At 37.8% G+C, this 129,906-nt stretch overlaps 7 protein-coding genes across 13 annotated transcripts in view; 2 read left to right on the plus strand and 5 right to left on the minus strand.

Annotated features, from left to right (window-relative positions):
- Positions 1 to 330: 330 nt before the first annotated feature.
- LOC115418903 (ankyrin repeat and SOCS box protein 5-like) lies at positions 331 to 10,429 on the minus strand. Of its 2 annotated transcripts, none has more exons than XM_030133446.1 (7): positions 10,198 to 10,429; positions 6,251 to 6,330; positions 5,307 to 5,414; positions 4,981 to 5,134; positions 2,984 to 3,118; positions 2,161 to 2,352; positions 331 to 766 (listed from the first exon to the last, which is right to left on the minus strand). In XM_030133446.1, the coding sequence occupies exons 1-7, from the start codon at positions 10,319 to 10,321 to the stop codon at positions 639 to 641; spliced, it is 921 nt and encodes a 306-aa protein (XP_029989306.1). In that variant the 5' UTR covers positions 10,322 to 10,429; the 3' UTR covers positions 331 to 638. The 2 variants fall into 2 exon arrangements, with proteins under 2 accessions (XP_029989306.1, XP_029989316.1); XM_030133456.1 differs by lacking the exon at positions 10,198 to 10,429 and adding an exon at positions 7,758 to 8,377.
- A 4,715-nt stretch (positions 10,430 to 15,144) lies between these two features.
- On the minus strand, positions 15,145 to 20,655 carry spcs3 (signal peptidase complex subunit 3). The gene is made up of 5 exons (XM_030133558.1): positions 20,401 to 20,655; positions 17,309 to 17,382; positions 16,841 to 16,917; positions 16,545 to 16,660; positions 15,145 to 15,432 (listed from the first exon to the last, which is right to left on the minus strand). The coding sequence occupies exons 1-5, from the start codon at positions 20,541 to 20,543 to the stop codon at positions 15,300 to 15,302; spliced, it is 543 nt and encodes a 180-aa protein (XP_029989418.1). The 5' UTR covers positions 20,544 to 20,655; the 3' UTR covers positions 15,145 to 15,299.
- Positions 20,656 to 21,777: 1,122 nt separating this feature from the next.
- Positions 21,778 to 51,451, minus strand: kdm2aa (lysine (K)-specific demethylase 2Aa). 6 transcript variants are annotated; one of them, XM_030133125.1, is made up of 26 exons: positions 50,188 to 50,866; positions 48,428 to 48,566; positions 47,426 to 47,504; positions 46,934 to 46,980; positions 46,486 to 46,664; positions 46,287 to 46,393; positions 46,076 to 46,169; positions 45,401 to 45,554; positions 44,500 to 44,615; positions 40,100 to 40,226; positions 39,779 to 40,011; positions 39,602 to 39,679; positions 39,353 to 39,480; positions 38,464 to 38,587; positions 38,250 to 38,378; positions 37,574 to 37,657; positions 37,077 to 37,319; positions 33,346 to 33,378; positions 33,081 to 33,186; positions 31,516 to 32,133; positions 30,505 to 30,667; positions 29,957 to 30,205; positions 29,652 to 29,815; positions 28,766 to 28,912; positions 27,775 to 27,993; positions 21,778 to 22,268 (listed from the first exon to the last, which is right to left on the minus strand). In XM_030133125.1, the coding sequence occupies exons 1-26, from the start codon at positions 50,218 to 50,220 to the stop codon at positions 22,087 to 22,089; spliced, it is 3,975 nt and encodes a 1,324-aa protein (XP_029988985.1). In that variant the 5' UTR covers positions 50,221 to 50,866; the 3' UTR covers positions 21,778 to 22,086. The 6 variants fall into 6 exon arrangements, with proteins under 6 accessions (XP_029988985.1, XP_029988968.1, XP_029988994.1 ...); XM_030133108.1 differs by lacking the exons at positions 37,077 to 37,319; positions 50,188 to 50,866 and adding an exon at positions 51,228 to 51,451 and having other exon boundaries at positions 33,346 to 33,381; positions 44,455 to 44,615; XM_030133134.1 differs by lacking the exon at positions 37,077 to 37,319.
- A 4,752-nt stretch (positions 51,452 to 56,203) lies between these two features.
- stx3a (syntaxin 3a) lies at positions 56,204 to 63,545 on the minus strand. Its single transcript, XM_030133467.1, has 10 exons — positions 63,185 to 63,545; positions 60,819 to 60,890; positions 60,640 to 60,739; positions 60,486 to 60,560; positions 58,975 to 59,045; positions 57,805 to 57,913; positions 57,616 to 57,689; positions 57,332 to 57,466; positions 56,842 to 56,952; positions 56,204 to 56,528 (listed from the first exon to the last, which is right to left on the minus strand). Exons 1-10 carry the CDS (start codon positions 63,212 to 63,214, stop codon positions 56,451 to 56,453), a joined length of 855 nt encoding a protein of 284 aa, XP_029989327.1. The 5' UTR covers positions 63,215 to 63,545; the 3' UTR covers positions 56,204 to 56,450.
- Positions 63,546 to 67,316: 3,771 nt separating this feature from the next.
- tcirg1a (T cell immune regulator 1, ATPase H+ transporting V0 subunit a3a) lies at positions 67,317 to 80,561 on the plus strand. Its single transcript, XM_030133156.1, has 21 exons — positions 67,317 to 67,383; positions 68,693 to 68,817; positions 68,918 to 68,996; positions 69,805 to 69,953; positions 70,079 to 70,174; positions 70,346 to 70,413; positions 70,539 to 70,665; positions 70,841 to 70,923; positions 71,028 to 71,121; positions 71,224 to 71,295; positions 71,972 to 72,112; positions 72,214 to 72,370; positions 72,912 to 73,051; positions 73,131 to 73,367; positions 74,083 to 74,201; positions 75,831 to 76,044; positions 76,129 to 76,245; positions 77,465 to 77,554; positions 78,667 to 78,787; positions 78,870 to 79,041; positions 79,457 to 80,561. Exons 2-21 carry the CDS (start codon positions 68,701 to 68,703, stop codon positions 79,539 to 79,541), a joined length of 2,478 nt encoding a protein of 825 aa, XP_029989016.1. The 5' UTR covers positions 67,317 to 67,383; positions 68,693 to 68,700; the 3' UTR covers positions 79,542 to 80,561.
- Positions 80,562 to 93,834: 13,273 nt separating this feature from the next.
- Positions 93,835 to 116,707, plus strand: LOC115418832 (uncharacterized). The gene is made up of 14 exons (XM_030133352.1): positions 93,835 to 93,915; positions 100,771 to 100,816; positions 102,135 to 102,279; positions 104,279 to 104,339; positions 105,116 to 105,197; positions 106,469 to 106,584; positions 107,209 to 107,377; positions 109,698 to 109,828; positions 111,748 to 111,831; positions 111,928 to 111,957; positions 113,048 to 113,116; positions 113,228 to 113,341; positions 114,664 to 114,780; positions 115,813 to 116,707. Exons 2-14 carry the CDS (start codon positions 100,771 to 100,773, stop codon positions 115,927 to 115,929), a joined length of 1,281 nt encoding a protein of 426 aa, XP_029989212.1. The 5' UTR covers positions 93,835 to 93,915; the 3' UTR covers positions 115,930 to 116,707.
- A 6,352-nt stretch (positions 116,708 to 123,059) lies between these two features.
- Positions 123,060 to 129,906, minus strand: part of tmem109 (transmembrane protein 109) — a 7,204-nt gene continuing 357 nt past the window's right edge. Inside the window, exons 2-3 of the mRNA XM_030133496.1 lie at positions 127,028 to 127,130; positions 123,060 to 124,438 (exon numbers count right to left, since the gene is read on the minus strand). Of these exons, the coding sequence (XP_029989356.1) occupies positions 124,068 to 124,438; positions 127,028 to 127,130 (474 nt within the window). The 3' untranslated portion in view covers positions 123,060 to 124,067. The remainder of the gene's footprint in view (positions 124,439 to 127,027; positions 127,131 to 129,906) is intronic.

Below are 129,906 nucleotides of genomic sequence, written 5' to 3' on the forward strand. Positions count from 1 at the left end.
ACAAGCCATACATTAGAAAGATTAAAGTAAGACAATGGGCCATTTTTAATTAGATCACCTGAGGGTAGTTTTGCTGTAGTTCAGATTCTTCCAGTGTGAAGTTATCAGTAGCTTTCAATACTTTGAAAGAATTTTCTCCAACACAAATCAGATGTAGGCTTCAACCTCGATGACCAAAAATCTAAACTATGTGCTTAGCGTAAAAATCATTAACAGCAAATGAATATACCACAAACAGACAAAACAAATATAAACCAAATGAAAACTGCATCATTCATCTGTTAAATACTGGTCCTATATAATATTTTTGTAAAATAAGAGGTAACCAAGTTCATATTATATATCATTTATTAATATTTACATAGATATGTCAGTATGGTATGTACATATAAGTATTTCCAAAATGATGAAGGAGAGGAGATTCACTATCAGACAAACAGGTCAATTTGATGTTATGTTGTATTAAATTCTCTGTATGTCATATGAGTCGTATCCTTACTGATATGTGATGTAATGACCTGTGATACGATAACATGTACATAAATAAAGTTAAGATTTAATTTGGCAGGCTGAACATTAAAAAGTTAAGGAAATGGCATCTTAATCTGTTGCTTTTGTCTTCCGTGCTGCCTTCATGCCTACGTGTGCTCCAGGTATTGAGTGAGCAGGGACGGGAGAGGAAGTAGTGGGAGAAACCTCAGCCTTGATCGACCAATCAGATTCCTGATCTGGAAACGACACAACTGGCAGAGACTCCTCGGAGACACTAAGAAGAGACAAAATGATTTTATCATTAGTAGCTTGTATTGAACCTATTCCATGAATAATAACTGGCCAAAACACAGATCACCACCTACATTTAAGTAAAACCTTCCTCTGCATAGTTACCGCAGTGATTAACATGTTTCAGCTGCAACAAGTTGTTTAACCATTTAAGTGATGCAAGAGCTTCTCATTTCTGAAGCATCCATCAGTTTGATAGAAGCATAACGATTGGACTGTGTTGAATGGATGAAGGTCATGTGTCCTGATGAGTCTAGACTGACCTTGTTCCAGAATGATGGGTCGATGCAGGGATTACCCATCATACCTATAGTGCCTACAGTCCAAGCCTCAGGGATCAGTGTTATGATCTGGGGTTGCCTCATGCCATGTATATATGTAGCCACAAATATGGAAAAATGTATATTTTCTCCCGTGTTTTTGCTTTTCATCCACATGACAACTCTGGTTTCACTGGACTCAATTATTTCTGAAACTAATGGCCAAAGTGGAGACTCTGTAAAACTTGCTTGCTTTGTGTTCAGGGGGAGAGAAATGTTTTAAGGGTCCTGAACATCACAGTATGTGACAAAAAGTGCATTAACATCATGTGTGTGACCTTAGATTGTCCTGACCCTAACCCCATGATGGTGCTCTCTGGCATATTCTTATAGATGAAAACTTCTGTTTCTATACATACCTGACTATGTGTATAAATGGCATGTGAGAGAGATAACATGTGTAATTAATGCATGTATGAAGTGAGCACATTCTCTGCTTTACACTCATTACACTGCAATTTTACACTTTCTGAGAAACTGCAAACACATCTCACTGCCTTACACTGATGTGGACAAACCCACAAAGAAAATGAGGTTTTGCCAAACATTAGCATCTGTTCTTCTACTGTAATATTGTTCCTTAAACATGTGAGAACATTTTGATAAGAAACACAATGCTGTCATGTTTTTTGTACTGCTAATGTGTTTTGTCCAGCTGTAAATGTAAATTGTCATGAGAAAACCTTTGTTAATGATGTGATGCTATATAAATAAAATTTGATTTGAATTTGATGTCTAGAATATCCATTCATTCTTTACACATTTGGATACTTGCATATGTGTTTCTTACATACACTGAGGGATGAAACCATTCCATCAGTGTGCAGTTGGGTCTTTGTGTGTTTATGCAAAGTCACAGTCTTTATTGATGCAAATAAAGTTTTGTTTGAGAGTTTTTAATTTTCTACCGTTGCTAGAAATGTGAAATGTTTAGGGATTAGTGTGGCAGGTTTTGTAAACATAGCCTATAGTTTCAAGGCAGAGCCAAATAAACATAAACAAATAAAAACAATCAATAAAAACATAAGAATCCCTGCAGTAAAGCATATTGTAGTACCGTCATATGCCAGCAGCAGTTGATGTGTTTTACCACCAGGTGGCGCCAGCTCCACAGGTCGCTGGTTGTTGCCATCTCTGACATTGACATCTGCTCCATAGTCCAGTAACAGTGAAACCTGTTCAGCACTGTCCTGTCTGGCAGCTGCATGTAGAGGTCTGTCAGCTCCTCTGCCCATGTTAGCATTGGCTCCTGAATATGAAAGAGGACACGAAAACGAAATATTCACACTCTATTCACCCAGCTGCCTCAATGTGATGACCAGCTCTTACATAAATAATAAACACAACTTATTCATATTAAATGAAACCACAAGAAAATCTATAAAGGTGTTGGTGCACTGACAGTGACAGAATTTTAATACATTTACAAGGTCTTTGAAGCGGAGAACAAAACGTAGGGATGGAGTATGTACTACATTTAAATAATGGTGAGGCTCTAATAAAGACTAATAGAAAATGAAGTCAGTCTAATTAGATTAGATTAGATTAGATTAGATTAAATAAAATAGAATATTATTGATCCTTTGGGCAGAACCTCAGGAAATTAAGGTTCCAGTAGCAGCACAACACAGAATGTATACATATAAGAAATATTAGAAGATAATGATAATAAAAATAACTATTAAAAAAAAACTATAAAAACAGTAAAACATGAAAAAACAGGCAATAAGATGAAGAGGAGGAAGAAGAAGAAGAAGAAAAAAGAAGAAGAAGAAATAAGAAAAGTACAAACAAGCATTGCATGCAATAATATAATCACATCACTCAGTACAAATTCAAGGTGTGTATTATTGTTTGAGTGTAGATTCGCGCGAACATACCTGTGTGCAGAAGGATCTTGGAGCAGGCTGTGTGTTTGTGAAGACAGCTCATGTACAGAGGTGAACCCAGATGTGATAACTCATTGTCTGGATCAGCTCCTTGAGACAGAAGTGACTCCACACATTCACTGTTACCTGCCAGAAAAAAAAGTCAACATATAATAACGGCTTACAGTGATGCAGTGAGTGCATTTACCTGCTACAGTGCAAACATCATCTGTTACCTCTACATTTACATCAGTATCATCATGTTAAATTGTGTTTTCTTCTATGATTTACCAGTACAACCTACACATTTCTCTAAACGTCAAGACTTTAACATGTGTCGTATTTTCCTTAAGTCAAGTGTTTAAGTCAAGTGAAAGAGAGATGAGCAAAAATGGGATATCTGTTTATCTATCTGCCTATCTTCATTTAGTTTCCAGAGCATAAATGGAAAAACATTAAATATTTTTCCAACAAACCTTCTATAATTTATCATTATGTGTTGCAGTTCTGCTCTGGTCTGCCATCTATGTTTTTTTTTGTTTGTTTTGTTTTGTTTTTGCCGACCTAGAAATTAATTCAATATTTATTCTGTGTTCTACTTAAGAAAATACTAAACTTCTCTGCTGTCAATGGGCAGACTCAAGTTGAATTTTCAGTTTTTGTGAGTGCGCCATTCTCTGATGACATTTGTTAATGGTTTAAGGTTGACTTCCCCAAACTTAGGGTTGGGCCCCAGAGCTGTTTTTATTGGGTCGTCAACTGTCACAGTCAAGTACATAAAAATAATATGAAATGTGAATTTCTTTTTGGAATTAAACCAGTAGAAGAGTGTTCTCTACAGTCTTCGATACACAGAGGAGACGAGAGAGATGTAACAAGACAAAAATGTTAAATACTCAACAAGATGAAAATGATGTAAATGAGGCAACAAGATAAAACAAGACCATTGTTGTAGTGACCCCTTGTCCACCCCTTTGGACAATGAGAAAGACAACAAAAAAAAAGGACCAATGGCCCTGTATCCCACCAGTATGTTCTATCAAGAATCAATAACAAGTTGAATTTGTGAGGTTGTTGGTTCTGTCGCTATGTTAGAGTCCTGTGGTCTTGATGCAGGAGATCAGTCTCCCAATAGAAGTGGGTGGTACTTTCACTGGAGGAGAACTCAACTACTTAAATGAAAGTCCATATATGACTTCCTATCAGTGCTCAATAGGAACTATATTGATATCTGTAACCATTTCCATGTTAAAAGTCATCAAAATATGGACCATTATAAGTAAAGGCACATTTTTAATGTTTCAAAATTTCTTCCAAAATTCCAAAATCCAAATTTCTGAAAACTGTGAACGAAGTTTGTCGACATTATTCCAAGGAAGGTAAACAAAATATTGAAAGGAATCTGACCAGTAGTTTCACTGAAGAAGATGTTTGAAGAGATTGCTAATAAAGACGATGATGACGACGATGCCGCTGCCGCCACTAGACACAGTGCCTTCACAATAGCTCATGACTTATCAGCCAGTGAGCTAAAACTGTAGGTCAGCATTGGAGCATTAACCCCAATTTGACCTTGAAAAAGAAGGTCAAGGGAAACTCTGTAAGAACTCATCCAAAAACTTCACAAATTACCCCTAAATAAAAAACATGAAGGAGATCAAACGGACGGCGTAGACAGATGACACCACCCCTGCAGCCAATGGCCAGGGGGTAAAAAAGACACTTCCAGACACATTTTGACTGCGGAATAATCAGTAAAAATGTAGACAGTGCAGTAATTCAACATGTATTTTTCTAAATTTGGGTCCCGAGGAGACATTAAATTGATGTTTTGGGATTTATGCTGAAAAACAGCTGCTCTAAAGAGTACTGTGGACTCTTTGTCTGAATTGTTTTCTTCTAAACTCCAAAGTAAATTTACTTTCCTTGGTTTTTACTGATGTAGAAATGCTTGGTACTGGCCTGTTTAGTTAAACACTGCCGTTTTCAGATGCATGCATATACATTACCTCTCTTGCAGGCTTCATGCAGTGCTGAGGGAAAGTGTGTGTGTGTTGTTTGTGTCTGTGCTCCATTCTGCAGCAGCAGCTCCAAACACCCAGCGCTTCCAGAGGCACAACAGTTATACAGAGGAGTGACACCGTCTATAGTAGTGGCATTCACCTACAAACACATAGACTGGTCTGAGTAAGAATCATACAAAACATTTACTACCGTTTACCTACATACAGATCAACAAAAAACTGCAATTGAAAACTTGAGTGAACTGTGTGAATGTTTCTCAGGGTTAACACATGGAAATTTAAATAGAGTAGATAAGACACAGAGTATTTACATTAGCTCCAGCATTTATCAGTGCTCTGACACAGGCGACATGTCCAGACAGACAAGCTTCATGCAGAGGGGTCACATGATCAATGGTGACGATGTTGGCGTGATAGCCCTGAAAAACAAAAGCACACACATAATTCCCTTGGATAACAGTAATTATTTCTGTGTTTTGTTTGACTTGCTGAGTCATTATTTTTTTTGTTTTGTTTTGTTTTTTTAATTTTTTTTTTTTTTTTTTTTAACACATTTTGGAATTTTTGAATTATTTATTTATTTATTTATTTATTGCTGAGTCATTATTACAATGTCCACAAATAATGGAGAATTGACAAATTGAGACTCCTTTATTTAAGGCATAAATCCATTGCTAAGACCATTTATACATTCAACAACACACTCACAATGGTTTGATACTTCATGTATAAGTAAAACACATTCATTTTATTTATTATTCGATGGATGGATGGATAGATGGATGGATGAATAGATGGATGGATGAAAATCTTAACACTGCATACTGTTTTTCACCAGTTGTGCTATTCAGACTTGAGAGGTTTCATTTGCTGAGGTTAAACTGTAAAGACTATTGAACATGAAGTATGTAAAGCATCAGTATCATTAATTGATTTAGATATTAATTGGTAAAAAGTTTAGAGATCTTTTGCACTCCTTATGTTACCTGAGAACTAGTATCTAATATCAAACAGGCACCAGTAACTACCATCAAGTCTGTTATTACTTATGTTAAAAAATAAATAAAACATCACTTTTTGTATGATGACTTTTACATGATTCACACAACTTATGGATCTAACACCCCTTTCTTAACACTAAAAAAATGTTGAAGAATCTGCTTCAACATAACCTTTCTAGATGTGACAGGCAGTTCTTAGCATCTTTAACCCACTGTATGTTGTCTTATATCTGTCATGTGCATGTATTTGGTACCTGTGCTAACAGAGTGCGCAGCGCAAGAAGACGACCCTGAGAAGCTGCTTCATGGAGCGGGGATCGATCTGCCCACGACCCTGGAAAAAAAAAACACAGACAATTAATATGAAGAAACATGCCCCTTCAGGGTCCTTTTCCCAATGAAATGTAAGTGTATATTAGAGCTGGGCGACATGACCAAAAAGTTAAACCTCTATTTTTTTTCAAATACACTCTTTCTTTACCAAATCCAAATTCCATATTCAATTGGAATAAGATGTAAACAGCTGCATTGCGAATTTTTGTTGAGCGAGAAAGGTCCCCTGAGGATTAATATCTTACTGATTTAGGCATTTTTCAACATTTTCAGGAAGCAAAACCTCACTAATTCAAATCAATTCAATTTTTTTTATTTATATATTTTATATTTTACTTATTTCTGTGACACAAGATATAATACAAAATACACTGTCTGTCCCTCTTGAGAGAGATCCAAGTGTCGAAGAACAGAGGGTGTGGTGTGTGATTTGTAATACTGGGCTAATTACCATCAACATCATTGTTGTCATCACCATTGTCGTCGTCGTCACTGTCATTATGATCATCGTCATTGTCATTGCCAACATCACCATCATCGTTGTCATCATCATCATCGTCATCATCATCATCATCGTCATCATCATCATCATCATTATCATCACCTTCATCATCATCGTCATCATCATCAGGGTGATCTGATTTGTAATACCGGGCTAATTTAATAAAATTGATAATATTTTGATGATAATACTTTTGTAAGCTTTGGAATGCAGGAGTTTCACCTCACCTGTAGAATTTGTACAATGTGTTACTGCGACTGTAACTGTGTGTAAAAGATCTATGTACATCTTCCACCACTGATTCACCTTCAACCAGCAAATCCACTGTTTCCACCATAGTCTACTGTCAAAAAACAGGCACAGGGTAGGCAGTGTGTAATAAGTCAAAGTTTTAGTGATAACGACCATAAACAGAGGAGTAACAATTCTAATAGTGTCATCTTTTATTTTGTTTTAAAGAAAATTATTTTCATTGACAGGTGAGAAATCTATGATGTCACAAAACTGCAGATTTTATCTTTACACAGCAGTAAAATCACAAAAATTAGAGAAGTAGACATATGGTCGCTGCAAAGACTGGATACTTAACCAAAATATAATCAAAATCCTATTATTGTTAAACAATAAAGATATATCCAAAAGTGTCACATCATTCTATTATAAAAAGAAGCAGATATGCTTGTTAGGTCATACATTTTTGTCTGTAAAATGCATAAACGACATTCCCATTGCCCCTTTGCACATGTAGCTATGACACTTCCTGTACTTTCTGCATATCGTTGAGCCCTACCCCCATCAAACCCCAGCAGGATAGCATTCCTCTTCATGGTTATATTTAGTGACAACTTTCTCAGCAGCTGTGGCACCAGTAACTACATCTTGATCTGCAGGTACAGTACGAACACAGAGACGTATCTGTAACGTACCCATGTCTCCATCTCCCCACGGAACATCCAGCCACTGGTAGACGTATGACATGTTGAAGAAAAGAATTGAGAGGATTTCCACACCCTCTGCTTTACGTCTTGAAGGAGCTCTGGCTTACACACTACTGTGCTGAACTCTGACAACACAGTGTAACCACTAAAAGTAACAGCTAACTAGCCAAGTGGATAACCAGATAAATGCCACTAAGCAGGTTAAAAGCACCAATGTAACTACAGCAAAATCTTAACTGTGGAACCAAACACAGAACACTACAGAAAAAACACATTCTGAAACATGTTTTCTGCTACAAGCAAACAGTAACAGGCACCAGGCAGCCATATTTAGAGTCTCTGTGACATCATTTCTGCCCTGGTTTTATTAGCACAAGCCAGCAGCCACTTTGGAAAGGTCAAGATCAACGGCAACGCAAACCAACAGGTCAACAAGAAACATGCGTCTGTCATACATTAACTACCTCTCATCACGTCTTGACAACACTTTATTCTCTCATTTCTTCCTTTTATATTCATCCTCTTCCATAATACACTTCCTACTTATCTATAATATCTATAGAATATTTACATGAGGGGGAATGCTTAAAGGGTGACTTCCTCTCCAACTCCACAGCCACATGTTGTTGCATTCCATACACTGTTATTATTATTTCTCTTCTGCTGTACATTGAAATTTTAAACCTGCAGTAGTGATGTTACAGAGACTTGCATGACTTTACTCTTCTATCAAAAGTCAGATATAATTTATGTCACCGTCATTCAAAAGCAAAATTACCTGTTTTTTCTTCAGTCGTACACATTGAGATAGTATGCATGTGAAGTAACTATGTTTCTATGTTAGGAATATTAGTCGTGTCTTATAAAACAAGTTAAGATAACGAGGCCACAGAAGAGATCATAATAAACTATTCTGTGTCTTGATACCTGCAGACACATCAAGATGTCTTAAAGACAAATCTGTGAAAACTGAGATGGGATCATTGTTCTTAACTGTCATTTAGTTATATATGTTGCATTTTCCAATCACATGAATTCAGAAAATAAAAATGAAAGGCCCAAATATAGTGAAATACAGTATAATGACAACATACATCTCGACATACAGGGTGGGGAAGCAAAATTTACAATGAACATTTAGTTATGTTTTCTCAGCAGGCACTACGTCAATTGTTTTGAAACCAAACATATACTGATGTCATAAACATACCTAACACTATTATCCATACCGTTTCAGAAACTTTTGCCCATATGAGTAATCAGGAAAGCAAACGTCAAAGAGTGTGTGATTTGCTGAATGCACTCGTCACACCAAAGGAGATTTCAAAAATAGTTGGAGTGTCCATAAAGACTGTTTATAATGTAAAGAAGAGAATGACTATGAGCAAAACTATTTCGAGAAAGTCTGGAAGATACTATTAAAGAAGAATGGGAGAAGTTGTCACCCGAATATTTGAGGAACACTTGCGCAAGTTTCAGGAAGCGTGTGAAGGCAGTTATTGAGAAAGAAGGAGGACACATAGAATAAAAACATTTTCTATTATGTCAATTTTCTTGTGGCAAATAAATTCTCATGACTTTCAATAAATTAATTGGTCATACACTGTCTTTCAATCCCTGCCTCAAAATATTGTAAATTTTGCTTCACCACCCTGTACAGTTAATAATGGCCATTCATTAAGTCCTCATTGCAATTTTATTCAATTCAGTTTATTTTCACAAGACAGAATCATCTCAAGCCCCCAGACATGAGAGCTTTATACAGATAAAAGTGCAATAAATCCCCTAAGAGCAAGCAACGAGAAAAAAACACCGTAATAGCGGAAAAAGACCTCCAACAAAAGCAGGTTGGAGTACTGACTTAGAATCAACTATAGAACCCAGAGAGAATAAAAATGTATATATTATATTTGACCACTTATATGGTAACATAACTATTTAAGTACTATTGACTTATGTAAGCATGAACATATACTATTTATATACAGAAGTTCTTATCAGCCACATAAATGCATGCATTTGTTTGTTAGACGGAGAGAGTTTTAATTTTGTATTATTTATGAGAAGATATTCTAAATCTGTGAGATTTTAACTGGAAAGAGGACTGACTGAATGCAACATTTTCTCATTGATTGATCCCTAATGCCTCCTTTTCTCTTCTACTGTAAAATTATTTGACTGTTAATAGACACTGACATTCACACACCAAAAACCTATTTTATAAAAGAATTTTATAAGACTCTGCCATGTGCACATATATATAATATTTATTATTATTATTATTATTATTATTATTATTATTATTATTATCTTTTTTTTTTTTTTTTTTTTTTTTTAATACATAGTTGCTTTGCTGTATATTTGGCTGTGATTCCGCCCTATTTCATCACTTGTTTTCACTTTCTGCCCCAGTATAAACAGTACCGACCTTGGCTGGTCAGAATGCCCCAGCAGGCCTTCTTCCTGTCGTGTCCCGGTCCGGGAGGCGGTCCGGGATCCGCTGCTCGTTTCCGGGACATCCCTGCAGCCCCAGCCGGAACCTCTGGCATCATAACCCCGCAGCTGGATCTCACACACTTTCGGTTCCAAAATGACAGACAGACACCGTGGAGCTCAAGAGGAACCGCAAACCGGAGAGAGACCGGAGGAGAACGGAGCGATCTGATTGGCTGAGCCGCTTTGTTGTTGTTCTGCCAGAAGCACGTGATTAACTCACATGCACGCCCACGTGTTGACGCAGGAGTCTATTTTGGATGAGAGGACCAGGACAGAGAAGTCAACACACAGAGGAGAAAAAAGGTCCATTTAAAGCATTTCAGAGAGATGCAAAAAGAATGTTACTTCCCCTCTCAGATATTATATGAATGGTTCAGGCTGTCTGAGCAAAGGATATGTAAATAAATTACATATGGATTATTGACCACAGTTTAACATCTCCACTTATAATACATGCTTCTTATTTTAATCTGGCTTAAAGACTGCGACAATTATGTAACCAAAGAAATTCTCCGTCTATATGAAATAGTATTGTTTGTCATTGCCATGGTTTTTAATACTGTGTTGATATTTGTATATTTATTATCTTGAAATTTCTATATATTTGTATTAAAAAAAAAAAAAAAAAAATGTTGTCTTAATATAAGTATTTATACCGAAGGAAATTTGCACTTAAATCTCAGTGTATTTTAACTACAATGACAGTCATTCTATTCTATTCTATTCTATTCTATTCTATTCTATTCTAGTCTAGTCTAGTCTAGTCTAGTCTATTCTCAGATTCAGCTTTATTGCCATTCAATCAATGGCACATGATACAACGAAATATTGTCATCCAGGTCTTGGTTTTAGCATAGAAGATAAAGCATAAAATCTAAAATAGAAAATATATGGTAAGTAGGGTAGAATAAAACTACCATAATAAAATATGCAAAGAAAAAAAATTGAAAAGATAACAATAATAATAATAATAATAATAATAATAATAATTATAATTATAATTTCTGAAATTTGTACAAAATTCACAGTATGCAGCAACAGTACAGTTAAAGTGGTGGTGCATATAGCAGCAGCATGAGCAGCAGCAACAGTGGAATAAAGTGTCATTTCAAAGTGCATGGTACACAGTCTACGGGGGCAGTGTATGTGGGCATTATATGGGGGGTTGAGCAGTTCCGCAGTCTAACTGCATTCACATAGAAGCTGTTTTTCAGTCTGGATGTTTTTGTCTGGATGCAGCGCAGCCTCCTGCCACAGGGCAGGGGAGTGAGCAGTTCATGTGCAGGATGGGTGGGGTCATGGAGGATGCAGGTGGCTCTCTCCCTGCATCTGGTGGTGTAGATGTCCCCTATGGGTGGTAAGCTGCACCTGGTGATCCTCTGTGCAGACTTAACCACCCTCTGCAGTGCCTCCCTCTTTGTCACAGAGCAGCCACCGTACCACAGTGAGGCAGGAGGTCACCATGCTCTCCACCACACAGCTGTAGAAGGTCCTGAGGAAATCAGCATCCAGTCCTGCCCTTTTCAGCCTCCTCAGGAAATGGAGGCGCTGGTGGGCCTTCTTTATCACAGTTGTGGTGTTGGTGCGTCAGGTGAAGGTGTTGGTCAGGTGTATCCCGAGATACCTGACAGAGGAGACCATATCCACAGCTGCATCGTTGATATGGAGAGGAGATGGGGTGGTACCATCTCCTTGGTCTTCTGGATGTTAAAGATGAAGTTGTTGTCTCTGCATCACCGTGCCAGGTCCTCCACTTCCAGCTTGTGTTCCAACTTGTCTCCGTGGGTGATAAGTCCAACCACTGCTGTATCATCTGCGAACTTCACTACCAGGTTGTTCTTGTGGTGAGCTCTGCAGTCATGAGTCATCAGTGTGTACAGCAGTGGACTGAACACCTAACCCTGGGGGGAGCCAGTGTTCAGGATAATGGTGGAGGATCTCATGTTGTTGATCCTGACACTCTGTGGCCTGCAGGTCAGGAAGTCCAGAACCCAGCTGCACATAGATGAAGAAACTCCCAGTGTTGCTAGCTTGGTCACCAGTTTCTGCAGGATGATGATGGTGTTAAATGCAGAACTGAAGTCCAGGAACAGCAGCCTCACATAGGAGTCCTTATTCTCCAGGTGGCAAAGGGTCTGGTGGGTCACAGCAGAGATGGTGTCAGCTGTGGACCGGTTCTGCCTGTATGCGTACTGGTGAGAGTGCTCAGCCACGTTGATGGTCTGCCTCAGGTGTTTCATCACTCCTTCTCAAAGCACTTCATGGTGACAGGAGTGGGTGCAATGGGGCGGTCGTCATTCCATCTTATCTCCTAATAAATGACACAGAACTAGTCATGTGGTACTGCTACTGCTGCTGCTAATCATCATGGTTAAAGATTAATTCTAACCTCATGAACATGTTGCAGGCATTTTACACTGTGTCGTAAAATACTACCATTTTCAGGAAGACCTTCTTGTCCTTGAGTATTTTTATTTTATACAGCTTTATTCTGTACCTTATCTGTCTGACTGCTTTAGTACATATTAACTCATCTATGACTCATCCTTTCATATCACTTATTCCAACATCTTTGAAGGCATTTTTTGGCTTTGGGCTCTATTGATATCTCTCTTACACACATTTACCTTTTATGTACTGGATAACCTTCATTATGTTGGCAAGCGGTTGCTGCTGAGAGTCTAAGCTCATGTCATAGATAGATAGATAGATAGATAGATAGATAGATAGATAGATAGAATGTACTGTCTTTTAACTCATTTGTAATGTTAAATGAAAATTGATGTGATTTGTTCAACATTTTTCAGCTAGTCTTTAGTTTTTCTCAATAAATATGGTTAAAAAAGATTTATTTTATTCGCTCTCTACAGATTCACAGAGAAACTCACAATATTTGTTCCTGCTGCTTTTGAGGAAATAGAGCTCTTACTGTCATGATTTACAGAGGCATGAAGAAACAGTTTACACAAAATCACACTGTTTTTGTGTAAAAATACTGACAAATTATGTGCAGGTTTGAATGTGAGAGTGACTGATTTTTTTTGTCTGTATATCAGTCCTGTGATCTGGGGACACATCCAGAATGTACCCCACCTATTTAGTGATCAGTGAACTTTAATGCTGACAAACCTGTTTTTACTCTAATTGCATCAACTCTCCTCCAAGCAAAATTTGTGCTAACATCTTATTTTGGAATTATTCCATGTCATCCAGCAGTGTTGACAGAGGCTGATAAAAGAATTCAGATTGATTTTCATTTCACAGAAGTTAAAACATTTTCAGTGTTGCTAGTGGTAAACAGAAGTATGAAAGCTTACAGCACCTGGTATTCCCATGCAGTCTCCTATCCAAGTACTGACCAGACCTGATCCCCTCTTGACTTCTGAGATCAGGCATGTTCAGGGTGGTATGGCCGTAAGCAAATGCAATAACACAAACACACTATTTATACATTTTATTATTTATGAACTTTTACTCTTATTTCCTATTAACAGGAGGGAGAGGCACACATTACTTTAGGTCAGCGGTGTCCAATCCTGGTCCTGGAGGGCTGGTATCCTGCATGTTTTAGATCAGGGGTGTCCAATCCTGGTCCTCGAGGGCCGGTATCCTGCATGTTTTAGATGTATCCTTCTTCCAACACACCTGATTCAAATGATCAGCCTATCATCAAGCTCTGCAGAAGCCTGATAATGACCGTCAGGTGTGCTGGAAGAAGAAAACATCTAAAAAGTGCAGGATACCGGCCCTCCAGGACCAGGATTGGACACCCCTGTTTTAGATGTTTCCCTTTTCCAACACACCTGATGGTCATTACCAGGCTTCTGCAGATCTTGATGATAGGCTTATCATTTGAATCAGGTGTGTTGGAAGAGGGATACATCTACAACATGCAGGATACCGGCCCTCGAAGACCAGGATTGGACAACCCTGCTTTAGGTAGTTCATCTTTCAATATTTAGGAAAATTGTTCCAATATTGCAACAGGATTTTTTCATTTTGTTCTACTTCAAATTTCGATGCAATTAAGATTTAACTTAATAAATCCTTATGCATTGCAATTAATTTGTAATGTATAATGAAGCTGAAAAGTTGTAAATTTGTCCTGTGTGAATACATTACAACTTTTTGTGTGTTTTATTTTTATTGAAGTGTATCAGAGGAGAGACTAAATGAACACTGGAGAAAGTACAAAAAAAAAAAAAGAAAAAACGGTTTTGTGTGCTAGGATACGTTCTGACTGCAGGCAAATGTGGCCCAAATCCGATTTTTTTTTGCCCATATATGACCTGTATCCAATCTGTTAAAAACAGTTTGAACAGCACAAATCAGATTTTTTCATATCCTACCCAGTTTCATATGTAGTCCTAAATCCAGTATGTATCTGATATTTTACAATGCAACTACAGTCTGAACAGCCAGATTGCATTTATCCCACCTTTACGTCATTGAAATGCGACAAACGTGACAATTCTGCATCCCAGGTGTGTTACTTCCATAAACACAATGCTTGTGTGGTCAGGTATTACATCAGGACCTCTTTTGCGCATGTAGGTCACATTCAATTCATACTCAAAACTGATAGAAGTTGCATTAATGTGTAATATGAACGAGCACACACACAAAAACAAATGGATTTCACTAAAAAATCAAAATTGTGCATCAAGACCTGCTGTCTGAACGTAGCCTTAGTGTCTGACCACTTTCTCTAAACTACTTTATTTCCACATAAGCGGTTTTCACTGACTTTTTGTTGCGAGTCGACACAGATGCAACTGAATTTAAATGTACAGGCTTAGATGACCACTTGAAAACCTTAATAACAATCCAGATCTATCACACTCAACCACATTCCCCAACAACAAAAAATGACACATACTCCGAATTTTTTTTTTTTTATAAACCAAAAATTGATGTACATCTATGAAGAAACAATAATATACAGAATGTGTGAGTCATCTGTTGGCGTCTGTGCTTGTTTCTGTTTTTCTGGCGTGTACAGTGTGTAATGAAAGCATGGACATCTGGTTGGGTCTAGTAGCTCTTGGTGCTCTCGTATGTGTCAGGGAAAGGCAGGCTGATTTGTCCACTTCCAGCCACAAGGGGCAGGATTCCAGCGTTAGGGACCACATTCCACGACAGCATCAACGTGATGTTCTTATTGGCCCTAGAGAGACAACAGACATGACTTTTAACCTTGTTATTTATGGATAATTAATGGTGTCTTACATTCCCATGTATCGTTTTCACATAGCGTCACAGTTTATTGAAAATACTAATGTTCAGGTCCTTCACCAAGGCTATTTGGAACATTTCTGGCAACAGTCAGAAATGGATCATGTTCAGTCCATCTTATGCAGAGCTGTTTGGCTTTTGGTTCTTTTCCATGGCAGTGTGAAACAGTGTCATGTCATCTACACTGATTTTTACCTTTGCCAAAGAGGTTATGTTTTCATCGGGTCAAAAAGTTATGGATGGATTTGATGAAATTCTGGTGGTGATGAAATTTTCAGGAAATGTTGATACTGGCACAAGGAACAAATGACTAAATTTGGGGGGTGGACTGATCTGCCTTGGTGGAGGTCTGTGCTCTCTAAGTGCTTTTCTAGATAGTCTTTTGGTTTGTATTGAGAGGAGAGAGCTGCTGCGGCTTTAATGTCAAATCAGTTTAAAGGAATATATAAAATACCATTTTTAAAGAAATATAAGGATGGGGAATACCAATTTCACTCAGGATGGTAATGTCAGTGTTTGAAGAAGGAAACACAGATGTGTTGTTTTCTGCTGTACTGTTCTCTATGGTATATTATAACCTGAGCTCTTTTTCAGCAACTTACTGCTGACCTGTTCTTTTCTATGGACTGTATATGTTAGTTATGTAAAACTGGGGTAGGACAATATAAGCTCGGCTTCTTCCTACTCCATTTTGGACATAAAGCATTGTTGAGGAGCCACAATGAGATAGTTGTACACAGTGTTCTTTTTTTTTGGTTGGCTTGTTGCTTTCAATGTTCTGGAGTATTCTGTTTAAATTTGTGGTTTCTCTTTGCCTATTGTTCACCAACGTATTTTGTTCCTACTTATGTTTGAAATGAAGTTCATCATCATCAGTGTAGTAAGAAAACATATGACTTCTACAAGCAGACATCAAATTCATTGCAGGCAGAGTTATCGATATGACTCTGGTGACTCCTAACCTTATTTAATAGCACTGTCAGATCTTCATTTGTTTGATTTTACACAGTAAAAGCTGCCAAGTGTGAATGTGTGTTTTTCTACCTGAGTCCATTCCCATCATCGAAAAAGAAGTATTTAGATTTCATGTCTCTGAGGTTCAGTTTGGTGTTTTCCCCTCGTAGGACAATCTTATCCCACAGGACCACCTGGTTCAGAGCCTGAAAGGGAAAACACAAATACTTTTATTTTCATTTCAATTTCAGTATTAATATTATTTGCCATTTGTTCAACAGCTTCACCTCTGATCTGTCATACATTACATTTGAGTAATTTATTTAATTTAATCTTTTTTTAAACAAATGAGGGCAGGGTATTCTGAACTGTTTACTGTTACTTACATTGCTCTTTGTGGCATATTCTGCAGACAGATAGAGGAACAGCTGTTTGACATTCCAGTCAAAAATTGGCTGCAAATGTAGCTCACGTTAAGGGGAAAAATAACAGGGACTGTAAAGGTTTACACCTCTTTTAGCTCATTTTTACATAATTTCAGTTTCTGCATAGAAAAAACAAAAACCCTTTCACCTGCATTGTTATATTGGCATAGAAGCAGAAATCTGACATCTAAAATAACACAAATATTACTGGGTTAAAGTTAAAATTTGGTTTTGTTTTTTTTCAATCTTTCTAAAAAAGTTCTGAGTTTAACTGCAATCAAACTCAAATCAAGAACGTAAAGCTAATTCTGCTGCTCACTTCTTGTAAAAACAGCCAAAGGTCTCATGAAAAGTGGTACTGGCTTCTGTCAGGAACGGAAAAATTATAAAGAGTTAAACACCAATGCAGTTTATTATTCAAAAGGATATCAGCTGAGAGGTCAAATGTGATGAAACCCAGATCACTGCGCTCTCTGGGTCCTGTGAAGTCATCCACATTCTTCCTGTTGGTCAGAGAAAAATAAGAGAAGTGCAAGGTTAACGTTCACCTCCAGTGTGTCAGTTATCATACCTGCCTGTAACTGATCATCATTTAACAAATTTACGAATATTTACAGGTGCAATGTTTACTTATAAATGAGGTAGTTGGATTTGTTTTGGTGAAACTTTATGTACATTAGACATTTTAGACTGACAGTTAATGAAAATTAAAATTAGCAGTGAAAATAGTAACAGAAACGAACGTATAATTTTTGATGCAGGAGAATACATAACAGACTTACAGTGATTCTGCACCTGTTAACAAGTTACACTTAAGACTTATAAGACTTTTGAGACCTTTGCAGAGCTGTCATAAATTCAGCTCATGCCCTACTTCACTTCCTGTTGCACTGGATCCAGACTTCAGTGATACTCCCCATGTGAAACAGAGCAATAATGGGTGACAGTGTCTGCTAATAATGTTTTACCTCCACTTCCTCTCTTGTCTCCACAGAACTCGAATGGCTTTACACTAATATCCCCCAAACTGAGAGTGTACTAACACAAAGCACAACATTTTTGAGAGGGTTCAGCCAAGCTCTACATCTAACCTATTTGTACAAGCTGTCAAACATTTACAACACTGCCTAACGCTTGAATTTGATGCCGTTTTAGGATCTGCAGAAACTAAGCTCATACGAACAGGGTCTCTGTAAATCATTAGGGATGTAAAGATATAATAGGTCCAGATCAAGTGGTGACACATTTAATGTTCAATAATCTCTGTGTTGAAAACTAAATAACTTATCTCCATGTTTAATACCTGTATGAATAGGTCTCAGTAAGTACTTTCACATGACACGTTACAGTTTAGAGAAATAACATTTTGGGGTAAAAATACTTAAATTACTGCTGACATGGGGACTCAAAATTAAGTTTTTTGGGGTTTTTTTTCCACAAATGTACAAAACATGCTGTTCTCAAAACAAACTGATACTAAATAAAGCATAGGGCTTTAGCTATGATATTAAACTACAATTGTGACCAACATTGGATAAAAATGTTCAAATGATAAGTTTTTATGAATAGAAATATGTTGTGACACAGGGACAGCAGTTTGTCACTTTGTTCAGTAGTTATAATAAATGAGTTTGCTGGAACTAAAACACTACAAATAAAAACATAAACTTTTATTTAACACATATTTTACAACTGAAGTGATATATACAACTAATAGCAGAGCATATTTTACAAATAATTTGATTGTACATAACCTTTCTATACTTCTACAAATTCACAGACGTAAAATATCACTGACACAAGCAAGAATTTTGTTTTTTTTTTTACTTAAGTTAATTGTGCATGTACATATTTTAGTCCTTTTTAGGTTGCATTTTATATTGATAATATATTTTTTCTACAAGTGATATTGAAATTTTGTAAACAGTTCCATTAAAGAGTTCTTAAGCTAAAAATTAGCCTATTTGAGAAATGATAGGTGAAACTTAAATTTTGGACACTGATGTGCACTTTTGCTTGATCTTGTCCAATAGGCAAATATTGGTATTAACAAATATTGGCCTTGCTGACATAATAATAATAATAATAATAATAATAATAATAATAATAATAATAATAATAATTAGATTAGATTTATATAGCACTTTTCTATGAACGCATACTCAAAGTGCGTACAGTGGATCCATTATTCATTCGCTGTCACATTCTCCCTCTGGTGGTGGTAAACTATGTATGTAGCCACAGCTGCCCTGGTGCAGGCTGACATCAGCCATGGACAAATAAAATAGTGGGTAGTTTATCTGTTGTTTTGTTTGGTTTCACAAAGTAATTTTTTCTGAGATAATCCAATGAAAGCACAAAACCAGTTCAGTCATTATATACATTACTGGCTGCAGACAGGAAACTTTTAAGGCGTGGTGGAAAGGATGACACTGAACAAACTGTTGTGGATCATGGATAGAACACCCTCTCTGCCACAGTCTGGACATTGTGAAGCCTTTTCCAAAAGGCTCAGACAGCTTCATTGCCTGATGAATCACTACAGGGGATCTATCATACCATATAAAATGAAACCGGTCAACTCTTCTGTGGCAGATCACTCCAAGGACACTTCTGGACTCAACAGAACAACCTTGATCTTTACACATTGTCCCAAAATGTACAACTGCACTTTATTAACTTTATTTATTAATTTGGAGTCATTCTCTGTGTGTTATATTACTGTATACATGGCTATTGTTTTGTACTTTGCCTTCTCTTTTTTTGTGCATGTTGCAAGCAATAATTTCTCATCCTGGGATTAATAAAATATTTCTGCTTCTGATTAAATAAGGAAGATTTTTTGGGGGAAGAAATACATACAAACACACAGTTGGAAAAACATTAAATAAAACTGCTATGTGCACATTCTACACATTGAAATTGTCTCCCAATTTTACTATTCATTAGAATCGTATTAAATGTCATGTATTCATTCATCCTGCATTTTTAGCTTCTGTAAATCAAGTCTTAAACAGAAAACAGAAAATAAAAAACATTAAAAAGTAACTCTTAGGAGTCAATTACTCAGAATAGAAATTAAACTCTTGCATTTGCAATCATAAAACTGGCTGAAAATCACAAAACTCAAGCGAGAAAAAAAAAAAACCCTACTGATTATTTCACAGCTATAACTATGATATGGTCTTAATTGGGCCATTTTGACTTAAATACCGCTTTATTTATTCAGAGGTTACACATAGAGTTAAATAACACCATCAGTTCAACAAAATCTACCACCACGACATTTTTTTTAAATCTTAATTTATCAACTAAAACCTCTAAGCTGCTCTCGTCTATGAATGGCTTCTTTTTTGGATGCAAAGAGAAGAAGCCTTTAAAATAATACACGTACAAAAAATCAGTATATGATTATTTAATACATTAATTTAAGTAAACATAAGTTTGTTTTGCAGCTGCATGGATATCTAACTATTAGACTGATTTTAGAGCCAACAGCTGTTTGATGAGGTGGATCTTACAGCATGACTTTAGAGACGTGGATGTCCACAGGAACTCTTCTGTCTTTAAAAGCCGTAGTGATGAAACAGCCGAAAGTTAACGCCGCCATGACACTCAGAGAAAAGGCAAACAAAGAGTTGGCCCTTGATAAAACCGTATTCATCGTGAAAAACTGCCAAAACCGAAAAACAATGAGAACAAATAACCGTTCGACTACAATGCTATGTTGTACTAGCTAGTTTAGCTAATGTTCAAACCGGAAATGTCGACTATACCGGAAGAACTGAACACTTCCTGTCAGGCTTAAAAAAAAAAAAAAAACATAAAAAAAACCCGCTTAATTAACTTGAAGCTAAAATTCAAATCTATCTAAAACTACAATGAGAAATAAAAGTTAAAATATTATATTAGGAAAGACTCAAAGGTTGATAAAGTTATAATTAGTTGGTATTTCCAAGTACTGGCCAGGCCTGACCCTGTTCAGCTTCCGAGATGCGGAGTATTACGGATGATATGGCTGTAAGCAGGTGGTCTAGAGAAACACACACTATTTATACACTCAATAACACACTCACAATGGTTTGTTCTGTTAGTTTTGAAAAGGAACCTGACTGATGAAGACGAATTTGCAGGGAAATTAAGCACAAAGTAATTTACGCTTAAATGCAATTTAGTGAAATAAAACAACAAATGTTGAAAGAGACATAAAAAATGAGCAACTCAAAAACTCACATTTTTCTTCATTTTAAACTTGATACCAATCAGACTAAATGGAGACTCTTTTACCTTGTGTCCAATGCAAAATCTAGACAGAATCTCTAGTTTTGTTTCATTTGATCTCAAGTGTGTTATTCAATTTTTAATTGAATTATTTATTTTAGGTTTTATATTCTCAGTTTAACAGGACAATGAGTTTCTTATTTGGATACTGCATTAGTTACATTTGTGTTTTTTTCCCCTTCATTTCTATCTAAATTCATCTTCACCCAAAGTCAGTGTTTTTACTCATGATAAATTGGAATCGTTGTGTTAATAAGTGTATAAAGAGTATGTTTGAGTATGTTTTGGCTTACGGCCATACCACCCTGAACGCATTTGCTCTTAGAAATAAAGCACGATCAGGCCTGGTCAATTCTTGGATGGAAGACCACCTGGGAATACCAGGTACTATGAACTTTTGCGCTTCTCATTTACATTCATGACATTCAAAAGTTATTGAACATGCGGTTACAATTAATATCTTCCTCTGTTTTGGTTTTCCGGTCAGACTTCTCACAGCTCTAGAAAATAATGAAAGAGACAGAAACAACCTCATAATAACTAGACTAGATGTTCAGATGTGTATATTACTGACCAGTGTACCATTCATGATTTTTCACATCATAAATGACAAATGCTACACAGAACAATTCACAGTTTATTAAGGTTTTATACAATATCTTTCGTAAAAAAAAAACAAAAAAAAAAACCCCTGTACAACGCTAATGTCATGTGTGAATCTGAACCAAGTCAAAATACAACTAAATACATTTTTTATAGAACTGGCTTCAACTTAGCAGACACATCCATGTTCAAGTGAAACCCATTTTCCAGCAAATATGAAGACACTGAACCTGTAAAACTTCACAACATAAAATTTACGACAAGGTTGAAATGTAAATATGAAGTGAAAGATGCGTCGCCATTCTGAAGCACAGCACCATTCATCAGTCCAGTCTCTGAATGAGCTTTTCCTCCATCATACAGTAGAGGGCTACATGAGAGAGGTCGGAGATGAAGGCGTCGCAAGCTCGTCTGCTGATGTTTTTACAACCTCTCAGATCCAGAAGAGCCAGAGATGAGAGACGCTTCAGGTAGGACAGACAGCCATCCGTCAGATCACTACACCCTGAAGAGAAACAGGGACATCAGCGCTTATCAGTAAATGTATTAGGCCGATCAGTTCCAGTTGGTTCTGCTCTTCTATTAAGCATGTTACGCTGAAAGAAACTGATCTCGATGCAGCCAGAACAAACTGGAAGAACCTTACAATGATCGATAACCCTGTAATAACTTAAAAATATACAGTGGACCCTGGCAGTGCGAGTGCACCATAGTACGAGATATTAGCTTAACGAGCCGTGGCTCTTGAGAATGTTTGTGTATAAATACAAGTGTAAATGGTCAGTAGGAGCAGGTGTTCCTCCAACAGGTGCAGCCTCCACAGGTTCACTTCACATGCAGATGGAGGAGAAGATAAGGAAACTCCCCAATGAGGACAGTGTGGTGGAGAAGGCTATTTCTACCAGGAAATTAAAAGAAGTGTGTTCAGGCTGTGCAGCTGCTTTATTTAATGACAATGGTCTGGAGCATTTTCTGAATATTTTAAGAAGCAGATTTCTCTGGATAAGTTTATAATGAAACAACCTGCAAGTGCAGACAGTGATGAAAGTGAATCCAGAAAGAGCTACCGTAATTTCTGGTCTATAAGCCGCTACTTTTTTCCACACGCTGTGAACCTGGGTCTCAAAAATGATGTGGCTAATTTATGTTTTCCGGGCTAACAATCGATCCTGCTATTGAAGAAGGAAATAGAGCTGCTGCATGTAAGCTTGGCATCGATATATCGATGGTGAGACACTGGAGACGGCATGGGTGTGGCTTATAGTCAGGTGCAGCCAATAGTCAGGAAAGTATGGTACTTAAGGGATGAGAGAGAATCCTCCTCCTACACCACAGATCATCTCATCTTAAAAGGTAAATAACTTAATAAAACCCTTGATTTGTTTTTATAATTGTTATTTTCTTTATAACGTCACCTTTTCTTTTCTATTCTGTTTGGTAGGCTGGAATCGATTAACTATATTTCTATTCATTTCAATGAGAAAATTGATTTGTAAAATGAGCAAATTGCAAAAGAAGCTGTCATGGAACAAATTAAATTTATAGTGTGAGGCTCCACTGTAATGCATACTGTACATAGGAATGACACAGACTGTACATAATTAGTGGATGGAGAATCTTATGACCTCATTGACAGCTGATTTAGCTGTTGCCATATTGGCTTTGTGAAGGTGGAAATGACCATATATGGACAAAAGGAGTCGGTGCACCGGGGTCATGAGTGAAGCCAATGCTGAACCCATCTTTGTTTTTTTTTTTTAAAACAGTATCTGGTTTACAGGTTTCTGGATGTTTCAACAAGTTAAATTTTAGACTTTTTAACCCCATCAGAGTTATGTTTTAAGACCCATTTCATGTCTGTTCTGGGAAAACAGTATTAAGGAAATGATAGACGAGAAAACAGGGCAGAATTAAATGATAGCCAAGTAGGCTAAAAAGTAATTGGAGTTGCATGGATGTATAAAAGAAACATATTAGCTGTTCAAAGACACTAAAGTTCCAGTTTGTGTTTTTGGAACAAATTGCAGCAGGTTTCACTCTTTACTTTCAATAGGCTTCAACTTAAGTCAAATATACAATTGATGCAGGTGAATGAGATTAGAATATTTTGTGCTAAGTAAACAGTAATATCTACGGAAGCGTATTGCATTCACAAAAAAAAATAATTTCGGCTCTGTTTTTCTGAATTAATGAGATAATTATCTCATAATTACGAGAAAAAATAAGTTAAAAAAAAAAATCGGTGCTGTTTTTCTGAGTTTATGAGATACTGTTTCCTGAAAAAAAAAAAAAGCTCTGTTTTTCTGAGTTTATGAGATACTGTTTCCTGAAAAAAAAAAAAAAAGCTCTGTTTTTATGAGTTTACAAGATACTGTTTTCCGAAAAAAAAAAAAAAAAAAGCTCTGTTTTTATGAGTTTACGAGATACTGTTTTCCGAAAAAAAAAAAAAAGCTCTGTTTTTATGAGTTTACGAGATACTGTTTTCCGGAAAAAAAAAAGCTCTGTTTTTATGAGTTGACGAGATACTGTTTTCCGGAAAAAAAAAAAAAAAAGCTCTGTTTTTATGAGTTTACGAGATACTGTTTTCCGGAAAAAAAAAAAGCTCTGTTTTTATGAGTTTACGAGATACTGTTTTCTGAAAAAAAATAAAATGTGTCTGTGTTTCTGTGTCAGTGGGACAGTGGTCCCTGGTCCAGGCAGGAGCTCCTTCTATCTGTGCTGCTGAAAGCCTCTCGGGGGAGCGTGAAGTTGTTTCCGTTCTCGTAACCGGTTCCGATTACGGATCATGGAACTAGTTTCGTTCACAGAAATCAGAACCAAGCCCCGCTTTGTGCACGGATCAAGCCCTTCAAGCACACCGGCGCTCGGAGCCTGTAACCCGGCTTCCTGACAGGGCACGACCGCGGTGATGGGAGCTGGCATTAATGAAGTCAAATAAAATGACATTCACCAGCATTAAAGAAAATATACACAGCAGAAGAGTGCAAATGTGGATTCATTTATTTGTCAGACCTGATGGAAAGCATTAGTCAGAACTAGATCCATGGAGGAGCGGCTTGGTGTACCGGTTCGTCCCCCCTCCAATAACTTTCCATCAGGTCCAGGTGGACAGCTATCCGCTCCCCGGTGTGTAAGCCGGACTGGAGCGGGTGGACGGAGCAGCTCAACTGTCAGAACAGCGGCGCTTGGAGCCTGTAGCCGGCTTCCTGACAGGACAGGACGCGGTGATGGGAGTTGGCATTAATGAAGTCAAATAAAATGACATTCACCATGATTAAAGAAAATATGCGTCTTGGTGTCCCGGTTCACCCCCCACCCCCGGACAGCTTTCCATCAGGTCCAGGTGGAAAGCTATGGGGGTGGGGGGTGAACCGGGGCACCAAGAGCTCCTCCACGGATCTAGTTCTGACTAATGCGTTCCATTAGGTCCGACAAATAAATGAATACACATTTGCACTCTTCTGCTGTGTATATTTTCTTTAATGCTGGTGAATGTCATTTTATTTGACTTCATTAATGCCAGGACCTGGAGTACGCTGCTGACACCATCCTGCTCAGCACATCCTACAGTCAGCTGACAGATGCTCTGGGCAGTTACAGTGAAGAGGCACAGAAGCTTGGCCTCCAAGTGAACTGGACAAAAACCAAGCTCATGCATGTCGGTGATGGGCCAGATCCACCTCCCTTGCAGCTTGGTAATGACATTGTAGAACCTGTCAAGAGCTTTGTGTATCTGGGATGGTGACAGACAACGGGGACCTAAAACCAGAGATTACCCGCAGAAGGGCCCTGGCAGCATCAGCTCTGCAGTCTCTCTGGAAACCACTGTTGTGGCACCAGACCATCTCACCAGGACGAAGCTCCGGATCTACAACTCTGCCGTCCTCTCCATCCTGCTCTATGGCTCGGAAACATGGCCCTTAAACCAGACTCTGGCTGCCAGAATAGATGGCTTTGATAGCAGGGCTCTCAGAACCATCGAAAACATCAGGTGGACCCGGCGGGTTTCCAATCAGGTGCTTGGAGCCCGCACACGCCAGCCCAAAGCATCCAGCCTGGCCGCGCAACGTCGCCCCCGCTGGTTCGGTCATGTCCTCCGCCTCCCTCCTGACCATCCAACAAGAGCCATCCTTCAGTTTGACCCAAAGGCCGCAGACTGGAAACGACCACAAGGCAAGTCCCGCACCCGATGGCTCGACGTCATTGCAGGCGACCTCCAACAACATGGAGTTACCATGGAGGACGCAGAGCAGCTGGCACAGGACCACCAGCCATGGAAAACACTGCTTCACCTGGTCGGCCCAATGCACCGGGACAGGACACCCGCCCCATGGCAGGAGTCCTAGTAGTAGTGGTAGTCATTAATGCCAACTCCCATCACCGCGTCCTGTCAGGAAGCCGGCTACAGGCTCCGAGCGCCGCTGTTCTGACAGTTGAGCTGCTCCATCCACCCGCTCCAGTCCGGCTTACACACCGGGGAGCGGATAGCTGTCCACCTGGACCTGATGGAAAGTTATTGGAGGGGGGACGAACCGGTACACCAAGCCGCTCCTCCATGGATCTAGTTCTGACTAATGCTTTCCATCAGGTCCGACAAATAAATGAATCCACATTTGCACTCTTCTGCTGTGTATATTTTCTTTAATGCTGGTGAATGTCATTTTATTTGACTTCATTAATGCCAACTCCCATCACCGCGGTCGTGCCCTGTCAGGAAGCCGGGCTACAGGCTCCGAGCGCCGGTGTGCTTGAAGGGCTTGATCCGTGCACGAAGCGGGGCTTGGTTCTGATTTCTGTGAACGAAACTAGTTCCATGATCCGTAATCGGAACCGGTTACGAGAACGGAAACAACTTCACGCTCCCCCGAGAGGCTTTCAGCAGCACAGATAGAAGGAGCTCCTGCCTGGACCAGGGACCACTGTCCCACTGACAGAGAAACACAGCCACATTTTTTTTTTTCAGAAAACAGTATCTCATGAACTCATAAAAACAGAGCTTTTTTTTTTTCCGGAAAACAGTATCTCGTAAACTCATAAAAACAGAGCTTTTTTTTTTTTCTTCCGGAAAACAGTATCTCGTAAACTCATGAAAACAGAGCTTTTTTTTTTCCGGAAAACAGTATCTCGTAAACTCATAAAAACAGAGCTTTTTTTTTTTCCGGAAAACAGTATCTCGTAAACTCATAAAAACAGAGCTTTTTTTTTTTTCTTCCGGAAAACAGTATCTCGTAAACTCATAAAAACAGAGCTTTTTTTTTTTTCTTCCGGAAAACAGTATCTCGTAAACTCATAAAAACAGAGCTTTTTTTTTCCGGAAAACAGTATCTCGTAAACTCATAAAAACAGAGCTTTTTTTTTTTTTTCCAGAAAACAGTATCTCGTAAACTCATAAAAACAGAGCTTTTTTTTTTTTTTCCGGAAAACAGTATCTCGTAAACTCATAAAAACAGAGCTTTTTTTTTTTTTTTGGAAAACAGTATCTCGTAAATTCATAAAAACAGAGCTTTTTTTTTTTTTTTCGGAAAACAGTATCTCGTAAACTCATAAAAACAGAGCTTTTTTTTTTTTTTTTTTCAGGAAACAGTATCTCATAAACTCATAAAAACAGAGCTTTTTTTTTTTTTTTCAGGAAACAGTATCTCATAAACTCAGAAAAACAGCGCCGATTTTTTTTTTTAACTTATTTTTTCTCGTAATTATGAGAATTATCTCATTAATTCAGAAAAACAGAGCCGAATTTTTTTTTTTTTTGTGAATGCAATACGCTTCCGTAAATATCTGTTAACAATAAAAAATAAGCTACATTTTGATGACTGGAGATGAGATTTTTTTAATGCTACGCTTTGTAGTTTTAAGTCACTATTAACTAATTTTCTGTCCAATACATGAACTCAGCATTTATAATTTAACTTTATTTGACTAAGTGATGAAAATAATTACAATTTTAAACCTCCATCATGTTTGCTAGTGTCTCACAGATGGTTCAACAGCATAATTTAGATAACACCAACCTGCAAGTGTGAGCTCTGTGAGGTTATTGCGAGTGTGAGTGCCGGCTGCTGCCAACAAGGCGATGGATGAGTCTGTTACGTCTTTGCAGTGAGCGAGGTCCAGTCTTTCCAGTTGGGGCATGTGACGCTGCAGCAGCCTCAGCGTGGAGTCGCTGATGTCCAAACCAGACAGTCGCAACTCAATCATGTTCCTCAGCCTGCTGCGCGATGACTCTGAGCCTACAGCCAGAACAAACATACACTCATCTGAACTCAAACAGTCTATAACAGGGGTGTCAAACATGTGACCTGCAGGCCAAAACCATCCCGCCAAAGGGTCCAATCTGGCTCGCAGGATGAATTTGTGAAATACAAAAATTACACAGAAAATATTAATAGTCAAGGATGTCAAAATTATTTTAGTTCAGAGGCCACATAGAGTTCAATACAATCTCAAGTGGGTTGGACCAATAAAATACTATTGTAATAACCTATAAATGATGGGAACTCCGTTTTTTTTTTCTCTTTGTTTTGGTGTTGGAAAAAAAGGGAAAATTACACAAAAATGTAAACTGTCCCTCCACAAAAAATATGAACAACCTGAAATGTCTTCAGAGAAATAAGTGCAATTTTAACAATATTCAGCCTGTTACTAAATGTTTTGTGCCTTTGTGATCCCTGTGATCACTAAGTTGTGTTATAATAAGATGAGACATAATATTGTTAAAATTGCATTTAGTTTTCTTAAGGATTTTGAGGTTGTTCATGTCATTCAATTTTTTTTAAAAGAATAGTTTGTAGATATAAACAATTTCATCATTTAGTTTTACTTTTTTCACTCTAAAACATAGAAAAAGCTTAGAGTTGTCTTTATTTATACATTATGTTGATTATTTTACTGGTCCAGCCCATGTGATATTTTATTGGGCTCTATGTGGCCCTTCAGCTAAAATGAGTTTGACACCCCTGGTTTATAGAGACATTACTTGTAGTTTTAAGAGTTGCTCCTGACCTGGTGGGGTGATGATTTCTTTAATCTGTGAATCTTTAACGCCCTCACACCAGCGGAGATCCAACAGCCGCAGGTAAGGCAGAGTGGGAGAAACTAGTGCCGACAGGCAGGCCCAGGACATACCAGCTATGCTCAGCTCCCTCAGGCCTGCAGAGCAAGAGGGTGGACAGATAAAGACAAAGGGTTAGCATACCAAAAAGGTGTTTCTAGACATTTTAACGAGTCAAATCTAAGATGTTTTCAGACCTTTATGAATACAATTTAACATCCATCTCACATTCATACTGGGTCGACCCTCTTGATGTAAATACAGAACACTAATGAGTGATAACAGATGTTTGTTGGTGGATTTTTTTATGATTTACTGACTGCCCATTTGACACAAGTACATATAAATAATAGAAGTTCAGATTTTGAGCATTGCAAAATGCAGGAGATTCATTATTTTTGGGGCAGCTCTGATGTGATAAGCGAGTCCCCAGTGTGGATGCCGGTTAGCGCCATCTGATCTCTTCACGACCTCTATCAAATGAAAGCAAAAATATCAAACAATAATCTCAAAGAAGCAGGCAGCAACAGGTGGTAAGTCAGAATTCACCAAGGTAAACATACATAACAGTAACATTGTAAGAAAATATTTTAATCATTATTTCTACTATTGTTGGGTGAGAGTTCGCATCAGCTCATATACAATACACATATAATACACAAGCTGTGCAGCCCAGTCAAAATCTATCAGAGCAGTCAGTTAATATTAGGGGCCATTTGTTTCACACTAGTTTTTGAAATGATTTTGAAGGCTGTAAGGACTAGAAATCCAGCATAAGCATCAGTGACAAGTAGTCAGTGGTGCGTCTACACTAGTGGCTGCAGTGTGTGTTGGTACCTGGTAACCTGGTGAGTAGACAGTTAAGCTGCCTCTTGGCCAAAGGCGTCCAGGACAGGTCTAGGGATGTGGGCTGCCGTTTGACGATGCCTGCCAGGGCCTGGTTGCTCAGCGGGCTGCAGCGGCTCACATCCATGTGGCTCCACAGACGTTTGTCACAGCTCCTACAGAACACAGGGTTTACTGGTGAACTCACAGACTCTGTTCAACCCTTGTCAAACGTTCAGCCCGATGACCCAGACACTCTAGGTCAGATCATGTTCCTGTGCCCCGTCTGTAAAACACACCGACAGTATGGAACGTACCACTTGTACCAGGCCTTGCAAACGGTCATACACGCCAGTAGCTCCGGTCTGTTCAGGTATTTGAACACTGACACCCACACCTCCTTCTCTCCTCCCTTCTCATTTCCAACGTCCTTAAAGGACGGCAGCAAAAGGAGTGATGGAGGAGAGAGGGTTGACAACGCAGCGGTGGCTGCTTCGTCTTCCTCTGACGAAGAGCCAGAGCGATCCCTTGCATCTCGCTCGCCTTGGTTACCTCGCAGACGTGGCCTACAAGATAAAAACAAATTTCACATGTAGAAAACATACCACAACAGACAAATATATATATAAATGCATGCAACAGGTAATCACAGCCAATTTCAGTTTTTCTTAGAATTTAAGTTGTTTTTTTTTGTTTTTGTTTAGGGAAAACATTTTTTTTTTTTTTTTAAAAAAAGGTCAAAAAAGACTGTAATACTCAAAACATCAAACCACTAAAAAAACATTCATTAAGGACAGAAAAACAATCATTCACAAAAGACAGCTAAAAAAAAGAGAAAAATGTGAAGTAATAAAATGTGCTGTACCTGCCAGGCCCTCTTGGACTTACGCCGTCAGTCGTGTCACTGTTCTTGAGCCTTACAGGTTTGGAAAGCGCAGTCTTTCTCTGGATGAAGCTTTGCTGACCACCAGCACCCACTGAGCCTGACCTTGGACCCATGGCTGCTTCAAGCTTTGGAACGATGGAGCCTAAAAAACAATAACATGCCAGGATTTCTACTGGGAATAATGTACTTTAACACATTTTAAACATACTGGTCTGGAGCAAAGTGAACAGTAACTGACAATAATTATTTTGCTCATAGCCACATACAATTGCTCTCAATGTCAATATAAACAAGTGGAAAAAGTAAGCAGAGCTTATTAATACCCCCACTAGGTTGCACAACACTTTGCCCCTTCTGCTCACTGATCCTCTGCCTACTCAGGGATTAATTTTGAGTATTAACTTTCAATCTTTTCAAACATTTGTAAAAAAAAAATAAGAAAATAAAAAAATAAAAAAAAGGGAGAGAAAAGCATACAGAAAAACACATGCTTGAAATTTGAAAAGAACTGGGTGAGTATTGTCTGAGAAGTGGGTTGGACAAATTGTCTAAGTTGAAATTTATAAAAAAATACTCAAATTTAAATTCAGTTATCAAACTGTGCACTGCACTTCTCCTAATGGCAAAGAACATGCAATCCAATTTGAAAAGAATCAGGTGAATAGTGTCTGAAAAGTGGATGGACAAAAATCTCGGACGGATGGACAGAATTCCTGGTATATCTACATACCCCCCGCCCTCTGGGGTGGACAGGTGGGGGTATAAAAACCCTGTTCCTAGTCCCTTGTATTGATCACTGTTCAGAGCTCTGATTGAAGCTTTGGCCCAGGTAGGTTTATACACTTCAGTTTGGGTTGTAATGCTCTTAAGTTTGGTAACTGTGGTATTAATATGAGCAGGTTTCACATTCATCAGTTTTAACTTATCCACACACGTTATTCAGCCCTCTCTGATAACACAGCTTGAACATCTGTAAATGATCCCTCTTACCAGATTGTCTCTTTGCCTTGTGGGGGCGCTGTAGAGTGACAGTCAGGTAAGATCCACTCAGCAGTTCGTCGTTCAGATCTGACACCAGGAGGACAGGAGGCTCTGGGTCTGAATCCCACCGTCCTTCCTCCTCCATCTCCTCCTCTTCTTCTTCTTCATCCTCCAGTGTGTCCATCTCCTCCTCCTCTGGGTCGAAGTCCTGCTCCTCGCTGTCCTCGTCCTCATCATCGTCATCGTCATCATCAGTCCTGCGTCTCCTCCTACGCTGACGGTGGCGTCGTTCTTTGTCCCCCTCTTCGCTGTCCTCCTCATCCTCCTCCTCTTCGTCATCATCATCGTCATCATCTTCATCCGACTCCTCAGAATCATCTCCTCGTCGCTGCACCCTGGAGCCTCCTCGCAACCTCACGCCCCTTCCCCTCTTTCCTCCCTCCCTCATGCCCGCCCCTCGCTTTAGTTTGAGCATGGATGAAGAACCAGCAGTCATCATCCCTCCTCTGCTTCCTCTGTGAGAAGACCCTCCTCTCACCAGATTCCCTCTCCTGTTGGCACCAAATCCTCTCCTGGTTTGGTTGTTTCCAGCTCGTGCTTGTAGCGTCATCTTTCTTCTCTGAGAAGCTACAAAAATCAAGAGACAGGAACAAGGATGAGATGATCAGTGTAAGAAGTCAACAGGAAAACTACAAACAACGTCAAGGGGCCTGTTTAAATGATCATAAAAATCCAGTGTGGGAGTAATCTGATAATTATAATAATCAGATCTAACGCATTTACACGCACTTCAGAAATGAGATCCCTGGTTGAGACGCTCCAGTCCATTATCGGATTTCTTTCAGAGTATGTATGTAGTGGTGGTAGAACTAAACTTCCTGTTGTTTTTGGTTAATGTTTGACTAAATAACGTCCGTTTTCTATGATTTTAATTGTGTTTACAAATGCGCAGATATAAAAGAATGAAATAAATCAGATTAACCTGTATACATGCAGGAAGACATCGGAGTATTGGGGACTAATCCAGGTGTGTTAATCCAATTTCTCATAATCAGATTACCGCTGTTGTCTGATAAAATTTATGAGATTATCCTTTTTATATGATAACTTGAGTAATCTGATAACTCCAGAAATCAGGTAATGATCAGAGTATTGGTATGGATGTAAACAGGCTCAGTGTAGTAGGCTAGCAAGGTTCGCCATCCAAACAATTCATTTCTGATATTATGCAGCAGTGCCAGAATTGTCTGCTTTACTGGAAATGTACTGAACCAAACTCTAAAATTAATGTTTGTGGTGAACTTTAATTGTTTTGTACTGTTAGACCCTTTTGATCACTTGAATAATGTGATAAGCTTTTTAGCGTGCATGTAAATGGGCTCAATGCTATGAATCATCTTCTTTATAGGGAAACACTTCAACTTAGTTTTGTGTATTGAGCTAAATAACTTTTAAAGGTATGGGTTTCCAGCCATATCACTCTTAGCTACTGATTCAACTAAATGAGCCATTCCAAAACCCAACTGTCAGTACCCACTAATGTGCATCTGGATCATTTTTAAAGCCAGACAAACCATCATCATCATCATCACTGGCAGATTCATCTCCATCGCGGCTGTGTCTCTGCCGACGGTAAATCTTAGCCATACGCGCATCAAGCAGCGAAGCTGCTTTGCGTTTCTGAAGACAGAAAGGAAAAACAAACAGAGATAGAAGAAGAAAGGTAAACAAGACAAACATGGAATGGGCAGAAGAAGTTTAAAGTAAGATTATAAAAACACCAAAAAAATATAGAGAAACATAAAGAAAAAAAGCTTCAATTAAATCTTAACCACTTACCCCAGGAAGGCTGTCTCCTCTCTCTCCTTTAGACTGTTAAAGACAAAACACAAAGGAACTTAAATTCATATCTCTAGGATTTCACAAACTGACAGCCAAATTTCATAAACTCTGGCAATACATGGCGTCTCAATGAAAATGCTTGTTTTTGGCAGCTGAAATGGTGTTCAGTGACTACCATTCTGTACACTACATTTATTCCTATCAACATTTTTACAGTATTTTCTCAAAAAATGTTTACAGAAGAAATTAAGAGTCAGTTAACTGTTTAAGAACATGCACCACTCATCCTCTTCATCATCAATTGTTAAGCCTAAAAAATATGAGATGAAAAGCATTTTGTGGATTTTTATACAAATGTTTTACGTTTAACTATTACCACTTCCAGTACATAAATATATTAATTACACAAATGTTATGACAAACACACAATAACTGATGAGAAGACCTACTAGAACTGCACAATTTTGGCCAAAAATAAAATCCAGATTTTTTCCTCTAAAAACTTTTCGATTTTTGGGTAAAACTACAAAAGACAACAGAAGTCAGCATGTCGTTTTCATGAGCAGCCAGCAATGCAAGGCACTACTCCCTACCTCAAATCTGTGATGGTATCACGTGATGGGTTCACAGAAGTGACACCAATGTAAGTCAGTGACAGGCATCAGTCATGCATGCGTACGAGCGTGGACCACGTAATACGAGTAATCCCCATGCTGTTATATTTAAATTGGGGGATTCGTGTGTGGGAGAGACTGATCCAGGACATGCTGGAGGGATTATATCTCTGGGCTGGCCTGGGAACACCGCTGGATTCCCCTGGAGCTGGTGGATGTGGCTGGGGAGAGGGCTGTCTGGGCTACTCTGCTGAGGCTGCTGCCTCCACAACCCGGACCCAGATCGGAAGAAGATGGTACGGTAAGGATCCATGCAGGACAATGTAAGATGAGTGAACCCCATGTAGTAATATTTGAACTGGGGGATCTGTGTGTGAAACCATGGCTTACATTGGTATCACTACTGTGGGCTCATCACAGTTTAAGGTCTGTGGTCATTATACAGATTTCTGTGAAAGACCGCTTTCACAGATAGGAGGAGGAGCCTACGGTAGCCCACAGGCACGCAGCTTGTAGGTGTGAGAGATGAAATCAATTTGCCTTTTTGAAAAATCATCCTGATTAAAAAAATCCGATTTAAAATCGATTAATCGCGCAGCCCTAAGACCTACCCACACGTCCACCATTCACTTGACAACTCTTTAAATTACTTTCTGATAGTCATTATTACAGCTTTCTAGTTAGAATATGGACCATGAAGTAAAATGTTTGACCACCTTTTAAAAGAGGTTGTAACCCCTGACAAAACAAAGCAGAAAAATGAAGGATATTCCTACAGGTTTGAGGTTTAGCTACTGTTAAAACCTCTGATATGAGCAGATATCACTGTACTTTTTTATCTCACAGCAAAAAAAAAAAAAAAAAAGGACTTGCAGTGGCACACAAGCAAAACCCTTTACTTTCTTAAAACTGCCAAAATCAGTCTGCACCACAGTGATGGAGGAATCAGTGAACACAAGTGACAGAGAGACAGTGTAAAGTGTCACAGCAACATTTCATTGTCCAGAGCGACAGTAGACTATTGTCAGTGTCAGCTTCTCTAACCGCCTTCTAATGGACAAAACAGTATCACTGGACTATTCATATACTTTACTGGGATGATGCACTGATTATTATGCTACTACTTTTTCATTAATATTTTACATGCAGTAACAGAAGTGGCATTTTTTTTTTTTACTACATATGTAAATGTTCTTTTTCTTCAGACTGAATAAAATGCGCCACTATTATCTAAGATCTTAGAGCAACTGTAAAAAAATAACAATGTAGATATTACTACCATTACTGAGTAAAGTTATTTTTTTTCCCTCAGATTTCATGCATATGGTGGTATTATAAACTACTGACACAGGTTACCGGTCCAGACTGAGACATTACAACCCCTGTAACACGGGGGTGTCAAACATAAGAAGAGTGGCCCGCCAAATGGTCTGCGGGAAGGATTTTTGCCAAGTGTAAAAATTACACTAACAATATTAATAGTTAAGGGTGTTCAGGGGCCACATACAACTCAAGTGTGATATCAAGTAAAATAATAGCATAATACCTTATAAATAATACCACCAAATGTTCTCTATGCTTTTAAAGTGGAAAAAGTAAATTTATATTATGGAAATATTTACATTTACAAATTATACTGTTACAATAAAATGTGAATAACCTGAGCAAACATGAACATGAAATGTCTCTGAAGTGCAATTTTAATTGTAGATCCACTGTGTTAATAATAAGCTGAGACATAATATTATTGAAATTGTGCGTGTTTTTTCCAAAAGATATTTCAGGTTGTACATGGTTGTTCAGGTTATTCACATTTTTATAATGTAATTTAACTTTCACACTATAACAATGAGAAATTTTTGGATTAGGCTATTACTTCACTGGTCCGGCCCACTTGAGATCACACTGGGCAGTATGTGGCCCCTGGACTAAAATGACTTTGAAACCCCTGCTGTAACATGACATGTAATGATTCTTACCATTACACAGCCCTACTGACCTAATCCATAGAGCTGCACACACTGACAGAAAACAGCTGTAAAGTGCATGTAAAATTCTCTACAAGCTCATAAGTGATTGACTGATCAGACAGATTCCATTTGAACTGCTAAACACAAGGTGCACACACTGACAATTGTACTGAGTCTAAAACTGGTAAAATAAAGTCAATAATAAAGTATGGGTAAGAGAAAGCTGCACAGTTGATAACAGCCTGAAAAATAAAACAGCAAACAGTGAAGAGGAACGACTCCTGTATAAAGTATGACAAAATCATTTAACCAGGGAAGTCAAACATACGTCCCATGGGCCAAAACTGGCCAAAGGGTCCAATCCGGCCCGCTGGATAAATCTGTGAAATGCAAAGATTACGCTGAGATACTGACAATCTGTCACAATCTTTTTAGTTTAGAGGCCACATACAGACCAATATGATCTCAAGTGGGTTAGTCCAATAACATAATACCATAACAACAAACAAACAATGACAACTCCAATTTTTTCTCTTGATTTTGGTGGAAAATTACATGAAAAGGTTAACATTTACAAACTTTCACAAAAATGTGAAAAACCTGAACAAATATGAACAACCTGAAATGTCTGAAAAGAAGTAAGTGTGATGCTAATAATATTCTGCCTGTTACTAAATGTTTTGTGTATTTGTAGATCCACTGTGATCTCTAAGTTGTAATGCACATGTGTAAATGATAAACTGACACGTAATATTATTAAAATAGCAATAATTTTTCTAATGACATTTCAGCTTGTTCATGGTTGCTGAGGTTATTCAGATTTTTTAAAGGCTGGTTTGTATATGTAAACGTTTTCGTCACGTAATTTAAGAAGAGAAATCTATGGATGTGTCATTATTTGTATGTTACTATGATTGTATCGTACTGGTCTGACCCACTGGAGGTCAAACTGTGCCGAATGATGAACCTGAACTAAAATGAGCTCGACACCCCTGATTTAAATGAAGATTTTAATTTGTTTTTTTAAGAGTAAATTCAGAGCAGAAGTTGTGTCTCTTCACTTAAAGAAGATGGAAAGGAAAATAAGGGAGGGGGAGCACGCGACAGACGGATGGATGTTGGCAGAGTAGGCGGCACCTCTCACCAGTCTCAAGCTGATTGGCTGAGAGGGCAGAGGGGCCGCCACCAAGAGAAGTGACGCTGAGGAAGAAGAGCAGGAAGGAAGAGGAGGAGGAGGGAAGAAACCACAACGGACCACCTCCCCATCATGCTGGGAACCCACAGGACCCCCTATGGTAGCAGAGGGCCCGGGGCCTAGCCTGAGGACCAGGGGGCCGCGGGAACGGATGTGCTGCTGGGGGCCGGCAGATTCATCGCTGCCTGATGACTGACGGATTCAAATTAAATAAAACAGAAAATAATAAAGCAACGGAAATCAAAAGTTTAAATGACAAACAGACAGGAGACATATAATACCCATTAGCTTTGACACACTACAACAAGTGTGTGTGCATACGGCACGTTATTACAGAGCGCCAGTGTTTGAGCTGTTAAGACTGTGTAGCTGGATTTAACATACATTCATACAAGAGAAGGTGTAGGACACTCTGAGACTTGGAGTGTTTACAGGACATTACGTACCTCTTGGTCAGTGATTCCTTGGACACACTTTGGACACTCCCAGCAGCTAGGCAGATCTTTATTTACTACACCTTCTCCTTGGACCTACAGAGACAGATTGAGATGTTTTACAGTCCGAAACAAAAATGTGAAAGATTGATAAAGGAACTATGAGCATATTTGGTGTAAAAGCAGAGAGGTACAAACACAATTTGAGTTTTGTTTTACCCATTTAGTAATGACAAAAAATATATTCGGCTTACAGAATCCTAATGTAATACTGGCCTCCTATTAAAACATATAAAATGCTCATAAATAAAACCAGCATTTGAATTAATTCTAATGTATGGGATGAGATGGAAGCACAAGAACCAGGTCAGATTTGCTGAGGGCTTGTGCAGCAGGAACCGTCTTTTGGTTTTAAAAAAAAATTCCTGCCTAGATCAGAATCTAAAACCGGAGGTAAACGACATGAAACAACAGAAAACCTTGGACACAGTTGTTCCGTGGCAGGCCTTTCTACATATGTTTCAGGGAATTCTACTTTCAGTTCTCAAAATTTGTCAAGTACAGGATTTTAATGAATTAGGAGACCTATTTTTCTTTTTTTGACTTGTACACTTCCTGTTATGCAGCTTCAATGTCAGTAAATAAACCCTAGTAAAGACATTGAATGTGCATGCATAATGTTTCATACCGTAAGACAGGCAGGATGAACAATCTGAGCGCAATTGGAACATTCCATCAGAGTGAGGGAGGGGTCACCGCTGTCCTCCTGATTAGGATCTTTGCAGATTTCACAGACAGCAGACAGAGGAAGACCAGGCTGCAAAGACAGGGGACAGAGTTAGAAGCTAGACCCAGACAGATATGTTATCTGTTACACTGACAGATCAAAAATAGTGACTCACAGAAAGACACTGTCGGAGCACACAGGTCTGCTTAAGCTTTCCAGGTCCTCCAAACTTCTTCATGTCTCTGCAGAAATTACAGTCTCCACACTCTGGTCTCATACAGGCCTCGCAGCGCTTGCATCTGAGAAGAAGAGAATCACAACTCTCATCTCATCTTTCCTTAAATGTATTTTATGTGCATTCAGGAGTACAGCATGAAAAAAGATGAAAAAGTAAACAAAAGGTTTTACACCAACTTGAGTTGATTTTGTCTTTTTCGAAGAGTTAATGAGCTAAACAGAAAATGGAAGGACCTTTGTTGAATAAAGTCTGATGTTGCAAACATGTAACTCAAATGAATAATCAGCTGTCTCCACCTCTAGTGGAGAACATTTTTCCAGTATTGTCCTGTACAATATATTCCAAAAAACGTGTGTAAATATAGCTGGTATGTTGCTGCTAGTGTGTGTACTGACAGGAAAACCAAAGGATTACGGTGTCTTTGCCATTAAAAATAGAGCTGGTTCACAAGCTCTGCTTATTCTGCTCCATTTATTATAGTCATGTGAAATGTTTCCTATGCAGTGTAGTTTATTTGAAAAGAAGCTGATGGAAAAACACATCACATTTTCTTTTGTGTGAAGGGGTTAACAATTCTTTTAAATTGCTTAAAACTGCTCTAACTAAAAAACAAAACAAAACAAAACTGTATGCATATCCACTCAATGAAAATGCAAAAATCTAATATAAGACATTTCCTCAAATAAAAACCTAGAATCAATTACAATAGCCGGGTCTCTATTAAAAGCTGTGATTGTGATACTATGAATAAGTAAAACTGACTCTTCAAATACTGGCTGGGTAAACAAAATATGCTACAATGTTTATAGTACATATGCCTCATTACCTAACTCTGCGACGCCTCAACACAGACATAGAAGAGGCCGGTTTCTGAGGTCGTGGGATAATAGGTGTAGTGGCCAGTTTTGGACGAGGAGGAGGCGGTGGTGGAGGAGGCGGCTGATACCAGGATGGCTGATGGGGGAAAAAAAAGGGAAATAATTGCAAAAAACAGACCAATATCATAGATCACACTTGTAAAATCAGTAAGTCACCGTACGACATCAGTGCTGTTGTTTCCCATGTGGCTGCTTACCCTTTTTGGCCACTTGACGATGGGTTTTCCTGTGTAGGACAGTTTGGGATTGTCATTAGCATGCTCCTTCAGTAGTGCCTGTAGTTTCAGAGAACAACAAATGTATTAAGTCAACACAGAAAAATAATCATACGGTCAGGATTATGTCTGAGGAAATAAAACTCATTGTGCACCCACCCTGATGTGTGTAGTGAGTGCCGGGGCATTGTGTATCCCTGCTGGGACACACTTCTTGTTAGAGGGCAGGGTCTCCAATTTGCCCAGCAAGTTCCACAGACCCTCCAGCTCAAAGGGAGTCAGATGAACTTTAGCCCCTGGTTTGTCTGACTGCTGCTCTGTATCTTCATCACTGGAACTGCCCTCCTTCACCTGCTCACTGGATGGGTCCACATTGGGTGGTTTTTTCAGACCTGAGTAAAGACATGCAATTTTTCTATAACTGAACACACAAACAAGCCAATCATTCATTTGTTCTAGCTTGTATCTATGTGTTCCTACCAATGCCCAAGGAGTATTTCTGAAACTCTGGTGTAAGGTAGGAGGTCTTTGTGAGGCTGAAGATGTAGCGCTCCAAAACGTACCAACACATTTCATAATAGAAAGGGTAACGAAACTTCACTGGTACCTGCAGCAGTGGAGAAAAGACATACATTACTCATTAAGTAAGTAAGTAAGTAAGTAAGTAAGTAAGTAAGTAAGTAAGTAAGTAAGTAAATTTTATTTATAGAGCACTTTTCACAGACAGAGTCACAAAGTGCTTTATCAATTCAAATCAGAATCAAATTAAGTTTACAGAGACCCAACAGAATCCTTCAGGAGCAAACACTTGTGATTGGTGACAGTGGCGAGGAAAAACTTCCCTTTAACGGGCAGAAACCTCGAGCAGACCCAGACTCCTGAAGGATGGCTGTCTGCCTTGACCAGTTGGGGTTAAAGAGAGAGAGAGAGAGTAAAGGAGGAGAAAAGAGAGAGCGATAGAGATATAGAGAGACTGGGGGGGGGATGACACATGGAGTACGTTATGATGAATACATAGAGTGTAATCAGTCTGTGGTGGTCCCTGGGTCAGGTGGGAGACTAAAAAGCCTTTTTGAACAGGAGGGTTTTGAGGTGTTTCTTAAAGCTCTCTACAGAGTCCATGGACCGTAGGTGTAGAGGCAGGTCACTCCATAGACGTGGTGCCACAGCTTTAAAAGACCCGTCACCGCGTGTGCTAAAACAGGTCCGTGGAACCATCAGCAGGTGCTGTCCTGAAGACCTCAAGCTACGAGTCGAGCTGTAGGGCTGGATCAGGGAAGCAATGTATGCAGGGGCCTGGCCATGTAGGGCCCGGAAAGTTAGCACAAGAATTTTGAAATGAAGACGATATAGAACAGGGAGCCAGTGGAGAGATTTAAGGATGGGAGTGATGTGGGTTCTCCTGTTTGTGCGGGTCAGGAGCCTGGCAGCAGAGTTCTGGACAAACTGTAGACGGGCCAGCTCCTTCTTGTTTAAGCATGTGAACAGACTGTTGCAGTAGTCTAAGCGAGAAGATACGAAAGCGTGAACGGTCATCTCGAGCTCATTTGTGGACACCATAGATCTGAGTTTGGAGATGTTGCGTAGATGGAAGAAACAGTTTTTGACTAGGTGTTTGGAGTAGAATTCTAAAGACATGTCCTGGTCAAAGATGACACCCAGATTCCTCAGTTTTGTCTTTACCGAGGAACTCAGGTCTCCAAGGTGATGTTTGATCCCTGGGATTGCACTATCCGGGGCAATGATGAGGGTCTCAGTTTTGCTGGAGTTCAGCTGGAGGCTGTTATCATTTAGCCACTGCTTCAGCTCTGACAAGCAGTTGATTAAGGAACTCAGTTTGTGGGGCTCAGAGGAGTTAAAGGAGCAGTATATCTGGATGTCATCCGCGAATAGATGATAGGAGACATCACTGTACTGTCGGATAATGTGGCCAAGTGGGAGGACATAGAGTAAGAATAGGACTGGTCCCAGGACAGAGCCTTGGGGCACACCACACAGTAGATCCGCTGAGTCAGATTGGAAGTTGTTTATTGACACAGTGAAGCTTCTGCCGGTCAGGTAAGAGGAGAACCAGTCTAGCACATGACCTGACATCCCTACCAGGTCCCTCAGTCTCTCAATCATTATGGTATGGTCCACTGTGTCAAAGGCCGAGGAGAGATCTAGCAGGACCAAGACCGTGGATTTCCCGGAGTCAGCCGCCATCAGGATGTCACTAGACACTTTTAATAGTGCGGTTTCTGTTGAGTGGCATTGTCTAAACCCAGACTGAAAAGTGTCATAGATCTGGTGTGTCTCTAGAAAAGCTGTAAGTTGTTTAGACACTGCTTTCTCAAGGATTTTGGCCAATAGGGGGAGCTTTGAAATGGGCCTGTAGCTTTTGAAGTCTGTGGGGTCCAGTGTGGTTTTCTTTAGTTTAGGTTCTATGATGGCCTGTTTGAAGGAGCTGGGAAACAAACTAGTTGTGAGCGACAGGTTAAAAAACTTTGTGACCCATGGTCCAATAGTGTCAAAGACACCGACAAGGAGCTTATGGGGGAGGATGTCTGCAGAGCTGGAGGAGGGTTTCGTTTTGGATAAAAGTGCTGAGATGTCCTCCAGTGTCACAGGGTCGAAAGAGGACCAGGTTTGCAGAGGGGGATCAAATAGGGTCAGACGGCCAGAGGGTGGTGGGATATTGTGTTTAATATCCCTGATCTTGTCTGTGAAGAAGTTTAGGAAGTCATTGCTGTCAGCTTTACAGAGCACAGGGGCAGCAGGGACAGCAGGGGACACAATGGACTGGATTGTGTCAAAGATTACTTTGGGGTTTTTCTTGTGGCTATAAGTTTGTGGAAGTAGCTGGATCTTGCCTCCTTAATCATTTTATTTAATGAGGTTATGAGATCTTTAAGATGTAACCTGTGTACTTCCAACTGGGTTGATTTCCAAAGACGCTCAGTTTTGCGACAAGTTCTCCTTAGGTTTAAGATGTTTTCATTTATCCAGGGACAAGACCACTTACGAGTGACATTAGTTTTCACGGGAGCCACCTGGTCAAGAATAGAGCTGCAGTGTGTGGCAAAGCACTGGATAAACTCATCAACATCGGGACACTCATTAAGAAGACTACGGTTAAACAGGGCACGGAAATCCTGGGCTGTGGACTCTGTAATGATCCTCCTCTTGGCCTTTCTAGGTGCAGGCTTGGGCTCAAGAGGCACACATAAGTCAAAAAACACACCACAATGATCACTCAAGTGGACATCCTCAACACACACATTTGTGACGTGTAAGCCCAATGAGAAAACCAGGTCCAGGGTATGTCCTTTCTTGTGGGTGGGGCCAGATACATGTTGTTTGAGGTTAAAAGTGTCAGTCATGGCTAAAAGTTCCATTGCTGGGCTGGATGAATTGTTATCGATGTGCAGATTGAAATCCCCAAGAATTAAAACCTTCTCCAGTTTTATTATTGATGTAAGGAAATCACTGAAATCGCTTAAGAAGGCACCAGCAGGGCCAGGGGGACGGTAGATTAAGAAACAGTAAAACACACTGGACGAGCCAATCTTGATCATTTGTGACTCAAATGAGGGAAAGTCATCGGTGCTCATCCCTCTGCATATGTATTTGTCTTGGTGCACTACAGCAAGGCCACCGCCCCGGCGACAGGGCCGGGGCTGACCAACAGCAGAGCAGCCAGGAGGGCACAGTTCATTTAAATGAATGAACTCCCCATCCCTTTGCCACGTCTCCATCAGGAATAATGCATCCAAGTTCCTGTTGGTAAAAAGCTCATTAGAGCTGTAACGACTAGTCAACAACTAATTAAGTAGTCGACGGGTTGTTAGTGACATCACTGTGTGTTTCCCACAACCTGCATCCCATGTTAAACAATGTTTCAACATAGCCAACTGAAGTAGCCCAGAGTGAGACATCTTACTTCTCCCAAAACTTGGATGCGCGCTAATGACCGGCAGGGGTAAAAGACTGCTGAAGTGAGGCAATGAGAAACACCGTCCAAAGTTTGGGAACATTTTGTATGTGACACAACCAAGAAAACGGTCACATATCAAATTTGTAAACTGAGCCTGGTGTACCATGGGGCCACTTCAACTAGGCATGAGCATTTACAGAGGAAACATGCTTTGGAAGATTTAGATAAACATCGTGAAAAAATTAGCTCCTGTGCTAATAGCGAGTCTATTACTTTGTGTGTGTAAAGAATCATGACAGTTTAAAGAATGATGTTGTCATTTTGTCTAATAATTTCATCATTACATTTATGCAGCGTTAAGAAGAACACAAGAGCCATGGATGGCTTTTTGCAGAAAAAGTAGACGTGTACTCTGCAACACAATATTGCTCTGACTCAGTCTAAACATGAAATGTATTGTATCGACCCTGCAGTGATTGTTCCGTTATTGATACTGTTTAGAAGTTCGGCAGTTACTGTCTAATGCATTGAGTGCGTATGGGGTTATGCTGGATATGTGAGTGGATGAGAAAGGTATGGGGGTGGAGCCAGTGAGCTGGTGTATGTGAGGGATGTGCGTGATGGAAGAAAGAGAGTAGATAGAGAGAGAGAAAGGGAGGCAGCAGCTAAGTTTCCCAATTATTTTTCTTTGTTATTTCGGTGTGGTTACAGCAGACACAAACCAATACTGTTCTTCCAATAAATTGACCAGTGTGAAATAAACCCACATCTATCCTTCTCATGTCCAGTCTGATGCTACAGTATTATATTGCTGCACTGAATATAATAAGAGCCATTGTTTGTTGTTATTTTTTGCAGTTCGTAATCTGACTAGAGAGTCGTTAGTTGCAGCCCTACTACTCATTTAAAAATCAATGACCTTTTGGGATTTCCAGCTTGTGTCAGATTGTTTGTTTTCACCAACCCGTGTTCGATCCTCTATATTACAGATGTTAAGCTGAGTTGAGATGTTGAAGCTATGTAGGAAGTTTCCTCCGAACACCATGGAGTCCACAGGGGTGTAGACTGCATGAATCCACCCTGAAACAACAAACACAGACACATTAATATACCATTATGACGGAAAACGGTTTAACTGGATTCATCCAATAATTCTACATATTTATAACATTACATCACTGATGGACATCCCTCATCATACACGATTCAATGTCATTTCACTATTTACACAGAACATATTTTTAAAAAACATACAGGATATAATTTTCTAAAGGAATGTGAACAAGAATTTCCTTTAAAGGGGAAAAAAAAAAAAAAAAAAACACCTCACGGGTCTTAAAAATTCACTTCAAGCAGCATATTACAGAATATGCAACCAGCAATTTAGTGTGCATAATTTTTAATCTATGTATCATGTTACGGATAAAACAGAATTTGTTATAAATAAGGCATTTGACAAATTTGTATCCAATAAACATGCATTTGTTAATAGTGAAACATTTAATAAATCAGTTATGATTCACATACCCATTACAAGTACACATAAACACTACTGTTGAACCAAAAATCATACATTCCCGGGATGTGTGTTAGTTTTCATCAAGCAACAAAAATAGAGGAGTAAGTAATGACAAAAAAGAAAACGTAATATTCCTCAATAGACTTTGTATGATAATAGAAAATACTGGTTGTTAAACATTTTCCATATAGATATTGTTGAAATGGAAAATACTGGTTGGATGCAGCATATATGAGCAGTAGAAAAGGAAGAGAAATGGCTGGGAAGGAGAGGAGATCCATTTTCAACTGACAGAAATGAGTGGGTGAGCTCAGCTTTCATCCCAACATGAGTGTATAATGCAAACCTGAGGGTATAATGAAGGTGAAGCCTTGTTTCAGTTCAATCCTCTGGCAGTCAGATGCTCTGTCTCCTAAGAAAACATCCCCCTGTTTTCCTGACAGCACCCAGTTCTCATACAGCTCAAGGTTCTGCGGGGTGGGAGGGATCAGCCAGAACACCTGAAGACAAAGACAGCTTTAGTGAAAACAATCTCTGCACCTTTCATCACCGGTTAAACCTTCCGACCAGCGCAAAATTTGGTAGAATTTTAATCAGATTAAAGATACTACCAACATCCCTGTACTACCAATGTCCCAGTATTTCACCGGCATGTTTTATCAAGAATCAATAACAAGTTGAATTTGTGAGGTTGACAGCTTGTGCCACAATGTTAGAAAAAATTCACAACTCAAAATGTCTCAGAACTGTGAACAAACTTTGTGAACATTTTCCAAAGGAAGATGTATAAAAAAAATTGAAATGAATCCAAATAGTAGTTTTGTTGGAGAAAACGTTTGAAGAAATTACTAACAAAGACAATGATGACAAAGACGCTGGACACAGCGTCGTCACAATAGCTCATGGCCGGTGAGATAAAAACAGACAGCCTGTACAACAGTTTTAGTGTCCTTTAAAAAAGCAATGCACCAGAAACACAAGGCTATGATGCAATGAAATACAGAGTTGTCAAACTTGGCACCTTGCTTCCTCTCAGTATGTGGTACCAGACAGAGGTCCCTCCGAAGTCAATGTGGAAGTCTGTGTAGCAGCCCTCGACACTCATCAGACAGTATCTACACACAGAGAGGACGATTAATGATTGTTTCCAGAAGAAAAGAATTTAAAGGAATGCCTTTTTATATTTGTCTCTAGAGGAGAGTAACCCAGGCTGGAGATGGATGGAGACTTACTTCTGCACTTTGGGATACTGCATGTCATTGATCGAGTTGGTCGAGTCTCTCTGTCTCTCTTTCAAGTGACGAGGCCACATGTTGTCCACCCAGTCAATCTGATCCACCTACACATGCAAATATAAGACTGAGAAGTAGGAAGAAGGTACGTATTCTGCATTTCGCTCATATCTTGTTCTAGTGAAGCATGTCCACATACTGTGGTAGGTCTTTTAACCAGATTCTCCAGCTTGGTGTGGCTGAACTCCAGGCTGATGACGTTATAGAGCTTCTCTCTCTGAGATGGTGGAGTGTCATAGTAACGTGTCCACTGAGCCATGGACATTTCGGTTCCTTTTTGAGTACTCACATCCATTACATCAATCATACGTCTGCTACCTGAGAGTGGAGAGAAATGGAAGAGGATTTAGATGTGCATATCATATCAGTGTCTTACAAAAAAAATGTATTCCTCTCTAACAGACTAAGCCAAAGCTGATTAAAAAGACAATGTACAGCAACAATTATTTTGTTCTTGGCATCATTTACCAAACGACAATTGTAAAACACACTCATTGCTTTAGTTTTGCTCCCGTTTACTACTGTTTGATTAACAGGATAACAATTTATGAAAGAAGTGAAGTGTATACTTAATGTTCGAGTCTTACCAACAAACAACTTGACATCATTGACGCTGAAGTCAGAGTCAGGCATCCTGTGAAAACAAAAATGTTTCACTCAGATTATATTTTACAGACATCTGTTAAAAAGGCTGTTATAAAGGAGAGGAGAAACAGCAAAGCACAATTCTGCAAATATTAATCAGAACCACAGCATTCACTGTGTAAACAACAGGACCCAGCTTGCACCTGCTGGTGCCATTTGCTCCTCCATTTAATCAGTTTTCAAGTATTAAACGAAAACAAACAAACAAAAAAAATCTCAAAAAGGCTGTACTTATATCTTGTAAGCACACTTTTTAAAATGTTGCACACACTGTTCACTTGTAATGATGTTCTCCTTGTGACTGTGACGACTTGTGTCTCAGTGCAGTTCGGTGAAATTACCTCACACTCTACTCAAAGTCATTGCTATGCATTTCTCACAGCCAGAGGAAAAGCACTAAGGTGAAAGCAGAGGAAGATGATGAGGATACTTACTTAATTCCTAATCCAGCAGGCTTGTCAAAGATGATTGGATCTCTCAGCCCCCCTCGTTGGACAAACTCGTATGTGAAATCTAAGAAAGAAAAACAGACAAATGACACCAACAAATCCTCCCACATCCTTGTGTCATAGTTAGCGCTGGGTGATATGGAAAAAAATCATATCATGATATTTTATTTTCATATTATACGGTATTGATATGTATCACGATATAAATCAAATCACTGTTTCTGTCAAGCTTAATTTTTCCGTTACTCATAAGTCAGATGTGAAGACATCAGAAGGTTATTTTTGATTTAAATATGACTTATTTTCTGTCAGGGGTTGAACATGACAGATGTGCTGAAGAACATTATACAACTGTTTCATATCAATAAAACAGGTACATATATTTAAAACTAAAATAAAAGTCTGACCAGCAGGCAAAAACTTTCAAGTTTTAAAAGAGAAAAACAGACCAAAACAGACCATTACATTTGTTGGTCAACTCCAAATAAATAAAATCTTCATTCCAAAAAGGTTCCTGTGGAAAGGCGAGTGTTTGTGTTCTTCACATAGGCTACATGTATTTGTTGGGTACACCTCCATATTGTATTGAAGGCCCCGAACTGAAATGGTTCAGTACAAATGACTGCACCGTTACACCCCTACTTTTCAATAACCCGATTGCCCGAGTTCTTGGTCAAATTTTCTCCCGAGGGAACACTCATTACCTCCCGCTGCAGCCCAAACATTAGTATGTGTGCTGGTGCTGCTCTTACACCTGTGCTGTGCGCGTCAACCTAACTTGACGTGGCTCTAGCGTGATTGGTTTGGTGCGGTGCTACTTAATTATGACTGGCTGGTCTTATGTCTGTCAAAACATGGACAAATTAATTCTATCAAAATTGTATTGAGCGTGTCTCATTTTCTATTGAGAAAAATTGATTTAACGATATATATCATTATGTCGCCCAGCCCTAGTCATAGTCCTGACAGAATTCACTGAGTACTTACCTTTTCCTTCCATGCGGATGACACGGTCAGAGTTAAACCTCTGACTGTGGACTTTCTCCTCCAGATCAAACATCCTTCGTCCATCAATTTCCTCATCTGAGATACCATCGTCATGATAACGTCGCCGGGTACCAGCCCGCTGTGAAGAAAAAGAGAACTGAGAACTAAACAATAAATGACAAAAGACTGCATAAGGATCTTCTCATGTAGATTTTGATAAACAGAGACCACATCAACTTGTCTGAAACCAGAAAAGGATTTTCACATTTCTCTTTCTGATTAATGTGTTTTTCCCCACCACACCTATGACCTAATTTTTACTTCAATTGACCGGTTAAAGCAAACACTGAGTTCAAAAGGCACAATGTCCCCCTAGCATTATAACAAAGTATATAAGACAATTTACTGTGAATTTTTCTAATGTTAAACACTGACGTAACAGTACGTGATGGAGTGATAAGGCTGCTTTGGGAGGTGTCTCAGGTCAAAAGGTGACACGGGGATAATCCAGGGCTGAGTCGCCAGCGCTATGGTGGTCCATAATCTCTCATCTCCATCTGTCATATGAACCCGCACTGGTTCAGTATCTGGGTACCTCATCTCCCAATCAAATGTTTTAGTGTCACCACTGAGAGAATTCAACTACAATTCCAACATAAAATTCAAATAAACAAAATGGGTGTAATCTGTACACTAATGGGGCTAGCCTAGCAGAATCGGATGGATAGCCTTACTACATTTTTGTTTGCCCTTTCACCACTATTTATAGTAGAAAGATGAAACACCCGGTGTTTACTGTGGAACTGATCTGTTGGTGTGATGGTGTGTCATCTGTATGTATGGTATGGCAGCAAGGATTTTGCTGTAGTGGTGCACCACGGCAAATCCTTACCAGCGGAAACACTGATACCTCAATTTGCAGGGAATAATGAGCACTTTTAGATGTGTGATTGAAAAAATGTTTTAACTAGAGATGCAAATTATCAATTAATCCATTAATCATTAGTTGGTTTACCTTATCGATCGATTAACAATTAATTGATAAGCGGCGATTTTCCTGAGAACCTGAATTTTTCTTTCAATAGGGTCTATTAGAATAAAAGCTAAATATTGTTAATATACTTCATGAAAAAAGCATGTCATATTCTTTAATGACTGATTTATTGTACTATTGGGGATATAGTACAGGCAGTGACATTTATGGAGTAGAACTAAATAAATTCTGCAGAGAAATTTAATAAAATAAATGGATCTGAAGAGGGGCAGTTTAGAAGAAATGGGCATTTCTGACTTTGAATCACTACCTGACCAGATGCAGCGAGATTTCAGCGAAGCCTAAACACATAAAAAGCCACTATATAAAATTACATTATCAGAAACATACCAAATTACAACATACCAGTAATTACATTATTGAGGCTAAATTGACTGATCGGAAAACACATATATGAGCCCAGCATTTCACACTGTTTAAATTTTCTCCGAATAAAATATATAATGTGTACTGCAATATGATATAAAATTACATTACAATAATTAAAAAGCTCATTTTATTGCTCAGGCCAACTTTTAAACACAATTTGTCCTACCTTTGGTTCCAATAATTACCATCTACTTTTGGCCCTGAAAAGAAAAACCTCTAATGTTGCAAATAATACCAGCTATTTCCTTCCAACATTACCTGCAGTTTCATCAGATCACAGTTCATCCACTCAAAGAAACAAACAATGCACAAAACATCACATTCAGTTGTATCTTACCAGTCTCTTGCTGTATCGTGGCTTGTCATCCATTATTGGTGAAAACCAAGATTTGTCCAAATAGCTGCACGTAGTTTAAGACACTTAGTGATGGCAAGGACTTCACCAAGTTGCACCCATTGAAGAGTAGTAAACAAACACTGAAGGGGTAGGCTTTAGCCACTTAGCTTGTGTTACTGGTTTCCCACAAACAGCAACGTACACGTCCCTTTGATTCCTTGTGGATAATTTCAACCGAGTTACGGATTTAAAGTTACAAACTCATCTACATTTACTAAAACTCACCGACCTCTTCCAGTTATCGTCTCCCACTTTTATGTGGAATGAGTCTAAATACTTAAAAATTAGTAATAACACTATTACAGTAAACAGACGTTAATGCTTAAAATAGATTCTCAGTAACATTAAAACAGGACTGAGTGTTGATACTCGAGCTTTGTTTCTAGCCTTTATCATCTCAACATCTGCTCAGCTAATGTTAGCTTTCAAGACGGTGTCCTGTTTATACAAAGCGGCAGCTTAGAATCAATTAATACCGTACTACAGACGCTACGTTTAAATCTATTACGCACTGAGAAAAGTAAAAGAACGCCCAATTTTTGTTAATACTTGCATGGTTCAAACTTGATGCGGCGCTGTCTTAGAACAGCCGCCATTTTCCATCCCATCACAAAACACTACAAAGTCCCGCCCACAACCACTCATGGACCAATCGCGGACAAAGTTGCGATGCATTCATTGGCCCTTGTCTGTGTCATTCATAGGATATACTTGTAGACGTTGATTGGACAGGTCCAGCGAATAGAGATATAGACGAGCTAGCAAACTACCAATGAGAGTACAATTCCAACGCGACCTTAAATCCTATTGGTTTATATACTCTAGTAATGTTAATTACTGGCCAGAGAGGCCATCAATCAAAAGGCATAGCCAATCACGATGATATTACGCACAGACTTCCGCCCCTCTGCCCAATATGCTAGTCATCACTCTTTAATAAAATGAATTGAATCAAAAATAATACATTTTAGGATTCTTACCCCCATTTCGCAGGAGATCCGTCAACTCACAAACGGCTTATGTCCTCCGAGATATGTGACGCCGTCTGAGTCCGGTGTGAGCTATCCTAGAGCCTCGCATCGCAGAGACACGTTTTGTAGCCGTCACCTCAACGAGGAAGTGGTTGGAGTTCCATAAATGGAAAAGCACTTTGAACACGCGGTTGTGGATTGGATAAAACATGTTGCAAAACTGTTGTGATTGGTGGCAGCGGATTGTCTCTCAAACATGTACACCCAGAATACGGCGAGCGAGAAGAACCTGCCAAACTGTAACGAATGAAAATAATGGAAATAATAATAGATTGGCCAAGAAATAAGTTATTTCTTGTACTTTGCGAGTGAAAGGCAAAGCTACAAAGACTCTTGTTTTTTTTTTTTTAAACGATAGTATTAAATTTCCTCTAAACTCACAGTCATTAAGCATAATTGAATCTATGTAAAAGTAGGAGACACACACAAAGTACCAGCCAGCCTACTATAAAAGTACCCCACAACATTTTATTACTATAGACATTGTTGATTGAGCTACAAATCTCATCTGTGTCCATCCTGCATCCTTGAATTCACACCATGACCCCAAGCACATGGCCATGAATGACAGATTGGTTAATAACCTAATTATTACATTTAGTCTCTCGTGCAGCTCAGACAAAACCTCAGGAGTCTCCATGCTATCATATTGTCCAAAAACTGCTACAGGTGAACCCAGTTCTTCATCAGTCACTTAAAGTCTTTAGCCTACCTGCAAAACTGGACACTGCTCATTGAAATGCTATGTCATTATTAAACATTGAGGTGCTATGTATCTTGTTTTAAGGCCTGTTGCTTGTTGTGACAGACCAGATCAAATTTGCAGGACAGAACAAACTACATGTATCTGCCAACAATAGCTAGGACATCTGTACACGTATTTGTACCTGTACACATGTGCTTTTCAAAAACTGAAGTGTCTGTTGTGCACGGATACCAGATATCGGAGCGGGAAAGTGCAGAAAATGTTAATGATATGTCAACTTTAATACAGGAGACGTGGAAATGACTGTAATGTCAATCACAAGTTGTTTACACTGCAATACTTATAATATACAGTAACGCATATGCCTTTGCTTGGATATTCCAACAAATTCACAAGCTTTCACTTTATTATCTAAACATATAATTGAATTTATTCACTTCTTTCCCCACACTGGTTGCCATAACTGGTTAATTGTATAAATCATTCTGTAAATTTTGTTCTACTGCTGTTTGGAAGACATCTTGAGGGCTCTACCCTACAAGGAGGATGTGTTGGGTGAGGGGAGGGATTTGGGTTGGACACTTGTTTTCAAACTATAAAACATCTTGAAACTTTCAAGTACAATGTCATACTAAACTGCTTCGATATTACAGTTTGTGACATTTATATTCACATTGTAGTTACAAACCCAGATGCATGAATCTGTGCTTAAGGTGGTAGTTGTGCAGACAAAGCTCATAAAGAGGCAGACGAGACCAGTAGATGTGCCAGTAATCAATTTTAATTTCAACCCAAGAAAACAGCAAAAGGTAAAACAAAAAATAGTTCAGTGTATTGTAAATCCAAATGCTGACTGCATTTGTGAATGTGGGGAAAAGGTGTAGCTATCTACAAACAATGACAGTCAAACCATGGCAGAAAACAAAATCTATCTTTTTGGAAACACAGTTTTGCCATAAAAAAACAAAAAAATAAACAAAAAACACACACACTCACACATTTTAAAAAGGAAGCAATCTTTGTAATAAACAACAAAGACCTGAAGCCGTAAAAGACCTTCAAGGCAGTGTCAGTGTAATCAAATAAAGCAGGGCTAGGCTTAGTTCCATGTCTAATACATTTATCATCTAATCATTTATCATTTATCAAATCATTTATATCTATGTTTAGTTGATATCACATCTATTTTCAATAATATTTTCATAAAAACAGTTTTAAATCAATATCCTGCAGTATGTGAATTTTTAGTGTAGCAACTTGGTCTTGATTACATTGAAATATGGTTTGATTATACACCCCAAGGAGTCAATACAGTTCTATTTCATAGAAGCATCACTCTCTAAGAGGTGTTACTGTTAGGTTTATCCACTCCTGTACCCGTTCTCTATATGTATGGGCTCCACATACACTATATGGACAAATGTATTGGATGTTTTGAATTCAGGTGTTTCTTTTCTAACAGGGGTCTGGGATACAAAACAATAATGACAAATGTCATAATATAGTTTTAAATGGTGATAAATATCATTGCATTGGATAGTTTTGCTTAAATTGTTATCTTTGCTTCCAAAATGCCTCAGAGATGGTTTTTACTAAATTTCTCTCAACACTGATTTTGTTTTGTTTTTTCATCTCGCTTAGGAAGAAAAATCTCCCATTAAACCTTAAGGAAATATTGATGTTTATATTTCAAGTCAGCATGAACAGGACATTTTACGAGTTGAAGCCATGTTGTGTCCCAATATTTTTGTCCATATAGTTTATAAACATCAACATTTCCTTAAAGTGTAATGAGAGATTTTTCTTCTTAAGTAAGATGTGAGGAAAGTAGATGGTTAACCTATGCAATGCAATGATATTTATCTCATTATAAAACTACATTGTGACATTTGTTATAAGTGTTCTGTAGCCCAGACCCCTGTTAGAAAAGAAACACCTGAATTCAATGTGTCCGCATACTTTTGTCTGTATAGTGTATTTTTCACAGGTGAATTTTGCCATAAATTAGAAAAAGAGCTCTTCCCTTCCAGTTGCTCATCTAGATGAAAGAGCAAAGGGATAAACTCAGTATCAAAGCTCTCAGAGGGAAACACTTATACTCATAGAATCTGGGGTTATGGTAAACAACCAGCTTCAGTTATCCACAACATAATGGGAAATTCAGCATCAGATGCAGTCGATAGCATAAGTATTGGCACAGTAACAGGGTTTTGACATTAAAACACAAATAATAGACAAATGTAAAAAGAAAAAAAGGTATCAAGAGCCGTTTCAATACTTACGATACTGACACAAAACATACGCATCATGATGTGGTGAGAATAATGCTACATGCTGCAGGGAGGTTTGTTCAACACTTAATATGTTCTCAGTCATTTTAGAACTCTGACTGTATACAACCTGTGTCATTTATGCTCATGTTAGATGTATGGATAATGAATACATAGGATTCGAGTTTTCTCAAGTAGTAAACAGTTTGTGAAACCAGCATTATTAAACATAGTAATGAACATGTTGCATATATGTCCATTCTGAGCTGTGAACCAATGTTTCTATTGGTCAACTATGCTCATAGTCATGATCACAGATGAATAAAACAACACTTGAACTGTGAGTAAGAAAGTGAATTAATACTGAATTCAAAATGTAATGAATCCTCAGATGTACAAGAGTTATTTAAGTTGTCAAAACCTGTTAAAGGGCTTGTATTAGTGGTGCCATTTAGTGGCATTTGGGAGTGGGGTGGCAGATTACAACCAACCAAATACCGCTTTATTTGCTTTGTCCGTTTTGGTCTGATGCCGAAACCTGACAAAATTATATAATGGGGTCAGTGGCAGAAGCCCCCTCCCTCTGTAGATTTACAGGGCTCATTCTAAGACCTGGAAAACACCATTCTTTCTGCTAATATGACCCCCAGTATCTTAAACATTAGTTCTTTTAAAGAAAACTGAAAATGAAAGGTATACTGCAGCCTATATTACAGCATAACTTTGTTTTTAACATGCTATATTTCCCAAAAAATTGCTTTTCTGTTTTTCTTTTCTTGCTATTCAGGAAGCAACTTTGCTATCACTACCTCCATTGTAGAGATTCAGAAAAACATAAGCATGCATTAAACATTGTATATCGACAGAGATCTAACATTGTCTTGTGGTTCCCCTGAAATAAAAAATCAAAAATACAGTGCAAGTGTGAAGGAGCCAACTGGAGGAGACAATCCAAGTATGAAGCCTTGATGGCTGACTGCAGATTGCAAAGCTAACAAAGATGGCTGCTCCCATTAAACGTGGGATGTTGAGACTTTCTTGCCCAGTCTACATGGTGAATGCAAAGTGTTCTTTGGTCAAGCAACAAGCAAGAGCATTACAGAGGATCTTTGTGGTCTAAGATCAAGCATACGACTGGATATGGAAAGTGTGGAAAGAGTATGGTAGCTGATGTTGGTAATGTAGTATCTTAAACATCAGTTATAGCATATCAGTGCAATAAACATTAGCGTTCTAAAGTTATCAAAACATGCATGATATGACTTCTTTTCCGAGTCACAGTTAACAACCGTCTAAAGTAGCCATTATTGTGCATGAAGATACCAGGGAGAGTCAAAAAGTTTCAAAATGTGCAGTATTTTACAAACTAGAACATGTTTAAACTTGTCTTTGATGTCTTGTTATGATTTTGACAACTGTCATCATTCTATCTTTTGGGAACGTTAATCTAAATTATGCTTTATTACCTCCACCAGGAGGTATTGTGATCACTTTGCTTTGTGGGCTTGCATGCGTGCATGCATGTTTGTTTGTTTGTTAGCAAGATAACTCAAAAAGTTATGGACGGATTTTCATGAAATTGTCAGGAAATGTTGATACTGGCACAAGGAAGAAATGATTAAATTCTGGTGGTCATTGGAAGGGGGGGGAGAGATCTGTCTTGGCGGAGGTCTGCGTTCTCCGAGTGCTTTTCTTGTTAAAGTTGTCTTTTCAAGCTTTCTTAGAATGATGAATGTTGAGATTAGAGCCAACGTTAAGTTTTTAACCAAACTTGATTGGAAGCCTGTTAGGAGACCCTCTACACTGGTGTCAAAGACCGTCCCAGCAATTCTACAAAGAAGGAATCTACCGATGAAAACATAGATTGCAAAAACTTTTAGACACTAATGGAGCTCATGTAGAAAAATAATTTTCTTATTTTGATAAATAAACTTTTTATTACATTAATCTGAGAACTTTTTGACTCTCTCTCGTATGATGATGATCATGTTAGCAAGCTCATTGCACCAGATAATTCTTTTGCATTTAGTGATAATCAATCACCACATAAGAGGTACTGATGTTAGCACAACCTATGGAGCATCAACAGACAGTTTTATGGGAAATAAAGCTGGTTCAAAAATCCAAGTTAATCTAAAAGCAAGTCTTTTCTGCCTCACCCTATACAGTTCTGGTAGGTGGTCTTAACCACGCTGTCTATTTAATGAAACTGTAGAGAAATGAACCGAGAATGAGGGCCAGAATCACACAGCAGCAGAAGATCATCATTTGTTTCTAGAGAACAGAAGGAGAAAAGAATGGAGAGAAATATAATGATGTTCAAAGAGGAGAGACCATTTCCCAACTGAACAGAAATCCAAAAGTAGGTTTTTCTAGTAGTATTTGCTTATTTATTTTTTTTTAACATGTCTTGTCTTTTCCATATTTACTATTGTTCTTGATAAAGCAAAAGCATTTATTATCAAATTACTTGAATAGTCAACAGAATAATCAATGTAATACTTGATTAATAAAAGTCAAACTCAGAGCCTCAAACTCAACTGCAACTGCATGTTCAACATGCTCCATCATTTTCTTTGACACTTACCCTGCGCGCTTCCTGCTGAAATTTTGCTGCCTTCTTGGTGTCAGCTACAGCCCTTTCCACAAAACCCACAGACTGGTCCATGTTGCTTTCAATTCTGTCAATCATTCCGCCCTTAATGAGGGGAAAAAATGAGAAGGAAACTGGAATTAAAACATTTTTTTTTTTCTTGTGTGGAGCAGTTATATATTTGTAACCACTCAGGTCATAAAATCAGACTGATTTACACCTAAACATTACTGATAAAGTAAGTACATAGAAGATATTTTCTGGCAACTTGAATGTTTTCTTGGCTATTTCTGTAAACAAAATGGGTGTCCCAACTGTTTTTCTTTTTTTATGTAAAAAAGAAGTTAAAGTATGATAATTACCAGATTTATAAAAAAAACAAAAAAAACAAAACAGATACTTAGTTGTTTTACAGCTAAATTTATGTTAACCTTCCAGACATGATTAGAATAAGTCACCCTATTTGTCACTTGTGCATGTCTACCTGATTCTCAACCAGCATGGCGATATCAACAAACATGTCGTGAAGCTCTTTGATGCTGCTCTCCAGCCTCATGATGTCTTTATGGCGAGCTTCAATCTCATTCAACGCCTGCTGGTTGATCTTTGAATCCATGATCTGAGGGGTCAGTAACAAAGGAAGTTTCAGAGTAAATAATGACAAAACAATGAAAAGAAACGGAGAAAACAAAGACAGAAGTGGAAAAGTTAAATACTGACAATTAGAACAGTTTTGTTTGCAACTGTTAGAAAAATGCATAATTTTACCCCAGCAGTAAAAACTGCTGCGTTGCCTCCCTCCAACATCTCCTCTAGTTCCTCATCAGTTGTTGCTTTCCCCGCTGAAAAGAAATAAAAATAATTCTTTCTACTTTACTGTCCTCATTATATCTATGTGATGGTACATCATTAGTGGTTAACGTTCACTATGAGATGTTAAAAGTATCTGTAACTCACTGATCTCCAGCTGTCGGGCAATACGACCTTTACTTTTGTCTCTGAAGTCAACTTGAGCCTCGTTGTATTTTGTCATCACCTCTACAAACTTCTTGGCTAAAATTGCATGCTGGGGAAGGTAAAATGAAACAAGTATTTAATGCTGGTAGAGAACATAATGACCATTCTTTCAATATTTTATTAATCATTTATGTTATCAAATGTGAATTAATAATTAATTACAGCTGATCAATATGGGAGACTGATAAATGACAACATTTCAATCAAAAAACCTTAAGACAAACCACCATTATGGCTTATAGTGGTCCATACTTGTATATAATAATGAAATAATATTAAAAATCTCGTAAAGGTCTTCAGTACATAAGGTGCCCCACGCTGCTGAAATGTTCCCATGTATGACTGGGGTGTCAAAACATACGGTCCGCGGGCCAAAACCAACCCTCCAAAGGGTTCAATCAGGCCCACAGGATGAATCTGCAAAATGTAATACTTACACATAACACAATAACAGTCAAGGGTGCCACTGAGTCTTTTGCAAGTTATATTCATCATAAAGTTAAATGCTATACTTTTCAGTTCCACATGCTTATTACTAAATGTTTGTGCCTTTGTAGATTCACTGTGATATGTAAGTTGTGATGCACATGTGTAAATGATAATCTGATAAATTGTGCTTTGTTTCTTAAGAAATTTCATGTTCATGTTTCTTCAGGTTATTCACATTTTTTTGTTTAAGTATAGTTTGTAAATGTACATTTTTGTAATGTAATTTCCCTTTTTTGTAGTAAAACACAGAGAGAGATTTGGAGTTGCCATTATTTATATATTATCTCAAGTGGTCTTGAGCTCAAATCAGGCTGATTGTGGCCCCTGAACTAAAATGAGTTTGACACCTCTGTTGTATGACAACAACTGTATTATATTACTAATAAAGCCTGAATTTCACTTCACTTTACCAGAAAAGAACCATGGGAAATGAAGTAAAAATAGTACACACAGTACTCAACACACAATGTTTGGCCAGTTTCATCAGTATTCATTACTTTTTTCCTGCTGTGAGTTCCTCCTTTTCATCTTGGTCTCTCACACTAAACACAATTGCAATGAAACCCAAAGACAAAAGTCAGTATCAATCCTTGCTTTTAGTACTTTTTGGTTTTTTCAGACCTGTGACTTGCGTATCCTGAGGTCAGCTGAAGCCCTCTCATCTGTATTTGACTCAAGCTGGCGCTCAATACCTGAGGAGGAAAAACAAAAAATTATTCTGTGTAATTCTGTGGTTACTTACGGTAACTATGGTCAGTGCCAGCTGAAGCCAATAGCAGACGCTTTATTCATGTAAAACCAAGTTCTGATCAGAAAACATTAAAGGTTGGACAACAGTCATCATCATGTCTTCATTATGTAACCTTTATTTTTGGTCTTCTTTGTCTCGCTTGGTGAGTTTTATCAGTAGAGAAATAACCTTGTACTGCTGGATCTGCCTAGTGTTCGCTTAGTGCTGCAAAGTTTGTCTTATTGCTCTGTTGTTTGATTAAATTATACCTGACATACGCTGCTCTCAGACCGTTAGACTGCTTTACACATTTGAACATTGAAGTGCTTGTTGTTGGAGTTATGTTCTGTTGGCTGACAATTGGTTCTATCTAATGTTTAGCCAACGTTCTTCTGCTTATGAATAGAATGTATAGATTGTGTAGAATGTGATGTACAGCGTCACCATGGCCACACAGAAAGAACTGTGGCTGCTCCTGATACCGGTGATAACTGGACTTGAGAGGCTGTTGATCTGTCTGTCTTCATGAAATTATAAATGAATAATACTAAGCAAGACAAGCACTTCCATCATTGAGCTCCTCACAATTCCTTCCTTGTTTTGTTCTTTTTGTTTTCTTGGTCCTCTCAGGCACAAGAAGGAAAACGAAGAAAACAGGAGGAAAAGAAAGTCAAATATAGAGATATATCGTTCTATGTTCATGTTTACTTCAAAATGTCATTTTGTGAATAGACATCATCTGTAACCATAACTGTTTAACCTGCACTTTGAGCTCTCTCATGGAAAAATATCCTGTTTGAGAAATAATTAAAAATGTTCTTACTATGCTTACTAAGTTATATCATTTATGTATCATAATGTGGCTACACACTGATGTTGACTATGTTTAAGAAACTGTCCATAGGAAAACTTAATATTAGTCTCTCCAGAATTAAATATGATAGGTTAATTCATGTTTTTGTTTCTGTGTTCTGTGACAACTACGGATGATGCAATGGGAGAATTATTCTGATGCAAGGGTTTCTAAATTTTGTAATTGTCATGTTAATATGGATATTGTGGCTGCTAACTGGATATTACTTGCCCATTGTTTTGACCTTATTAGCGATTAAAATGTCTTGAAGAAACTGGTAAATAATGTAAATGTAAATATGTTAATAATGAATAATTCAAAATTTCTAAAAATATTTATACAAATGCCATATTTCTTATTTTTATCTCTTTATATTTCATTTTTCACTGGTTTGTTGTTTTTCTACCTGTCTTCTCTGCACTTGTTTGTTATAATTTTGCTGCTGTTAACAGAAATTTCACCATAGTGGGATAAATAAAGTCATATGTTATGTTATGTTATGTTATGTTATGTTATGTTATGTTATAAACTAAGACACAAAGTACTGACTCTTGAGTTTGTTTCTTGCATTGTTGGCTGACTTCTTGATCTCATTGGTGAGAGCTTCAACATCATCTTGTGTTTCTGAAAGAGATCAAAGTAGAGAGAGACGTTAAATATTAGAACACTGACTCTTTACCCTTTTGTTTCTATGCAGCCTTACTCTGGTCAGATGTGGGGGCAGACAGGATAGTGGAGTAGAGTTTTTTAATTTCTGTCACACTCTCATCAATCTTGTCAATGCTGGTGCGAATATCCTCTGCCTGAAGAACACAACCATATATTAATGAGCCTCGAAGGACACATTTTGGGAACGGGGCTAGAGCGATAATAACAGAATACCTGAGCAAAGAAGTCATCCATAAATGCTTCACTCTCCACAGGGATTTCAATGTCATCTCCTCCATCACTTTTCTGTATGAGAAACAAAAAATGGAGTCAAGAGAGATCAAACAAATCAGATGAACAGGGTTTCACATCCAGAACACACAAGAGAGGTTACGCAATGCTGAGAAAACCCTCTCTCCTTTACTGGAGGAGTGTCAAACATGCGGCCTGTGGGCAAAAATAAAATATTATCAAATAAAATAATAGCGTAATAACCTATAAATAATAACTCCAAATTTTCCTCTTGATTTAATGTGAAAACGTAATTGTACATTATCCTCCTGAGACCCATTCTGTCCACGTTTGTGGACAACAGTTTCACAGCTTCATACAAAAAACCCCCAAAACAAACAAACAAAACTGTCCAGCACAAAGGACATTCTGTAAAAATGAAAAAAAAAAAAAAAAAAAAAGCATCTGAAAAAACTGTTGCATTATGATGTTTCCAATATAGGCAATTATTTAAATTAAAAAAAAAAAAAAAAGCCAAAACTCAAAAACCTGTGGCTTTCCTAGGTCTCAGGAGTTTAAGGACTCAATATTTGTTTTTCTTTGTTTTACTGCAAAAAAAAAAAAAATTTAATTCTGAAAATATTTTCATTAAAGTACAATCCATTTTGTGGCCCTTACTCTACTGCTATGACTGCTGTAATGAGTTCAGCTGTCTTTATCGTTAGCACAGTTCTGAAAAGAACTAAGAAACCAATCCACATTTTCACACCCAAAAACCTCTGGAATGATCATAAATATCAAACAAAGCAAAGCTGCTTGTATTTTTTTTGGTTGCATCAGTACAACACAACCATTAGTAATGAGAAAGACTGGAGGCTCTGACTAAAAATCAGATTTATTCAAACAAATATTGGTTTGAAGTATAGTGTGGTTTACAAGGATTCAGCACATTCTACATTTATTCAGCACCGTCATGAATGCAGTTTAAGACCTATTTTGTGCCAGTAGGTTTTGAATTATCAGTGTTTTATCCCTTTCTGAGAAGTTCTGATAAACAATTTTCTTTGTGTTAATCAAGGTAAGAAAATACTGTATTTTTCATTTTTAACTGTGTTAACAAATTTCTGCAAAAATGCTCTAAAGATCAAAATCATTCTTTTGAATTTAGGAGTACTGTTGTCAGTAGTTACTTCACATACAGATGAACAGATCAGTCAGTTTTAAAGATTAAAACGACACAAATAAAATGTAGAACCAGAACTTAACTCTGATAATAATGACAGCCTAATGAAAATTGAAAGACTCAACATAGTTACTGACTTTGAGGGAACTAAAAGTTTTATATCTGGTTCCAGATTTATTGATTATTTCACAAAACTTGATGCTCAGTAAGACATGAAGTTTTTTTTTTTTTTTTTTTTTTGTAAACAATCATTAGTGAGGCACTGTTAACAATGAAATCTCTGTTATTTATATAAAAATTGTTTTAAAAGTCAATATCAATATTGTCTCATATCTGCAAATACTGGCTGATTGCGATGTACAGCAGATGTATCAGTGGATCAATAATTAAAAAAAAAAAAAAAAAAAAAAAAAAAAAAAAAAATATATATATATATATATATATATATATATATATATATATATATATATATATATATATATATACACAAGATAAAAAAGCAACAGTAAAAATATAATTACACATGATGATAAAGTTGTCCTGAAAATGCATGAAGCACTCAGGTATTTATTACTTTAACTTTAGCTCAATTCAAACGGCAGTTAACCAGGTAAAGTTGAAGACAGATTATTTTCAGCATTAAGGAATTTTATTTCCAATTTCTCAAAATTATTTTATATGATTCTATCAACCTTTAGTAAAATAAACAAAAACGTTAAGTTTACTCCACAGCACAGCATACCAACAAATAGTAAAACCAGCAGCCTCAGAGCTTAAAATCTTTAAAAGTAATTACTTTGTTCAATCATTTTTATACTAATGTTTTTGACTGATACACTGAGTTCTCTATTTAGGTTGGATGACATTATAAACCTGTGTATTTATCGGATTTTTCGGTGACAGTGCTCTTGAATGCACCGTGAGGCGTTCACGTGCCTCCTTCTGTCACGTTAGGACAAACGGTTAATGTAATTAACTAAATGCCTGCGTAGTATTCGTCAAGTCTCTCCTGCAACCATTAAAGCAAACTCAATTTGTAAACAACCCTTTAATAAGAATATTAGAAACTGCATGTCATGAACTCTGCACATGTTTGTAAACGTTCCGGTTCCGGTAACAGGTGGGTCGAGCCTCAGCTTCATGTCCCATATTCATATCATAATATTTTTCATGTAATTCCTCCTACCTCTTTCAGCTGCGCCAGTCGATCCTTCATCTTGACAGGTTTGTGATTCCAATAAAAGTTCTAATTAATCAGAATTTTTCTCAGTCTAATTAAAAATACGTCTGGTCTGGAACTACGGCCCACAACAGCTAATAAAATGGCCACTAAATTAGATCAGAGGAAATGATCAGTCATCCAATTAATCCACAGTGTCTGACCCGAAAACAGTGAACAGAGACTGGAGAAGAAGACATGAAAGTTATGACAACGGAGACAGACAGAAAAAAAAGAGGAAAAAAATGTCGGAAGTTTAAATGTTTGTCCCTGATGTAACGTATGCGTTCACCGAGGTCCCATTAAGCCTCTATCCTCTAAGAACGGATTAGGACAACAGTGGTTCAAGGCGATAAACCCCCCTTCCTCCACCCCCATCCGCCTGGACGTCCAACCTGAGACACCGCACGGAGAACAGGTCCCTTCATAAATGTAGGTCATATTAGACAAAAAACAAAACAAAACAAAACAAAAAAACCCCCCACCAAATATAAAGCATATCTCAGTTAAAATGCTCAAACACACCCAATGAATGATTTTATTAAAAGCTTAATTTAATAAGACAGTTAATGCTCATGGGGGTTATGACATGGGTCCAGTTATTTATCACTGATGTCTTGGACAGAACAAGTGTTAAATGAATAAAAACTGACCAAGAAATTATCTCAAACATAAGTAGGAACAAAAGGTGAAGGTGAGCAAAAGGCAAAACAACAACAACAACAACAACAACAACAATTTAACCCATAAAGACCCAGTGCTACTTTTGTGGCAGTTCTCATTTGATTTTTTCCTACAAATTTAACCTTTCTGAGGTGATTTATTACCATTTATGAAAATATTATCCTCTAGGTTTTGCATTGTTTCACTAAAAATCATGTATTTTCCTATATTTAAGTTACTGATCATGTAGATGTTTATAAAAGTGCAGATTAAAATTGAAGATTATTATATCAGAAACAGAGGAAACTGAAGAAAAGAGTGACTTTTACACTAAAATATATCATTGACTGAACACAAACCAAGTGTCTCCATCCACTGTCATTGATCCAACTCTATGGGTTTTACTGGTGAATCAATGTTGTAGAAGATGACGATGCTTCCATGGTAACTACAGAGCCTCTGAACATCCAAATGGGTCATATCTGATAACCGTGAAAAGATGAATAACTGTATTTTACACCAATTATGTACATGTATTAATAGGATTAGTGGATCAACAGGTATTAAACAGTTTAGATCAGTAGATGCTAATGGCTATTTGGTTCTTTGTGGGTTAAACAGGACATTCCAATATAATGGAAGAAATCAGTCAACCAAAAAAGAAAGACAAAGGTCACACAGTGTACAGTTAAGTTGAGCTTATATTGTCCCATCCCAATTTTACATGACTTGGTTAATCAGCTAATGTACACAAACCATAACAAAGAACGGCTCAGTCATTAAAATTACCAAAAAAGATATAACATACCCTCAGTAACTATTACTGTTGTACTCCAGTTCATTACTATATCTGAGGAAAATAAGGTTTTTGCACATCAGCTTAAAATGTGTGATGTTTTAACACTGTTGGATATTTAGTTCCATTCTGTTTTGGAAAACCACTCCACAACATGAAATACACATCTTTTTAGGATTTCTTCCAGCAAAATGTTGTTTCGTATTTAATTTTGTCGGTGCTCATAACCAGCCTCTCTATCTGTGAATGATTTCTGTATGTTACTTGAAAGCAATTTATTTCTTGCTTTGTATAATATTTGTGCTGTTTTAATTTCCACTGAATCCTTTAAGTGTATGTGAGAGTAAGAATCCTGTACTGTTTTTTATCTGTATCACTCTCTTTTGAAGTGTGCATAATGGTTGTGGGTTGGTTTTGTTGGTACTTCCTCATACTTCTGCACAATAATTCAAATAAGGGAACACAAGTGACTAACTAGAAGCACTCGGAGAGCGCAGACCTCCGCCAAGGCTGATCAGTGGGCCCCCCCATGGGCCCCCCCACCCCCGATCACCACCAAAATTTAATCATTTGTTCCTTGTGCCAGTATCAACATTTCCTGAAATTTTTCTCCAAATTAAAGGCACAGTAGGCCAAAAAGTAAGGGCACCCCCATTTTTTATATAAATTGAGATAAAATCCGCCTTCTGGATCAGATCCGGATCAGCCTTTGAAATGTGATAGAGGACCCCATTGTCAATTCCTGAGTTAAATTTCATGAGTTTTGGTCAATAATTAAACGAGATATTGAGAAACGAAAATTTTGGCCCCATTTACCACAATGTTAACGAAAATTTCAAAGTGATCCAGAATCCAGGATTTCTTCCGGATCACCCCCAAAAGTTAATCATTTCTTCCTTATCCCATTTCCAACAAACCCTGAAAATTTCATCAAAATCTGTCCATAACTTTTTGAGTTATGTTGCACACTAACGGACAGACAAACAAACAGACAGACAAACAAACCCTGGCAAAAACATAACCTCCTTGGCGGAGGTAATAAAGGGTCTACAAAGCTTTTTGTTACCCAGTAAGTACCTGACCCTCCCTATGAGAACTCATTGTCTAATATCATGCCAAGGAATTAATTTTCATACATTCTCTCTATGTTTACTGTGTTTATCACTAAATTCACCTGTGCATTTATTTTTTGACATCCAAACAGCATACATTTTGTTTTAGGCAAACTGAATGATAATATATTTAAATCAAACCATATTTTTTTTTATTATTTAGTCATCTCTGTTGAGACAACCTTGATAAGTTTTGGCAAATTTCCCCCAGAAACAAAAAAATGTTCATATCAACGGCAAACAAAATTAATTTTAGTATTTTTGACACTTGACATATGGTGTTTATATTTAAATTGAACTGTTCGAGACCCAACACTGACCCCTGTGGGACTCCACAGGTAAATGCAGATGCAGACTCACTTTCTTATTATTGACGTCATGGAGGAGTGTGGCCTCAAGAGGACGCTATAACCTAAACAGACCACAGTAATAGCACTAATCCTGACTGTATGAGGACATAGAAACACACTGATCTCTTATATTTTGATATTTTAAAGCACACCAGCCACAGTAATTATACATTCAATTTTTCAGTCATTTATTCAAGGACCTGAGGAGATTATTGCTCCTGTGTCTTGTAATATGGTTTTTAATGTATTATTTTTAGTGACAACAATTGATAGTTATTCTTTCACTATTAAAGTGTAAAAAGAGTTGCATGAAAGTATTTTCAGCCCCTTCTAATCCTTCACATTAGGCCAGTGTTTTTCAACCTTGGGCTCGGGAACCCTCGTGGGGTCGCCTAGAATTCACATGGGGTCACCTGAAAATTCTAGTAATTGATAAAAATGAAAATAAAAACTTATTGATAAAAAAAAATATGGTGAGTTGACAGAGACAATCCCAATCCATAAAAGACACGACAAACTCTGAAGCTGAAACTGAAGCACTGTGGCACTGTTTATTTTAAATGTTCATTGTGGTCGATTTAAGATGCTGCAGCTCTTTCATAATTCATAGTTTGAGTTATTGTTTGTTCAGTATTAATTTACAGCCTTGTAAATACAAGCTGGACTGACTGTACATATCTTGACCAAGGAAAAGAAAATTCTCACTTTGTGCAGTAATCTACACCTGGCTTTTCTGCCTCCGTCCATAGTAATATACATTATATAGACTAAATATGGTCTAAAATTAACGTTTATTTGCAACATAGTATATAGCAAACCATTACATGATCAAAAACAAATTAATTTTAGCACAAAAAGAAGAAGTCTCTGTTTTGAATGTCTGGGGTTGCCAGAAATTTGTGATGTTAAAATGGGGTCATGAGTCAAAAAAGGTTGAGAACCACTGCATTAGGCCTAATCATTTTTATTTATTTATTTATTTATTTTTTTAGAAATGAAAGGAATTAGGACTGACAGCTACTCTTCTCATCGCATCGTTTTTCGTCCTCAATGCCTACTTTCCTCTCTAAATTACATTACTGTTGTTCCTGCCTTTGGTCACATGAAGGAAGTTAGGTTTCATGGGTTTGTGATTAACTTCCCTCCAAAATGCTCCCTGTTTATTCATTAGAGCATGGTCTGCACTGGAGCAGCCTCTGCTACTGAACCTCTGATAAAAACACTGGATAAATACTGGATAAACAGGTAAGTCACATATTTTAATTTGTTCTAGGGTTGCAAGACTGCAGAACATCTGAGTGTATGGAAATTAAATTAAATTAAATTGTTGCTGGACAAATAAACAGTGGAAAGTTCATCTAATGCAGGGGTGTCAAACAGCGGGGTGAATTTACAAAAAATTACACTGAAAATACTAACAGTCAAGGGTTTCAAACTGGTTTTAGTTCAGGGGCCGCATGCAGACCAAAATGATGTCAAATAAACTAATAGCATAATAACCTATAAATAATGACTGCAATCTTTCTTCTTGGTTTAAGCCATAAAGACTCAAACATGCACTGGTGTCCAAAGTCAACTACTGATATAAACTGTTAAATACCTGTTGATCCACTAATCCTAACAATCCATTGGTGTAAAATACAGTTTGTCATCTTTTCATGGTCATTAGATATGACATTCAGAGGCTTTGTAGTGAACATGGAAACACTGTCATCTTCTACAACATTGATTCACCAGTAAAACCCATAGAGTTGGATCAATGACAGTGAGGAATACATTTGTTTTCTGTACAGCTAATGATATATTTTGTTGAAAAAGTCACCTTTTTCTTCAGTTTCTTCTGTTTCTGGTATAACAACCCTCAACTTTAATCTTTAATCTTTTAATAGCAGCCACATGATCAGTAAATTAAATATAACAAAATACATGATTTTCACTGGAACAATGCAAAACACAGAGGATAATATTACAATAAATGGTGATAAATCACATCAGAAAGGGTACATTTAGAGGAAAAAGCCATTTGGGAACTGCCACAAAAGTATCACTGGGTCTTTATGGGTCAATGTGAAAACATAATATGACATTATGCCTATAAACAATGACAACTCCAATTTGTGTCATCATTTTAGTGCAAAAATTAACATTAAATTACAAACTATAACAATAAAATGCAAGTAACCTGAACAAGTATGAACAACCTGAAATGTCTCTAGAAAACTGAGTGCAATTTTAACAATATAATACCTGTTACTAAAGGTTTTGTGCCTTTGCAGATCTGATCCATAATACACATAATATAGTGTAGTATAAATGATAGGTTGAGCCATAATTATTCTTATTTTTCTTTAAAAATTTCATTTTTTCCCCCAGTTTATTCACATCTTTTTTGTTTGGATAGTTTGTAAATGTAAATATTTTCAGAATTTAATGTCATTTTTTTTTTTTGCACTTAAAGAGTTTAAGTTTGAGTTAAGTCGGGCTGAATATGGCCCCTGAAAGATCATTTGTTTGACATCCCTGATCTAATGCACCAACTTCTTCTGCTTTCTAGGGGTTCTCATGGGAGCACTGTTTCGAAGTGAGGAACTATGTCTGGTCCAGATCTTCCTCCAGTCTGGATCAGCTTACAATTGTGTCAGCGAGTTGGGAGAACTGGGAGTGGTGGAGTTCAGAGATGTGAGTAGTTCAACTTTATCAAACAAACAGAATGAATGAACAGTGAATGGAGACCATTTCCATCCCAGTGTTCATGTTCTCCTTCTTGTCTTTGCACCAGTTGAACCCACATGTAAATTCGTTCCAGAGGAAATTTGTAAACGAGGTCAGAAGATGTGAGGAGATGGAGAAGACGTTCAGTGAGTGATTAGACACAAATATGAGACAGGCCAGAAGTATTTGAAGTACCACACTTTAAAAAATACTCTGTACTTAAAAAGGATGAAAGTATTTACAGCAAAATATACATGAAGTATGGAAAGTAAAAGTACACCTTACTGTATTCATATTATTGTTGCATTAAGGCGAATGGTGCACAGTTTGGTCATTTAATGATTAATTATACATCAACTGAGCAAAAACTAAGTGGTAAAAATTATTTAGCAATGAAAATACAATTGATTACTGTATTGCATCTATCCTTTACCTGAGTATTTCTTTTTCAGACAACTTTTTACTTTTACATCAAACATTTTAACACAAGTAACTGTAAAATCCTTACAATTTCAAAACAAATATTTCTTACTTTTAATGCTAATGTTAATTTCAATACAATACACAATACAATATAGGGGATCTATTTAGCATCTTACGTGTTCTTATCAACATGAACCATTCATAAGAGTAGATAACATGGGGAAATTAGACCAGAGAAGAGTTATCATATTTCAATTTCTGTTGCTGACACTGAAAATTGATTTTTTTTTTTTTTTTTTTTATAGTGACTGCATTTTACCACTTTAACTTTTATAGGAAGGTTGAATAAGTACTTTTATATTTTTGATACACATATTTGTACTTCTACTTGAGTTACATTTTGATGATCCTCTCATTATTTCTGATTTTGTTGTCCTGTCTCATTCTCTCTGTTCTCCATAGATCTCCTTTGTTCATTTGTTTTTTTAGACCATTCACGGTGCTTGTTTTCTGTCCACCCTTATTGTCCAGCCTTCCTGGAGCAGCAGATCAGCAGCTCCCTGTGTTGTCCTGTTTCTGAGACGCTATCTATTCCAAGTCCTGTTCCTTCAGCTCCACAGCCCAGAGACCTGCTGGCAATAGAGGAAGAAAGTGAACGCCTCGCCACAGAGTTAAAACAGGTGTGTGTTCACAGTGAGCTTGCACTGGTTAACACTATTTGTGGCAATTGTAGAAGAAAAGCACAACAAGTTATTTTTGTCTATTCTTGGATCTTCTGTGGTCCATCTTTGTCTCACCATCCCAGGTGTCTGAGAACAGAGACAGTCTGAGGAGTCAGCTGACCCAGCTCCAACAGTACCGTGGGGTATTGATCCAGACACACTCCCTTATTGATTCACAGGTACAAAGAAGTGAAAACCATAGATAGATAGATAGATGGATGGATGGATGGATGGATGGATGGATGGATGGATGGATGGATGGACAGACGGATGGACAGACGGACGGACGGACAGATGGGTTTATTTGTCCCAGAATGGGCAATTCAGTTAACAGTCCCCCTGTGTTCCAGGCTCAGCCTCCACCTCCTGCATCTCTGGACACTTCACTGTTGGACAACGGTCCTGAAGCACACCTCAGGTTAGAGCTCACTCTTACACAGGACAGACACACTTCACTTTCAGAGAAAAATAGTGAATCTGAAACCACAACAACTGCAACAAAGTGAGATGACATTGAGATAATAAGGACTGAACATTGAACAGTTTTGTAGCAGGTGTGGTCCATCCATGGAAGGTTCCGGCCTTTGAGCGACTGCTGTGGAGAGCGTGTCGAGGTTACTTCATCATTGAGTTCCAAGAGATGGAGAAGAACCCAAATGTACTTGAAACAGTAGGACAGACTTTTCTAAAAAAAAAAAAAAAAAAAAAAAAAAAAAAATCACACAATTGAATGTGTAAATTGAGTATTAAGGGAATCATCTTGGTGTATGGGGGCAATTAAAGTAAAACGTTTTATCTAAAACACTTGTATTTATTGCACTTTATTGCTCTTCATTTGAACCTAGAGCGATATGACTCAGTGGACAGTCTTTCTAATTTCTTTCTGGGGCAAAACAATTGGACAAAAAGTGAAGAAAATCTGTGATTGGTTTGTATTAACACATTTGTTGCATTCCAGCATATTTCAAAATAGAGATGCTCATAAAATCCAACTTTTTTTTTTTTATCTTGTTTTCCTTGTTGGTTTTGTAGCTTCCATGCCAATACTTTCTTCTACCCAGAGAACACAGAGGAGAGGCAGGAGCTCCAGAAAGGCCTGCAGAGCAGAATAGAGGATATCACACAGGTAAGACCACACTGGCAGAGGATGTACCTGAATGACAGTGACACTGGACATCACATTACAGGGATTTTGTGAACATACAAAACCTCCACACATCTCATGTAGGTGCTGTTTCAGACTGAGAGTTACCTCCAGCAGCTGCTGTGTCGCTGTGTCTCCATACTGCCACAGTGGAAGGTACTTTAAACATACACTACGACGTCACAATCAGAACTGGTGTATCTAGAATGTTCTGCTGTGAAATGTGGCTCTACACATGTGTTGCATGTCCAGTAGAAGTTAAATAGGAGGATAAGCTAACCTCAAACCTGTTAGAACATCATCACAAACCTTTGAAATTGAAACCAGGTCAGTACATAAATAAAACTGTGCTAAAAATTAATGCCAGGTTTAAGTGTGCTGTTCATGTAAGGAGAAAACATCACAAGGTGTGGACAAAGACTATAGTCAAGGTCAATTTGGTAATGAAAATATTAAAAAACAAAAAATAATGATGGCATAAAGCCTGTTGAAACAGTTGAAAGAAATGCACATGAATACAAGTTGTAGTTTTGCAAATCTATCCAGTAAAAGAACCACGTAAACTAATGTCAGCTGGCAGCAGACAACAGTAATATTATACAAGTAGCATTCATGAAATATGATTGAAACCCAGAAATAAGCAGGTTGCAACATATGGACATGAATTTATTCATTTATACGAATTGTTGTCATTGTTAAGTGTTGGCTTCATTTGAATGAGATTTAAGAGAATGGACTGCAGTGAATACAGTGACTATATATTCCTATATTTTCCTGGTAGGACAACAAATGTGAACTTTACTTTTACTTCAGATATGTCTGACTCCTGCAGGTGTGTGTGATGAAGTGTAAAGCTGTACATTCCATCCTGAACATGTGCAGTGCATCAGTTACAGACAAATGTCTGATAGCAGAGGCCTGGTGTCCTGTCAGGAAACTGCTGCTGCTGCAGAGTGCACTCACTGAGGGAACGGTATTCATCACTTTATCATTAATCATCAAAACCTTGTTCAATAGACACTGAAGCGCCTTAGAGTCATTTGGTCTTTATTCTCATCTGTGTTTCTGTTCCAGAGGAGGAGCGGCAGCATCGTTGACTCGTTTTATAATCGCCTCCCATTGTCATCCTCGTCTTCTCCTCCTACTCTGTTCACCACCAACTCTTTCACAGCTGTTTTTCAGAGTTTAGTGGATGCATATGGGGTGGCCAAATATGGAGAGGTCAATCCAGGTAACAGTAACTCACACATAATTTAGTATCTTTCAGTTGTACTATGTTTGCAGAGTTTCTAAAATATAAAGTGTTGCCATAAATGAAGTTTATAGATTAGTTGTTTGACAGAAAATGTATTTATAATTTTGTTTGATAATCATTTCAATCATTTTTTATGTGGCTTTTCTTGTTAATTATTTTTACATTGGGATTTTTGGTTGGCTGAGGGTCTCACTTGAGTCATTTGGTTTTTTATAGAGTGTCTACAAACCAAACAATCAATTAACAAAGAGAATAATTAGATGATTATGACCAGAGCTCCTCCTTTACATATATGATGTTTTGAAACTCAAAATTTCACTTGGAGAGTTGATGTTTATATTTCTACTCTTTCAAGAATCTGAATACTTCCTCCATTATTGCAATTTGACAGAAAATAAACACAGAAAAGTATTGATCCTTATTGTTTAATCTATTCATATTAATGTGGAAACCAATAAATTACATTTTTTTGTCTGGTTTTTTTATTTTCTGTGGTCGTCTATTTGTGTTTTTACAGCGGCCTACACCATAGTGACGTTCCCCTTCTTGTTTGCTGTGATGTTTGGAGATGTGGGTCATGGTTTGCTGATGGTCATAGCTGCATTATGGATGATTCTTCAGAACAAAGACAACAAGAACACGCACTTCAAAAATGAGGTAGTGCTCCACAAGCACACGCAAGTTGTTGTTGTGCTGGTTTCTCATTTGTCATACTTTTTTGTCTGTGTTTATAAAGATGTGGAGGACGGTGTTGGCCGGTCGTTACCTTATCTTGTCGATGGGGCTCTTCTCAGTCTACACCGGAGCCATTTACAACCATTGCTTCAGCAGAACTCTCAGCATCTTCCCGTCATCGTGGCATCTCAGACCCATGAACTGGAGCGATGACACCCTCAGAGGGAGCCGCTTTCTCTGTTTGGACCCCAACACTACAGGAGTCTTCCGGGGACCGTATCCTTTGGGGATAGACCCGGTATTCTTTCAGATTTCTGCCGTTTTAAGCTTATTTCAAACTTAAAAATTCAAGTAAACTCCATGTCGCTCTCCCTATTCACTATTAAAATGATACTATTCTAACAACACAGTCAAAACCAAATGAACAAACTCATTTAACAGGAAGTGCCCCTACCCAAGTATGAGTATTTTCACATACTACTTATAATATATTCATTTTAACTTTAACTTAACGTTTGATGGTGATCATATTTAAGAAAAACAGTAAAAAAACAAACAAACAAACAAACAAACAAACAAATTCTTCCCTCTCATTTGTCTTATTCATCCTCATTTCCCATCTCTACTGTATTTTCCCTCTTATTTTTTTTATCCTTTGTAATATTTTTCTCACTTTTTTTATATCCTTTCTTTGTCTCTTTTTTTCATTCAAGTCATTATTTTCATCCCTGCTCCAGTATATTGTGATGTTTCATTGCTTTTCATGCTGGTTTACACAAATGCAATCCACACAAACTCTTTTCAGTGAATGCATTTTCTAACTTGCTAATAGCTTTACTTCTGTGACATTTTCTGCAACCTTCACAGTCATTTCCTTGTGACATTTTATCTTATCCTGAACTTTTCCTTCCGTTTTCATTTGAAGTCTCCTTCCTGTGTTTCTACGTCTTTCTCCCTTTGAACTATTATTATCTTCTCATCATTTTGATGCAGTCCTTTTCATTTTCTTCTAGATCTGGCATCTGGCAAGTAACCACTTGACATTTCTTAACTCCTATAAAATGAAGATGTCTATCATAATCGGAGTTCTGCACATGACCTTTGGAATTTGCATCTCCTACTTCAACTATAGGTAATGAAAACTATAGTTGGTTTTGGGTAGTTTCTTTCTCCTGACACTTAATCATTGCATCATCTGACTTCATGCAGCGGGAAGAGGTTGAACTATACAAGCATTCCATTTTTTTTTTTAACCCTTTTACTTTATTCTACATTCATTGTAGCTTACAGTTCTCACCTCTTTGAATTTTTATTAGCTCAGCAAGCAATAGTCCATGAGCTATTGTGAAGGTGATGTGTCTGTTGTCGTTGTCGTCGTCATCGTCTTCAAACATTTTTTCCTATGAAACTACTGGTTGGATTAATTTCAAATGTTATATGTAGCTTCCTTCAGAAAATGTCAACAAAGTTTGTTCACAATTTTGAGAAATTTTGATTTTTGAAGATTTAAAAAAAAAAAAAAAAATTAAAATGTGCCTTTACTAATAATGGGCCATATTTTTTGATGGTTTACAACATGTGTAACCTGAGTGTTTGTTGGTGGTTAATGGTTCATTCTCTATAAAATGAGACAGCAGGACAGAGACAGATTTCTTCTTGAACAGTGCTTTATTTTTCACAAACAACTACCGCCACAACACTTCTTGACACATACACTACCGGTCAAAAGTTTGGACTCATCTTCTCATTTAAATGGTATGTGATGGACCACAGATGACCAACAAGTGCTCAACATCACTGGGAAATCCTTCAAGACTTTTGGAAAACATTTCAGGTGACTACCTCATGAAGCTCATCGAGAGAATGCCAAGAATGTGCAAAGCAGTAATAAAAGCAAAATGTGGCTATTGTGAAGAATCTAAACTATAAAACATGCTTTGAGTTATATCACACTTTTTTTAACTACATAATTCCATATGTGTTCATTCATAGTTTTGATGCCTTCAGTGAGAATCTACAATGTAAATAGTCATGAAAATAAAGAACAATCAGGTGAGTCCAAACTTTTGACTGGCAGTGTATCTTCGCCTGACTGAACTAACCAATCAGGAGCTAGCAGTACTTAGATCAGTAAGTGATTCAGAAAGGCAGATTCAACAGATTATTTTAGCTGCTTGTACACTACAAATGAGAATATTTAAATGTGTAAATGTGTCACTAGTAATTCTGCAAACATAAATGTAAAGAGTTAATTGGGTAAACACTGTCAAAATATTTTTTAACAAATACATGACTTAACTTATTCTCTGTAATAATAATTTACTTCACTGTCAAACCATACATTTCTTCAACATAAATTACCTCAATTTCTGAGCCTTACACATGTAAATGGTTAGAGATATCAATATACTTACTATTGCGCACTGATCAGAAGTCATATATGGATGTTCATTTAATCTGTTTAGTTATCCTCTAGTGAAAGTACCACCCACTTCTATTGGGAGACTGATTCTTGATAGAACATGCCAGTGAGATACAAGGCCTTTGGTCCTATTTTTTAATTCCTTTTTTTTTTTTTTTTTTTTTTTTTTTTTACTGTTTTACTTTATTATACATTTATTGTAGCCTTAGTTCTCACCTCTTTGCGTTTTTGCATTTATTATCATGTATATTTTTTAAAATCCACCAATAACTTCTGCAGGAGGTCAGTTAAATTGTAAATAATCTGGTCTGTGTTTTCTTTGACTTTGTGTTGCTTTAGCCACAGTCAACAGTGGTTCCATGTGCTGCTGGTTCTGATCCCAGAGCTGCTCTTCATGCTTGGCCTGTTTGGCTACCTGGTGTTTCTTATTATCTACAAATGGCTGGCCTTTGGACCGGGTCAGTCAGACCGAGCACCCAGTATCCTCCTGCACTTCATCAACATGGTGCTCTTCACTGACAACAAGGAAACCCCACCACTGTATCCAGGACAGGTGACCCATCGTCTCCTCAGATCAGACGTCTTTGATGGAACTCTGCCTTTTTTCACCTTTGTTTATCTTCTTCTCTCCCTGCAGCGGCAAGTCCAGAGTGTGTTGATGGTAGTAGTGCTGACATCCGTCCCTGTGTTGCTTCTTGGGAGGCCGATCTACCTGTATTACCATCACACAAGACGCCATGGTCAATGTGCAACAGTGAGTGTGTGCACATGTGTTAGCTCCATGTACTGAGTGTGAGGTACTAAAAAAGCAATTTCACCAAACTTCGAGGATCTACAAGATGTTGGGTTGAACAGTTTTAATGTAGGAATTGTATTAGACCAGAATATGTACTTACTTAATTCACTTGAACACCATAGTATTCGTAAACAGTTGGCACTTCAAAAAACATGCATAAAATATGGAAAAATTATAAACAAGACAACAATAAATAAAACATTAAAGTAAAGTACACTTATGCTTATCTGGTCACACAGTTAATTACCTTTTTGATTTAATATCTAAAAACTTACTAACATGTTAGATCAGCTATAGTACAGTAGGTAAATACTTACACTAAGCAACAAAATAAATATTTTTTGGAAAAAATTCATTCAGCAGCCAAGCTTTATAAATAAAAAGCACAAATTACACAAAAAGCTATAACTGAAGATATTGTAGCAGTTCATAATAACTCAACTTATTGAATATTCAGGGAAGGCATTTCTGTTTATTTGTTTATTTCCAACAAATCTGGATCTAATAGACAAATCAAAGTTTATTCAGACTGTGCACAGACAACACCCATTGAATCTTCACCTACTGAGAATATGATGACATTAAAGTACTGGTATAAAACATCATCAGTGCATATTATCTGCTGTAGATTTAATCAGTGATGTAAAGGTAATGACACTGTTGTTACAATAGTGTGCACAACCAAAATGTTTAGTAGGAGGTAAAAATGTAGACTTGGTCATCACTCATAAAAGAGGATCCAACTTGAAAGCCAAAAAAACCTTAAAGTCAGTATTTTTAATGAACATAAACATAAGTGTTGCATTATTAATATATCATTTCATGCTGAATTCCTGTTTGTTTTTGTAGTAGACATTGGTCGCAGCTGCAGCCATGCTATCATTTCTTTCATGGTTTTTTTCTAAACTGTCTGTGTTTACACGACCACAGCTATGGTCGAACCTCTCATACAGTATGATGGAGGACTGTTTCTCATGCACGACCAAAGCTTTTGCCATGCTTTGTCATTTTTTTGTCCTGGGCAGCACAAAATCTTACAGGTTAAAACCTAGTTTTAGAGTTTACCTCTTACTCACAGTGAAGTATTAGATACACTCGCATCATGTAAAATGAATGCTTGACAGTGTATTTAAATGTGCTTCATGATGATGCTTAAATGCATGTGGTGTTTGTTTAGACAGAACATCCAACCATAACTGACACCAGCTCCATCAACACCCTGTTGGGAGACCTGGAAGGAGGCAGGAGAGAGCAAGAGGAGCAAGAGGTGAGGGGGTATATTTAGGAATGTCCAATGTTCAGTTTGAGGATTTAAGGACAGCTGGAAGTAAGTCAGGTCTTTTTTAATAGCTCGAAATATTGTCTGTCTTCACACTTCTACCTCATGAACTTTTTTTGATGAAACACAAACAAGAAATGGTTTAAAGAAATCATTAATTAGTAATTAGTAAAGTAACCATTAATTTCTTGGACACACATTCTCTGAAAAATCAGCCAAAAGCTAAGTCCATATTTACCTTTCAGGATACTATAATCCCAGAGTTGTGAGAAGAAACTTCCGTCCTTTCTATACACTGTAGAGCTCCTACCACAGGGTAGATTTTCAGCATAGATGGATCATCAGGGTTTTTAGAGGTGGGGTGGCAGCTTTAATTTCCAACTGGTGTTAAGAATCTGGTTCAATTCTGAAGTGACATCTATTCTATTTTTCCACAGGGTCATAAAACAACATCATATTGCCATTAGGTTTCATCTTTAGATTTGAACTGAGAGGCGAGAGCTAGAGAATGAAATTATGTGCAGTTCCATATTTTGGCATTTTTCTGCCTCCTGCATCTTGGTCCAATGGCCTGAAGGGTCCAATGGACTATTGGTATCAGTTGTCGTCCATCCGTGAACAATTTGTTATGAAACTTCCCCTCCAAAACCGTCAGCCAAAATCAATTGAAATTCGTAGTAGAGGTTCCTTGGGGCAAGGTCTACCAAGTTTATTCAAAGAGTTGAGAAATGTTGATTTTTTTTTTTTTTTTTTCAGGATTTTTTTTTGGGGATTTTAAGAATTCCCTTTGGTTTATAATGGGACAAATTTCAAAGGGCTGTAACTTGAAAACAGTTGAAGATGTTGATATAATTATTATTGGTAATAGATAGGAAGTCACATATGGGCTTTCATTTGGTGCCATGACCTTTGACCTTGACTGACTTTGAAAGGTCAAACGAATGTCAATTAATGTCTATAAATATGCCATTGGACTATAGGACCCTTGGTCTTTTTTATTGTTAGTTATTGCTGAGTTTTTGAGGATGCCTTGTAAAATTAAACAGAAATGAAAGATTGTGCACATACCGGACACAGATTTTTGTTTGTGTTGACTGCAGGAGTTTGATGCTGTGGAAGTGTTTATGCACCAGGCCATCCATACCATGGAGTACTGCCTTGGGTGCATCTCCAACACTGCCTCCTACCTGAGACTGTGGGCACTCAGCCTTGCACACGCACGTGAGCACAAACACACATACATGCGACTGGTGTATTTTTCTGTATGAAAAGTACAATATATAAGCTCCTACTCTTCTCTTAGAGCTCTCAGATGTGCTGTGGATGATGGTGATGCGCACCTCTCTTTCTTCAAGAGGCATGCTGGGATCTGTAGTCCTTGCAGGTTTTTTCTCTTTTTTTGCTTTGCTCACTGTCTCCATCCTGTTGGTGATGGAGGGGCTGTCGGCGTCTCTGCACACCCTCCGCCTGCACTGGTGAGATGCACACATGAATGAACAAAAGCCCAAACAGTTACAGCTATAATACTAATCCATTTATAAACGCCTAAATGCTCAAACGCAGAGTAATCCAATGTTTCAATGTTGCGACAGAGAAAGTAAGAGAACCGCTTCTTTAGTGTAATATAGTGTTACTTGTTGCTAAATTATCTGAACAAAATCACATAACACATGCATATGTAAATGTTTTTTTTTAAATGTTGTGTTTATATCCCATGATGCCATTGTACATGGTTTAGATTAAGATGCACACCAAAATAAGTCACAGTACTATAGGAACATGCAATAGTACTTTGTTTAGTGAGTGTGTGAATGTGTTAAATATACATATCTCTGCTGTAAAATCCCATCGTTTCTCAGTTGTATTTTTCCTCCTCTGTGTGTTTAACAGGGTGGAGTTTCAGAGTAAGTTCTATAGTGGGACCGGGTACAAGTTCAGCCCGTTCTCCTTCACCTCCATCACCAACCCATTGTAAGTTTTCATCAGGTGAATCTTCTACAACAGACTTGTGACTACACTCGAGGATGGACATTGATGAAAAAAATGTATGTTTCACACATGACCAACAATTCACTACCAACCAGAACCAGAATACTTTATTAAAGACAACGTGACTTTGCAAATACAAAACATGCTTAACAAATAATACAAAACAAATTCATAGTACAAACACCACACATGTTTTACACTGTTTTTTTTTTTGGTTTTTACATCCATTTGCCTTCCAGTTACAAAACATAGATTACTCACTTTACTGTTATCATCACTTTTAGATTTCGCAGAATATCTACCATAATTCTAAGCATAAACAATGATCCTGATGATAAACTGGGACTTTGTGCTTAAACACGCTGTTCAATAATGATAAAATGTGATTTAGAATGTTTTAGAAATCATTATTATATTGTTACATAGAGAACAGATGATACATACAAATTACAGATTGTAGTTTTTTGTGATCTATGCTTTTTTTCTCCCTTTGTACTCAGACTTTATATTTACTTTAGTTGGAAACATAACTTTTTTAACAAAACTTTTTGTTCTTGAGTTTTTGTTTGTTTTCTCAGATCCGAAGTTGTCTCACCACACAACTGCAATAAACTCCTCTGTTTGTGTATGGCATTATGGGACAATCGTAACCATTGACAACACTCTCACTGAATTCATTAAGCATTGTTTCTGCATGAACACACACTGCATAGTTTGTTGCCTACAGTTGATAGGTTACAATGAAACAGGAGAACATTGGGCATCATGAACACATATGCCATGTGTTGGTTTGTACTTTGGCCTTAAACTATGTGTACACTACATTTCTGTGATTATTTTCTGTAGTATGCTGTTTTCTTCTTTATATGTGTAAATACATAAAGCAAGCAAAACAAAAACAGAAAATCCTTAATTACTTTCAGCTTTTGTTATTGAAATGATCCCTTTATCTCTACTCCAGGGGTGTCAAATTCATTTTAGTTCAGGGGCCACATACAACCTAACATGATCGTAAGTGGATCCAACCAGTAAAATAATAACATAATAACCTATAAATGATAATTTTAGGCATATTTTTCACTTGGTTTTAGTGTGAAAAATTAAAATTACATTATGAAAATGTGAATAACCTGAACAAACATGTATAACCTGAAATGTGTTAAGAAAAATAAGTGCTATTTAAAACACATTTTGTCTCAGTTTATCATTTATATGTGTGCAATACAACTTACAGATCACAGTATGGGGTGCTGTCCCATATTACAGTGGATCTACAAATGCACAAAACATATAGTAACAGGCAGAAAATTGATAAAATTGTATTTATTAAGAACTTGTAAGTATTGCATTCTTTAGACATTTCAGGTTGTTTGTACTTGTTCAGGTTATTCACATTTTCTTTCTTTCTACTTTTTTCACATTAAACCAAGAAAGATATTTGAAGTTGTCATTATTCATAGGTCATGGTTATTATTTCACTAAAGATCACACTGGTCTGTATGTGGCCCCTGAACTAAAGTGAGTTTAACACCTTTGACATTTAATATGTTCTGTGTTATTTTTGCACTTTGCAAATTCATCCCATGGGCCAGACTGGACCCTTTGGCAGGCTGCTATTGGCTCACGGGCCGTATGTTTGACCCCCCCATCTTTACCCTGACACAAGGTAAACTGCTGTTCACACATTTATCACTCAGTAAAGAAGATAAGAGATAACCTGTGTGAACTCCTATGTAAACAAACCTTCAGTTCTATCACCTCATTTATTCCTGTCTGCTCTGGTCTGTATAATTTAAGTGTGTTATTTAATCATCATACCTCTACTGACCCTGTTGACTCCTGGTTTGTAGACATACATCAAAGTGACTCTTCTTCTCTGCATTTTAACAGGAGAATATACCTGAAATACACTCTGTAGTCTGTCTCTTATTTGATGTATTGTGAAGCTGTGGCTCTGAGTCTAAGGGTGGTAAAGACAACCAATTTAGCAGCAATTACATGAAGCTCAGAAGTTGAAACTGTCAATTTATACAATAATCTTGGATTTTTTTTTTTTTTTTTTTACAACAACGCTGCTTTTTTATTTTACTAATGCCAATATAATTTGCTTTTGTAGTTGCTGAAGTAACAGAAAATAGAAATAAGAAAACCTTGCCTGGAGGGCCTACTTTTCCTAGTTAGTAGTGTCATCATGACTGGTTAACGTAGGTCTCTAAAAATGCCATCCATCCATCCATTTTCTGAACCCACTTTATCCTTACAAGGGTCACGGAGGTCACTTGGAGCCTATCCCAGCTACTTATGGGGTACATCCTGGACATGTTGCCAGTTCATCACAGGGCTGACATACAGAGACAAACAATCACTCTCTCACATTCAAACCATGTGAATTTTGATTAACCAATTAACCTATCAGTGCATGTCTTTGGATAGTGGGAGGAAGCCAGAGTACCCTGAGAGAACCCACACAGACACAGGCTGAACATGAAAACTCCACACAGAAAGGTCCCACACCCATCAACTTGTGTTGGAATCGAACTCAGGACTTTCTTGCTGTGAGGCATGTGTGTTATCCACTGCACCACCATGTCGCCAGCTCTAAAAATGTTCATATAAAATGTACTTTTGGTTCAGAAATGTTGAGTGTGGTTTGCAGAAATGTACAAAGGCCACATTGTGTTATGGAGTTTGGGTTGAAATGCTTCAGAGTAAGGGCTCTAAAAATGACAAGAAAGTGTCTCTATCACAGTTTTTTTAAATTTCTGAAACTTAGGACTTTTAACTTATTTAACTCATAAGGACCCAGTGTTACATCTCTGGCAGTTCTCAAATGAATTTTTCTCTCTATTTAACCTTTCCTATGTGATTCATCACCATTTATTATAATATTATCCTCTGAATGTTGCATTTTTTCCAGTGAAAATCATCTATTTTTTTATGTTTAATTGACTGATCATATAGATGTTCACAAAAGCTCAGAGTAAAGTCAAAGGGTATTGTATCTGTCGTGGAAATTTACCGTTCAACTGTTAACTCACACAAAGAAAAAGGGAGAAAGTTAGAGTTAAAATAATAAATGCATTTATTGAGAAATCAATCACAGACAAAGCTCTGTAAATGAAGTCTGCCTAAACAAGAGAAAACTAAAGATTATATAGAACCAAATCCAACCCCCTCAAACTATGCTGTCATTCCTTACGTACATCGTACCACCCCATACTACTCCTTCTCTGCTCCGTGAAGAGGTCATGAGGACCTCTTCACTCTAACCTTGCTTGAATACAGGCGCCATCCTCTATCTACACATTCAGACATTTAGGTGTTTGGGTTTCAACTCAAGGTAAGAACTTCGTCCCCAAGTCGGGGTTGCTACAGAGTGGTAAACATCACACATAACAATGACTCAGCATGTACTTAACAGTATAACATATTAAAAGAGTATAAAATATAAAAAGTAAATTTTTCCACCACATTTCCTCCCTTTTGATTATTTATCCAAATCAATCATGTAAAAACATAAAATTTACGAACGAGTATCAATAATAGATTATAAATGATCATCAAACCATAAGGATTACAGGATTACACATTGCTTTCTTCGTCATCCTCAAAATCATCTAAGTCATCAAAATCACAATCGTTATTATCATCATCAATCACTTCATGCAGTACCATACTAAAAGTACCAATCACATTGCTGATCATTGACCGTATTATTGGAATGATGCAACAGGATAATACAAGGAGTAATACAAACACACCAAAAATCATAGCAACAATTTTCATCAACATTGTCTTCCATCCCCCAGACATCAGCCAGCCCCAAAAATCCCAACCTGTTGTAGTGTATGCAGTGTTTTCCTCATGTAGGACCCGTCTAAGGTGATCAAGCTGATTGTGGACATCTGACATGTTAGCAGTAACATCAGGTACATAGGTACAGCACTGATCGCCAATAAGATGACAGACACCTCCCTTTTCGGCCAATAGGAGATCCAAAGCTGCCCTATTCTGTAATGTGACAGTGCGGAGAGCCTTCATCTCACTGGTAAGAGCATCAAATCCTCTTTCAACTGACGCCGTGAGATTTTCTAGCTCCACTGAAAGCTCCTCTATGTACCAAGATAAACGAGCAGGGCCGTACATGGGAATAATACTGATTGCAAACTTATGGCCACCTGAAATCCGGTCCCGTTTTACACGGGTGTGAGGCGGTGACATAACTGGACTGATGGTCAATTTGGAGATAGCTGGAACCAAATAAGAGAGGTGACATGTGCCTGCCCATTTTGCTGGGAGATACAGATAAGAGTGTTGACCACACGTCCACACCATATCTGTAGGACAGACATACCCATAATCAGAAGGAGTTAAAGCTAGTACGTCATTATATGTAGTCGTAACATTAGTCTTAGAATCATAACGTATCAGTGGGGACTTACCTAATAATGCAGTGAGATTATAAACGACGATAAATGGAGAAGGAGAGAGTGTCCCTGTTGTTGGAAAAGTGTATTTATCAGTCCTGTTTTCACAATTTGCTAACCCACATGCTACCTTGAGAGTAATGTTACACCCAGATGTGTGCCCCAAATTATAACGTGTGTGTTCTGTGACTGGGGAATGGAAACACAACTGTGGAATGAAAAAAGGATTAGACATGTCTCTCAGCCGAAAAACAACATTTTTCTGTACCATAGTAGTATTAGTATCTCTAGAGAAATTTCTGGGATTTCTGAAGGTCATGTTGGGTTTCCACCTCAGCCAGGGATACTCTTCGACAGACGGCCAATCACCCACTGTCCACTTTATCATTGTCAACAGTGTGTGATTGATCGAGAGAGGATAAGGAGCGAACAGAGTATCTTCATGTGAGCTGTGTGGCATCAAACTGCACACATAGCAAGACTGATCAGTGACACGTCGTGTCAGATCACGTGTCACTCGCCACCATGTGTTATCGCTATAGTCGTGGTGATCAATGAGGTGGAGGTCACGGCCGTGACGTCTCCGAAGCTCTTCTGACCCTGGCTGTCCTCCGACAGACCAGGGCGCAACAGGAATGTGATGTGTTGGTGAAGGATCAGATACCTGATAGAATGTGTCCATGTACCACATGTACAGGCACAGGAGGGTGATGCAGGTGACAGCTTTGATCACCTCCATCGTCATCGAATCAGTGTATGTGTGGGGCAGGGGGTCTTCAGTCACTCGCCAGCGACCAGGCAAAGGATAAGTGTATATGAGACGTCACTGGGGTCGTTACCACCGCTAGGTTTCAACCAGTGGGTCTTGTGTGTGTGGGTGCGTGATACAGCTGTGTCCAGCTCCGGTGTCCAGTCGTCCAGTCTACGCTGTCGATCGATGCTCCGGCCCGTCCTCGGCTGCAGCAGTTGGCGGTTCTCCCAGAAACCGCTTACAGTGGGTTGCGTGGATCCACGTGGCACGTTCAGCAACCTTGACCGCTGTGTGCGTCGTCAGGAGCACCTGGAAAGGTCCTCGCCACCTGCGCTGCTTCCAGTGCTTTCGCCTGAAGTCCCGGACCAGGATCCAATCCCCTGGCTGCAGCGGATGGAGCGGCCCCTCTGCAGGAACCGGTAATGCTGATTTCACCAATACCTGTACTTGAGATAGTTCAGAGGAGAGTTTCCTACAATAAGACAACATGTCATGCTCCAACAATGATGTCATCCCGGTGCTTAATTGGGGGGCCTGGAGACCTGTATATGGGGGTCTCCCAAACATAATCTCAAACGGACTCAGCCCACTTCGAGTCCTACGTCTCATTCTCATTTGCATGAGAACCAGAGGTAGGGCCTTGACCCAGTTAAGGCCTGTTTCCTCACAGCATTTAGCTAGTTTTGATTTTAGGGTGCTATTTTCCCTTTCAACAGCCCCCCCTGATTGTGGATGGTATGCACAGTGTGTTTTGAGATCAAAACCTAGCATTTTCCCTAACTCAGTTAGTGCTGTGTTCACAAAGTGAGTACCGTTGTCTGATGAGATCCTTTTTGGGATCCCCCAACGAGGCAAAATTTCAGTTAACAAAGCCTTAGCCACTGTGGAGCTGTCTGCATGTTTTGCAGGAAAACATTCAACCCATTTGGACCACATGTCTACCATCACCAGACAATACTTTTACCCTCAGCTGGAGACAGCTCCACAAAATCCATCATAAGGTGGTCAAAGGGGAGGTGTGGTTGCTCGTGACCTGCTGAGCGACATGGGAAAGACTTTGTAGTGTTATGAGCAGCACAGATAAGACATTTCTTGCAAAATTTCTCTGCAACTACTGTAAACCCCTTCGTGAACCAATACTGTGCTATAGCATCTAACATTCCTCCCTTAGACACATGATCTACGCCATGTGTCAACTTAGCAAACCAGGGGAAGAAATGTTTGGGTAGACAAGGTCGCCCATCAGCAGCACGCCACACAGAAGAAGAATCCAGTGCACAACCACACGAGGCCCAAACACGCCTTTCATCAGGAGTGGCAAAGGACTGTGTGTCAGACACTGACGCGGGAGGGGCCCCCTCTGACTGCTGAGACAAGAAGGAGGAGGCGGCCTCCAAGGACGCAGCAGCCCTGGCAGCTGCATCTGCTCGGGAGTTCCCCTGCGTGACGTCAGTGTCTTCCTTCTGATGCGCCTGACATTTCACAACTGCAATAGCAGAAGGGAGAAGAACAGCATCCAACAGATGTGCCACAAGAGATGCATTCAGAATCGGCTTACCATCGGACTTCAAAAATCTACGGTGCTTCCACAGGGCCCCAAAGTCATGCACCACACCAAAGGCATACCTGGAATCAGTAAAGATAGTGACAGAATGGCCCTCAGCCAACTTACAGGCCTCCGTCAAAGCGACGAGCTCAGCCGCCTGTGCTGAATAGTGTGAGGGCAAGGGGCCTGAGGAGACCGTGTCGACGGACGTGCACACCGCAAAACCAACCCTGTTTGTGCCAGACGCGTCCCTAAAAGAAGAACCATCTGTGAAGAAAACAAAGTCAGGGTTTGACAAGGGCACATCAGAGATGTCCGGGCGAGGGGAACATGTCTGCTCCAACGCGGCCTCACAACAATGAGGTTCTCCATCCTCAGCAGTCGGAAGTAGTGTGGCGGGGTTAAGCGTCGTACAGCGCTTCACAGTGACATTTGGCATGTCCAGCAGAACGGTGGTATATCTGCGCCACCGGGCTGCGGACAGATGTGAGGTCTTCTGCTCTAAAAGAATGACAGAGACAGAATGTGGAACCAACACAGTCAAAGGGTTATACCCAACAATGTCACGTGATGCAGCCACAGCCTTTTCACATGCAGCGACGGCACGGAGGCAAGAAGGAAGACCCGCAGCCACAGAGTCAAGTTTAGTGGAGAAATACGCCACCGGGCGTAATCTGTCACCGTGAGCCTGCAACAAAACAGAAGACATAAACCCACGTTTCTCATCCACAGTCTGTGTGAATGGTTTGGCCGGGTCAGGGAGGGCCAAAGCAGGGGCAGAACCCAAGGCCATTTTGAGAGACGTGAACGCCTGTTCAGCCTCAGATGTCCACACAACTCTATCATGTGCATTCAGGCCCTTACCATGAATACATGATGTCAGAGGGTGCTCGAGCTCAGAATAATCAGGAATGAACGCCCTGCAATAACCAGTCATACCTAAAAATGACATCATCTGCTTTTTCGTGACCGGCCTAGCAATGTTCTGAATGGCTCGAATCCGTTTAGGATTGATGAGCCTTTGGTTCTGAGAGATCAGGTGCCCCAGAAACACAACCTGCTGTTTACAAAACTGGAGCTTTTTGGCGCTGACCTTATGACCCTCCTCCCCCAGGTGAAGCAGCAACGACCTTGTGGCCTCGACACAAGCCTGTGAAGAAGGACAACAAAGGAGAAGGTCATCAACATACTGCAAAAGAGCAACACCTGGTGGGAGGTCAAGGTGGGACAGCGACTCAGCCAAAATGGAATTGTAAATGGTTGGGGCCTCACAATACCCCTGAGGCATGCGTGTCCATGTGTACATTTTGTTTTTGAACTGAAACGCAAACCAATATTGGCTATCTGCATGCACAGGCACAGATGTGAACGCGTTCGACAGGTCAATAACAGAAAAGTGAGACGCAGATGGCGGAATTTGTGACAAAATTGTGTGTGGATTTGGAACCGTGGGCACGCGTGGAACCACGGCTTTGTTTACTGCCTGCAGGTCTTGAATAAACCGCCATGTGTCTGGGTCAGGGGGGGTCCGTGCCTTTTTCAAAGGAAAAATCGGGGTCCTGACCGGTGAATCAGGACATGGGACTATAATTCCCGCATTCAAATAAGCTTCGAACACGGGAGTTATGCCATCGATTGCTTCCTGCTTCAGAGGATACTGTTTCTGACATGGCCTGTAGTCAGATCGCGGGGTGACGATGACCGGTGGGCAATTTCGGACGAGACCCACATCATGAGGACCCGCAGCCCAGACACCAGACGGGATATCAGCCAGTTCGGGTGGCACAGAGGCGGGAGGGGGATCTGTGGGAGATGTAGACACACATATGAGCGTTTCATCATCTACTAACTGTACAGTTTTCTGACAGTGAAACACTGATGTCATGCTCTGCCTGAATCCCCCCAGCCGGGGGGAGAACATGACGGTGGGGTCAGCAGTGGCACGCCAATCAGACACCCACAAGGCCTTTTTCATCCATGAGCCCACGTGTTTCCAATCCATACCACGTGGCTTGGAAAGTGCAATGTGCGGTGTGTCATCAAGCCTGTAGAAAAGACGTTGGTTATCAGTCAGAGACACAGACAAAGCACAACACTCTGAATCCCAAAACATATACCCAGCTGTGAGCTTATCAGAAGTTGTGTGGAAAAATTTTTCCTCGTATGTGGAATCAGGGCCACCAGGACTAAAATGAGAGGCGCAATATAAGTCGTCAGGGGGTGAAACATGGGCGCCAGGCTGAATTCTGTTGGCGCACAGTTCGACCCATTTTTGCGTAATTTGGGGAGAACAGACCCTCCACTGGTATGCATAGTCTGGAGCCCCAGCCGCATACCTAAGCATTGTGTGTGCATACACAGAATGCGAGTGGAGGCCTGTGCCCGCGACAGTGTTTCCCTGAGTTATCATTAACCCCTCTGGACCCGATTCAAGTTTTACCCCCAATTTACACATCAAATCCCGGCCGCACAAATTAATGGGACAGATGGGTGAGAGTAAAAACGAATGTTGGAATGAACATTCCTGTGAAACACATGTCAACGGAACAGTAAAGCACTCTCTGTCCTGTTTACCCCCAGCCGACACAGAAACAATAGTTTTTCCACTCAACTGTGGTGTAGGTGTTAAATCTGCATGCCTGATAACAGAATATGTAGCCCCACTATCTACTAAAAATGACAAATTGACACCATTAACAGTAAACTCAATCACTGGGAGTTTCTTAAAGGAGTCAGTAGTTAGCTGAGCGTATGTGTGTGTGTGTGTGTCTGCTATCATTGCATGTGTGTGTGTGTCACCTCCTCCTCCCTGAGGCAGAGCTGCAGACCCAGCAGTGGGCGTGGAATCCGAGTCAAAACTGAAAAAACTGAAGAAAAGGTGAGTTTTTTCACTCCAATCTCTCATTAACTGAACATAAACTCAGTGTCTCCATTCACTGTCATTGATCCAACTCCATGGGTTTTACTGGTGAATCAATGTTGCAGAAGATGATGGTGTTTCCACATTCACTATGGAGCCTCTGAACATCCAAATGAGTCATATCTGATGACCATGAAAAGATGACAAACTGCATTTTGCACCAATTATTTACATGTATTGACAGAATTAGTGGATCAACAGTTTAGATCAGTAGATACTTTTGGTCAACGGTAGATGTTTGGATCTTTATGGGTTAACCAAAAACATGAAAATGTAATAATAGCCTATTAGCTGACACTGTTAAGTGATTCAAAATGATATATTGAACCTGCCTTTCTCAAATTTAGGGTTGAAATCCAAAATATGTTGCAGAGCTATTTTTATCGGGAGTAAAATACATAAGAATATATATAAGTGATTCATGTTTGTAGTAGCTTGTAAATGTTGTCCCTTCCAAAAGTATATGAAAATCAATGGAGACCTACATCATAAAAGACATAATGAGGTGAAAATTATGTAATGGATCTAAGACCATAAAACCAACATGACAAATACAAAATAGAAATGATGTAAAAGACACAAAACAGGTGAAAATTACATAAAAGATGTAACAGAGCAAATGACAAATGAGGCCACAAACTGGAATGATGTAAAAGAAAGAGTAAGAAAACAGAGACTTTCAGAGGTAGTGTTAAAACAGTACAACCCTCAGTCATGCATTTATTCAGTATTTAACTAATTTATTTCATGTTTCTAACTTTTCTAGTCAGTGGTAGAGGTGACTGTTTCCAACATTCTACTTAAGTGTATTTTCATTTTTGTCTTGACAGTAGAAGAGTCAGTAAATATGGAGATTTATGACAATTTATGGTGCTGTTTTGTACATTTAGGGTCTGGAACTACTGTATTAGAAGATAGAAGTGTCTAATATGTAGGCTATGACTTGTTCAGACTAGTCCTGATTTCATAGGATTTCACTTTTCAGATGAACAGTGTCATCTCTGAGTTAATCCTGTTAGTTTTGAGACAAGATAAGGCACAATGTTTTTAATGTGTATTCCAAAGCCAGGTTTATACATGTCAGGATTAGGCCAAAGTTCCTTGTTGTACACAGCCTTTGTCTGCTGTAGTCATGGACTCAGTAGAAAACTGAAGTGCATGTTTGTACCTGTCCAGCCACAGTAATATCTGCTCAGATTCTGGACATGTTTTATTTTGCCATTAGATGTGAATCAAATCACATGTTTTAGTTTTAACCAAATTATAGTGATTTAATATCGCAAAGCAAACCATACTGAGTCTATTCTTAGCCCATTATTTATTCACAGTTTAGCTTCTTCCCAGAGGCTGTAAGGTTCATGGATTCCTGAATTACAGTCCTGTGTAAAAGTTCCAGTCCAACATTCTGTTTATTGGTTTAGTGAAGTTCTAATGTCCACACATATGCATTTGTCTCTATATTTAGATCCAATCTGGATATATGTAAAATATGAACAGCAGGAAAAACTAGTTTCAGGTTCAATAACAGCTTCTATCAACAACAGTGGTCATATTTAGTGTAACCTCCCTTTGATCTTAACATGTCTTTAACTTTTTTGTTGAGATAATATGAGATTTACGCTATTAATTTACTTATGTTTTATACCAATAACAAAAATGAAAGCAAAATGAAGCAAAAATTAACACATGGGGCATTAAGTGGGTCAGACCAGTAAAATAATAACAGTGAAAAAAACTAAAATTACATTCTGAAAATGTTTACATCTACAAAGCATCCTTTAAAAAAATGTGAATAAAATGAACATGAAACATGAAAAATAAGTACAATTTTAATAGGTTATTATGATAGTAATTTACTGGTCTGACCCACTCAAGATCAAATTGTGTGGCTTCTAAACTAAAATGATTTTAACATCCTTGAATGTTAATATCTTCAGTGTAATTTTTTCATGTCACAAATTCAACATAGGAGCCCAGTTGGACCCTTTTGTTGGGGTGGTTTTGGGCCATATATTTGACACCCGTGATTAATACAATATATTTCTAATATAGTTCCAGGATAAAGAACCTGTACAGTGAAAATATTAGAGCATTGTTTTGTCAGAACCAGACATGGAGAAGCTGCGTTCAGCTTCTATGCTCCACATGTCTGGAACAAACTCCCAGAAAACCTCAGATCAGCTGAAACACTCAGTTTATTCAAATCCAGGTTAAAGACCCACCTGTTCTCAGCTGCATTTGAATAGAGTTTTTATTCAGAAGTTCAGATCTGCACTGTTTATTTAAAGCTTAAAGTTTTTATCTGTTTATCTGTTTTATCTATTTATTTGGTTTTTTTTCTTCTTTTCTTTTTTCTCTCATGCCTCTAATTTTTATTGCTTCCCTGCTGTAATGCCTTTAATGTTTTATGCAAAGCACTTTGAATTGTCTTGTACATGAAATGTGCTATAGAGCTAAACCTGCCGTGCCTTGCCCTGCCTAATGTACAGACAGTGTTTTGTTCTGACACAAACACTCCTTTAGACTAAAACCCCTTCTATGGTTAATTCACACTATTTAGACCACAGACTGTCTGTGAAACTACAGTCAACCAGCATTTGGACTGAATTGACATTTATTAGCGACTCAGACCTGCAAAAGTTTCAGTACTGTTACACGGAGGCGTTTTACTTATAGATCAGTGTAATTTTTGGCTTAATAAGCTGCCTTTACATTTTGGGTACTTCCCTAATTTAAAAATGTGACATTAATTGTAGTGGCTATTTGTCATCAAAATTAAATCAACTCAAAAGTGACTGAACTTAAGACTTTAACATACTGTAACTCAAACAACCACTAGATGCACCATGGGTTTGTGGTTTACAGTCAAAAATACAATGTCCATACCATAGATGTATTTCAAGTGGTTTATTTTTAGAATTTTGCGGGTAAACAACAACCAAGGCCTTTTGTGCTGTCTCTCCTGCTCATCCTGTCTGTCTGTCTGTGACTGACTGGTTATCTGGTAAAAAACCATAGGCCCACCCAGGTGCATGCTGGTCTAACTTGGTGCTCCCTATTTATACCCAGTTGCCCATGGTCTAAACCAATAAGAAAACACAAAACAAAAAGGGGCTAAATACTAAAGGATGAAAGCAATAACCGTGAAAATCAAAAAATGTATTCTAAATATTAACCCTTTCATGCACACTGGTCACTACAGTGGACAGGTATTCTCCAGCTGTTCTCTTGTAGATTCATGGGTTTTGTTGTTTTAGTTCCATATCAGCCAACACAGTAGATGCTTATGCATCATCCCATAAACTGCAATTCATACCATTACTGTAATTTTGCTGTTCTTGATAAACCTGATCGTTAGTAACATGTTTCAGTGTAAATCAATTGTTAACTGTTATTAGACTGTAATTAACAGTTTTCTTATTCAAAAGGTTTTTTTTTGTTGTATATTATCTCCATTAAGTGAGTAATAACTAGTATTAGAGTATGTTAAAATGTGAGAAAACATCAGATTAGCTGAATGAAATATGTTTTTGTTTCATAGTTTACACACAGTATATCACTTTTGTTAAAGAATTAAAAACATGCACATCACTCACCACAATTAAAAGGATATTTAAAGCTAAAGCATTCAATAAATATAAAATATTAGGATAAAGTAAGCCAATTATCAATATGAATCTAAGATTTTGCTGTGATTATATTATTTGTTTTATTATACAGGGTGTCCCATTAGTCTCCATACATAGGAAAAATAAACGTTTCTTGACATAAACCATTTTTATTTATATAATATGCTCTATATGACTGCCATTTTGTCGGGAACACATTTCAATGCATGTCCTCCACTGCTGAAGAACTATAAAGAAGAAACATAAAGAAATACATGTTACAACCATACATGTATGGAATGTATTATGTCTCCTATGTATGGAGACTTATGGGACACCCTGTATTATTGTTTAAAGCTGTGCCATTTTGTTACCTTGTTTTGTTTCTGCAACTTTCTTTCTTGTAAATAGGGTAGGCATAAATAAGCTGTTGCTTCAGCCTGTGCTTTTTCGCCCATGTTTAAAATAAAAATCCAAACTTTATGTACAGTATGTATATATCATGTTTTGTTAAATGGACAAATAAATTACTACTACTACTACTACTACTACTACTACCACTACTACTACTACTACTACTATGTTCTGATGATGGCTTCTTTGCTTCAAAAATGTAATGCTTAGTGTCCAGATGAGTGGACATTTTTGTAACTCCATGAAAAATAGGGTCATAAAAATTTTCAATCACATTGTTTTTTTCAGGTTCTGATAATTCATGCTTGAAAAGGTTAAACAAACAAAAAACAAACATCAAAATAAACAATTAGCAAAAAATACTCAATTAGTAAACAAAAAAAAGATAAATTAACTTTGAACAAAAAACTAAACAGACAAATAGCTCCTACATTAATAATCGCTAAGATGATCTTATGGTGGTTGATGCTGTCGCTGCATCACATAAATTAATCAATGACTGTGAGGTGAGATTGAAGTCTTAAAGGCGTCGGAGTCTCGGAGTCCATGGAGATTCCGACAGTGTCCTGAAAGCAACATTCTGTGGTGGCTCCTCCACCCGTCCTCCACCCAGTTCCAGTCTGCTGCAGCGGTGTGGAGCTGACACACTAACCCACATTCGTGTTTGGAACTGACAGATTACCATCACCTGAAGGTAGGAGTCGAAGTCCTGGTGGTTAGTGTGGGGTGGGGGCTGTCTGCGCACAGGATCCTCCAAAAGCAAAACAAACTCAAAAAAAAAGAAAAAAGAAAAAAAGGAGGAAAAACAAAAAAGAAACATTGTGTTCCTAATGGACGTATAGCCTTATACGTCCATTTTGACAAGGACTGGGTCAGTTATCCACATCTACACTGAAATCACAGTCAGTGCATGTGTTACCATTATTAGCCTATTTTTTTTTTTTAACACGAACGCACGGAATAGCACAAGTTGGACTAGTTGCGTGGTGGGACATGTGGTGTAATTAGACATTTTCCACTCGTGCACGGTTTGTGTTTTTTTTTTTTCGCAGCTGCTGCCTGTCTGTTTCTGTCTTTGCATTTGTTGTGTCTGGTTTTTTCACGGTTCACTCGCCGGAAATGCCTTATATGTCTGCTGCGTCCACACTTAATAGGTGTTGGTGTCTTTCTCGCGTGGGCATTTACGGCGCAAATCTGAATGGAATCATATTTTCGCAATGAAAGCACCGAACCTGCATGTTAGCCTATTTTCCACGGCGGCCACACCTCTTTCTCCATGTGCGTGATTTAGTCGCTACATGTGTCACATTTCCACGGGAGGGGACATTTATTTAGTTACACATTATCCACTCGCAGTTATACAGCTCCAAATAATTCCCCCAAATGTCCACGCGCCGTGTTAGATCAGTTTGTCCACACACCCGAAGGACCCGCGAGGAGGGGGCACGCGCGAAGCTCGGGCCTGTGCTGCTTTCAGGAGCTGTCGAAAATGTTCAGAGCGACATTAATTTACACAAATGATTGGAGGAAGTGCTGGAAGTACAAAATATTTAAATGCAAAATGGAAAGAAAAAGTAGATGTACCTGTCAATGGTTAGTTCGTGATTCGTTGTTACCTCTGTATTATGTAATATATATATATATATATATATATATATATATATATATATATATATATATTGTAACAAATGCAAGTAGGCTATAGGCTCTAGTTTTTGCATTTTACAGCATAATGTAATATATTTAAAGTTGGTCTGTTGTGATATGAATTAATTGAAATTATTCCGTTTAACCCATAAAGACCCAAACAGCCGCCGACGACCAAAACTGATCAAAACTGTTTAATACCTGTTGATCCACTAATTCTTTCAATACATGTAAGTAATTGGTGTAAAATGCAGTTCGTCATGGTCATCAGATATGACCCATTTGGACGTTCAGTTACCATGGTAACACTGTCATCTTCTACAACATTGATTCACGAGTAAAACCCATGGAGTTTGAAAAATGACAGTGAATGGAAACACTTGGTTTATGTTCAGTTAGTGATATGTCTTTGCTGAAAAATACAGTTTGTATTCAGTTCTCTGTGTCTGATATAATAACACTCAACATTAATCTGAGCTTTAATGAACATCTACATGATCAGTGAATTAATCTGAGGAAAATACCTGATTTTTACTGTAAAACACAAAATACAGAGGATAGTATTGTAATAAATGGTGAAATATCACTTAAGAAAAGTTAAATATAGAGGAAAAAACTATTTTGGAACTGTCACATAAGTGGCACTGGGTCTTTATGGTTTATCAATATTGTTGGCTATTCTGCAAAAAAATATGTAATTATTACCATTGCACTAATCTATTCATGTAATAACAATGTTAATGATCTGCCCCAGACTGGAGACACTTGGTTTATGTTAAGTTAGTTATATATTTTTTTGAGAAAAGTATCTATTTTCTAAGTTTTCTCTGTTTTTGATATAGTAATCCTCAACTTAATTTGCGCTTTTATGAACATCTACATGATCAGTAAATTACATTTCAGAAAATACCTGATTTTCACAGAAAAAAACACAAAATACAGATGATAATATTATAATAAATTGTCATAAATAATTGAAGAAAGGTTAAATATAGAGAAAAATTAATTTAGGAACTGCCACAGAAGTAGCCCTGGGTCTTTATGGGTTAACTTGAATAAATTAAGCTTTTTATTTAGACACACAGGACTAGTAGAGATGTGATGATTAAATAACCCTCTTGAATTAACAGATGGAGTATGTGAGATATGGATAAATTAGTAGATGGAGCTGAAGTTCTGTTTACACAACAGTTCACATCTTATCTGGAACAGTAGTTTATTGAGTGTCAAAGTTGAAAGAGTGTTTGGAGAACATTTAATGTTGTGTGATAGTAGTGAGAGTATGTCCACTGATAATACTTGTGTTTGTAGTAGTAGTATTAACTGTCATGGACATTTGTTCTGGTTGTTGGTGGTTGTGCCAGCACCAGCTGATCTACTTTTTTATCATTCAGTTCAGCTATGAATATATATCAGCTATGAACTGCATCCATGCGTCTCCCCCTACCTACTCCCCCACTTCTCCCCCTCTTCCCCAGTCTCTCTATTTCTCTCTCTCTCTCTTTCTCTCCTCCTTTACCCTTTCTCTTTTACCCCAACTAGTCAAGGCAGACGACCATCCTCCAGGAGTCAGGGTCTGCTCCAGGTTTCTGCCTGTTAAAAGGAAGTTTTTCCTCACCATTGTCACCAGCCACAAGTGTTTGCTACTGGAGGATTCTGTTGGGTTTCTGAAAACTGGCTTGAGCATCTGGTTCCAACTGGCTCTGTATGTAAAGTGTCATGAGATGACTTTTGTTATGGTTTGGCGCTATATAAATAAAATTTGATTTGATTTGATTTCAAATAAAGAAATTAAGTAAAAACCATCTCTGAGGCATTTTTGAATCAAAAATAATAATTTTTGCAAAACTAACCAATGCAATGATATGCAATATAAAACTAGGCTATATGATGACATTTGTCACTACTGCTTTGACGCCCAGACCCTTGTTAGAAAGGAAGCACCTGAATTCAACGTGTCCCAGTAATTTTGTCCGTGCAGTGTATTTATATTTGTTGAATTTGTAAATTAATGTGAAGGAAAATTGCTTTGGGATTTCTACAGGCAGCATTTAACAGAACATAATCAAAGCAATGTTGTACAACACATATATTCACGATGCTTAAAACTTTGGCCCTTTTTTCCTGCAGTGTATGTTGTAGGAAATCAAATATACTGTGTGTGTGCACGCAGAAAAAAACTAAACGAAGCCAGTCAGAGTGTTGTTAATGGATGTCGTTGTACTTCAGTGCAATGGACAAAGGAAATGGAGGAGTTTATTGCAGTTGTGGGTGCAACAACTTCAGAAAGCTGCGAGAAAACAAACAAGAACTCAATACAACATAAATCTTTGTTGGAGCTGTGTTCATTCTGAACATGCAGGTTGACTGGCAACACTGTGGATTATGCAACTTCCTGAAAGTAGATCTACGAAGGCAGTTCACCATGAACATGCACATAGTTAATATGAAGTATAGAATAGGACACTGCCTATGTGTATTTATTCCATAATACAGACTGATTTTATTCAATGATTAAACCAGTGTTTCCCAACCTTTTGGAACCACGGCACATATTTTACATTAGAAAAATTACAAGGCACACCACCTAACAAAAATGTCACAAAAAGTATATTTATTGAAATATAATGCAAATCTAGTCTCAGTTTACTTATTCTGTGTGAAACCTGAGCCGGTTTAATTGAACACAAAGCTGATGTACTTGCAGGAGTTGAAGAAAGACACACACGAATCTTCCTCAACAGCTCTGAGTCTCTCTTTATGCACCCCTGATGTGCTCTTGACGAGCACATCAGGGGTGCACAGGTGATATTTTTGTGGGGCATTTGGAAAAAGAAAGCTGAGAGGGATGTGTCAGCAACCCCTCGGACGGAACCCCCAGCTTATGGATTGAGGTCCATCATATTATAATATGGGAGGCATATCTCCCCCTCCCCAACCCGATACCTGGGATTTATGGGTAACCCACTAATCCGCACAACCAAACACATTGCACTGGGGCCGATTCACTTTCACTTCCATTTTGCAAAGGGAAGCAGGAGACTGTTGTTGTAGAGTGAATCATTGGTGTGTGCAGTTGTATGTATCTATATCACGCTGCTCATTTAGAGTACCGATAAGGTGAAATTAGATAATCTTCCACTGCACACCTGATAATTCCTCACAGTGCACTTACGTGCCATGGATTAAACTTTGTAACTGTGGTGGAGGTCTAAAATGTAAAGTTGATGCATTTTCATGTCTATATTTGGTTTGCTGTTGGCCAAATGTTTGTAAATGTGGAAACTTTTCCGTGTGGTTAAGTTTATTTTCACACAGAAAAATCTAATTGGATAACAAAAAATAATGTTAATTCATCTCATCATCACATGTCCTGGGATGGGAAGTAAAAACAAATACATAGTGCATAGTTCTGGGAGAGTAACATTCTCTGGCAGTTTGTATACTTTGTCAGATCCCAGAATGCAAAGTGTACATGCTACAGAAGCCATTCAGCTCAAGCTCAAGTCAAACCCAACTTCACCTCAGGTTTGATTGAGATCAGATAATGTTTCCATCCCAAATAAGCTGCAGAATTAGTTTTGGAACTGGATCAAGGCTATCTCCTTGGTCTTGTGCAGTTGTTTTTGTCCTCACCTGAGTACAGTGTTTGCACCTGACCAAACAAAAGCATGAAAATGAAATAGAAGTGGACTGAAAAGCACAATCCGGCACAAAACTAAGGCATCCAATCATCCTTCATGAGTGAGTCAGATAATTTTGGTCAATAAATGATCTGTAACATGGGCTGGTGAGGTGTGACCTTTGCTTATGAAAACACCAGAGTATTTCTAAACACAGGATTATTTTCTGCTTGTAGAAACATGTTAAAATGAATACAAAGGAAAGGGATGGACCAACAGGTTAGTCAGATGTGTTCAGCGTCCATGGGGCCAACCATCATTAAAAGTACTCACATAAACCCTGCATGTTTTCTGGCAGCACGTTCGGATGTGTTTCTTTTCCTGTGGTGGCTTGTGTGACGAGAAGAAGCTTCCTGTCGCTGCACAGGCAGTTTAGGCTGAGTTTTAACACCGCACCCTTCCAGCAGGTCAATTGTTTACAGTAAACTGGAGGGCAGGGAGGCTCTGGTACTGATGAGCACAGCCATGGGGGAGGGTCAGGGTTAGTGGTTGTCAAGGTTACATATGTGGCATGTGAGTGTTCACTGGAAGCCAACCTCTGCACGGTTCTGTTTCATATCCCTGATAAACCTTTCTTTTACTTTTAGGAGTGTGTGGCACCAGATCACATCAGCTGCTGCATTTTTCTGTGTTTCTACTGATCTTTAAAAGAAAAAAAAACATTTGGATTATCTCCCTGACCCACACAGGACAACAGGTTATATGCTCCCCAATCAGGATCAGAATACTTTATTAATCCCTGGGGAAATTATTGTGTGTAATAGTTACTCTGTGCGAGTAAAATAAAAGTAGCAGGCAAGAAACTCCTAACTCCAACTCTTTCTTTTAGTGCAAAAAATAAGATTAAATTATGAAAATATTTACATTTACAAACTATCCAAACAAAACAGATGTGAATAAGCTGAAAAAAATTAATATTTCATTAGAAAATAAGTGCAATTTTAACAATATTATGCCTCAACTTATCATTTATACATGTGCATTATGGGTCAGATCTACAAAGACACAAAACATTTAGTAACAGGCAGAATATTGTTAAAATTGCACTTAATTTTCTTTAGACATTTCGGGTAATTTTTGGAGTTTTTTTTCCACATTAAATCAAGAAGAAAATTTTGAGTCATTTCTAGGCTATTACGTAATTATTTTACTTGAGATCATAGTTGGTTTGTTTGTGGAACCTGAACTATCTTGTGTGTAATTTTTGCATTTTGCTTATTCATCCCGCAGGCTGGATAGGACCCTTTGACGGGCCGGTTTTAGCCTGTGGGTTGCGTGTTTGACACCCTTGGTTTATATCCACAGAGGGATTGAGTTTGTCATGTTTTCACAGTTGCTCCGTAGGGGTGCGTATTGGCAAGAATCTGGCGATACGATATAAATCACAATACTAGGATCACGATACAGTATGTCACGATATATCATGATACTGTTAAAAAGACAATTTTTTGTTTGTTTCTTTTTTTAAGATGATTATTTCCTGGAAGAATTGAATTACACCTGAAATATGCACAAATACTGAACACATTTTTATTTGATCACAACAGGATCTAATGCTATATCACAAAATGTTCCTGTGTTACAACATAAATTATGTTTTACAGACATTACAGATTAAGATCCTCCTCAAATGTTCATATTCTATTAGTTCATAACTAACATCATAACTTTTTTTTGTGCAACCCCAACAAAGGAACTAACATCTGCCTCAGACAGTAAAAAGTGATTTTTGCATGCTTCAAATAACCATTATTAAATAAAAGTGTTAAATAATAATAAATAAGATATAAACAATAAAGAAAACCAAAAATAAACCTCCACCATATCTGCATTTGAATAAATACCTAAAAATATCGATTCAGTACTTTTTAATATCGATACAGTATTGTGAAATGAAATATTGCGATATATTGCAGAACTGATATTTTCTAACAGTCCTATTGCTCAGAATGGGCAGCTTCTTTTTTTCTATTTTATTGCAGGTGATACATTATTTTCACTTACTATGTCTGCATGCGTGAGTTAATAGTCTGTTCAACAATAAGTCCAAAAACATCCAACCACATTTAAGCAGCCTCTGTAGGGGAGGGTGAGCTGATGAGTATCCAGTTGATTACGATCTACTGGATGCTACTAAACATACTGTACCACACTGAACCTTTAACAAGTATTTATTTAAAACACAAAATGACTGGATGATTCTTTTGTTTTGGATGCAGATGATGTGGCTGCTTCTGAGTCTCATGTCTGCTGCCCTTACTGTTGGTGAGTATCATCTCATTTATATGTTTTCATCTCACGGGCTAATAGTCTATGAGTTATTGTGTGTCCATGAGGTAACACTAACCCAGTGATTAGCCACACCGCCTCACACACCTGTAGAGGAAAAACCAGAAAAACGAGGGGAGAAAAAGTAACACAACTACACAACAACCACTGTAACACAAATACACAACACCACAGTAACATAACACCATGACAACTACAACAACACAACTACAAGATGACCGCATTTGCAACTGCATCTAATAAATCTGACAAAAAGGTATTCAGTTATATTTGATCCACTCCATACTGAAAAGATGAGCCAAATCTCATGCCAGTAACAGTGACAGTTTATTTGCAGTTTTCACAATATAGTCATTTACAGCATCCAATGTAGAACAAGTTGTGATATATTAAGTATATTCAATATATTGTCCAGCCTTAGAAACCATCCTAATAAAATGAAATAGATCAGTCACTCATTTTACACATACAACAGATAGAAGCAAAAAAAAACTCAGTGAAAGCTTCGATACTGAAGTATTTTTGTCATAATCATGGAAATAACGTGTTAGTGATGAAGAAAGTTTTCTGATGAAGAAAACAAAAATTCAAGAAATGCAGAAAATCTTGTTTGGCTTTAACCACTGACAGTACAAGCTGTCCATGCGTACATGCTTTATGTGCCTAGACAGCAAAACAAAACAAAGACTAATTTGCTGTCAGTCTCTGAGTTTGCTCTCTATACATGTGAAACAACAACCAGACTTTTTCCACCTGTTACCTCACAAAGTACCATATTTCAAAGTTTAGTATCAAGAACGGCATTTACACTAGTAACTCAAGGAGATATAATGAGAAAGCTCGTTCTTCTTTCACCGAATTGTGTGAAAGTCAGTGCAGTAGTTTTCCTGCTGACAGATATAAGAGAGTGATCATACAAATGTCTTGGCAGAGATGATTTTAAGATAAACTAAAGAAATACCCTAAAAAACCCCAGCAACAGGCACCACCGGTGGGGTTGTGTCTGAACATAACACTGAGATGTAAATGTAATATAGGATGTCCTGCTTGAGAGTAAATATAAGGGCTTAATATTTTTAAATGTTTCTTAATGTTTTATGGTACTTTTACTACTCAAATACATGTTTAATTGTAGAAATATGGCATTCCTTTTTCAGAGTAATCTACCAGCAATGTGCTCTTGCATATCTGATGGCATCTTACTGTTATTAAGATTGTCAATACTAGTGCCATCACCATGTTTCAGTATATTTATTTTCAAGAAAACTTTTTTTCTGTCCTACCTTGATCTCAGAGTCCTACGTGGTCCATGACACCTCTGAGCGTTTGTCCCATGGTCGCCAGCTGAAGATTTATCTGCCCAAGAGTACAGAAAAGCTGGTGTTTGTCCCTATTGATAATCCGGCAGAAGTACTGTATTGGGACAAACGATGGAGCAGGTAAGAGGCTTTAACTACACATTTGACTCCAGCAGCATTTGTATGTTTGAATGAATGTACAGTGGAACCTGGCAGTATGAGTCCACCATAGTATGAGAAATGTACGTGGAATTGGGAATGTTTGTGTGTAAATGGTTAGTATGAGCAGATGTTCCTCCAACAGGTGCAGCCTCCACAGGTTCTCATGTTGAGGAGCACCAGCATTCAGATGGAGGAGGAGATTAGGAAACTTCCCAATGAAGACAGTGTAGTGGAGGACGCTATCTCTACCAGGAAATTAAAAGAAGTGTTGGTAAAGTGGACAGAGGTTTAAGTTTTAGTTGAAAATAATCATCCAGACAAATTAAGTTCAGTTTGTGCAGCTGCTGTATTTAATGACAATGGTCTGGAGTATTTTAAAAAGCAGAACATGTTAGAACCAGTGACACAAGATCTGGACCCAAATGCACAACCCACAGACAAAGATATAGTTAAAGAGTGTTTATTAAACACGGACAGGAAAAACAGTTCACAAAAAGGTTTCTTGAATGAATCCTCGCAGGTATGTTTGTGTGGATTCGTCACAATTTCCGAATCCAAAAAGGGAAGCTCTCTGCCCGGGTCGGGAGCACACGAGGGGAACCCGACTAGGAGAAAGCAGAGAAGCGTCAGGGGACAGACCAGGTCATACACGGGGAGTCTAACAAACAGGCAACGGTACATGAGGGAAAAAGCAAAAGCACTAACCATGAGTCCGGGCAAAAAGGTCGAACACCAGAGTGGCAGAATCAGGCAGAGGTACCGATAGGGGATCAGGCAGGCTCAGAACAATGAGGAACAATCCGGGTCAGGAACGAACAAACAAACAAACAAACAGGCAGGCAGGCGAACAGGTACAGAGAAACGCTGGTAGGTAAACACAACACAAGGAAGGAATACAAACTGGCACCGGACAGGGGAAAACACAGGGCTTAAATACACAGAAGGGAGGGAAGACAATGAGACACAGGTGGAACAAATCAGGGCGGAGACAGGTAATCAACACAGGTGAAACAATCAGGGAGAGGAAGCAAAGACACCAGACATGACACAAGAGGAGGATTAACAAAATAAAACAGGAAGTGACACACAAGACAGACAAAACATACAAGAGTCCAAGTACTGATATGACAGAACAAAGCAGATTTCTCTGGATAGGTTTATAAGGAAACCACTTGGAAGTGCAGACAGTGATGAGTGTAGTGAGGTCAGAAAGAACAAATTAAGGGAAGAGAGAGAACAACAGAAATTCTACCTTACATTTTACTTGGAGATAACCCTCCCCCTCCCCCTCCCCCTCCCCCTCCCCTCCCCCTCCCCCTCCCCCTCCCCCTCCCCCTCCCCCTCGTCCACCGTCTGCCTTCCTTCACAGATCATCTCATTTTAAAGGTAAATAAGTTAGTAAAGATAAGATAAGATATGACTTTATTCATCCCACCATAGGGAAGTTTCATAGTTAACAGCAGCGATATACAACAAGCAAGTGCAGAGAAAAAGACAAACAACAAACGAGTGAAAAATGAAATATAAAGAGAAAAAAATCTGGTATTTATATAAATATTTATATAAATTAAGATTTAAGTATGATTTACATGTTTACATTGTAGTTACACATGCACATGGTGTAATGAACTGATATAGAGAACCAAATAAAAACAGTTTATTTGTTCTTGTGAATTCTTATTTTCGTTCTAACCATACTTTTTCTGTTTTAAAAACCCTTAAAAAGGATTTTTGGGTGTTTTTTTTGGGGTTGGACCTGATTAATTATATTTCAATTCATTTTAAAGGGAAAACTGGTTTGTAAAAACGAGTAAATTACAAATTGAGCACGCATTCGTACTGCGAGGTTCTACTGTCTTTGTCAAATGATCTAGATTTTTTCATGTTCAGTTCAAAGTTTAACCTTAATCTGGTTCATCTCACAGTAACCACCTACTGTATTGTTTGTCTTGCATATTCTTTACTGTTCGGTCCTCAGTCGTGTCACCAGAGGCAGAGTTTCTGGAACAGGAAACGATCGACGTTGGTATCTCGACCAGGTGATTCATTTGATCAAAGTTAAAGTCATCAGAAATGGTATTTTCTGTTTGATTCAAGAGTTGTTTTTCACTTGTAGATGTAGGACTTGGATTTGATGCTTGATAATCTTTAGTCGTGTCAGTTTTATAGGAACATGTGGTTCTAGGGTGTCAAACTCATTTTAATTCAGGGGCTACATACAGTATAACCCAACATGATCTTAAATGGGCCCGACCAGTAAATTAATAACATAATAACCTATAAATGATAATGTTATACAAATTTTTCACTTTGTTTTAGTGTGAAAATTAAAATTACATTATTAATATGAATAACCTGAGCAGCCATGTACAACCTGAAATCTCTTAAGAAAAATAAGTGCAATTTTAACAATGTTACATCTCAGCTTACAGATCACAGTGGATCTACAAATGCACATAATATTTATAACAGGCACAATATTGTTAAAATGGCACTTAAGTATTCTAAGTATTGTATTCTTAAGGCGGTTCAGGTACTTGTTCAGGTTATTCATATTTTATTGTGAAAGAATAATTTATAAATATTTTCATTATTTTTTTGTACTTTTATCAGATGAAACCAAGAAAGATATTTGGAGCTGTCATTATTCGTAGATTATTATGTTATTATTTCACTAAAGATCACATTGTTCTGTATGTGGCCCCTGAACTAAAATGAGTTTGACACCTTTGATGTTTAAAATCTGTGTAATTTTTGCACTTTGTAAGTTCATCCTGCCTATGTTTGATACCCCTGTTCTACTGTGTTTGATCAGGTGACTTTCGATGACCAGGGGACGTACATCCAGAAGGACTTCTGGGATAAGGAGATTTCTATTCTTAAAGTGGCTGTCTTAGGTGAGTCCTCCTGAAATTAACATTGATGTTTAACTGCTAACTTCTCTCCTGTACGTCTGTATCTGCTCCAGCTATGACAAGAAAGTCATTTGTAGGTAGCAGGTCTTAATCATATTTCAAAGATCAAGTCATTATCTGAAAAGTAATAAAAACATTGATGACCCTGCTGACATCCTACAGGCTAGAAAGCAGTTATAGCTCATCAGTGGGTTGTTAACATGGATGTATGTTTTGAAGTAGATACTGGAACCCCGGTCATTTCAATAGTACGATGCAGTTTGGTATGTAAGTCAACAAAAACCGAAAGTTCAGTCAGATGTGTCCCCTACACTTGCATCAGAATAACTCCTTTTCTATCAACATTTCTAGGAACTTTTATTACCAGCAATTTATTTACCTGGGTAAAATAATTCCTGGTAATCTGTGTGGTTTGTGTTTCCACTTCTACTGCCCACACCTTCCCACAGTCTGTCTGTTACACCATGCTAACTGTAGAGATGTTAAACAATTTTAAGACTTTTTCTTTGCTTGTTTGCCTTTTTGTACTGTATTGAGTGGCCCTGGGGGGCTCAGTTCTCCTAATACAGCTATGGTTGTTAACTACCCCCCCCCCCCCCCCCCCCCAGGACTATTGTTTTGGTTCGGTTTGTTTGTTTGTTAACACTCTAGCAGCAAAACTGTTGGTTGAATTCATACCAAATTGGGTTTATAGATTGCCAGTGACACAGACTAGATATCATTATTTTCATTTATCATTTTGGGAAAAGTAGGTCAAAGTTGACATTTTTTATGAATTTTTAAAATCTTTCTTTCGGTTTCACTCTGCCAGTCAGTCCTAGCCTGTTAACACCCCCCATACATACACACTTTTCGGTTTCAAGGATGCCAACATACTAATAATTTCTGTCTAGATGAATTAATTTTTACATTTTTATTATTTAATCTCACTACTCTATGTAGTTATTGGAACTATACACACACACACACACATAATTTGTATGACTTTACTCTTTACTGATCAGGATGTATATTTCTGTTACCCCAGCTCTTTAATGCCTCCTCAAATGACAGACTACTGCTGACAACATTAAGATCTCAGATATCCCCAATCCTTAATGGGCTTCCACCCAATTAGGTATCCACTAACATCACAATAGAACAATACTGAACTACTGCTGTGTTCTGTCAAATCTTCTGTTCACTGCTCTGTTTTTACTGCCTTTTCATATATATTTTAGCATCTTTGTGTGGTGTATTCTTCTTTATTACAGAAAAGAACAACTACATCAAGCGTATAGCAGGAGAGAGTCTCTACGTCTCACTGGAGGGCATTGGCGAGATGGACGCGACCCTCCGTTTCAGTGGAGAACATGCAAACCAAACACTGGTAAGATGGATGTGTGAGTGGGAATAGATCAGATAATTGGGTTCATTCAGTCTGTGCTGTGATGATGTTGTCAGAACTTCCACTGGTCTTTAATTACTTTGAGTCTGATATTTAGTCACCCTAGACACATTGTATTTATTGTATTTAGGTTTTTTTTTTTTTATTCTTTGAGTTAGATGTTCAGTTCATTGTCTGTAAGTTCTCATCAATATTTTGGCCTGTAAAAATCCACTGTTGGTCAACTTTGATTTGATGATGAAGAGGTTACATTTCTAACAGTATTTTCCAGATTTTAATGGACAGTAGAAATATGTCATTCAGTTCATCAAAGAAAACTAGTCCATTAAGGTGGGGCCTTTAGAGGACACTTCTATTGCCAGAATGAGCTTCAAGCCAAAATATAATACATTTGTTCAATTATTAATGTGTTTACAGGCACATTAGCTTCCCCTAAGGTTTAATATTACCACACTTTCAACACTAATTACCTCATGATTTTCAGTTTTCACAGTGATATTGTATTAATGTGTTTTTGTGTTGTCAGCTGCTGAAATACTTTCAGTATTTTCCCATGTGACTCAAATGGAAAAGTTGCTGATTCTTTCCTAAATCTGTCTTCTTTAGGTACGTGACGGCGCCTTGGTGTCCCAGGACATACCCGATTACTGGGACAGGTTGCGGATCCATACAAAGAACATTGAGATCAGGAATGTGAACTACACTGACGTGGGCCGTTACTACCTGTATGACCGCAAGAACCGATTGGTGTCAATTACCAGAATGGATCTGACCGGTAAGGACGTATAAAGTAGCAGAAAACCACAGAGCTACACCAGTCACTGGGGTGATGAAAAGATTATCAGCGAATTTGGCAGAGTCCTCTGGCATGTTCAATACTTTCAGTTTTTGTCTCAAACATGCTCTTCGACTGTGCTCATGTAAAATCCTCTCATATTACAGTGTAGGTATATTTACTTACTACTCACAGTCCCTCATTCACTCTCATAGAGTGATTTATAATCACTTCATTCTGTTAAAATAAATGAGAATCAATTAAATGAACAAAATATTCATCACAAGAATTTGTATTCAAGTATCGGTGCAGAATGAGTTGTACTTTCTGCTGCTTAGACACTCAAAAGTAAAGTTTCAAGAAACAAAATGCACATTTCTGGACAACGATGAATAAAGTCACTTAAGATGACTTATTTTCATTGATTTCTTGTTTGCTGTCTGCACTTATCTTATCTTATCTTTCTGTTCAGAAAGTGCTTGAAGTATGTGTAATAATATGTCCAAAGGCATGTCATTAATCTATGACAAATTGATGATTTTAAAAATACCCTGAAATACTAATGCACCAGGGCAAATGCAGTCTCTTCTCACTGGCTGCAGTAAATTTAATTTACTGAAGTTGACTGACAGTTGACATGTGTGGCCTTTATCGCCTTTTAGACTAGACCTATTTTTAACAGTAAACCCCCTCCTCCTTCCCTTCTTTCTCCATGTTTCCAATTCCACCATCTATTATAGGGATTTCCTCAGAGATGTATAAACCCTGCTCAGTTCTCCAACCCAGTTCTTTTAATTAATCTTTAGTATCTTCATGTTCTGCTCATGTCATCCACTAGTAAAATTTTAATGTTAATTCTAAATTCTCTATTTATATAAATGCCAAATTTCTTATTTTTCGCTCATTTGTGTGTTTTTCTACCTGTCTTTCTCTCTGCACTTGCTTGTTGTATGTTGCTGCTGTTCTGTGAAATTTCCCCACGATGGGATAAATAAAGTCTTATCTTAGTAGATGAGGTGATAAAGTGACTGATAGACACAGATTATTCCCGTTCACAGCATTCTCATATATTCGCTGTGTTGCGTCTTTTAAGGACAGAATATGTAATAACCATGGGGTGATTCTTCTGTGGAATCAGCTAGGAAATGTTTTACAATTCCTTGCATTCAATTATTTGTGTCTTTTATTTTAACTTTCACACAAACAAAATCTCCAAACTCAATATCTTTGAGTTGACATTTGAAGAGGTCTACAATTTTAGGATGGGAAAGACTTTTTGTCACAACTGAACAAGGAATTGGACCCAAAAGCACGACCAAATCTAAATTAACAGTCTTTATTTCAAAGAGCGCAAAAATAAGAATCACTCATAAAGGACTAAAAAGCAAAATACTGCAGAAAACACAAAATCACTCCTGAAGGAGGCAAAGGCTTGCAAAATGAAAGACAATCAAAAAACTCAAAATGACTCTAAGAGGAGAAAAAAACAATTCGAATTATCCACAAGGACATGGAACAAACAATTTACATCACCTGACAAAAAGACGATGACGCTATTTCTTCTGGCATAAGACAGGACAAACTGACAAAGAACAAAGGGAGACATGGGTAATATAAACACACTAGGTAATGGGGGAACAGGTGGAAACAATAAAGGCAGGGGAGGACAACCAAACTGTCAGGAAACATGAGGGGAAGGGCAAGTTATCAGAAACAGAAGAGGAGACAGTTTACAAAGTAAAAACGGAACTCACGAGACAAAAATGGACACAAGACAAAAACACAACTTATGATTTTCTGGACACATTTTTTCCATCATTTTCTGATATTTTTTAGAAATAGCATTTAATTAACAATAGAAGTGATCACTGGTTTCATCCCTACTTACATAAGACAACAAGATAGAGCCTAAACTAATGTTGAAACCTCCAAATGAGAACAATAACACTGATAAAATAAAGCACAGTGGGCAAATATTTGGTATTTATGTAACTTCCAGCGTAGATACAACATTTTCAGTGTTTTCTGGTTTTAATTTACTACATATTGCTTCTGTCAAAAAAAGAAAATGAAAAAGAACAGCCAAAGTGTGCTTATTCTTCAATAGCATAACAAAAATCCATGTCTGATTGACCTCATAGAACTTCTCTTGTGTTATTATTGTCTCATTCAAGCTCTCAGAAAATCATGGCTCTTTTTCTTGTGTAGATATTTTTGACGTACGTCTCAGCCAGTGTGCTAAAATATCCAGATTTCACTGAATGCATCGTGTTACAGATTTGAGTTCACAGTAGGTTTTCTTTGTTTTTGTCATCTGCAGATCACCATGACTACTCGGAGGGAAACCCACTCATGGCTCTGCTCTTACTCCTTGGGATCCCGGCTGGTATTTGCTGCTGCTGTCGGAAGAAAATTTTCAAGAGTAAAGCCAACACCGCTTCAACACAACAGGTACCTCAGCTCAAGAAGTACTCAATTAGAGCCAGACCGATATGGGATTTTCGGGGCTGATACTGATACTGGGGGGCTAAAAAAAGGTGATAATCGATATATTGGCTGATATACGAAAAAAGAACATTGATATACACAGGATATTATAGTCTTATATTAGATAATGGTGGATGTGAATTAACAGTCGCATGTTTGTTTGTCTCACAAAAATAATTTACACAACTTTAAAACGATGTATAATAGCGCATTAGACTAGTATGTGACCCATGGGGAACCACAGGTTGTAGATGTGGTAGTTTTTATGCTGGGGAGAGCAGACTTTTGAAAAAAATGTGAATCTATATTTTAGAGGTAGTGACATAAAAATTGTTTGGTAAATCATTCTTTAAAATGTAAGCGACAATTATACAAATCTACAGTATTAATACCCAGGCATGCCTGCAGAATGAAATTGTGAAGTACACAGGAAGCGCACAGACAGGGGTGGGGGGTGAATAGTTGGGGGGATAGCGGTCCGTGATTGTGGGAAGGGGGTAGCTTTCCTTGATTGTTGAAGCGGGGGGGGGGGGGGGGGGGGGGGGGGGGGGTAGCAGTCCGTGATTGTCAAAGTGAAACTGAAACTGAACACGTGTCACTATTCCTCTAACTCTCCGGGCAGCACAGACACACAGGAGCAGAGTGAATCTCCACGCAGCAAAAAAGTTAATACATCAATTACATATTGACCAATGTTGATTAATCAGTGACATGCTAAAATCAGCCTGATTAATTGGTCGGGCTCCATACTCAATACAGTGGAACCTTGCGGTACACATTTAATCTGGTCCATGGAAGGAGAAAGCGAATGGAAGGAGAATCTCTTGCACAAACAACAAGTGCGAACACATGCTTTCCACTCAGTCTTGCTCACTGACTGCTGTTTGTTTACTCACACTCGATCACACGGAAACAGCGACTGTACGTAACTTCCATCTGCCAATCCTCCCCATCGTTTCCCCCTACATGTGTAATTCATGGAATAAAAAGGTCCAGTGTGGTGTTTTTATGGCAATTTTTTAGTGAATTTGCACCTCTCGCTTAAAAGTAATACACAACACACAATTAGTGTCGTAAGCATGACCAGTACAGGTACACTTTAAATAAAGCAGCTGCATGACCTGAACTGAATTTGGCTGGATGATTTTTTTTTCAACAAAATCAGAAACCTATGACCACTTTACCAACACGTCTTTTAAGTTCCTGGTAGATATAGCCTCCTCCATTACACTGTCCGCATTGGGGAGTTTGCTAATCTCCTCCTTTATCTGAATGCTGGTGCTCCTGATCGTGAAGTGAACCTGTGGAGGCTGCACCTGTTGGAGGAACACCTGCTCATACCGACCATTTACACCTGTAAAAAATTGATTACATTCATGTCTTCCATTTCAAATGAGTTAGAGATTGTCTTGTGATCAGACAAGTAGAATTGAGGAAAGATGTTTTTTTACCTGCTGATGGTTTCGGCTGTAGTTTCAGCCTTCATCAGATCAGCCGGTCAGCTGTTTTTAGACACATCACACTAGGAAGCGTTTGACAGCTTTGTTGAAGGCTGAGGCTACAGCCGAAACCGTCAGCAGGTAAAAAAAAAATCTTTCTTCTGTTCTTCTTGTCTGATCACAAGAAAATCTCTAACTCATTTACACTTGTATTTACACACAAACATTCTCAAGAGCCACGGCTTGTAAAGCAAATTTCTCATACTTCGGTGGACTTGTACTGCCAAGTTCCACTGTACGATCATAATATTAATAACTGTGAGTACTCACTTGCTACTTGGCTGAGCGGTAATTGGATCAAGCCAACAGATAAGCAGCAGTGAAAGGTTCAAAATGGTTTGTGGAGCTTTTGAACAAAGACTCAGTGTTACGTGCTTTTTCCAGGCCAGTCCAGGTGTTGCCGTTCCGCTTCCTAGTGGCCCCGTTGGACCGTGTCCTCCTTACCACAACCCTCAACAACCAGGAGGAGTGAGATTATACTTACACTCATCACTCTTCATTATTTTACTGTAGAAATAAAATGATTGTTTGCTGAAATAAATAATATTTCTTTTGTGTTTGCAGGCATATTACCCAATGCCCAGCCCAGGGATGGTAAGAATTTACTGAATGAAAAAGTCAGCATTATGTAAAACAAACAGTTGTCACTTGATTACATTATAACACCCACATCCTGTGATGGTAATTGGTCTTTATGCGATTCATACAAAGAACCTAATTTGTTACATGTATATGTGTAAATTCTACTTCCAATTAATTGTGTTTCTAAAATGATTACATCTGTTTCTGCACTTGTTAAATAGTTAAGCTAAACTTTCTCAATAATAAAAATAAATGTAATTTAAAAAGAATTATACTTTCTATCTATCTATCACAGTTGAATCAGATAGTGGAATATAGATGACGTATAGTGCAAGCTATAGATATAACTAAGATATAATTAATATAATACAAATTCGATGAGACTAAATCAAACTGAAACAGCCTCATAAAGCAGTAATAACGTCAGCTTTTTATCAGTTTAATGCACAAATACATCAGACTAAGCCATTACTACATAATGCAGTGTTTTTTTCATTACCCCATAAAGACCCAAAGAGCCACTGACTACCCAAAACCATCTACTGTCTAAAATGTTTAATGCCTGCTGATTCACTAATCCTATCAATACATGTAAATAACTGGTGTAAAACACAGTTTGTCATCTTTTCATGGTCATCAGATGTTACGCATTTGGACGTTCAAAGGCTTCGTAGTAAATGTGGAAATACCGTCATCTTCAACAACATTGATTCATCAGTAAAGCCCTTTGAGTTGGATCAATGATAGTGAATGGAGACACTTGGTTTATATTTAGTTGATGATGTATTTTGCTGAAAAAGTAACTTTTTCTTCAGTTTTCTCTGTTTTTGATTTAATAATCATCAACTTTAATCAGAGGTTTTATGAACATCCAGATGATCAGTAAATGAAATATAGGAAAATACCTAATGGTCACCAAAAAAATGCCATATACAGAGGATATTGTCATAATAAATGGTGCTAAATCACTTAAGAAAAGTTAAATATAGAGGAAAAAAATAAAAACTGTCACAAAAGAAGCACCGGGTCTTTATGGGTTATGCTGTTACCGTGCATATATTTATCTAATATGCTGTGTGTGCGTACGTTTGTTCATACATAGGCTTCGACCGTCCATCCTCCTCCTCCAGTAGCTGGTCCAGGACAGTGGAACGGGCCCCCACCCTCTCCAGTTAGTGTCACACTTCAGTCCTGTTGTCTGAGACTCTCCAGATGGGATGTTTTTCAGTCTATTTTCTGGTTGTGTATTGACGCCATCTGCTGATTGTCTGTGTCTCTGCAGGGCATGAACCCAGGCTACCCACCACAGAACCCTGCCTACCCTCCTGTTGCCCCTGGCCCTCAGTGGAGCGGTCCACCACCAGGCCAGTACCCCCCTGGACCGGGAGGCCCCATGGTATGACCCAGATCTGTACTGGGGAGGGTTGATGGGCGTTTCAGTGTTTGACCTGTGACTCTTTGGGAGCTGTGGAGCAGAAAGAGCTTCATTCTCTAACAAAGACAGAGGCACATCCTGACAGAGGAAACTTTTTTTTTTTTTTTTAGTTTTACAAAACAGGAAAAGCAGTGTTTGTCCAACATGTGTATGTCACATGACAGAAATAGCTATTTGATATTGCCAAAGGTCCATAGAATCTAAATAACATTAGTAATAATATTATGTTATTACTGTTATTATTATTATAATATTAGTAACAATAATATTGTAAGAACAACCACTTTATTTTTTTACTTTTGCTAATGACAGATCATACAAATTAGGTTCATAAATGGAGCCGAGTGGTCATTTAACTACCATTCTGCTTTTCAGGTAAGGGCCTTTAGTGAAAATATTCCTCAAAAACAGCTCAAATTTACTACGTTTATGTATTGTGTGTCTATTATGTAAGGTGTTGTGCTCATGTAAATACTGGTTATGTGTAATATACACTTCTGGAGAAAATATAAGAGAGGACTCTTAAAGGGGTCATATTTTGCTAAACCCACTTTTATTAGTCTTTGGTTCATTTATTTGTGTATTTGGACTCTAATAGTTCATAAAGGTTGAATTTGAACCCTCCAAGTGCTGCAAAGCTATCGTTATATTCATTCCGGCAAAAATTTAGTGGATTTCTACAACCTGTTTTAATTCCTTCTTAATTTGTTGCGTTTTATAACTAGTTACGTTATGACATTTGCACATTTAAGGTCAAGACTTCTGACGAACATTTCTCCGAGTACAACATAATTGTTTCTCAGCAGCAGCGGTTGTAGTAAAAACTGAAAATATGTCCAGACTTCGAGCTGATTACCTTAAAATGTTCAGTTGTTGGTTGTATTGACGGGACAGAGGAGCACAGACAACAACCCGGAAAGGGATGGGGTCATGTGCATTTAAAGATCCAGTGCTTCAAAATGACCTTTTTCATGTCATTACTCAAAAATAGAGTTGAAGATGGACTTGTAGAGTTTAATTAATGAAGAATTCAGATGCAAGCATACCATTTACAGTTTATGTAGACCACAGGGAAATGTTTTAAAATGCATTATTTCATTTAAAATAACAAAATATCACTCCTTTAATTGTCTAGAACCAGTACTCCACTGACAAGTTCTGGAAAGTAGGAAAATGATGGGCACTAACCATTAAACAAAGTAGACCTGCATCAGGAGTAATGTACAGTATGAACGTCTTCATTGTCAACTTATTACAACTGTGACCTTGTTGTATGTTTATAGGGCTATGCTCCAGCTCCAGTCATGTATAGCTCCCCTGCACCACCTGCTAATGAGGAGATTAAGATGGAGAATCTGGCATCTTCACCTGCTCAACCCCTGCTAAATGCTGAATCACAGGTACAAACTAAATAACCAGCACTTTCTTACTCATTATTATAGTTATAGCATATCAGTGAAAGCAGCAAAACACTCTCAGCTGTACTGGGAGAAATTGATGAAGAGGTTCAACACAATGAAAAATTTATTGAACTTAAAGAGCAAAGTAAAGTGGCAAAGCAGGATCCATTTATGTGATTGTTATAAGTAAATAAGATAAACATAGCCAAACCCACAGCCCATGTCTGTAAGTGTTGTAGTGATAACATGCACAGCTAACATTAATGAGCTGAAAGTAGTTAGCTAGTACTTACTGTTAGCTCGACTTACTGTTTGTGTGATTCATGCATCACAGGATATTAATAATTAAATGTGTCTTTAGTGTCTTACTTTAACTGGTATATGCCTGTAGAACAGGGCTGTCAAACTGATTTTAGTTCAGGGGCCACATTCAGCCCAATATGATGTCAAATGGGCCTTACCAGTAAAATAATAGCATAATAAACCTATAAGTAATGACTCCAATTTTTTTCATTGTTAAAGAGCAAAAAAGTAATAGTACAATTTTAACAGTATTATGCCTCAGCTTCTCATTTACACATGTGCATTATAACTTACACATCACAGTGGATCTACAAACATACAAAATATTTAATAACAGGCAGAATATTGGTAAAATTACACTTTTTGTAAGAAATTTCAGGTCGTTCATGGTTGTTGGAAAAATAGTTTGTAAATGTAAATATTTTCATTATGTAGGTTTATTTTTTTCACACTAAAACAAAAAAGAAAAAATTGGAGTTGTCATTATTTATAGGGTGCTCTGATAGTATTTGACTTGTCTAATCCACTTGAGATCAAATTGGTCTGTATTTGGCACCCTTGATTGTTAATATCTTCAGTGTAATTTTTGCACTTCGCAAATCCATGGGCTGGATTGGACCATCCTGCATTCTGGTTTTAGAAGATTAGACTGCAGATCATGAAAGCATTCAGGAAGTCAGATAGATTGTAAAAGATAGAGAAATGTGTAACTGTATTTTCGTCCTCCAGGCTTCCACTGAACCTGTGCCTCCAGTTCCCCCCTCCACCACTAATGTCCTGAGCGACTCTGATGCTGCTGCCACATTCCAGATAGACAAAGATAAAAACACCTCCAACTTCCTGTAGGACGCTGACTTTGTAGCAGCTTCGGCCCAATTCCAATCTCCATGCTCACTAACTCACAGAATTTGATGTGTGCTCCTGCTACGTTTGTGAGGGTTCGGATTTGTGTCATGGTCAAGTCAGTCCAGGGTGTAGATGTTAGACTTTCTGATGCTCATAGCTTGGTAATATTATCATGGTTGTCACACCATGTACAAAATTACCCCAAACAAGTCATGGATGCTGAGAAGTTTATCTTTAAGTGACAACATCTGAGGCTTTTGCTGTTGGGGTTATTTATTATAATGTCCACATAGGATTTACGTAATTCTGTTCATGGCTCTCCTGACTTTTGATAGTTTCCTAAATTGTATAAACACTGTAATGTCTCAAATGGGGAGGAACTGCAAATACTGAGCAAATATCAACACCAGATTGGAAGAATACCACTACCGCCAAGACTGTCTGAGCGTCACTGTTTACCAAAATAAGATGACCAATGCACTGCTGATGACATTTTATGATTCAGATGTGATCATCATACAGTCTACATACATCTGAGTTTATCACATTAATGTCTCACAGTCTGGTTTTTAACGGCTGATAAAATAATGACAGTTTGCAGAAGGAGGAAGTTGCCAGCCAATTAACTGGCCAATATCATCTTCACTTGTTACTCCTCAAATTTTTACACTAAAAACACAATATGCATGCCTGAAATTAACAACAAAAAATAAATGAACCTTTCACTTTATTAGAAAACAGATGCCTGTTGAGGCTGTAAGAGAACATTGAAGTCAAATAATAAATATCAAAAAGAATGTGTCTTTATCACCAAAGTAAATATGGAACTGAACATTAAACAAATAGATTGGAATATTTTCCATCCTGTAAAGTCAGCATTTTGAGTTTTTAAGCCTGATATCATCTATTGACCACTATCTGCACCATCTACTGTATAAGTGACGATTAAATGATTAATCATCTGTAGTTTGTAGGAAACACTCTGTTGCCTTTAGGGTGGAGATTGTGACTGGGCCTAGGATTGAACAGTCAAGGTGTTTAGTGGAAATCTGGGCATGTGTTGTAGAAATGTATGAATAATGTCACCGTGTGATGTGAAACTTAAAAACAAGAGACAGGAGACTATTCAACTGTAACAAAAAGTGGTAATATCTCAGTAAAGAGAGAAACAGATAGGAAGAATTAACAAAAACTGGAAAAATAACATTTGGAAGATGAAAAATCAAAGAAATAGAATTTTATTCAGGGTTTGTTTTTGTTTTTTTTTTACTGCTGTCAGCGATGAGTCATGAAAGATTAGCATGATAGCGGTCGAATGTAAGAACATTTACTCATTGTTCAGTTTTAACATTTGACTCACTTGTACTCTACTGAAATTTTTTCCACATTATACTATTTTGTATATATACTCACTTACATTTCTGAAGTACTCCAATACATATTTTACACAATCATCTTAAAATGTACTCCAATACATTTATTTGACATTCATTTAGTTACTTGTTGTTACAGACAGTGCATCTCTTTCTGCCCTGGCTTGCTCTGCAAATATATTTACACACACATACATACATACACACATACTCATTACTGCATAATGAGTACATTTTGATAGTTTAAAGTGTATTTGGCTGATAATACTTTTTTTTTTTTCATATTTTCTACTTTAACTTAAAGGTCCATTGTGTAAGATTTCAGAGGATTGCTTAAAAATTATATATATATATATATATATATATATATATATTTTTTTTTTTTTTTTTTTTTTTTTTCGTTACCTAACCTTCAGTGTCCACCATCTTATGTCACCATGTTTCTACAGACTTCTGTTTTATTTCCATTTATCATCCTGTGTTAAGGTGCATTACTGTCACCTTTTATAAGTGTGGACCAGAGTTTTTACCTCTTTAACAAAATGAACAGTGTCTGTAATGTTAGACGTCTGTGCTTTCCGCCGTAGGGGAGGGTGGAGGTGGGATTTACCTAGTTTCAATCTATAGATTCTGTAGATTTCACACAATGAACCTTTAAGTAAAAGATCTTAGTGCTTCTTCCATTTTGCTCCTGGTTTGTTCCTCTCATGTATTAGAATCCCTGAGCGCCAATTCTGGAAAAAGCCCAGTAGATTTTAAAAAGACTTGCCTCTTCACTGAAGGAAAGACTAGACAATGCATCTGCTGCATGATAGAAATAAATAAAAAAAACCCAAAACATTTGTTGTTTTTATCTGTTTGGGGAAATGGATTAATATGATTTTAATCATAAAGTAGACAATATTTCTAATTATTGCTGTCACTGCCTCAACTGCCAGTCACTCGAGCTCCAAGATAAATAAGATTTAGAAAGGAAAAAAAAAACTATTTGAGATGCAGACAGAACATGGCAGGATGAAAAACAAAAGGTGGACAGAATTCAGTTTGGTGTGGTGTGCAATATATGCATTCATCTTGGAAGTTTATGTTGTTTGGACTGCAAAGTGCGTGTTCATGTTGCTTTTACGTTAACATTCATGAGTAATATATGCTGCTGATTTAATGTATTTATGCACGTTGCAGTCACTGCACTCCCTATGGCCTTGTCCATTATTATTTCGGTTTAGTTGTGAGTTTGTGCTCTTTTATGCTTAATTCTAGAATGACTGTTGTGTATTTATAGTTGGTAGTTTATTGTCTGCACAGGAAACAACATACATATATATATATATATATATATATATATATATATATATATATATATATATATATATATATATAGAGAGAGAGAGAGAGAGAGAGAGAGAGAGAGAGAGAGAGAGAGAGAGAGAGAGAGAGAGAGAGAGAGAGAGAGAGAGAACGTCTTTATGTTTGGTTTGAGCAGAGGGGCAGAGAGTCCAGCGGTATGGTCTGAAAGAAGTGCAAACTTCACAAAAAAATGTGAAAAAGATATATTCAAAGTAAACATGGAAAAAAAGGAAAAAACACTGCTTTAAAATGATAAATGTAAACATGTTTAATATGTGGGAAAGTTCATACAGTTCACCTCAGTTTGGTGGGTAGACCTTGAACCTTAGCAAGAGCTCTTTTGTAGACAAAAAAAAAAGACCGTTGTTAAATACACTTAAAAGATGTCAGTTTCTTAGTCATACTTCATTATAACTGAACATAAAGGGCAGCTCAAATTTTGTCCAGTAGATCAGGCTTTCTCTGTGTGTTTACAGCAACTGAAACCATGAGAATGTCACCACGTAAAACACTGATACTGCCTTTCAGAGAGCCTTAAGCCTTCTAACTGTAACAGCAAAAATAAACAAAAAATACAACACATCACTCAGTGTCCTTCTAGAGCCTGGGAAACCTCAACCCATTCACAGCAGGCTGTAGTAGCATCACATAGAGCAAATGGTGTGTCATCACTCTGATTCTGTCACAACCACAGACTTATTAATTGAACAGGACAATGCAGTTTCCATGATAGAAGTAAAAGGCCCCAGGGTGGGAGAAGGGTGAAGGCAGAAATGTTCCAAATGGCCACACTTTGGATTTTTTTAGCCTCTTATTATTGGATTGATCAAATGGAGCCAGTGGACAGTGTTTGTTTCTGCTCAGTGGGTCTGTAGAGCTGCTGTGATCTGTTTTCAGTCAGGTGCTGACTCATATGTTAATGATGTGAATGATGCTGTATAGTAGGACTGGGCAATGTGGACAAATATCTATATCGGTCAATATGGATGATTATCACTGTCATCTGTGGTTTTAATTTTATTCATATTGTTAACAGTGAGCCACAGTGCCTGTAAACAGTGGATTTTTCTGCTCTTCTTGTTCTTCTACATGTTCATCTTGTTCTTACTCTTCTTCTCCTGCTTCTTTTTTTGTAAAAAAAAAAAAAAAAAACTCAACATTTTTCGGCTGATCTGTACCATAAACTTATTTTCCATGTGATTCCAATAAATTTGACAATACATGGCATATTGCTGCCTCTACTGACCTGTGTATTGCAGCTCAGGTTTCCAGGTGCTATCAAATATATCACATATTTGTTATATTTATAAGATGAATTTAACCACTGTAGCTGCCATTGTCATGTTGCCCAACCCTACTATATCTCCTGCCTGTCTAAAGGTAATGTTCGGCTTTGTTGTGCTATGAACACAACTTGCCTGAGCGATTCCAGATTTCTGACCACACTAAGTGTCTTTTCATCTCTAAACATGAAGATGTCCTTGGCCTCTGTTCTCCTCCTCCATGTGTGTCTCTCAGTAGTTTTTCACAAAAGGCCTTTGCGTCCTGCGCTTGATGTTCTGATGTATCTGTGTTGACATGAATTGTATTCACATGAAGTTGAAAAATGTGGTTTTTGATGAAAATATAACCAGTTATATTCACTAAGTGTAGTTTTAGCTGAGGTTTTGGGGTCATCAAACTGGCTCCATGTTTTGTTGTATTAGTCTGTCATGTTACTCATCTTCCTCTGGACTTGATACCAATAGCTAACACTGACGTTAGCTTCCTACCTCTCAGTTTATACCTCACACAAATCAATAAAAGCTACCATGGGAAAACCTGTGAAAGTTCTGTCATTGTATTCTTAAATCTATACTTAGATTATTCAGACAAGATTACACTTTACCAACACTTCTAAAACTGTATTTCAACACTTTATTTAAAGGAACATATATTCACAATTAACTTGTCACTTATTGTGCGTATCAGTTCCATGCTGGCTTTTTATTTGTCAGTGTAAAACACATATTAACACTTGATGCGTAAGTTGGTCAGAAATGACCCGGTGAGGTTGTTTTCTTGCAATATCTTTTAAATGAAAAGCTGTTATTTCATATTCCAGGTATTCCTCAATAAACATGTTACTGACATCATGAAAGTTTTTAACTTACCTTTTATAGATTTTATGAAATTGCAGTTTTTGTATTACTACCCCAAGCTTCCATAGGTGGGTTAGGGTTAATATTTAATACGCCTGGATGACATTTATGCTTCAATCTTTCCAAAGAACAACACAATATACTCCTGCTAGTACTTTGTGCATCTTCCTTTATGTGTCTCCACATAGTAATCATGGTCCATGGAGATTCCTGCCTCATCTGTTGCCTGAAAATACAACGACATATACATTGAACAAAATACGAACACAACCCTTTAGTTATTGCTTTAGTTTTTGATCGGCTGAAGTCATGGATGCAAACTAAGAGGTAGACCTATTCCACTCATTACATTCAGGTATTTGTTACCGAGCCCTTCCACTTCGCTGAGAAAATCCATCCACCTGACAGTTGTATCAGGATGCACAGGTACACTTAATGCTGGTCCCAATAGAAGACCATAGAAACATCACAATTTTTAACACATGCCTGTCAAAAAATATCGATAAAATATATATATTTTATCGATATATTTTATATATTCACAATCCACCATCTGAGAAAACAGATGCTCATGCCCAAGAATTTGGAGAACACTTGAGAAACAAACACATTGTAAATCATCAGAACTTCAAACCAAACATCTACACCAGTGAAATATAATATTTTCTTTTATTTCAGTATCAAAACAGTATACATTGGTGTACACATCATTCCTAAAAACACTTTTAAGTACTCATATCAGTCTTTGGCTTTGAAGCTTGCATTAATTTTAGTTTGGAAAAGAATTTGTACTTCTAAGTCTAATTTTCTACAATGCATGGCTGAAAATGATGCATCCAAAGGACCATCTTCACTGTTAATGTTCATGACCTCTGGACTAATATGGACCTCTAGACCAATGATAGACAGCTTTGTGAAACAATAACTTAGGACAAACACAATTAACATTTAATATCAATTAAGGGGCGGAGGTTTAAAGGATGAGTCCAGTTTATCAGTGAGGGGCCAGTTTAGATAATGTACAGGTTTATTTGCTGTAATCAGATCCTTTTTATTCCAGACTTTAACTTCTGTGTTGTTTACATGTTGAACAGGAGTGATTAGTGACTTCTCAGACTTCTGACATTTCATTAGATACATACTGATTTGCGGTAGAAGAACAGCAACAAATGGATTTTATTACCAAGAAAACAGTGGTTTGTTAATTTTGTCTCTATCATTTCCAGATAAGTGATCCGTATAAACCCTACATCAACTGATCATATATACTAATGATAAGAATGATAAAAGTAAAACGTAATAGTCAGGTAAAAACCTCTTTAATGATCACAAATGCACAAAACTCTTATTAAAAAGTTAGACTTGAAAAGTAGTGAATCCTAAAAACAGTACCGTGCTTGCACATCTTATGACTGAATCACAATGACCTAATTATAAAATCAGCTCTGACAAAAAATATTTACTGTACAACAGAAAAACCACCAGAAAAAACTCCTGTGTAGATTTTCCTAACACCAGCCCTCAGATTGGTAAAATGCATCGCTTTAACACAATGGAAACTAAAAAGGAAGCATTCCCTTTTCCCTTCCAGAAACAATCCACAATGGACTTAGGAGATAATGTCTTTGATTTGCATATTTTATGATGAAAGCTCAGGAATGTACCATATACAGTCACTGCAAGAATCTGATAAAACCACCTTTGGGTTACCAGATTATGGATGAATTACAAAGAAAATAAAGCCAACAAGTCCTGCAATGTTTTCTAATTATAACAAGAGGATAGAGTTCATTTCTTCTGACAATTCTAAGTTTGTGTGGTAAAAGGACGGTGAAGAATTGGACGTAAACAGGTTTTGTTTTCCTTATCCTGAAACACATTCTGACGTCAGGTTACGATTACGAACAACAAATACAATAAAATGAAAGTAACATGCTATCACTTTATCCAGGGATGCACCAGTATATGAGCGGAACATCAGAGGCTGATGTTTAACATGTTGTGTTGTATCAAAGCTGCAGGAGCTGAAGTCAGCGGTAAATCTGTCTGCAGCTCCATCATCTTACTCCAAATCCAAAGACTACAGACACTATATGGACAAAAGTATTGGGACACATCAGGTGTTTCTTTTCTAACAGGGGTCTGGGCTACAAAACCAGTGGCAAAAGACATAGTATAGTTTTATATTGTGATAAATACCATTGTATTGCATTGGTTAGTTTTGTTTAAATTGTTATTTTTGATTCCAAAACGCCACAGAGATGGTTTTTAATATTTCAATGTTTCCTTAAAGTTTATTGGGAGAGTTTTCTTCCTAAGTGAGATGTGAAGAAAGTAGATAGTTATGGTAGAAAATTATTATTTAGTTAGAACACAAAAAAAATATTTTAGAAGTTTTAGAGTTAGAACATTTAATATAATCATGAGGCCTTTTTACACAGCACTTCTGTTACGGGAATATTTTGCCTTTATTCCGGAACGACGTCTGCATAAACAAAATGGTGTAAAATTTGGTCTCACCTTTATCACGGCTTTGTAACACCTCTGGAGGTAGTAACAGAGCCATGATAAAGGTGGAATCATGATTCTGGAACGCATGTAAAAGGAACACCTCTTGTTCTGCAACCAAGGTGTGATGTTTTGATGACGGGGACCCCAGCGCCTGAGAGACAGCGAGTGCATCTGGAGGCACTGGCACGGATTCTGCGGCAGCTGCCCACGGCTTCATGCCAGGGGTGTTGCGGGTGCCACAGCTACATGCCAATTTCCCCCGTGGCAGAAAGCCGCATCATCCACCCTAATCCATGCCAGTGTGTCCATATGCGCACTATACGCCCAACTGCATCACTGCCCCTTTGATTCCGGAATGCAGGTTCACTGTGTAAAAGTCCAGCCTTTGAAGACCCTCTAAGACCACTTGAATTACAATTTGCTGAAACAGATGTGGAAATTTTGTCCAGTGAGGCTAAAAAACTGTCAAACACTGCAGCTTGTTTCTGAAATTAGGCTGAATCTTTCTGAGTCTTTCAACAGTAGCGTGATGAGCTGAAAGACTTTTAAACTGATTTCTTTGTTTTCCCTGCACAAAAAGGGGAACAGACAACATCAAAAACATTAGTATAGTCATCACCTATCAGCCAGGCAGTTATTTTAAACATTGGTGCATCCCTAGTTTTAACATAACATCTAATAAAAGTTTGAGACTAGTCCTCAAAAAGTCCATAATTTGACTTAATATAAAAAAAAGAGTGTAAAGGCAGTAGAGTAGGTCCGTCCGTCACTCGTCCGTCCTCCTCCAGTGCTCCATCTCTCTTAAGCGTCTCTCCAGAGTTTTCACCTGCTCCTCCAGGTGGGCGGTTTTATCAGCCACACCGGGTCCATCCCATGTCCCAACACCCAACAGGACACAGACACACACCAGGACGCCCAAACGGACGGCCATGGTCTCCGTGCCGACACTGTGGTCCCGCAGGATGAGAGCGAAACAGGCTAAAGCCACACCTATTTTCAGCAGCCACAGCGCCCGCCGCAGGGTGGAAGCGACCAGTTGGAAGGTGAGGGAGATGAGCCAGTAGCAGATGAGGGCGACGAGGATCCACTGGACAACAAAGACCACCCCACTGGACGTAACTCTGACGGGGGAACCCACTGCGGAAACCAAGAACATGGTCATATTAACAATACTGACAAAAAAAAAAGGACCAATGGCTCTGTATCTCACCAGCATGTTCAATCAAGAATTGATACCAAGTTGAATTTGTGAAGTTGTCAGGTTTTGCCGCTATGTTAGAGTCCTGTGGTGTTGATGCAGGAGATCAATCTCCCAATAGAAGTGGGTGGTACTTTCAATGGAGGACAACTCAACTAATTAACCCATGAAGACCCAGCGCTACTTATGTGTCAGTTACCAAATGAAATGTTCTCTACATCGAAGCTTTCTTAAGAGATTTATCACCATTTATTATAATATTACCATCTGTATTTTGCATTTTATCACTATACACTACCAGTCAAAAGTTTGGACTCACCTTCCCATTTAAATGGTATGAGATGGACCACAGATGGCCAACAAGAACTCAGCATCACTGGGAAATCCTTCAAGACTTTTGGAAAACATTTCAGGTGACTACCTCATGAAGCTCATCGAGAGAATGCCAAGAATGTGCAAAGCAGTAATAAAAGCAAAATATGGCTATTTTGAAGAATCTAAAATACAAAATATGCTTAGAGTTATGTCACTCTTTTTTCAACTACATAATTCCATATGTTCATTCATAGTTTTGATGCCTTCAGTGAGAATCTACAATGTAAATAATCATGAAAATAAAGAAAAAACAGGTGAGTCCAAACTTTTGACTGGTAGTGTAAATCAGGTATTTTTCTGTCTTTAATTACCGATCATGAAGATGTTCATAAAACCTCTGATTAAAGTTGAGGGTTATTATATAGGAAACCGCAGAAAAAGTGACTTTTTCAGTAAATTTTTCATTAACTGAACATAAACCAAGCATTTCCATCCACTGTCACTGATCCACGTCCATGGGTTTTACTGGTGAATCAATGTTGTCGAAGATGACGGTGTTTTCACATTCACTATGGAGCCTCTGAACGTCCAAATGGGTCATATCTGATAACCATGAAAAGATAACAAAACTGCATTTTACACCAATTATTTTCATGTATTGATAGGATTAATGGATCAACAGGTATTAAACAGTTAGATCAGTAGATTGTTTTGATCAGTGATGGATGTTTGGGTCTCTATGGGTTAAATGAAAGTCCATATATGACTTCCTATCAGTGCTCAATAGTAACTATAATGATATTTGTAACCATTTCCATGTTATAAACCATCAAAATATGGAACATTATAAGGAAAGGTACATTTTGTATATTTAAAAAATTTCTCAAAATTTCCAAAATCAAAATTTCCCAAAACTGTGGACAAACTTTGTAGACATTGTCCCAAGGAAGCCACATATAAAATTTGAAATGAATCTGACCAGGAGTTTTGTCAGAGAAGATGTTACAATGATTTAGTAATGAAGATGACAACAATAACGAAGACGACGCCGGACACAGCACCTTCATAATAGGTCATGGCCTATCAGCTGGTGAGCTAAAGAGGTAGTCTCTCAATCAAGATAAAAACACACATTTAGATGATGTAATGCAGTGTGGGATCATGGGATAGCTTGTATTCCCACATGTATATTCATTTAAATGTATTTAGTCGTCACTTTACCTTCTGACAAATACATTTGTTTGTTGGTTTGCATGAAGCACTGAGGTAACTGTTGAAATTTAAGTTGATCATTAATTGTCTTACAAATAACTGCAATTAATGAAACCATTGTATATTCTGTATATTCCATTGTAGCTTTAGTATTAAATGTGTTTAATGATAGTTTAATTGGCACCTACTGAAAAACCATTTCTCGGCAGACATTTTTAAACATATAAAACTAACACTGGTCTACAATTTTTAAGAAATTGTCTTCTTTTCTGATTAAATGTCTTAAATCTTACATACTTTAATAAGATGAATGTAAACCAAATGACCAAAGTGCTGTTTAGCTGACGTTTTCAATGTATGATAAAGTCTTATTACACGTCTATCTATCTATCTATCTATCTATCTATCTATCTATCTATCTATCTATCTATCTATCTATCTATCTATCTATCTATCTATCTATCTATCTATCCTTATGTACATTTATCCAATAGATTTCAAAATGTTCCCGTATAAAGAACCTATAAAGTGAATGTATTGTGATGTACAGACAGTGTTTTGCTCTGTCGCAAACATTCTAAAACCAGTTCTATCATTAATTCACACTATTTCACATTTAGACCATAGACTGTATTTGTGAAACTACAGAAAACCAACATTTGGACTAAATTCACATTTATTAGAGACTCAAACTAGGTAAAGTTTCCCTACTTTTATTCTGGAGGGTTTTTTTTTTTTACTTGTAGACCAGTGACATATTTCTGTTGCCTTTAGTGAATAAAAAACGAACAAGGCAGATATGACATGACTTAAATACACGAATCCCATAACTGAAATATTCAACTGAGGTACAAAATCAAAATTAACCTACATTTAAAACAAATTGGACTGCATACAAATGTGCAGTATATCCAAAATATCCATAAAGGGCATCCAAAAACAGACTGAAATGACTACTGCATTAAATGAAAGGTAGATTTCAAGCAGATGCTGAAGTTTACCTTGGAATCCGGCTGCTTGCAAAAAGTGTGCAATGTACTGTAAGAGCACATTCAGGCCACTCGCCACACTTTGAGCTACAACACCCAGAACCTGAGAGAAAGCCTGGAAAAGAGCAACGTCAGACACATTAGAGTATAGTTCCAAACAGTGGTTCTGGTATATTTGTCAAATTCATGAATAGACATCTCAAAATAATTCATACAAACTGCTTTTACATCATCTGTATAAGTCTGAGTTCCAAATCCTTAACCTACACTATATGGACATAAGTATTGGGACACGTTGAGTTCAGGTGTTTCTTTTCGAACACGGGTCTGGGATACAAAACAATGATGACAAATGTCACAATATCACTGCATTAATTAGTTTTGTTTAAATTGTTATCTTTGCTTCCAAAATGCCTCAGAGATAGTTTTAGATATTTCAATATTTCCTTCAAGTTTAATGGGAGATTTGTCTTCCTAAGTGAGATGTGAAGAAAAATATATAATAAATATATTAATGTTTTTATCTCAAATCAGCCTGAACAGGACATCTTACATACAGCCATGATGTGTCCAAATATTTTTGTCCATATAGTTTATAAATGTCAACATCTCCTTAAAGTTTAATGGGAGATTTTTCTTCTTAAGTGAGATATGAAGAAAGCAGCTGGTTAGTTGTGGTAGAAAATTATTATTTACAGTCAGAGCATGAAAAATATTTTAGAAATTTAGAAGTAGAACATTTAAAATCATAGTCATAGATAAAAAATAACTAAATCAATGTTGAGAAAAATTAAGCAAAAACCATCTTTGAGGCATTTTGGAAGGAAAGATAACAATTTAAACAAAACTAACCAATACAATGTTATTTATCACAATATAAAACTATATTATAGCATTTGTCATTATTGTTTTGTATCCCAGAGCCCTGTTAGAAAAGAAACACCTGAATTCAACATGTCCCAATACTTTTGTCCATGAAGTGTATATCACAAAAAGTATTTAGAAAAAGTATTTTAGTCATTAATATTCAACATGGACTGGAAACATGGACTAGTTTTGGAAATTAATTCTGATCGGACAAACCTGTAACATGTTTATTATTACAGGCTGTAACACGCTTCACCTAGATTTACTTTGGAGATTATAAACGAAGGCTAAAACTGGTTCAACCAGGAAGTCACGTTGCTTCTCTTAGTTTCTGCAGTGGCCCTTGGGATACATCAGATAACATAATAGATGTAAACTTTAACTAGATGCTTTTGATATGTGATATAATCTCTGTTCTATTCCTGAATCAATGTGATGTAGCAGTAGCTTCTGTCCGAGACGTTGTGTCAGATAAAAATGAAAGCTGCTGCATCAGAATCATAACCAGTCTGTAAAATGGTGTGATATAAATGACAGTGGTGGAAGAAGTATTTAAATCATTTAGGTCAGGAAAAGTAACAAGAGACTGAAGTGAAAGTGCTGCGGTGTAAATAAAGGTGTAAGAAAATATCGGTTCTGCAATATATCATGATATTTCATTTCATGATACTGTATGAATATTAAAAAGTACTGTATCGACATTTTTAGGTCTTTATTGTTTTTGTTTTTTCTGTTTGTTTTATTTCTATATTCACAAGGGTATTTTGCTCTGTTGTTTGTATACTGAAAAAGTAGTATTGTGATATTGCAGGTCATGCATGTAGTTTTTTTTAAAACTGATAACACTGTTTTATTCAATAATGTTTTTTTTTTTAAATCATCCTAAAAGCACTTTTTACTGTCTGAGAAAGGCAGATGTTAATTTCTTCATTGGGATCGCAAAAAAATAATGTTATGATGTTGGATGATTCAGGGACTGTGCACCATGCATTCTTTTCACAACTAATAGAATATGAACATTAATATTGTTAAAAATTGCAAAAAAAAAAAAAAAAAAAAAAAAGAAATTTTCCTCTACATCTAACCTTTCTTAAGTGATTTATCACCATTTATTATAATATTATCCTCTGCATTATGCAATTAATTAGTATAAATCAGATATTTTTCTGTATTTAATTTACTGATCAAGTAGATGTTCATAAAAACTCAGATTAAAGTTGGGGTTTATTCCATCAGAAACAGAGAGAACTGCAGAAAAAGTGACTTTTTCAGTAAACTTTATCATTAACTAAACATAAATCAAGTATTTCCATCTACTGTCATTAATCAAGCTCCATGGCTTTTACTGGTGAATCAATGTTGTAGAAGAGGATGGTGTTTCCACGTACACTACGTAGCCTCTGAATGTTCAAATGGGTCATATCTGATGACCATGAAAAGATGACAAATTGCATTTTCCACCAATTATTTACATGGATTGATAGGATTAGTGGATGCAGTGGTATTTAACCATTTAGATCAGTAGACGCTTTTGGTCGGTGATAAATCTTTGGGTCTTTATGGGTTAAGAAAATTCAGACTGTTCATGGTAGTTCATGTTAATCACATTTTTAAAGGATACTTTGTAGATGTAAACATTTTAATTATGTCATTTTGTATTTTTCACTCTAAAACATTCAGAAAGGTTTGGAGTTGACATCATTTATAGGTTACTGTTTTATATTTAGTGGTCTGTATGTGGCCCCTAAACTAAAACGAGTTTGAACCCTCTGCATTATGGGACTCACTTTATCCCAAACCTTTAACATGAAGGTTGATGGTTAAGTTGTGGAGTAAAATGTACATATTTCTAAGACTTAGTGCAGTAGAACTATACAATAGCAGAATATGGTAGTACTTCAGTAGTCTACAAGCCCCTTAAAGTCATCAATTTAACTACAATTAATGAGTAATTCTACTAGTGATAAGTGGATGATTTCACTGTAGGCCTACAAACGATTAATGCACGATTTAAAGCTTGTCAA

Source organism: Sphaeramia orbicularis, chromosome 1 (assembly GCF_902148855.1).
Source record: "Sphaeramia orbicularis chromosome 1, fSphaOr1.1, whole genome shotgun sequence".
NCBI lineage: Eukaryota > Metazoa > Chordata > Actinopteri > Kurtiformes > Apogonidae > Sphaeramia > Sphaeramia orbicularis.

Coding starts and splice junctions, on each gene's coding strand:
- LOC115418903 (XM_030133446.1), bottom strand. CDS start 10,321: ATGATGCCAGAGGTTCCGGCTGGGGCTGCAGGGATGTCCCGGAAACGA. Junction 5,135..5,306: donor TGATAAATGCTGGAGCTAAT/GTAAATACTCTG, acceptor ATGTGTTTGTAG/GTGAATGCCACTACTATAGA. Junction 767..2,160: donor ACTGCTGCTGGCATATGACG/GTACTACAATAT, acceptor GTCTCTTCTTAG/TGTCTCCGAGGAGTCTCTGC.
- spcs3 (XM_030133558.1), bottom strand. CDS start 20,543: ATGAATACGGTTTTATCAAGGGCCAACTCTTTGTTTGCCTTTTCTCTG. Junction 17,383..20,400: donor CACGTCTCTAAAGTCATGCT/GTAAGATCCACC, acceptor TCTGACCAACAG/GAAGAATGTGGATGACTTCA. Junction 15,433..16,544: donor GATGATGGGAATGGACTCAG/GTAGAAAAACAC, acceptor TTGTCTCTCTAG/GGCCAATAAGAACATCACGT.
- kdm2aa (XM_030133125.1), bottom strand. CDS start 50,220: ATGGATGACAAGCCACGATACAGCAAGAGACTG. Junction 44,616..45,400: donor CACCTTCATTATACCCTCAG/GTTTGCATTATA, acceptor TTGTTGTTTCAG/GGTGGATTCATGCAGTCTAC. Junction 27,994..28,765: donor AGAAATCATCACCCCACCAG/GTCAGGAGCAAC, acceptor TTCTGGCTGTAG/GCTCAGAGTCATCGCGCAGC.
- stx3a (XM_030133467.1), bottom strand. CDS start 63,214: ATGAAGGATCGACTGGCGCAGCTGAAAGAG. Junction 60,561..60,639: donor TGCCCCCACATCTGACCAGA/GTAAGGCTGCAT, acceptor GATCTCTTTCAG/AAACACAAGATGATGTTGAA. Junction 57,914..58,974: donor TCAGGATACGCAAGTCACAG/GTCTGAAAAAAC, acceptor TACCTTCCCCAG/CATGCAATTTTAGCCAAGAA.
- tcirg1a (XM_030133156.1), top strand. CDS start 68,701: ATGGGAGCACTGTTTCGAAGTGAGGAACTATGTCTGGTCCAGATCTTC. Junction 69,954..70,078: donor TCGCCACAGAGTTAAAACAG/GTGTGTGTTCAC, acceptor TCACCATCCCAG/GTGTCTGAGAACAGAGACAG. Junction 79,042..79,456: donor CACACCCTCCGCCTGCACTG/GTGAGATGCACA, acceptor TGTGTTTAACAG/GGTGGAGTTTCAGAGTAAGT.
- LOC115418832 (XM_030133352.1), top strand. CDS start 100,771: ATGATGTGGCTGCTTCTGAGTCTCATGTCTGCTGCCCTTACTGTTG. Junction 107,378..109,697: donor TACCAGAATGGATCTGACCG/GTAAGGACGTAT, acceptor TGTCATCTGCAG/ATCACCATGACTACTCGGAG. Junction 111,958..113,047: donor CAATGCCCAGCCCAGGGATG/GTAAGAATTTAC, acceptor GTTCATACATAG/GCTTCGACCGTCCATCCTCC.